At 60.6% G+C, this 127,516-nt stretch overlaps 18 protein-coding genes across 28 annotated transcripts in view; 14 read left to right on the top strand and 4 right to left on the bottom strand.

Moving 5' to 3' along the window:
• The window catches only part of FERMT3 (FERM domain containing kindlin 3), a 16,555-nt gene extending 11,210 nt beyond the window's left edge, over positions 1-5,345 (top strand). For both annotated transcript variants that reach the window (XM_004596731.2, XM_058662871.1), the window contains exons 7-15: positions 2,335-2,442; positions 2,573-2,707; positions 2,790-2,839; positions 2,950-3,074; positions 3,187-3,293; positions 3,382-3,615; positions 3,935-4,059; positions 4,564-4,705; positions 4,795-5,345. In XM_004596731.2, the coding sequence (XP_004596788.2) occupies positions 2,335-2,442; positions 2,573-2,707; positions 2,790-2,839; positions 2,950-3,074; positions 3,187-3,293; positions 3,382-3,615; positions 3,935-4,059; positions 4,564-4,705; positions 4,795-4,974 (1,206 nt within the window). In that variant the 3' untranslated portion in view covers positions 4,975-5,345. The remainder of the gene's footprint in view (positions 1-2,334; positions 2,443-2,572; positions 2,708-2,789; positions 2,840-2,949; positions 3,075-3,186; positions 3,294-3,381; positions 3,616-3,934; positions 4,060-4,563; positions 4,706-4,794) is intronic.
• Positions 5,312-7,435, bottom strand: TRPT1 (tRNA phosphotransferase 1). Its single transcript, XM_004596873.3, has 7 exons — positions 7,114-7,435; positions 6,804-6,885; positions 6,223-6,392; positions 5,969-6,143; positions 5,741-5,797; positions 5,545-5,655; positions 5,312-5,433 (listed from the first exon to the last, which is right to left on the bottom strand). Exons 1-7 carry the CDS (start codon positions 7,186-7,188, stop codon positions 5,372-5,374), a joined length of 732 nt encoding a protein of 243 aa, XP_004596930.2. The 5' UTR covers positions 7,189-7,435; the 3' UTR covers positions 5,312-5,371.
• Positions 7,436-7,451: 16 nt separating this feature from the next.
• Positions 7,452-9,716, top strand: NUDT22 (nudix hydrolase 22). Of its 4 annotated transcripts, none has more exons than XM_004596872.3 (6): positions 7,452-7,555; positions 7,833-8,330; positions 8,780-8,878; positions 9,169-9,266; positions 9,371-9,464; positions 9,572-9,716. In XM_004596872.3, the coding sequence occupies exons 2-6, from the start codon at positions 7,851-7,853 to the stop codon at positions 9,713-9,715; spliced, it is 915 nt and encodes a 304-aa protein (XP_004596929.2). In that variant the 5' UTR covers positions 7,452-7,555; positions 7,833-7,850; the 3' UTR covers position 9,716. The 4 variants fall into 4 exon arrangements, with proteins under 4 accessions (XP_004596929.2, XP_058518851.1, XP_058518852.1 ...); XM_058662868.1 differs by lacking the exon at positions 7,452-7,555 and adding an exon at positions 7,579-7,667; XM_058662869.1 differs by lacking the exon at positions 7,452-7,555 and adding an exon at positions 7,587-7,743.
• A 176-nt stretch (positions 9,717-9,892) lies between these two features.
• DNAJC4 (DnaJ heat shock protein family (Hsp40) member C4) lies at positions 9,893-12,239 on the top strand. 2 transcript variants are annotated; one of them, XM_004596871.2, is made up of 6 exons: positions 9,916-10,268; positions 10,918-11,011; positions 11,360-11,544; positions 11,623-11,784; positions 11,898-11,984; positions 12,070-12,239. In XM_004596871.2, exons 1-6 carry the CDS (start codon positions 10,174-10,176, stop codon positions 12,173-12,175), a joined length of 729 nt encoding a protein of 242 aa, XP_004596928.2. In that variant the 5' UTR covers positions 9,916-10,173; the 3' UTR covers positions 12,176-12,239. The 2 variants fall into 2 exon arrangements, with proteins under 2 accessions (XP_058518853.1, XP_004596928.2); XM_058662870.1 differs by having other exon boundaries at positions 9,893-10,268; positions 11,360-11,784.
• A 130-nt stretch (positions 12,240-12,369) lies between these two features.
• Positions 12,370-15,582, top strand: VEGFB (vascular endothelial growth factor B). 2 transcript variants are annotated; one of them, XM_004596730.3, is made up of 7 exons: positions 12,370-12,828; positions 13,252-13,294; positions 13,505-13,701; positions 13,801-13,874; positions 14,318-14,353; positions 14,611-14,745; positions 15,204-15,582. In XM_004596730.3, exons 1-7 carry the CDS (start codon positions 12,769-12,771, stop codon positions 15,223-15,225), a joined length of 567 nt encoding a protein of 188 aa, XP_004596787.1. In that variant the 5' UTR covers positions 12,370-12,768; the 3' UTR covers positions 15,226-15,582. The 2 variants fall into 2 exon arrangements, with proteins under 2 accessions (XP_004596787.1, XP_004596786.1); XM_004596729.4 differs by having other exon boundaries at positions 14,510-14,745.
• Positions 15,583-16,854: 1,272 nt separating this feature from the next.
• On the top strand, positions 16,855-19,424 carry FKBP2 (FKBP prolyl isomerase 2). Of its 2 annotated transcripts, XM_058662395.1 has the most exons (7): positions 16,881-17,007; positions 18,155-18,178; positions 18,297-18,462; positions 18,609-18,721; positions 18,843-18,889; positions 19,134-19,169; positions 19,269-19,424. In XM_058662395.1, the coding sequence occupies exons 3-7, from the start codon at positions 18,301-18,303 to the stop codon at positions 19,328-19,330; spliced, it is 420 nt and encodes a 139-aa protein (XP_058518378.1). In that variant the 5' UTR covers positions 16,881-17,007; positions 18,155-18,178; positions 18,297-18,300; the 3' UTR covers positions 19,331-19,424. The 2 variants fall into 2 exon arrangements, with proteins under 2 accessions (XP_004596785.1, XP_058518378.1); XM_004596728.4 differs by lacking the exon at positions 18,155-18,178 and having other exon boundaries at positions 16,855-17,007.
• Positions 17,128-18,140, top strand: LOC131480036 (uncharacterized). The gene has a single exon (XM_058662394.1). It carries the CDS (start codon positions 17,128-17,130, stop codon positions 18,055-18,057), a length of 930 nt encoding a protein of 309 aa, XP_058518377.1. The 3' UTR covers positions 18,058-18,140.
• Positions 19,425-19,661: 237 nt separating the features above from the next.
• Positions 19,662-21,723, bottom strand: PPP1R14B (protein phosphatase 1 regulatory inhibitor subunit 14B). The gene is given in 5 exon segments (XM_004596870.3): positions 19,662-19,994; positions 20,071-20,103; positions 20,194-20,277; positions 21,290-21,687; positions 21,690-21,723. Coding segments are annotated over 5 exon segments (618 nt in total). The 3' UTR covers positions 19,662-19,925.
• A 3,796-nt stretch (positions 21,724-25,519) lies between these two features.
• On the top strand, positions 25,520-37,597 carry PLCB3 (phospholipase C beta 3). 2 transcript variants are annotated; one of them, XM_058662865.1, is made up of 31 exons: positions 25,520-25,756; positions 27,972-28,049; positions 28,318-28,386; positions 28,480-28,620; positions 28,727-28,806; positions 28,895-28,948; positions 29,049-29,124; positions 29,231-29,331; positions 29,680-29,846; positions 29,921-30,067; positions 30,516-30,756; positions 30,887-30,971; positions 31,053-31,239; positions 31,899-32,092; positions 32,471-32,567; positions 32,676-32,760; positions 32,935-33,059; positions 33,256-33,410; positions 33,498-33,659; positions 34,025-34,124; positions 34,226-34,330; positions 34,478-34,569; positions 35,166-35,313; positions 35,397-35,432; positions 35,523-35,691; positions 35,925-36,078; positions 36,172-36,248; positions 36,356-36,445; positions 36,527-36,584; positions 36,858-36,944; positions 37,037-37,597. In XM_058662865.1, the coding sequence occupies exons 1-31, from the start codon at positions 25,658-25,660 to the stop codon at positions 37,238-37,240; spliced, it is 3,663 nt and encodes a 1,220-aa protein (XP_058518848.1). In that variant the 5' UTR covers positions 25,520-25,657; the 3' UTR covers positions 37,241-37,597. The 2 variants fall into 2 exon arrangements, with proteins under 2 accessions (XP_058518848.1, XP_058518849.1); XM_058662866.1 differs by lacking the exon at positions 25,520-25,756 and adding an exon at positions 26,758-26,778.
• An 829-nt stretch (positions 37,598-38,426) lies between these two features.
• BAD (BCL2 associated agonist of cell death) lies at positions 38,427-50,210 on the bottom strand. 2 transcript variants are annotated; one of them, XM_058662862.1, is made up of 4 exons: positions 49,687-50,210; positions 49,000-49,140; positions 39,109-39,299; positions 38,427-38,883 (listed from the first exon to the last, which is right to left on the bottom strand). In XM_058662862.1, the coding sequence occupies exons 2-4, from the start codon at positions 49,130-49,132 to the stop codon at positions 38,758-38,760; spliced, it is 450 nt and encodes a 149-aa protein (XP_058518845.1). In that variant the 5' UTR covers positions 49,133-49,140; positions 49,687-50,210; the 3' UTR covers positions 38,427-38,757. The 2 variants fall into 2 exon arrangements, with proteins under 2 accessions (XP_058518845.1, XP_058518844.1); XM_058662861.1 differs by having other exon boundaries at positions 49,683-49,831.
• A 303-nt stretch (positions 50,211-50,513) lies between these two features.
• GPR137 (G protein-coupled receptor 137) lies at positions 50,514-53,848 on the top strand. Its single transcript, XM_004596722.3, has 8 exons — positions 50,514-51,127; positions 51,229-51,599; positions 51,697-51,746; positions 52,260-52,485; positions 52,600-52,749; positions 52,859-52,987; positions 53,085-53,203; positions 53,372-53,848. Exons 2-8 carry the CDS (start codon positions 51,243-51,245, stop codon positions 53,529-53,531), a joined length of 1,191 nt encoding a protein of 396 aa, XP_004596779.1. The 5' UTR covers positions 50,514-51,127; positions 51,229-51,242; the 3' UTR covers positions 53,532-53,848.
• Positions 53,849-58,157: 4,309 nt separating this feature from the next.
• Positions 58,158-63,428, top strand: KCNK4 (potassium two pore domain channel subfamily K member 4). The gene is made up of 6 exons (XM_004596721.2): positions 58,158-58,361; positions 60,819-60,942; positions 61,063-61,223; positions 61,384-61,570; positions 61,868-62,007; positions 62,514-63,428. The coding sequence occupies exons 1-6, from the start codon at positions 58,173-58,175 to the stop codon at positions 62,898-62,900; spliced, it is 1,188 nt and encodes a 395-aa protein (XP_004596778.1). The 5' UTR covers positions 58,158-58,172; the 3' UTR covers positions 62,901-63,428.
• A 143-nt stretch (positions 63,429-63,571) lies between these two features.
• Positions 63,572-66,282, top strand: CATSPERZ (catsper channel auxiliary subunit zeta). The gene is made up of 4 exons (XM_058662230.1): positions 63,572-64,043; positions 65,414-65,493; positions 65,586-65,652; positions 66,061-66,282. Exons 1-4 carry the CDS (start codon positions 63,572-63,574, stop codon positions 66,168-66,170), a joined length of 729 nt encoding a protein of 242 aa, XP_058518213.1. The 3' UTR covers positions 66,171-66,282.
• Positions 66,283-67,025: 743 nt separating this feature from the next.
• On the top strand, positions 67,026-74,559 carry ESRRA (estrogen related receptor alpha). Its single transcript, XM_058662859.1, has 7 exons — positions 67,026-67,214; positions 68,480-68,816; positions 71,073-71,189; positions 71,332-71,460; positions 72,394-72,561; positions 72,655-72,924; positions 73,803-74,559. Exons 2-7 carry the CDS (start codon positions 68,492-68,494, stop codon positions 74,060-74,062), a joined length of 1,269 nt encoding a protein of 422 aa, XP_058518842.1. The 5' UTR covers positions 67,026-67,214; positions 68,480-68,491; the 3' UTR covers positions 74,063-74,559.
• Positions 74,560-74,849: 290 nt separating this feature from the next.
• Positions 74,850-75,627, bottom strand: TRMT112 (tRNA methyltransferase activator subunit 11-2). Its single transcript, XM_004596867.2, has 4 exons — positions 75,471-75,627; positions 75,278-75,379; positions 75,081-75,170; positions 74,850-74,986 (listed from the first exon to the last, which is right to left on the bottom strand). Exons 1-4 carry the CDS (start codon positions 75,546-75,548, stop codon positions 74,876-74,878), a joined length of 381 nt encoding a protein of 126 aa, XP_004596924.1. The 5' UTR covers positions 75,549-75,627; the 3' UTR covers positions 74,850-74,875.
• A 336-nt stretch (positions 75,628-75,963) lies between these two features.
• PRDX5 (peroxiredoxin 5) lies at positions 75,964-78,807 on the top strand. Its single transcript, XM_004596719.4, has 6 exons — positions 75,964-76,183; positions 77,557-77,691; positions 78,033-78,164; positions 78,241-78,279; positions 78,398-78,459; positions 78,549-78,807. The coding sequence occupies exons 1-6, from the start codon at positions 76,013-76,015 to the stop codon at positions 78,652-78,654; spliced, it is 645 nt and encodes a 214-aa protein (XP_004596776.4). The 5' UTR covers positions 75,964-76,012; the 3' UTR covers positions 78,655-78,807.
• A 14,244-nt stretch (positions 78,808-93,051) lies between these two features.
• Positions 93,052-105,396, top strand: CCDC88B (coiled-coil domain containing 88B). 2 transcript variants are annotated; one of them, XM_058662858.1, is made up of 27 exons: positions 93,053-93,173; positions 93,465-93,610; positions 93,729-93,840; positions 93,922-93,991; positions 94,077-94,135; positions 94,240-94,323; positions 94,407-94,550; positions 94,702-94,847; positions 94,989-95,070; positions 95,185-95,343; positions 95,676-95,822; positions 95,966-96,074; positions 96,193-96,329; positions 96,419-97,453; positions 99,647-99,774; positions 99,858-99,975; positions 100,235-100,324; positions 100,412-100,552; positions 100,986-101,242; positions 101,478-101,621; positions 101,792-101,978; positions 102,084-102,229; positions 102,342-102,440; positions 102,663-102,829; positions 103,196-103,402; positions 103,491-103,559; positions 105,196-105,396. In XM_058662858.1, the coding sequence occupies exons 1-27, from the start codon at positions 93,114-93,116 to the stop codon at positions 105,249-105,251; spliced, it is 4,299 nt and encodes a 1,432-aa protein (XP_058518841.1). In that variant the 5' UTR covers positions 93,053-93,113; the 3' UTR covers positions 105,252-105,396. The 2 variants fall into 2 exon arrangements, 1 of the variants encoding a protein (XP_058518841.1); XR_009245272.1 differs by lacking the exons at positions 102,663-102,829; positions 105,196-105,396 and having other exon boundaries at positions 93,052-93,173.
• Positions 105,397-107,100: 1,704 nt separating this feature from the next.
• On the top strand, positions 107,101-118,571 carry RPS6KA4 (ribosomal protein S6 kinase A4). The gene is made up of 17 exons (XM_004596865.3): positions 107,101-107,262; positions 107,373-107,444; positions 107,983-108,201; positions 108,294-108,409; positions 108,741-108,848; positions 108,957-109,037; positions 109,113-109,216; positions 109,303-109,453; positions 112,303-112,467; positions 115,971-116,099; positions 116,252-116,385; positions 116,491-116,584; positions 116,799-116,972; positions 117,074-117,268; positions 117,534-117,693; positions 117,842-118,005; positions 118,248-118,571. Exons 1-17 carry the CDS (start codon positions 107,208-107,210, stop codon positions 118,419-118,421), a joined length of 2,295 nt encoding a protein of 764 aa, XP_004596922.2. The 5' UTR covers positions 107,101-107,207; the 3' UTR covers positions 118,422-118,571.
• The last annotated feature ends 8,945 nt before the right edge of the window (positions 118,572-127,516 follow it).

Below are 127,516 nucleotides of genomic sequence, written 5' to 3'. Positions count from 1 at the left end.
TCTTGTTTCTGTCCGGCATCGTGTTGCGTCCATGTGCCACTGCTGGCTTCTCCCTTAGGCTGCTGGCAGGCATTGTGCAGTGTGGGCTCTGGGGAACAGAGACATGGTGAGCTTTGCCAGGCATGCCTGCTGGTGGATGCACAGCTGCAGTGCTGTGTTCTTTTTATGCAGGAGAATTACACAATTTTTTGGTAAGATGCATTTATTTATTTTGGAAGCCAGAGTTTACAGAGAGAGATGGAGAGACAGAGCAGAGAGGGATCTTCCCTCTGCTGCTTCACTCCTTCAGACGGCAGCACTGGGCCAAGCCAAAGGCAGCAGCTGGGAATTATAGCCAGGTCTCCCACATGCAGGGACCCAAGGACATGGCCATCCTCGCTTGTCTTCCCAGGATTACCAGCAGGATGCTACGTTGGAAGTAAAACAGCTGGGCCTCGTCCAGCACGCACAGGTTGTAGGTGATGTCTCTGTGCTGCAGTGCCAGCTCCTAACCCTCTCGTGTCCAGGGGCAGGCATTGGCTGCGATGGTTCCTGCCCTTGGGACATCTGCATCCCACATTAGAGTCCGTGGATTGGAGTCGCAGCCCCACTTGGGATTCAGCTCCCTTCCACTGCGCACCCTGGGAGGCAGCCCTGAAGACGCCAGGACCTGCGCCCTGGCCAGCCACACATACTGAGTTTGGGCTCCTAAATTCCATCTGGCCTAACCCAGGCTGTTGTGGGCAACTGGGGAGTAAACCAACGGCTGCAAGATCTCTCTCCCTCTCCCTCCCTCTCTCTACTTCTCTTTCAAACAAACTAAAAACAAAACAAAACATTCTATGACCTATTGAAGAATTATTTTCTGCCCCACAATCGCAAAGTTAAATTTCTGTTTTTCTGTGAAAGCTGCATTTATGTTTTTGTTTTTGTTTTTTTTTTAAAGATTTATTTACTTTATTACAAACTCAGATATACAGACAGGAGGAGAGACAGAGAGGAAGATCTTCCGTCCGATGATTCACTCCCCAAGTGAGCCGCAATGGCCGGTGCGCGCTGATCCAAAGCCGGGAACCAGGAACCTCTTCCGGGTCTCCCACATGGGTGCAGGGTTCCAAGTCTTTGGGCCGTCCTCAACTGCTTTCCCAGGCCACAAGCAGGGAGCTGAATGGGAAGTGGAGCTGCCGGGATTAGAACCAGCGCCCATATGGGATCCCGGCGCGTTCAAGGCGAGGACTTTAGGCGCTAGGCCATGCCGCCGGGCCCTGCATTTATGTTTTTGTGAAGATTTGTTCATTTTGGACCCAGTGCAATGATTCGATTGGCTAATCCTCCCCCCTTTAAGCACCAGTATCCCATATAAGCACCAGTTCATGTCCCAGTGGCTCCACATCCCATCCAGCTCCCTGCTTGTGGCCTGGGAAAGCAGCAGAGGACGGCCGTGCTTAAACTTGCATGAGTGATGTACAATCTGTCTGGAATTGATATTAGACTATAGTATGCGGAAGGGGACTGGGGACATGTTTTCCTTCATGTGAACACTCCATGGCCCCAGGGACTCATGTTGCAGGGACCTGATATGGAACAGCTGGGACTTGAACCAGCATTCATATGGGAGGCTGGTTTCACAGCCAGTGGCTTTACTTACTCCGCCACTCAGCTGCCCCCTCCAGCTCCCTTCTAATTCGCCCTTTTCAACACAGTGCCCCACACTTGGCTGGGCCTGGGCACCGGTGCTGCTGTGCCTCTGAGTCAGCATTTCCCTCGCATTCTGCCAGGTGCCACTTGCTGACACCTGGCTGCCAGGTTGGGGAGGGACCTGCTCCTTTTGTGCCCTTGCCACCGTCTTCACACAGGGCTGGTTCGGAGCCTGTAGCCCAGAAGCGTGTGTTTAAGCCCCGGTTGTTCCTTCCCCGGGCATGGCTCACTCTGTCCATCGCAGCTCCTCTTTGCTGCCCGTGGCTGCTGAGACCCCTCTCTCTGGAATCTTCTTCCTTCTCTCTGCCTTTCTGTCATCGGTCATGTCGCTGCCTAGCCTGTCACCTCCTCTGGGAAGCCTCCCCTCAATCCATTCTTTTGTCATCCTTCACACTGTGACATCCTTGATTGTGGCAGCAACATACTCAATAGTTCTGTCCTGCTCGGAGCCCACCCTCTGCATTGAATGGCTGTCTGGGTCTCCCCTTGCAAGCTGGCACACATCAAATATTGGCACAACCAAGTTTGGTTGGGGGGATGGATGGAAAGCTGGCAGTTTGGGCATAGAGTCTGCTGCCCACGTGGGGCCACGACCAGCAGGGGCGGGACATGTGGCGTTTGGGACGCTGGCATCTCACCAGCCTGGCTGCCCTGCAGACAGACCCGGTGCGGCTGACCCAGTTGTACGAGCAGGCCCGCTGGGACCTGCTGCTGGAGGAGATCGACTGTACTGAGGAGGAGATGATGGTGTTCGCCGCTCTGCAGGTGCCCAGGCTCCCCAGGGGGCAGGGAACCCCATCTCCTTGGGAGGCCCAGCAGGAGGGCCCTGGGAAGAGGGGGGGGCAGGCAGGGCAGGTGTCTCAGCCTTCCCCTGCCATGCTCCCCCCACCTGCAGTACCACATCAACAAGCTGTCCCAGAGTGGGGAGGCAGGCGAACCCGGGGGCCCGGACCCTGGGCTGGATGACCTGGACGCAGCCCTGGACAGGCTGGAGGTGAAGCTGGAGGGCTCGGCGCCCACAGACGTGCTGGTGAGGAGTGGTCAGGCCAGGCAGGGATCCGAGTCAGGGCACGGGTCTCAGCTCTCTCTCTGACCCCTCCCTGTACCCCCAGGACAGCCTCACCGCCATTCCCGAGCTGAAGGACCACCTCCGGATATTCCGGTGAGGATGGGCCCCAAGCTGACCAGGAGGGACTGGGCTGGAGCCAGGAAGTGAGGGGCCCAGGGAAGGGGAGGCAGTGGCCTGGCACAGATCACCCAGCCTACCCACAGGCCCCGGAAGCTGACCTTGAAGGGCTACCGCCAGCACTGGGTGGTGTTCAAAGAAACCACGCTGTCCTACTACAAGAGCCAGGACGAGGCCCCTGGGGAGCCTGTGCAGCAACTTAACCTCAAGGGTGAGTACTCCAGGTCCCCTGCCACAGCCAGTCTCCTCCCAGGCCCCAGGTGGCTGTGTGGGGCTGCTGTGCACATAGGCAGCTCCCAGCCCACCCCCTGTGCTTCCTGCAGGCTGTGAGGTCGTCCCCGATGTCAACGTCTCTGGCCAGAAGTTCTGCATCAAACTCCTGGTGCCCTCGCCCGAGGGCATGAGCGAGATCTACCTGCGCTGCCAGGACGTAAGAGAGGCTTGCTGAGGGTCCTGCCTGGGGCTGGGGCCGGGCCGCAGCTGGCTGACCCCTTTCTCAATTCTTGTGCCTGACCCAGGAGCAGCAGTATGCGCGTTGGATGGCCGGCTGCCGGCTGGCCTCCAAGGGTCGCACCATGGCAGACAGCAGCTATGCCAGTGAGGTGCAAGCCATCCTGGCCTTCCTCAGTCTGCAGCGGACAGGTGCCGGAGGCTCCGGCAACCACGCGCAAGGCCCTGATGCCTCCACTGAGGGCCTCAACCCCTACGGCCTTGTTGCCCCACGCTTCCAGCGCAAGTTCAAGCCCAAGCAGGTGCCAGCAGAAGTAGGGGGATGGGGATAACCACAGCATATTTACCTGGTCACCCTTGAACCCAGGGTCAACACACAGCCTTCCCCAGGAGAGCCAGGTGCTTGCTGTTCCCTCCCCGACCTGTGTCTCTGGGCCTGGGAGGCCGGTCCCCATCCACTGTGGAGAGCCCCTCTGGGTGTGGCTCAACCTGTGTTGGCTTCAGTGCTCCAAGGTGGGCACTGCCCCTCCCCTAGCTCAGCTTCCTGTCTCCCTGACAGAAGCAAGCAGCAGGGAGGGGGGAGGAAGGACGGGCAGCCCCTCACTGCCTTGGCCCTTGCAGCTCACCCCACGGATCCTGGAAGCCCACCAGAACATAGCCCAGCTCTCACTGACGGAGGCCCAGCTGCGCTTCATCCAAGCCTGGCAGTCGCTGCCCGACTTTGGCATCTCCTACTTCACTGTCAGGTACGCTCCCCAGCCCTGCCCACTGAGCGGATCTCTGCCCAAGAACCCCCATCCTGTCCGCCTTGGGCAGGCACATCTCCCTCCATCTGCAGGCTCCAGCAAATGCAAGAGATGGGGGGAGGGGCTCAGGCCAGGAAGGTGCAAGACAAGCCCCTATGCCAGCTCTGCCACCCACAACCCCCTCCTTGGACCCCACCGGGCTGGGCTGTAAGCCAAGGCTGATTAAGACAAGCCCGCAGAGCTGAGCGAGGCCATGTGATGATGGCAGTGCTGTTCTTTAAAGGCACGGACTGCATGCCTGCTGCCACTCCATGCACTTTCAACAACTGCACCCACTGCCATGTTCCGGATGAGCACCTTGAGGCCCTCCCGACTCACCCAGCGAGGCTGAGCCATGGGGCTGGGATGCAGGCAGCCGCTCTGACTCACAACCCCTTAAGAGCTGCCCATGGGCCTATGCATGGTGCAATCCTTGCTAAGGCTCTGTCTCCCCCTTGGGACCAGGTTCAAGGGCAGCAGGAAAGACGAGATCCTGGGCATCGCCAACAACCGCCTGATCCGGATCGACCTGGCTGTGGGCGACGTGGTCAAGACCTGGCGCTTCAGCAACATGCGGCAGTGGAATGTCAACTGGGACATCCGGCAGGTGCGTGCCCACAATGAGGGTGGGGACAGGGGACGCGCTGCCTTGGCCATCTGCTCTCCATGCAGCTCCTCTGCCGGCCCACCCTGCAGGTGGCCATTGAATTTGACGAGCACATCAACGTGGCCTTCAGCTGTGTGTCGGCCAGCTGCCGCATCGTGCACGAGTACATCGGTGGCTACATCTTCCTGTCCACCCGGGAGCGAGCCCGTGGGGAGGAACTGGACGAGGAGCTTTTCCTGCAGCTCACTGGGGGTCACGAGGCCTTCTAAGAGCAGCCTGCCCCATCTCGCCTCCCACCCCGCTTGCCACCTGCCACGGCCACAGCCACAAACAGGCCCACACCCACTAGGAACCACTGTCTCACGCCTTCTGCAGGCACGCGCTGAGCTGGGCACATTCACCAGCTGTGACTGGTTTGGGGCAGAACAGGGTTGGTGGGACCCCTTGCCTGCCATGCCCAGGCTAGGGCTGGCAGACTCTTCCTGGGCCCGAGGTCAGCTCCCTGGCCTCTGTGCCCCTCATGTACATGCCAGAAGGACCTGACGCTATAGCGAAGGGATGAGGAAATAGGGTTCCCCACTGAAGGAGTTTTGTTACTTTTTAAAGTTTTGTTTTGATCAATAAATATTTTTATTGTCAGCATTGTTGTCCATCTGGTCACTCTTCTTACTCTGGGGCTGTTGCGGAGGGCGTGGGCTCTGTGTCCCCAGCCAAGGAAATGGGCTTTCCTGCGGCAGAGACAGCCATTAGTATGACAGCATGGGCAGAGGGCTAGGAAAGGGTTCAGGACAGACAGGGACAGAATTTGGGGACCCAGAAGGGAAGTGGGGAGCCCTCACGGGTGGGGCGGAGCTGCCACGCCTCCTTGAAGTACTTGGGAAGCAGGAAACCATTGGCATTGCCCGGCGTCAGGATCACACCATTGGCGGAGCGGAAGAATTGGATCCCGTCTGCCGGACAGAGAGCCAGGGCTAAGGACCCGGGTCCTCCTGAAGGCCTGGGGGTGGCGGCCACACCCTCTGTGTCCAGACGCACCTGCCAGAGCTCGGGGCCCGTCAATAAACACAGCCACTTCACAGTTGAGCCGCATGCCTGTGAGGACAATGGGTGGTATAGCCCAGGTCTCCTGGGTCAACAAACACAGGCACAGGAGTGCCCAGCTGGGTGCTGCCCATGCAGGACATGCAAGGTCGCGGGGCAAGGGAGAGGGCCTGGGGCACAGACAGGGTCTGAGTGACTGGGCACGCCTCGGGGAGCACTGACCACTGACGACACTGGGGTCCCCAGGCAATCCTGAGGCCAGGTGGATGTGCATCCTTCCCCGGCAGGACAGCCCTTGCAGCAGGATGGATGGCCAATGCTTCCAGAAAGTTCCATGGACCAGCACCTGGGGCAGGGTCTGTGGTGTCTCCAGAGGCGTTAGCTCTAAGTCTGGTACCTGAGACGGGCAACAGTAAGAAACGCCCCTGCCCCCAAAATGTCCCCAGGGGATCCCCAACGTGGCACCTGAGCCGCACCTGCAGTGAGTGGCCCTGATTGGCCCGGATGAGAGGACCACTCTTGGGGTCCCCTGGCTGCAGGGTGAAGCGCTGCTTCCCATTGGTAGCCACCACGCGCTGCACATCTTCAAACGAGAAGCCACGGAACTGTGGTAGCTGCAGGAGGGTGTCCAGGGACACGAAGCCATCTGCCGGGGTGGGGAGGTGCTTGGGAACTGGCCTTGCCCAGGCCTGGGCCCAAGTCACAGATGGGGAAGAGGCGGGTGGGGCGGGGAAAGCCACAGGTAACAGAAACAGTATGACTGAGCCTCAGTTTCCCCCAAGTGACAAGGGAAGAGCATCTGCCGGGGTGGCCAGGGGCAGGGGTGCTTGACACCACACCCAAGCCCTCCACTACTCCCCCCCAGCATGTGTCTACTGGACCAGCAGGGGCTGGATAGGGCATCCTCAGGCCCAGCCCAGATGGACACTTATCCCAGTGGGCGTGACACGGGTCTTCTTCCCCTGGCAGTAGTGGGGCCATGGACGGGAGGCGGGGGGGGAGGTTCACAGATCAGCTCACTGTGCTCCTTGCTCCAGCCACCAAGACCCTCACTCACCAGGCCCCATGGGAAGCCCCAGCTTCAAGGCCCCATGGCGCAGGGCATAGGACAAAGCCTTAGACAGCTGCACATCCCGGTCCTGGAAGAGCCCAGAGGTGGCCGCTGGTCTCCATGGCCACCTAGCCCTGAACACAGGGTGAACCATACAGCAGGAGAGCAGACAGAGGGGAGTCCTCGTGGACTGCAGGCATGGTTAGACCCACAAGTCACCTCCCTGTCACCCGGACGCCAGGGGGCTCAGGGTCCCCAGGGTCTCCTCTGCTATCCTGCCAGGATGGAGTGGGATGAGGCGGGGCGGGATGCGCACCTGTTCCCGAGGTCTGGGAGCCCTTCTACCCCGGGACCCTGGAGTTTCCTGCCTCCTTCCTCCGGAGGAGTTCATGGCCAACAGCTGTGGGTAGCAGGGAGGCGTGGGGGTCGCTTTAAGGACCCTCCCAGCCCCCTCGCGAGCCTCGGGATGTTAGTACTGGGGAGCTCGGTACAGCGCGCCTCGCCACCCGCAGTATCTGTGAGCGAAGCCAGCCTTGCCCGAGGTCGCACTAGCAGTCATGAAGGCTCCAGGCTCGCAGAGCAGCCAGCAAGGAAGGTCTGTCGCGCAGAAGCCCAGGCGGGCCAACCGGGCGGAAGCGTCCAGGCCGGGGCCGCGACAGCAACGGGAGGGACGGAGACTGTCCAATGAGAAGGCGCGGGAGAAAGGGCTGGCACTTCCGCTTCAGAGAAGGGGTGGAACCTGCGGGAGCAGTCGGCGGGTGAGTTCCGGCGCCGGGCGGGAGGCTGGAGGCGAGGGGTGGGTGTCCCAGGGCAGGACCACGGGGTACATGGAGCATGGCATTTGGGGGACCCAGGATGTCCACATGGTCGGTATGGCCGAGAGTCTTCTGACAGCAGGAGGACCCGAGACAGCAGGGAAGATAGGACACTAACTGGCCACCGAGTGGTCAGTGGGTGCAGGCGGGCTGGGTACACCCCCAGGTGTGTAGCTGCAGCTCCTCTCCCCATTACAAGCCCTGCTGTGCCCTTCCCCAGAGCTGTCCCGTCAAGACCATGGACCCCGAGGTGTCGCTGCTACTTCAGTGTCCCGCAGGGGGGCTAACCCAGGAGCAGGTGCACGTAGAGCTGAGTCCAGCTCATGACCGTCGTCCCCTGCCAGCAGGCGACCAAGTCATTGCTGCTATCTGGGAGACACGGCTGCAGAGCCAGCCCTGGCTCTTCGATGCCCCCAAGTTCCGCCTGCACACCGCCACCCTGGCCCCTGCTGGCTCCCGGGGGCCCGAGCTGCTCCTATGCTTGGGCCTGACTTCCTACCGGGATTTCCTGGGCACCAACTGGGCCAGCTCAGCCGCCCAGTTGCGGCAGCAGGGCGCCACTGACTGGGGGGACAAGCAAGCCTATCTGGCAGACCCACTGGGGGTGGGCGCTGCACTGGTCACTGTTGATGACTGCCTGGTCTTCCTGCGCCGCTCACAGCAGGTAGCCGAGGCCCCTGGGCTGGTGGACGTGCCTGGTGGGCACCCTGAGCCTCAGGTGAGATACCCTCAGCTGGGCACAGAGAGCCTGGGGGGGGGGCTGGAGCTCTGAACATCCCCAGCTTTGGTGCCTTCACCCCTGGATGGCCCCTGCTCCCATGACAGTATGCCCCGAAACTGAGCCCTCTCCCATTGGTGGGCTGGGTGCGGCTCCACGCGTATCTGCTCCCCACACCGCCCCTTGGCCTCCCTGGCCCTGGGCACATTGCTCTTGTGCCCAGTCCAGGCTCTGCCATTTGGGAGACCTGCCTGCAGGTTCAACCGGCCCGAGACCTGTGGGGTTGAGAGGTGGACAAATGAAGATACCCCAGCCCTCATGGCTGGACCCATGACTGCCGGGAAAGGAACACATCATGTAGTGCCCTCTGCAGGCATTCAGGGCAGCAAGTGGCAGTGGGATGGGGGAGGCAGGAGGAGCGGACAGGGGCTGAGCCTGACCCTCTGCAGGCCCTGTGCCCCGGGTATAGCCCCCAGCATAAGGACCTCCCGGGAGAGCTGGTGGTGCGCGAGTTGTTCTCCAGTATCCTGCAGGAGATCTGCGATGAGGTGGGTGAGGAGGGCTGGGGAGCAGGGGGAAGGGAGAGGTCTGTGTTGGAAAGAGGGTCTGAGGGTGGGCCTTGACGGTGGAGCTTGGGTTGGTCTGGGCTTGCGAGCTTCCACTGCTGTGTATCAGTGGAAGTGGCGAGGGGTGGTGACAGATGTGTCGCTGCTCCCCAACTGGAGTCCTGGTGACCGAACCAGCTACCCACAGGGGATCTGGGGGTGCGATGGAGTGCAGGGGTACTGGCAGGGTGTGGCCACTAATAGGTGGGGCCCCACTTTCACCCTCACCCCAGGTGAACCTGCCACTGTCTACCCTGAGCCAGCCCCTGCTGCTGGGCATCGCCCGTAACGAGACCAGTGCTGGCCGGGCCAGTGCCGAGTTCTACGTCCAGTGAGTGGGCTCGCTCTGGGGGGTACAGGGTTCCAGGAGGTGTGGGTGGTGGGCCCCACGGGGATTTGGAACCCCCAGGCCACCACCACCCCGCGTCGGTGCAGGTGCAGTCTGACTTCAGAGCAGGTGCGGAAGCACTACCTGAGCGGGGGCCCCGAGGCCCATGAGTCTACAGGGATCATCTTTGTGGAGACACAGGTGTGCCTCGCCGGGGCGGGGGTGCAGGGCGTGGGGGCCCCGGGGTGTCCGAGCCTTCTCCGCCGTCGCGGGGCTGCATATCCGCATCTGGCTGTGTCCTCCTCCAGAGTGCGTGGAGGCTGCGGGAGATGGAGCTGTGGGCCCAGCTCTGCCCCTCAGCCAAAGGCGCCATCCTGCTCTTCAACCGGTTCCGGGGGAGTCCCCAGCTCTGCCACCGCGGCTCTGAAGACAATAAAGGACTTTGTGCTTGAATTCTGTCGCGCATCTGCTCTGTCCCCCGTGCCTTCGTGGGGTGGGCGCCCAGTCCAGGCCACGCCCACCCAAGACCTTGGCGCCGGTGGGCGGATCCAGGGCCTCAGAAGCCAACAGGCGCTTGCGGGGGGCGTGGCCCTCGCTGCACCTTGCTCGCGGTGGGCGTTCCCTGGGCGCATAGACCAATGAAAACGCAGGGCAGTGCCCGAGTCGGAGCAGGAAATGGCCGAGTCGCCTAGCGCGGCGGGGGCGGGGCTTGCCCCGGCTCCTGCTTGACCCGCCCCCCGTATTTCCCGGGTGGGAACCGGGTGTCGTCGGGGGCTCCCCGGCAGGTGCGGCGGAGGCGGGCAGGGGACCCGCACCCTAAGCAGGGAGGCAGCTCTTCCTGCCCTGACCACGGCCCCGCACCCATGCCCTCCCATCGGTGGCCTCCTTCTCCAGCTGTCCGCCCGTCGCCATGCCGCCCCTGTCGTCCCTGCTGTCCCTGCGCTTGGGTCGGCTGTGGCCCCGCAGCCCTCCCTCCCGGCTCTTCGGAGCGGCCGCCGGGCAGCGGTGAGTTGGGTGCCGGCGGGGGGCGGGCGGCCTGGCTGGTGCCGGCTGGATTTGTACGGAGTGCGGAGAGAACTGTGGTCTCCTCTTGCGGCCCCCAGCCACCCTCACCTCTGGAGAGCCCGATGGGGGCCTTGAGCTCGCCCCTGGAGTGCTGGTCAGGCATTCAGAACCGGCGCGCGCGCGTGTGTGTGTGTGTGTGTGAGGTGCAAACATGCAGATAGATTCCTGGACCGTGCTGAGGGGGGGGGGAGGCTGGAGGGGAAGAGGGCTCTTGGGAATCTGTTTTTCAGATTTCTTTATTTATTTGAAAGGGAGAGTTGTACAGAGAGAAAGACCTTCCCTCTCCTAGTTCGCTCCCCAAATGGCCACAACATTCAGGGCTGGGCCAGTCCAAAGCCAGAAACTTGGCCCATCTTCTGCTGCTTTCCAGAGAGCTGGATAGGAAGCAGCCAGGACTCGAACCGGTGCTTATATGGGATGCCAGCACTGCAGGCAGCTTAATGTACTGTACCACAGTGTCAGTCCCCAGGAATCTGGTTTAAAACCAGCTTTCCACACAAGAGATCCTCTGAGGAGGCCTCCTCCAGATGGCTGAGTTAAGGGGTGTGGCTCGGCGTGGGGAAGCAGAGGTGCACACTTCTCCCAATAGGACCAGCCCCAGGAATTACTATGAGCTGTTGGGGGTGCATCCCAGCGCCAGTGCCAAAGACTTGAAACGCGCCTTTTTCATCAAATCTAAAGAGGTAGGCGTGCCCGAAAACTGAGGCAGGAAAGCCGAGCCAGGTGGGGGTGCCCCAGGGAGAGTTGCCTGCTTGGGTAGGGTAGGTGGGAAGAGCCCCTGGGGGCAGGGGGCTGGCCACCAGTGGGAGTCCACACCAGGCATCCAGCCTGAGGAGCTGGAGCTGGGTGAGCCAGCAGCTGGACACTGAGAGAGGTGGACAGGACCTGAGGTAGGGGAAGGGTCCTCTGGAGTGGGTAGACAGGCCTGCGGGGGTGGGGTGGGGGGAGCATGTCCCTGGCCAGGCAGGGCCTTGGGGAGTGATGTGGGTGGACCCTGGGAAGGGAGGTGACAGGAACCCCATTCCACGCAGCTGCACCCGGACAGAGATCCCGGAAACCCCACACTGCACAGCCGCTTCGTGGAGCTGAGTGAAGCGTACCGCGTGCTGAGCCGAGAGCAGAGCCGCCGTGTCTACGACCAGCAGCTGCGCTCTGCCAGCCCCCCAAGGCCTCCAGGACCACCAGCCAGGGCTGGTCCTGCTTACCAAGCATACAGGTACACAAGCCCAGCCCTTGCCTGCCTCCTCCTTCCTCCTCCCCAGGAGACTCACCCCCATTACTGTCTCTTCCACAGCTCTTGGGAACCTCCCAATGCCCGGTACTGGGCCCAGTTTCCTGGTGTGAGGCCACAGGGGCCTGGGGCGAGGCAGCAGCAGCGTAAACACAACCACCAGGTGCTGGGATACTGCCTCCTGCTCATGCTGGCAGGCATGGGCCTGCACTACGTCGCCTTCAGGTGCCCCCTGAATGCCCCACAAAGGGCAAGCTGTGGGTTCCCAGAGGGAGATGGAGTGGAGGGCAGGCCTTGAGGGCCAGCACAGTTAACTGTGACCAACTGCCCGCCCGCAGGAAGTTGGAGCAGGTGCACCGCAGCTTCATGGATGAAAAGGACCGGATCATCACGGCCATTTACAATGAGACGCGGGCCAGGGCCAGGTCTGTCCCTGTTCTCCTTGGCCCCCTTGCTGCCTGCCCTGGCATCAGCCTCCAGGGCCTGCCACTCAGGGGCTATCACCTCCAGGGCCAACAGAGCCAGGCTGCAGCAGGAGCGACTGCAGAGGCGGCAGTCAACATCCCCTGGACCCTCCCGAGGCCCTGGGATCGTGCCCGGCAGTCCTGGACCCTGAGGGCTCCCCTGGTGTGTTCACCAGACTCCATCATGCGTGCAATAAAGTCATTCTCTGAGCTTGAGTTTGGCCCCCTCCTTTGGGCCCAGCGCCCCTTGCCTGGCTTCTGCACCGGGTAGCGTCCCGCCCTCTAAGTGACCAGAGAGCCCGGCCCCCTGGGCGGTGCGTCCCCTTTCCCCTGCAGCACCGGGAGGGGGTGTGTGGAGGGGGCGGGCCCCACCAGCCGTCTCCCTCCCCCCTTCGCATCCCCCGCCCCCGCTCCGCCCCCGCCTCACTGCCCGGGGTGGGAAGCGCGTGGCTGGGTCACATGAGCCACCCGCCCGCCAGCCCGGGCCCGGCCCCCCGCCGTCCCCGCCACCGCTGTCCTAGGCCACCGCCACCGGCTGCCCGCCCGCCCCGCTCCTCCGGCGGCCACCGCCGCTGCGCTGCCTGCGCCCAGGGCTCGGGAGGGGGCCGCGGAGCAGCCGCCCCCCGCGCCCGGCCCCCGGCCGCCGCGCCAGGGCCTGCGCCATGGAGCTCTGGCGGCCGCCGCCCCCTGCGCCACCGGGCTAGGGCAATGCGGGCGGCCCCGGCGCGCAGTCCCCGCAGGCACCATGAACCCCCTGCTCCGCCGCCTGCTGCTCGCTGCGCTCCTGCAGCTGGCCCCCGCCCAGGTATGTGCGCCCTCGACATCCCGTGCCCTTTCAAGGTTGACGGAAGTTAGGAGGCGCCGAGCAGCCTCCACCAGGGGATCCACAGGGGGTCTGACCTCACCAGGGGCCTTGGTCCAGGCACACCCCTTGGGAGGTGCCTCTCCCCGCCTGCCTACCCGCCCTGGACCGCTCCCCCACTCCACCCCTGCACTGTCTGCTGGACCCAGGTCAGTCCCTGCTCTTGACCACCATGATCACCATGACCAACCTGGCGGACACTCAGAGTGCACGTGGCACCACTTTGGCCCGGCCAGGTCCCAGGTGGCTGGGAGAGGACTAGTAGGGCCAGAATAAAGCCCCAGCGTGATAACAACCTGGTCAAGTGTCACATGGGGCCTGTGCCTTCCAAGTGCACCCCAAATCCAGCTTTCTTCTCTCCCACAGGCCCCGGTTCCCCAGCCTGATGCCCCTGGGCACCCGAAGAAAGGTAATGGTGACCAGACCCTCACCACAGCCCTTGGCTCCAAACGCCTCTGTGCAGTCACCACTCCACTAGAGGATACACACTTATTCTGCCCATTTCACAGAGGAGGATAAGCAGGGCAAGAGAAACGCAGCTTGGGGGAAGCGGCAGGGTGGTGGTGGCTGCAACCCAGGGAACCCTGTGGGGGCTTAACCTTTACCGGTCTGCCCATAGTGGTGTCATGGATGGACGTGTATGCCCGTGCCACCTGCCAGCCGCGGGAAGTGGTGGTACCCTTGACTGTGGAGGTCATGGGCACCGTGGCCAAACAGCTGGTACCCAGCTGCGTGACCGTGCAGCGCTGCGGCGGCTGCTGCCCCGACGACGGTCTGGAGTGTGTGCCCACTGGGCAGCACCAAGTCCGAATGGAGGTACTGGCCAGGAGGGGCATGCTGGCCTTTGGGGTGGGATTGGGCCCATGGGTGTCCCCTTTCTCTCACTCTCTGTCCTTGTTTTTCTCTCGAGCACAGATCCTCATGAGCCGCTACCTAAGCAGTCAGCTCGGGGAAATGTCCTTGGAGGAACACAGCCAGTGTGAATGCAGGTAGGTGCCAGACTTGGCTTCTAACATGACAGAGGCCAGACGTGGGGCGGCCAAGCAGGGAGTCAGAGAGAGAAGCCTGGGACATGGGACCAGAGAGGAGAACGCTGGGCCACTGTTAACAGTGCTGAGCTGTGACGCCGGGATTCTGTGTGAATACCGGCTAAGATTCCAGCTGCTCCAGTTCGCATCCAGCTCCCTGCTCATGCGCCTGGGGAGGCAGCAGCAGATGGTCCCAGTGCTTAGGCCTCTGCCATCCACCTGGGAGACCCGGATGGAGCTCCATGCTCCTGCCTTCCACCTGGCCTTTGCGGCCATTTGGGGAGTGAACCAGTAAGTGGAAGATCCCTCGCTCTGTCTCTGTAACTCTGTAAATAAAGAAGAGAAGATGCGGAGGTTTCCTGATCCTGCTCCTCCATGTAGATGTCTGCCTGTTAACTTTTCAGACCAAAAAAGAGGGAGAGTGCTGTGAAGCCAGACAGGTAAGGCTGGGCTCCTGCTGAGGTGGGCCAGGGGGCAGGTGAGTGAGTGAGGCAGCTGTCAGCCCCTCCCCAGCCTTCTCCACCCCGTGCGCCCCTTCCCTGTTCCTCTGATCCGTAGCTCCAATTCCACCCCAGACATGTCGCTTCTCCTCCTAGGGCTGCCACGCCCCACCACCAGCCCAAGCCCCGCTCCGTTCCGGGCTGGGACTCTGCCCCCGGAGCGCCCTCCCCAGCTGACACCACTCATCCCACTTCAGCCCCAGGCCTGTCTGCCCACGCTGCCCACAGCGCCGCCAGCGCCCTGACCCCCGGACCTGCAGCTGCCGCTGCCGACGCCGCAGCTACCTCCGTTGCCAAGGGCGGGGCTTAGAGCTCAACCCAGACACCTGCAGGTGAGGAGTGTGTGTGTGGGGGTGCGGTCACGCTTTGGGGAAAGGCATCAAGGTCCTGCCACTGAGGAGGTCCTCGGGGAGCCTGCCTATGGGAGAAAGCCAGGGGAGGAGAAGCTACTGAATGTGTCGGACAAATATTTACCTAAGCGTCTGCGGGCACCGACAAGGATCACGAGGAGGTATAAGGGAGCGGCAAGTGCCTAAACTTCTAGCTCATAACGCTCTGGGCTTCCGCTAGAGGTTCCTGCAAGGAACCCCTGTGGGGTATTTGCTGCCCCTGCAGGCCCTGTTGGGGGGCGGGTAAGGTGGGGGTAACACTTGTCCACCTCTTTCTCCCCTCCCAGCATCCCATTGCGTGGGTGACCACCTGTGGTCAACAGAAGTTAACAGGAGTGCGTCCAGTGGAGCTTGGGTCCAGCTCCCACTGACACAAACTGACCCTTTCCTCTATCCCGCAGGTGCCGGAAGCTGCGAAGGTGACATACTGCCCTCCAGACTGAGTGGGGCTGCTGTCTCACAGGCCACTGGCAGTGGGGGAAGAGGGAAGGTTGGGGCGAACACTCCTAGTCCAGCTGCCGACTTGGCCTGGGTACATGCTGCTCCTCGAGGGCCCCTCCTGCCAGCTTCATCGCCCTGCAGCTGCCATCTAATGGGGCACACTGAGTAGGGCGACGAGACCTGGAGGCAGCCAAGAGGGGTCACCACCAGTTTAGGGGAGCATGGAGTGCCGGGCAAACGTCTCCTCCCTCTCTTTGTCTGCCAACCATGGGATTTGGGCTTTGCCATGAAAACTGTGACCTCCCCCCACATCCCCTGCCCCTGATAAAAGATGAGAGAAGCCATTCTGGCCTCTGTGTCACTGTGTGTCAACATCCACAGCCGCTGGCCTGGGCGCCAGGGTCCACTGCCCAACCAGAGCTCGTGTCATTGGCCCCATTGTTGTCTGCTCTCCTGGCAGCCAATGGGGCCAGAGTTATGGCTCCATCACAGCCCATCACAGCTGGGCAAGTCCCTCCCGCTGCGCGTCCCAGGGCTTCCTGCCTGGAAGCAGGCGGCCTGCAACAGCTGAGGAGCCAGAGCTGCCACCTTTCTGAGCTGCAGCTTGCATGTGCTCGGGTGAAAGCCTGGTCAGGCTGCTGCCACAGGGCCATCCAAGTCTGTCTGCACACCAGGGGATGGATCAGCTGTTCTCCTGGCTGGGCTGCACCTGCAACCACCAAAGGTGGGCAGTAGCTGCCCTCATCCCAGCCCACACCCAGTCCATCCAACCAGCACAGGATCATTGCCCACACCTCTGGGCTGAACCCAAGGGAGCTTGGCCCGCTGTGCCCACCTGTCCTGGGGGCCAGGATGTCCAGGCGTACCCTAACAGTGTTGGAAAGCTGCAGGGTTTCGCAGTGGCCATGACCTTGGCAGACCCAGGGCAGACACTAGGTGCAAGCTAGCGACCCATCCTGAATGGTTTCTGCTTCCAGGTCGCTTTCCCAGCCATGAGGTCACGGCTGGTGACACATGCTCACTAGAGCAGCAGACGAGGGCTTGGGCCACACAGCTCACCCTCAAGTCCACCCGGCCCTGCCAGGACTTGCACCTGCTTGCCCCATCTTCAGCCTGCAGGGTCTCCCTCCAACCGGGTCTGGCTGTCTCAGTAGCAAGTTCATTAGGTTCAGACACCAATGGGCACTGGGGCCAAGGACCAGACAACAGGGAAGGGGCCTAGCCCTGCAGGAGGTCGAGGTGATGGGGAAGTTGGCAGAGAAGAAAGGAGCAGCTAGGGCCTGGCGCTGCACGTCTCCCGGGGCTCCGTGGGAGAGGCCTCCAACAAGCCCACGTGGGACGCGAAATTCGGACCAAGGTCACGCAGCCATAAGGTTGAGTTGCAACTCAAGCCTACGTCGGCTCTTCCCACAGCAACTAACATGAAGAGGCCAAAGGAGGTAGGGCCCGTGAGGGGAGCGGCAGTAACAGAAAGCGGCCACTCCACCAGGCTTGACCTTATTAAGGTCTTATCGTCCGGCCCTTCCAGAACTCAACTTTACCGGAACCTGGCGGACTGCAGCTCGACCGGAAGTGACGCACTGGTCACGCGAAGGGCGGACCGGAGGCGGGGCAAGGGCCGAGGCCCCGCCCGCGAGCGGCTGGCGGCGGGTTTCGCAGGGGCCAATGAGAGAGGGCGGCGTGGCCCGGCCTGGCAGCGACGGGGACGCGCCTGCGCAGAGGCGACCGCACGACCAGGGCGGACTCCGGGGGCGCGGCGAGGAGGTGAGCGGGGGCCACAGCCCGGACTGCGGGAGCCGGGCGGTGCTGGCGGGCAGTCGCGGGCCGGGGCGCCGAGTGTCCACGAGGGATAGGTGACGCGGGTGGGGGTGGGGGCTGCCGGGGATGCCGCATGGGGAGGGTGCTCACGCCGCCGCACGGGGCGGAGCTCTGGGCCTCGGAGCGGGAAGTGGGCCGGGAAAGGGCGGGGCTCGGCGGTTGGGGGCGGGGCTATCCCTGTCAGGAGGCGGCGCTTCCCTCCTGGAGGAGAAACTGCAGCCGGTGGGAGGTGGAGCCTCGAATTTGGAGCTTGAGGGGGGCGGAGGCCAGGCCTTGGGGGCGGGGCTTCAGCTTGTGAGTGGCGGATCTGCTCCTGGGGGAGGCGGGGCTCGGCGATTGGGGGCGGGGCTATCGCTGCTAGGGGGCGGGTCCTCTCTTCTGGAGGGGGAGGAGCTGCAGCCGGCGGGAGGTGGAACCTCAGATTGGGAGCTTGAGGGGGGCGGAGCCCAGGCTTCAGGGGCGGGGCCTCAGCCGGTGAGTGGCGGGTGTGGTCCTGCGGAGGGTGGGGCTATAGGGCCGGGGACAGCCCTGGGCGCCCTAAAGGGCGGAGCCAAGGAGACGGGCGAAGGGCTGGGCGTGGGTAATGGCCGGGGGCGTCCACGCGGAGGCGGTCTCCGTGGTGGTCGCGCTTGGGGTCGCGGTCGGCCGAGCACTCCGCCAGGAGAGGTGGTATGGGTGGAGCGGGCACGGCGGCCGGCAGACTCGGGGCCGGTCTGGGTGCCCCGGAGACCCCCAAGGGCTCAGAGCTGGGGCGGCGCCCCAGGTGGAGGAGCAGGGTCAGCCTGGGGGATACCGCAGGAGGACCGCCGCTCCCCGGAGCCACCCAGCGGCGACGTGTGGGTGCCTCGGAGCCGACCCCCTGCAGCAGCCGCTGAGGTGTGGGTGTGTTGGGCCAGGGGCAGCTGGGTGTGGCGGGAGTGGGGCCGTCCTGCCCGGGAAGCTGCTGTGCAGCCAGATCGGGTGTGGACCTTGCGGAAAGGGACTGGTGGGAACTGACAGGAGGTGGGGCCCGGGAGAGAGGGAAGATCTAGGGGTGACCCCAGGGGCGGGGCTCTGGCTGCTGTGGCCCCCCCTGACCCCCTGCCGTCCTCAGCCAAGCCCCCTTCTCACTGGACTGGTAAGTGTGGTGTGTGGAACCGGTGGGAGAGGGCAGAGTACCATGGGGGTGTGACATGCTGCGGACCAGCACGTGTCCCACACCCTCCTGCCGCCCGGCGGGGCACCTGTACCCACAGAGACATGAAACTGAGCTGGGTGCTGGCAGTTGTGTCCGTCTGCCTGAGTGCTCTGGCCACGGCCACGGCCGAAGGCAAACGCAAGCTGCAGATCGGGGTCAAGAAGCGCGTGGAGCACTGTCCCGTGAAGTCGCGGAAAGGCGACGTGCTGCACATGCACTACACGGTGGGTGAGGGCGGCCCTGGGGCGGCCCAGTCCCTCGCCTTTCTCAGCTAGTTCTCACGTCGCCCTGCCCGCGCCCTGCCCTGCTCCTTGGAGACGTGAGGGGGGGGCTGCCTCCTCACTGGCCTTCCCACACCCTCCCCCCCCAGGGGAAGCTGGAGGATGGGACTGAGTTTGACAGCAGCCTGCCCCAGAACCAGCCCTTCGTCTTCTCCCTGGGCACCGGCCAGGTCATCAAGGGCTGGGACCAGGGGCTGCTAGGGTGAGTACCAGTCAGCAGGTGCGTGTGTGTGTGTGTGGCCCTGGCCAGGTAAGCTGTGGGTGGCAGGTCCCCAGGGAGAGGGGTCTGTGCGGCCACATGCTAGACATGCGTTGTTCCACAGGATGTGTGAAGGGGAGAAGCGGAAGTTGGTGATCCCCTCGGAGCTGGGTAAGAGGTCCTTCTGTGAAGGTGGGGACGGGGGGATGGAGGGTGTCTGATGAAGCTGCCTCAGCCCACCACCCCAGCCTGCACCCTCACTTATGCATTATGGCTGGGAGCTCTGCCAAGGCAGGCAGTGTCCTGCAGTCCAGAGAGAGCTGTAGTGCCCGGACAGGTGCCACCATCCCCACCCTCTGCATTTCCACCCCACGGGGGCCTGCAGCTCACGCTGTTGTTTGTGCATCTTCCACAGGGTATGGGGAGCGGGGAGCCCCTCCCAAGATCCCAGGTAAGGCAGCGGTGTCCCCCTCTCTTCCCGTGCTGCACAGCCCCCCTCCCCCGTCCCTGCGGCTAGGATCTCAGGCACTGCCCCTTGCTCGCCCTACAGGGGGTGCGACCCTGGTGTTCGAGGTGGAACTGCTCAAGATCGAGCGGCGGGCAGAGCTGTAGCAGGACCGACAGGGCGGACTGGGGGAGAGGGACTAACAGGGACCAGACTGGTGAAGAAAAAGAAAAACAAACAAACAACAAAACTTGAAACCTCCAGGAGTGAGCCTGTGTGTGCATGTCTGCGACCCCTGGGGGCTGTCTCAATCCCCCCACCCTTTCTCCCCAAGGTCCAGGCTGTAGGCAGCCCTGCTTCCAGCTCCCCAGCCAGTGGCTGGTCTAGTCTGGGAGCTGTCACCATGGGGACACAGCCCCTGGAAGGCCCGAGGGGGCACCTGTGGAGAAGCACTGTGCAACCCCTCTTCCCCCAGAGACCAGCAGAGCCAAGCCACACCAAAGGCTTACCCTAGGCTTTATTGAAGGGGCCGCGCCGCAGAGTCAATATAAAAACACAAAAAGTCCCATTAGCTTAATAACAATAAAAAACCCCCAAAATGGAAAACTGAGGGGTCGGGAGGAGGCCCCTGGGGCAGGGGCCCAGGGAGCCCCACTCTGGCACCAGGCCTGGTCGCAGGGTCCCCGGTATTGCTGTTGCTACGAGGTCGGGGGCAGCGATTGTCCTGTGGGAGCCACTGTTCGTCACGCGGCTCAGGGACCCTCACTTCTTCTGGGGTGTGCTCAGCTTCTGCATGCCTCGGATCTTGTCCAGCAGGCCAGAGATGAAGGCCTAGATGGGAGAGGGCTGCCTTAGCCTGACCAGACCCCTCCCTGACCCCTCCCGGCCCCCCGGGGAAGCTGCTCACCTCCGTGGGTTTGTAACAGTCAACCAGCAGCTCCTGGTGGGGAGGATGGAGAAGCCAGCCGTGAGTACCTGGGCACCACCTCGGGGCAGGCCTCCCGCTCACCCACAGGGCCCTGCCTCTCACCTTGACCCTGGCAGCCCGGGCTTCATCGCTTTCCATGTCCAGGAGCTCATCCACGTCGATCTCCAGCTCAGGGATCTCCTCTTCCTGGGGTGGGGAGACGCGGGTCTCAGCCGGGAGCCAGGGTGGGAGAGGGGCTCCCAGGCTGCAGTCCCTGCCTGCCCTGGGAGCAGCCCAGCCGTCTCGGCGGGCAGACAGCAGCAGCTGCTCCGAGAAGGAAAACAGACTAGGCCTGTGCCAAGGCAAATTGCCCAGTTGGGGGGGTGAGCTTCCTGTCCCTGCCAGTGGGCAACCCAGGGTGCCAGACGGCCGGGCCTGGGGACCTCAGACCACAGACCCTGCGGATGTGTCTCCCCAGCATCCGGAACACCCCCCAGCAGAGCACCGCTGGGGCCAGCTGTCCCCACTCATCACAGCCCAGTCCCCTCCCCCAAACACCTGTCGTGGCTTCCTGGGAGTGAGGAGGAAGGGCAGGGTGAGGGGTCAGCGGGAAGCAGCCAGGGCTGCAGCAAAGGAGACAAAGAGCCCATGCTGAGCTGAGGGAGGGGGCGCCCGCCCCCCCAGGAAGCAGCCAGCCCTCCAGAGGCAGCTGCATCAGGGCCGGGCCTGGGTGCAGTGCCGGCAACCCCACTCCCCCACCCTGCCTCCAGGGGCCTGAATCACTCTGTGAGCAAGCAGGGAGTCATGGGGTGGAGACCCAGGGCCCCGAAAAGGCCAAGATGTCGCTCCAGGATGGCCCAAGCACACCCCTCCTCCCCATGTGCACAGGCTGCGAGGGGATTTTGAACAGGGGTTCTCAACCCCGCCACCCTAGCCGGTCAGACCTCCGGGCAGTGCCGGTCCAGGACAGCCCCTGCCTTCTGTCCAAGGGCGGAGGACACCAAGTGTGACCTGGGAGGTGGCAGGAGGGGCCAGGGCTGGGGCGAGCAGTGACTCGGGTGACCTAGGTGAGACAACAGGGCGCGCAGGCCTGGGGGGCGGGGAGCGCACAGAAGAGGGGCGCCCGACGACTCCGGTGACAGGCAGGTTGGCCGCGGGGTCTCCGGGGTGCGGCGGCTTGGACGGATCCCAGGGGCCAGGCGCGGGGTAGGGAACGCACCTGGCAGTCGTAAAGGCGCGTGAGCTGCTCCAGGATCCACTCCTCCAGGTTGAGGCGCTTCCGGAGCTCCTTACGGTCGTACTTGACGGTGACCTTTCCTTGGCGCCTCACGGGGCCCTCGTCGTCCGCGCCTCCCGGGCCCTCGCCCGCGGCCCCAGGGGGGCTCTGGAAGTACACGCGGGGCCCTGGGCCGCCGCTGCCCGGTCCCGGGGCCGGAGCCGCCAACGCCGCGCCCCCCGCGGGGCCGCTGTCCGCCATGGCGGCGGCCGGGGCCACGTGCGCGCGCGCCGGGCCCCTCCCTGCGCCGCCGCCGCCTCCCGGACGCCCGCCGGCTGGCTCCGGGCCACTGGCTCGGGGTGAGAGCTCGCGGGCTCGGCTCCGCGCGGCTCCACGGCTCGGGCGGCGGCGGGGGCGCCCGGGGGCAGCTGCAGCATGCGGAGCCCCCGGGCCTGGCCTGGCCGCGCCCCGCCCCCTCCCCGCCGATCCGCCCGCCCTTTGTCCCCCGCGGCCGCCGCCCGAGCCGCCACCGCCGAAGCCGCTTTCTCTGTCTCGCTTTCTTCCTCCGCCCCCCGACCACACCCCCTTAAAGGGCCAGCCCTGCCGCCAGCCCCTCACCCCCACTCCTCTCCCCAGGCGGGAGCCAGGGGAGGGGTCTGGGCGGCAGGGTCTGGGGCTTGTTAGTCGGTGTCTCCTCACAGTCCCCGCAAGACTGACATTCCCAATGCTCGGAACCAGGGATTTGCGGTTCCGGCGGACGTTTGTCCTCCTTGGTCAGCCTGGTCAGCCTCCTTCCATGCTCATTGAAGCCGACCAAGGAGCCACTTGCTATGAAGTGGGGTGGGCGCTGAATGCAGACTCGGGGTCCGCTGGGGCCAGCAGGACCCCCGATGGACCCCTGGCCCTTGGTCAGCGACACGTGGACCTGGCTCCCGGGGATGGACAGTTGGAGAATGGGGGCAGGAGCTGCTCGGGTGCCCCGACGCCCTACTTGTTGGGGGTTTCACGCCCCTCCCCAGGCCTCTCCACCCCACCCAGGTAGAGAACGGGGTGTCGGCCAGCTGGGCTTCCAGCGCGACCCGCGGCGGCCACCGCCCACCGGCCAAGATGGCTGAGCGGAGCGGAATTGTGGGAAATGTAGTTAGGTGGCGTGGCCCCGCGGAGCAGCCCGGAGCCTTGGGGCGCCAACTTGTTTGGGGACTCCCTCCTTGGGCCAGCCCCTGCCCTTCCTCCCAGTCCTGCATCCTTCTTTTCGCGTCCACGCAGGAGCGAAGGGCCGGAAAGCGGAGGGGCTATATACGCAGGCGCCCCCATGCCTGGGGCGCCCTCCAGTGAATCCCTGCTAGGTTGGCTCCCGCGCGGCGCTCCTCTGTCCTTCCCAGTTCTCCGGCTCACCTCTCCCAATCCGATGGCGCATCCTGTGCTGTTAACTAGGCCTATGCATCGGTTTATTGTCTGTCTTCCACGTGCAGCCCTGGCGTTGCCCCTGCCTGCCGCTCCTGCCCCAGCCCCAAGTGGGCCCACGGGCGTACGGCCAGTGACCGAGTCCGACTCCCTCAGCAAGTTGAACAGATGTCAAGGTGAAGAAACGGCAGCTTCCCCTGCGCCTCTGTCCGCCAAGAGCGGTGGAGAAGATGAAATTGGAGAAAGCGTGGAGAGTTGGATCTCTAAGCCGCATGGCTGGAGAGATGGGGGAGCTGGGGTTTGAACACCAGCCCCTGTGGCTCAAAGCCGGATGCCTGCTCCCCTGCCCCTTGCCTGCTCTGGGTGCCACACTCTGTCTCAAACACACCCACACATGCAGATTCACCCTGGTCCAGGGACTGAGAGACTGTTCTGGCTCCAGTCCCTCACAGACACTGCGCCTACCACCTCTGGACACTGGACAAGGAAGCCCGGGGCAGCAGGTGGGATGGGGGGGGGGGAAGGGGCTGGTCTGCGGGCAGGTTTGCATCGCTGCTGCCGCACCCAGACAGGGGGAGGCCTGGCTTCCCGCTTCTCCTTTGCCCTGCGGTTGGGGAAAGAGAGGAAGAGAAGACAGGTGGCCTGCAGTGAGTGAGTGTGTGTGTATGTGTGATGGTTGAATCCCCTGCCGCACCCACTTCATCCCGCTGGGGCAGGGCAGTGCTTGCAGAATCCGCACAGTGGCACTTGCGGTGCTCACGGATTGCAGGGGGCACCCTTGCAGCCCCCCATGAAGGCTCAGTAGCTGATGGCAGTGGAGCCCTGAAGCCCCAGACACACATACACACCCCTGCGAGGTGCTGTGACCTTGAGCCTGAACCACCTTCCTATTCTTCTTGTTCTGCTCAGGGTGGGTGTGACCCCACAGGGATCCCTCTGAGGTGCTGTCCAATGGGCCTGCTGGCCTGCAGCCTCCCGGACACTGCATGGCCCTACCTTGTTCCATGGAGTGGAACAAATGGGTTCAACTCTCAGCTCCGCCCTGGAAGCTGAGAGACCCTGGGTAAATCCCTCACCTCCCAGGGACCTCCTGATCTGGGGGGCAGCAGCTCTCCATTGCCCTTCCCTTCACAGTGGTCAGGGTCCCAAGTCCCGTGACAGCAGCCCTCCTGGTACTGGATAGTGTTGTCACTCCAGCTGGCCCCCTCCCACCAAAGTACAGCCAAGGCCACCAAGGCAGGTGCAGGGAGAGGGTCCCGGGGGAGGGGGTGGAGAGGAGGGCAGCACCACTCCATTAATGCAGGCCGGATGGGCTGCCTGCCTTCCACCATTACCCTCTGCCGAGAAGCCCTATTACTACAGCCCAGGCTGCAGGAAGGCATCCTCTAATGGGGGCTCCCCAGCCTCCAGGGACCAGCAGGCGGGGTGAGCATAAGAGGCCCAGGCCACCCAGTCCCCCTGCAGGAAGCCCCAGCAGCCCCGCACTGGCACAGAACCATCCTGTGGCCTTGGGAATGTCCTGCTTCAAGGATCCCTGTCAGCCACATTCTCCTCCCAGCTTGGAGCAGGCGACCAAGTCACAGAGCCATTCATCGGGCTGTGCCACCATCAGCAGCTGTTCACAGAACCAAGCTTTGCGTCTGTCCTACGTCCTCCGGGGAAGGCCCTGTCCTCCAGGGAAGGCCCCGTGGGCTCTCAGTAGCCCCTTAGTCACGAGTCCATGGGTTGAAATCCTGCCCATGAGAGCTGTGGGACCTTGGGCAAGTCCCTTGCCCTCCTGATTCTCCCGTGGAGATGATATTGGGCAGGCTTAGGGTTGGCGACCTGCACAGTGGGAGCTCAGGGGAAGGTCAGTGTCAGGCAGGGATCACCCCCAGAGGTGGGGTGTCTGGGAGCCTGGGGCAAGGGGCCCTGCCAGGGCCCTCATACCTGGCTGACCTCTCCTCCCCCAGAGCTAGCTCCGGCTCTTTCTGGGTTTCTAGGTGACTTGGCTGGCCCCTCTGGGTGAGTTCTACTTTCAACCTGCTGCTGCCAGTCTGTGGATTGGGGGGGCTCCCACAGGGGCCCCCAGGCAGGAGCCCCCCCAGCTGAGCCCTGCGGGAGGGGCTGCAGCCCCTCCCCTCCCAGTGCCTATGCGGCTGCCCCTCCTCCTAAGTCTGGGACACAGATTTCAGGGCCAGTCACTGCAGAGCCCCAACTGCCCCCTTTGGGAACACCCCCAAGGCTCTGACCGCTGTGGGGGGCAGACCGCCAGCCTTCTCTTGGCCAACAAGGCCAGGCTGCGGCTTGGGTTGTGGGCTGGGGTGGGATCTATGGCACAAGAAAGGGGCTGTTCCAAGATGTTGCGTCTGGAAGGCCAGGATGCCTGGGTCCTCAAACGAGGCGGCGGGTGCCGAGCGCAGAGGGATGGGGTGGGGGAGGGTGCGCGCCTGCGGGAGGCTCATTAGCCTGCTAAGTGCTCCAGGGAGGGGGCGCAGCTGCAGGAGGGCACCCAGAAGGGTGGGAGTGGCTTTTTCTGCACTTAGCCAGGACCCGCAGGGCCCGGGCGCTGCCCAGCACTAGACCCTTGCTCAGCTCCGAAGCGTCCCTCCTGGGGCACCGCCAATAGCCACCCCCACCTCTCGTCTCCAGCGCCTTCCCTCCTCGGCTGGCGCCAGGGATCCCCTCTTGCCGAGCCTCCGCCACGACCGGTCCCTGCAGCCCGTAGCCTCCAGCCCCGCTCTGGCCGCCGTCACCGCCCCGGCCGCCAGGGGGAGCCGGCGCGGCAGGGGGCGGGGTCTGCGGGGCCCCGCCCCCGCCCCGCCCCGCCCGGGCCCCGCCGAGGCTCCGGTCGGTCCGGGACAGACGGGCGGCCGGGCGGCCGGGCGCTGACGCCGCGGGGCCGGAGCGGGCCGCGCGCACGGAGCAGCGGCGCCGTCGGTCCCCGTCGGGGGCTCCGTGCGTCCCCGGCCCGCCCCTGGCCCGGCCATGGCGGGCGCCAGGCCCGGCGTGCACGCGCTGCAGCTGGAGCCGCCCACCGTGGTGGAGACCCTGCGGCGCGGGAGTAAGTTCATCAAATGGGACGAGGTAAGCCGCCGCGGGCCCCTGTTCCGCCCCGATCCAGGGACTCCTGGGGCCCGGGACCCCCACTCCAGCCTCGGCGGACTGCAGCGGCCCCATCGCAACCTGGTCGCACTCCGGAAACTGAGTCCCCAACTGTCCCCCATAATGAAGACTTTGTCTACCCCTCTTCTCCGGGTCCCTCAGCTCTGTGGAAAAATTTGGCCCTCCACTCTTGGGCGCCGGAGACTTTAAACCCCAATAAATGCTGCCCTCCTCTTCACTGGCTTCTCACTCCTTCCTGTCAGACGAATTCTGGGTTCTCGGAGCTCAGCCTGACCCGCCAGGACATTGCCCGGCCCCGGCCCACCCCACACGGTGGTTGGAGGACCCCGGCCCTTCCCAGTGCGCTTCAGGACACCCTCGTCCTGAGTGGTGCCGCTGGGACCCCACTCTTGCCAACGTCCGGCTCCATTCATCACTTTCCCACACTGTCTGGGCAGCCCCCGGGTGCAGCTCTCCTTGCCACGGGTGGGAGCCCCAAGTCACCTCCTCCTGGGGACTTTGCCACCCCACCCCCAACTCCGTCCAGCCCTGGGAACTTTGCTCCCCACTCCTTAGCCTGGGAACTTTGAACCCCCATCAATCCTGGCCCTCCTTTTCCTGCTTTGGGCCGTTTCTGGCGCCTACGGGGCGCCCACCTGCGCTCCCCATCCGCCGCCCCCTCCCGCCGGGCTCCCGGGCCCCTCCTCCCCGGGGCCGCCGCCCCGCCGGCCTGGGCTTCCTCGCCGGCTCCTTCCCAGTCGGGCCACAGGCCTGGAAGACAGGGCTCCTTTCCGGCTGGGTGGGGCGGGAGGCGTGGGAGCTGGGGGAGGGGCTGGGGGCGTGGCCCGGGCAGCAGGTGTGCGGGTGCGGGTGCCAGGCCCTGGAGGGGCTGCCGGGAAGACCCCTCCCGTGAGGCGGGCCAGAAGGGAGAAGTTTCTCCTTTGCCTTCCAGTCTGATAAACCCAAATAAGGAAGTGGGAGCAGGGAGAAAACCCTGAGGAGGGGTAAGGGGGTGCTGTCCTGGGATTGGGGTGCCAGGCTGCCAGGCTGCCAGGCTGGGCGGTCTTGGAAGGCCAAGGCCCTTGGGAAAGGGCTGGGGAGGGCTTTTAGGGTTAAGGGGGTATCCTCAGAACTCCCGCTGCACACACTAGTGGGGGCTTCAGCTAGAGGGCACAATTGGCAGTTTGAATGTAGGGGGGCTGATGCGAGATGTCAGCAGCCAGTGGTGGGGGGACCCCTGGATCCCCCAAAACCCCAGGCCTCCTGTGCCTTCTGTTCCCAGATCCATGCAGTTTGTAAGCAGGGACTGGGCGGGGCTGGCACCATCCCCAATTAGAGGGTAAGGAAAGTGAGGTTGGGGAGTGGTGGGTGCCCTAGCCCTAAGCACCCTCCCCAGCCCCCACTGTGGACTACACAGTGACCAGGAGCCCTGAGGGGGTCCCAATTCCCTGGGTCCTAGTGGCTGCCTGCAAATTCTGGCTCCTGTTGACCTGTGTGCCAGCTTGCTCACCTGTCAGGTGCACACCTGTCAGGTGGCCCGAGTGTGAGCCGGGGCGAGGGGGACAAAGGGGTGGCACCTGCTGGGTGAGTGGGGTCCTCTTTGGGAGACTGGTACCCAGGGGTACTTGGCCACTTAGGTCCCGACCAACTCCTTGCTGTTGGCTGCTGGGCCTCAGTCACGCGGGGGACCGTGGAGTGTCCCAGGGACTCCAAATGGGGCCGAGATGTGCCTCCCTGCCCCCCATCCACTGCTCACCACAGGGCCTGGGCACTGGGAGACTGAGCTCCAGCGCAGTTCTGAGGGCGGGGGTGGGCACAAATCTCGGGGCTGCCACCTGAGCCTGGCAGGAGCAGGGTGGCAGCTGCAGGGGACCTTGACTGGTCAGTACGAGCTGTCGAGGGACACAGGCAGCTAGTGGGCTAAGGCTTTGCAGTGTTGAGCTTTCATCCCAGCCTGTGTCCCAGGGGGCTGAACTGCGTGGGGGGAGGTCACTAGAGCCGGGGGGGTGGGGGGTGTCATAGGATCCTTGGGCCTTCGAGGTTGCAAAGCCCAGAGCAGGGTGCTATGGGAGGAAGTGGGTTGGATTTTCCAGGTGAAGGGGAAGGGAGGTGGGGAAAGGCAACTCATAGTCCAAGTGGCTGAGCTTCAGGCTTGGGGGGACCACACCCCCTGACCCTTGTATGATACTGTCCCCAGGAGGCCTCCAGTCGGAACCTGGTGACCTTACGCGTGGACCCCAATGGCTTCTTCTTGTACTGGACAGGACCCAACATGGTGAGGGCTGGTGCCTGTGCAGTTCTCATGGGCCAAGGGCCCCCTGCCCCAGGCCACGCCCTGCCCCAGGGTAGGGGTGGGACCCGGCTGTTGGCTGACCTCTCCCACGGCTCCCCAGACAGGAAGTGCTGAGGGCGGGGGCTCAGGCTGGGGCAACGGCCAGGCCAGGCGGTGGCCACGCCCTGGCTGGGCCATGGGGAGCTTGCAGGGGGATTCCTCGCTCCCTCCCTGTAACCTCTCAGACACAGCATGACATCTGGTTCCCTAGGAGGTGGACACATTGGACATCAGTTCCATCAGGGACACGCGGACGGGCCGTTATGCCCGCCTGCCCAAGGTGAGTGAGAACTGCTAACAGTTTGGTGCTAACCAGGCTGGGTGGGGGGGACCAGCACACACCCATTCTCACCCTTGACCCTCCCCTACCCAGGACCCCAAGATCCGGGAGGTGCTGGGCTTCGGGGGCCCCGATGCCCGGCTGGAGGAGAAGCTGATGACGGTAGTGGCAGGGCCAGACCCGGTGAACACCACGTTCTTGAATTTCATGGCTGTACAGGAAGATACTGCCAAGGTGAGGCGAGCTGGAGCTGGTGGGGTTGCCCCTAGGGTCTGGGCCGACAGCTGAACCTGCGCCCCCTGCCATCTGCCCACCCTTCCCTGTGTGTGCTGCCCCCCAGGTGTGGTCAGAGGAGCTGTTCAAGTTGGCCATGAACATCCTGGCTCAGAATGCCTCGCGGAACACTTTCCTACGCAAAGCGTGAGCCCCTGCTCCCGGTGTGGCAGGGGGAGGGAGTTCAGGGGACTGTTCCCAGGGTGACCCTTCTGCCTGCTGCTTCTACTCCCAGGTACACAAAGCTGAAGCTGCAGGTCAACCAGGATGGACGGATCCCGGTCAAAAAGTAACTAACCCTGCTCCCTTCCCCCACTCTTGGTGAGCCCCCATCCTGTGCAGACCCTGACCCCTGGCCCTCTCCCTCCTCCCCCTGCTGCCCACCGCAGCATCCTGAAGATGTTCTCCGCGGACAAGAAGCGGGTGGAGACTGCGCTGGAATCCTGTGGCCTCAATTTCAACCGGGTAGGTGTGGCAGCATGTGGGCACCCCCTCTCTACCCCCTATCTCTGCAACCCTGCTCCCGGGATGCCCGTGGCTGGGTTCTTACCCCACACTCCTTGGCTCCCAGAGTGAGTCCATCCGGCCTGATGAGTTTTCCTTGGAAATCTTCGAGCGCTTCCTGAACAAGCTGTGTCTACGGCCAGACATCGACAAGATCCTGCTGGAGATGTGAGCCGGCCGGTCTCTCCTGGCTCTGCATGCTCCCCCTGGGCGGGGTGGCCCTCCGTGCTGGTCGCAGGGCGCCTGGCAGGGACGGGGAGTGGGGGAGGCCTGGCTGCTTTGGTTTGGGTTTAATCAGCCATCGTGGGAGGGCCAAGGGTTCAGGGGCCTCCATCCTGCCCCAGCCGCTGCTGGTATCAGGAAAGCAGATGGCCCAGGGAGGGGTGACCAGTAGCCCTGGGTCCCACAGAAGTGGGTACTGGAACTGATGTCTCTCAGGGTGAGGGCGTGTCATGGGAGAAAGCAAGCGATGCTCCAGCTTGACCTGGCTACCTATGCCCTTCCTTACCCTGTCAGAGGCGCCAAGGGCAAGCCATACCTGACGCTGGAGCAGCTCATGGACTTCATTAACCAGAAGCAGCGGGACCCGCGGCTCAACGAGGTGCTGTACCCGCCCCTGCGGCCCTCCCAGGCCCGCCTGCTCATTGAGAAGTATGAGCCCAACCAGCAGTTCCTGGAGCGAGGTGAGCGCTGGGAGGGCGCCTGTCCTGCCAGCCAGCGAAAGACAAGGCCCAGCTGACCCTCCGCCCCATTCCAGATCAGATGTCCATGGAGGGCTTTAGCCGCTACCTGGGAGGCGACGAGAATGGCATCCTGCCCTTGGAAGCCCTGGATCTGAGCGCAGACATGACTCAGCCCCTGAGCTCCTATTTCATCAACTCCTCCCACAACACCTATCTCACAGGTGAGCCCTGAGCCCTTAACTGTGGGCAGGGCTGGGGAAGAGGAAGCCACCCAGCAGGGAGGAAGCTTCCCTGGAGAAGGGCCTGGCTGCCTGGGGAAGTGAGCTGGGATGGGCAGGTGCATGGTGGGAGAAAGGCTCCAGGCTCCCCAGGTAGGAGAAGAAGGTGAGGGGCCTTAGGGCAGGTATCACATGATCTTTTGGGCTCAGACTGCTGAGCTGGGTGGTGGGCACTGATAAGGGGCGGGGCCCTGGAGCTGCAGCCAGCCAGCCAGCCAGGCCACAGGCTTGGTCAGTGGGTGCCCTTTGTCCTCCTTGGTGGGTGCCATGGGCAGGGGGCTTGGGGAGTTGGCACTGGCTGCATTTGGAAGTGAGTCTGGACCAGGGACTGCCAAGCAGGGCCTGGTTCAATGTGGGAGTGGGCAGCTGAGGTAACTCCACCTGCCCCCAGCGGGGCAGCTGGCCGGGACGTCGTCGGTGGAGATGTACCGCCAGGCCCTGCTGTGGGGCTGCCGCTGCGTGGAGCTCGACGTGTGGAAGGGGCGGCCACCTGAGGAGGAACCGTTCATCACCCACGGCTTCACCATGACCACAGAGGTGCCGCTGCGTGAGGTGCTCGAGGCCATCGCCGAGTCGGCCTTCAAGACCTCGCCCTACCCAGTAATCCTCTCCTTCGAGAACCACGTGGACTCGTGAGTGGAGGGGAACCCTGAGCCCAGAGCCAGCTAGTGACATCCGGCCTGGGTGCCATGCCCCCCAAGGACCTCTGTTCTCTGTCCCTTGACCCTCGCCTTCCTCTGACCTGTGACCTTGACCCCACAGGGCAAAACAGCAGGCCAAGATGGCTGAATACTGCCGCTCCATCTTTGGGGATGCCTTGCTCATTGACCCTCTGGACAAGTACCCGGTATAGGGGGTGGGGCCGGGGTAGGCGGGTGGGGGCTGTGCGGGAGGCCAGGCTCTGACTCGTCTGTGCCCCCCACCACAGCTGGCCCCTGGAGTGCCCCTGCCCAGCCCCCATGACCTGAGGGGTCGCATCCTGGTGAAGAACAAGAAGCGGCACCGGCCAGCCACGGGTGTCCCTGACAGCTCCGTGCGCAAGCGGCCGCTGGAGCAGAGCAACTCGGCCCTGAGCGAGAGCTCCTTGGCCACCGAGCCCTCCTCGCCACAGCTCGGTAGGCCTGGCCGGGTCCTGGACCTCGGATTCCCCACTAGCCTCTCCCGGTCCGAGACCCTTACCCGGTCTCACCCTCCCCTGGGCTCTCTTGCCTGGCTAGGCTACACCCCCAGTGTAATTTGGCTCCACCCACCACCTGCCCACCAGGCCCCCCCCGCCCCCAACCTATGCATTCTGACCTTTGACCTCAGCGAACCTCATCCACAGACTTGGACGTGCCCTTCTGACCCCAACCCCTGTCAGACCTCCTGGACTGTCACTCACCCTGTTAGGTGTCATCTCAGCCGACCTTTGCCTGCTCTCTATAGGAAGTCCCTCTTGTGTCTGACCCCTGCGCTGTAAGCCCCCTCACTGTATCAGGATGGACCCCTGACTGCTGACCCCTCAAGCCATGCTGTACCCTCGCTCATGACTTCTCACCCCTGTGGGTCACCTTGCCTGCCTCCGGGCTGTATGTGATTCAGACCTTGATTTTTGACCTATGACTAACACACACACACCCCCCGTTCACCACCATGGAGCCCTGACTTCTCTCTTCTTTGTCCTAAACATACCACGTGAGGTCCCTGCCCGGTCACTGCCACTCCCCAGACATGGGCCACAAACATGAGTGGTGCACGTGCTGACCCCTGGCCCCCGCGGCCCTGGTGTCTGCAGGGTCTCCCAGCTCTGACAGCTGCCCCGGCCTGAGCAATGGGGAGGACGTGGGGCTGGAGAAACCCGGCCTGGAGCCTCGCAAGTCCCTGGGCGAGGAAGGCCTGCAACGGGGCCCCGAGGCAGACCGTGAGGAGGAGGAGGAAGAGGAAGAGGAGGAGGAGCAGACGGACCCCAAGAAGCCAACCACTGATGAGGTCTGGTGTCCAGGCAGGGTGACGTGGGAGGTGCATGCGCTGGTTTCCCAAGAGGTGGCTGCAACTCCTGGGGCCAGCCCTGGTGCTCCTGGGGTGCTGGGGAGCAGGGAAGGAAGGGGTAGCAGAGGAGGTCAGCTAGCAGCAGGGCGGGGTGGTGACAGGAAGGAACACCTGCAAATAGAAACTTGGGGCTCACATACATAGTACACAGAAGTGACTGAAGCTGTAGAACAGAGGTGTGGGAGCTCAGGCGGGTCTGGAGGGCCGGCAGAATTGGGGCTGTCAGCCCCTGGCCAGAAGCTACTGTGCAGAGCCACTCAGTGAGCAGGTGCAGGGGCCCCCTGCTTGGCACCACTGACTGGGCTGTGGGGGTTGCAGGGCACGGCCAGCAGCGAAGTCAATGCCACAGAGGAGATGTCCACACTGGTCAACTACATCGAGCCTGTCAAATTCAAGTCCTTCGAGGCTGCTCGGAGTGAGTTGGCGGAGGGGTAGGAAATGGGGGTGGGGGCGGGGGTCGGCGGCATCAGGCCCTGCCAGGCCTGATGGACGCTGCTGTGCCCCCGCCACCCTCACACGGCAGAGAGGAACAAGTGCTTTGAGATGTCATCATTCGTGGAAACCAAGGCCATGGAGCAGCTGACCAAGAGCCCCCTGGAGTTTGTGGAGTATCCTGCCACCCACACAGGGGCCTAGCCTGGAGTTTAGGAGTGGGCGCAGGGACGGCTCAGGGGCCCTGGCAAGGAGGGAACAGAAGCCAAGAAGGGGTGCTCCTGTGGGCAGGAGGCGGGGTGTGAGGGATGGCCGCTAGCAGCCGTGTGGCCCCTGACCTCCAACCTCAGATACAACAAACAGCAGCTGAGCCGCATCTACCCCAAGGGCACACGTGTGGACTCCTCCAACTACATGCCTCAGCTTTTCTGGAACGTGGGTTGCCAGCTTGTTGCGCTCAACTTCCAGACGCTGGGTGAGTCCCGGCCCCAGCCTTGACCCCTGACCTTGTCTAATGCCAGCTTCCCAGATCAGACGTGTATACAAACCTTCACCCTGATTGACCTTGGCCTACCCCAGCGACCCATCACTTGCCCACGTCTAGACCCTAATGCCACCTGACCTCCGGGTGGCCTATGTGTGACCCTTGCCCTCCCTGGGGTGACCCCCAGATGTGGCGATGCAGCTCAACGCGGGCGTATTTGAGTACAATGGGCGCAGCGGGTACCTGCTTAAGCCAGAGTTCATGCGGCGGCCAGACAAGTCCTTCGACCCCTTCACCGAGGTCATCGTGGATGGAATTGTGGCCAATGCCCTGCGGGTCAAGGTGGGGCCTGGCAGGGTTCAGGTGGGGGTAGACCTGGCGGGGGGGTACTCTCAGCGCCCACCTCACCCTCCTTGGCCCCGCCCCCAGGTGATCTCAGGACAGTTCCTGTCTGACCGCAAGGTGGGCATCTATGTGGAGGTGGACATGTTTGGTCTCCCTGTGGACACCCGGCGCAAGTACCGCACGAAGACCTCGCAGGGGAATTCATTCAACCCCGTGTGGGACGAGGAGCCTTTTGACTTCCCCAAGGTGAGCTGGGGGGAGGGTGGGGGCTGTGGGGAGAGCCGGGCTCATCTTGGGCCCTCTGCCCTCTTTGAGGGCGAAGGGGAGGGGCCCGCAGACCACGAGGGCCTGCCTGAGGTGGTGGCCTGGAACTCGTGTGGCTGTCCCCAGCCTCCCTGCACTCTGTGTGGTCAGGGCCTCTGCAGGCCAGCCTTGGGGATGGACTCAGAGTTCTGAGCGGGTCCGTGGGTGTGCTGTCCCCTGGGCTCAGGGTCCCACTGGCCAGCCGCTGGGTCAGGCTGTGAAGACATGATCAGCTGTCAGCTCCAGGACAGTGGTGACCTAGGTGGAGTGTGGGGCGGCCTGGGTTCAGCACCTGTCTGGGCCCGCAGGTGGTGCTGCCCACGCTGGCTTCACTACGCATTGCGGCCTTTGAGGAGGGTGGCAAGTTCGTGGGACACCGGATCCTGCCTGTCTCTGCCATCCGCTCGGGTGAGGCCATGGGGGACAGGGCCCTTGACAGCACATGGTGAAGGGTGTGGTGTGTGCAGAGATCCAGCAAGGGCTCAGCTGACATGTCTGTGTCCCCCCAGGGTACCACTACGTCTGCCTGCGGAATGAGGCCAACCAGCCGCTGTGCCTGCCAGCCCTGCTCATCTATACCGAGGCTTCGGACTACATCCCAGATGACCACCAGGGTGTGCTGTGGCGGGGTCGGGGTGGGGGCACTGTGTACCCCAGTTCAGGGAGAGCCCAAGGGACCTAAGCCAGGGCAGCCTGCCACAGGGGAGGTGTGGCCCTGGGCTTGCAGCCCTGACCCCGTGCCTTCCGCCCTGGCCTCCCAGACTATGCAGAAGCCCTCATCAACCCCATAAAGCACGTGAGCCTGATGGACCAGCGGGCCAAACAGCTGGCCGCCCTCATCGGGGAAAGCGAGGTGAGCCTCTGGTGCTGGGGTGGGCGAGGTCTGGCCTGCCTGACCCTGGGCACTGCTGACCACAACCCACTGGGCCTTCTGTTGGGGGTGAGGTCAGGGTCATGGGGTGGGGGACACCCATTTGTTCTCAGGGGTCTTGCCTTGGAGCACAGGGCTTGCGGCTGGGCACTCATAGGAGGGGGTGGCGAGAGCGAGCTTTCCCGGTCCCCACGGGGCCTGTGGCTGCGGGCCAGGCAGCTGCCATTAGGGCCGAGTGGAGCTGTCAGCGGGAGAGGTTGGGTCCACCATGTGGTCACTTCCTCCGCTGATTAAATCAGTAGCTAAGTGGCTGGGTGCGGATGGAGGAACGTGGGAAGGGGGGTGGCGGCTGGAGGCTTTTCCAGAAGGATCCGGGAGTCCTGAGCCCTATGCACCCCCATGTCTGCCCCACACCCCGGGGGTAGGGAGGGGTATGTGGCAGCTGGCTTAATGCCTCTTAGTTCTGACTCTGCAGCCCCAGGTGCTGCTGAGTGGGGGAGCCCCAGCAGCAAGGTGGTGGGCAGGAAGGCCTGCAGGGGACCCGTTTCTGGAAGCAGCAGCCTGCTGTCTCACCTCAGGCGGGCCCCGACACCAGCCAGGAAGCCCCATGTCAGCCGCCTGGGTGCCAGTTGACCCCAAACCCGACGCCTAGCTCCCTGGACAGCTCCCCACGGCGGCCCGTGGGCCCCATCACCTCCCCGACCAGCACGTCCCTCAGCAGCCCAGGTAGGGGCACAGTCACAGCTCAGAGGGTGGGCTACAGGGGGTGGGGCGCCCCAGCGGCCTCTCAGCGCCTCTGTCCCCCCCAGGCCAGCGGGATGACCTCATCGCCAGCATCCTCTCAGGTAGGGGCGGGGCCAGGGCCGGGGTGGGGCTTCCCAGAGGGCGGGGCTCCCCGGCCCGCCCACCTGTTCCGCCTCCACTCTGGCCTGCAGAAGTGACCCCCACGCCGCTGGAGGAGCTCAGAGCCCACAAGGCCCTGGCCAAGCTTCGGGGCCGGCAGGAGCGGGAGATGCGGGAGCTGGTCAAGAAGCAGCAGCGCAAGGCAGACGCCCTCACCCGTCGCCTGCTTCACAGCCTGGCCCAGGCCCGGGCGGGTGTCCTGTGAGTGTCCCACGGAGGCTGTGCACCCTGCGTGCCTGTGGCAGGGGGCGTGCACATGAGGGGCTCCAGGTCAGGCCACGTGGAATCGGGTGGCGGTGGGGCTACTGTTCCTGGGACCCAGATCCCCCCCAATACCAGGGACCAGCCGGTCTCCCCACGGAGTGGCCTCTTGGACTCTGCTGCCAGCCCCTGTGTGGTGACAGGCCCTATGCTCTCCCCGCTCTCCAACACAGAGGTGGGGCTGCTGTGGGGGAGGACCGGAAGCAGCAGGAGGTGGAGGTGAAGCGTTGGCAGGACTTCCAGAACCAGCAGGTGCAGTGTCTGCTGGAGCTGCGGGAGGCCCAGGTGGACGCAGAGGGCGAGCTGAGGCTAGAGCACCTGAGACAGGTGAGCAGGTGGCACCCAGGCGGCCTGCCGGCGGCTCATGCCCAGCTGCGCAGCCCTGCCGCCCGGCTCATGCCTTGCGGCCTGTGTGCACAGGCGCAGCAGCGGCTGCGGGAGACCGTGCTGGATGCACACACGACGCAGTTCAAGAGACTGAAGGAGGTGAATGAGAGGTGGGTGTGCTGGTGTGGGTGCACACGGGCAGCGCGGGAGGAGGCCCAGGCCTGGCACCATGCATGTGCCGCCGCTGACCCCTCCAGTCTGCTGCCGGCGCCCCCAGGGAGAAGAAAGAGCTACAGAAGATCCTGGACAGGAAGCGTCACAACAGCATCTCGGAGGCCAAGACTCGGGAGAAGCATAAGAAAGAGGCGTAAGGGTGCAGGGTCTGGAGGGCTAACCCGAGGGGTGGGGGCCGGGCCCTGAGCCCACTGCTCTGCCGACTCCCGCACAGGGAACTGACGGAGATTAACCGGCGGCACATCACCGAGTCAGTCAACTCCATCCGGCGGGTGAGTGGGCACCCCTCCATCCTGGGGACCCCTTCCCCATGGCCTGTCGATCTGTTGGATTTTTAAGTTGTCATTTATGTGATCAAAGACAGAGGAACAGACTGTGAGGAAGAGGTCTTTTAGGGGACAGGGCCCTTGTCGCAACTACTGCCTGTCCACCAGGGTGTGCGCGAGCAGGGAGCTGGGCTGAGGTGCAGAGCAGGGCCTTGGATCCTGGCCTCTGTCCACTGGGCCGAGCCCCACTAGGGCCTTGTCCTCCCCGTCCCCCCACAGCTGGAGGAGGCCCAGAAGCAGCGGCAGGAGCGCCTGGTGGCTGGCCAGCAGCAGGTCCTGCAACAACTGGCGGAAGAGGAGCCCAAGGTGAAGCCTGGGGTGGCGGGCGGGCGGGCACCATAGCCTCCCATTTTGCCCTGGCCTCCCATGACGCCTGTCCTGCTGTCCTCCTCCTACAGCTGCTGGCCCAGTTGGCCCGCGAGTGTCAGGAACAGCGGGCCAGGCTGCCCCTGGAGGCCCGCCGCAGCCTGCTGGGCACCGTGCCGGAGGGGCTGGGGGACGGGCCCCTGGTGGCCTGCGCCAGCAACGGGCATGCACTGGGGAGGAGTGACCCCGTGGCTGACCCCGACCTGGAGAGCCAGGAGGAGAACACGCAGCTTTGAGCTGGCTGAGAGGTGGCTCAGGGGCCAGGCTGGGCATGGGGGGGCTGCAGGCCAAGACACTAATGCTTTTTTTTTTTTTTTAAGAAAACCTTTTTATCTTTAGAAATTTTTATTTTTTTAAACCCCTGGGCAAGGCTCCCACACTAATTCCCTTCCTTCATTAGCGCCAGCTCCCCCTTCCTGACCTCAGCTCTAGGAAGGATCTGGTACCCCCTCCTGAGGTGGGGAGACTCTGCACCCCGTCCCGGTAGCATCTCACTTCCTGCAGCTCCAGGAAGTCGGGGGCTCCCACGCTTTCCCTATCCTTCCAAACCCAGGGGGGGTCGTTTTTACACAAATAAAGGTGGATTTCAGGGACCCTGTGTGCAGCATGGTTTGGGGTATGAGGGGCCTTAAATCAGCCTTGGCCACCTGCTGTGGAGCCCCCTGTGGGCTGTGGGCATTGGCTGGGTTGAGGTCAAGTCCTCGTCCCCTGATTCAGGGCTGTCTATTCTGGGGGCCTTGCGCCTGCCCCCCTTTTCTGTTGCCCAATGGGATTCCAGCAAGCGCCCGGCATTTGCACTGGGCCAGTAGCTGGATTGCGGGGCTGGCCTGGCAGCCCCCCTCACCCCGTTAGGGAGACCTTGTGTCTGTCTTACAGATGAGCCGCCGAGGCACAAGCCTGGGCACAAGCCTGGGCGGCAGCAGCTCAGTCAAGAGGACCTATGGCGGAGGTGGGAGTGCTGGCAGCTCCTCAAGGCCCTCCCGGCTTCCTCCTCCCCGCAAGGCCTTATCTCCCCGATCCAGTGTTTGTTGTGCTTCATTGTGCCTCCCTGCTGCCCCCACCCTCCAAACGTGCAGTGCGGAGGCCAGGGACTCGGGCAGGGGTCATCCCGGGTCTCCGTCCTATGTCCAGGCATCCCTCACTGCTCTGCCAGGCCGCCTGGGCGCTCCCCTCGGCCCTGGCGGGGGGGAGAAACACAGGGTCAACCCTCTCTTCTGCGGACCCCCGTCCTGGAGGGAGGCGCCAGGAAACCCTTCCCGAAATGTGGCTGCGGTCCCGCTGGCCAGGACGGCCCACCCGGGCACCGTGACCGCCCCGCTGGCCATCACAGATCCGGCTGGTGGCTGCCCTGGCCCCAGCACGTCCCGCACGGGAACCGCCCTGGGCCTCGGGACCCCCAATGACGGACACTGGAATCCGGGCGGCCCAGACGCTGACTTTATTAGCACCTGTGGTCATGGGCGCCGGCCGCGGCCACCCGGAAGGGCACAGCGTCCTGGAGAAGTCACCGTTGACCCCGGCTGATCCCGGGCGCCACTTCCGGAGGCTTCGGGCGGAAAAACTTAAAAACTTCCCAAAGCGCCGAACTTCGTGCAGCTCTCGCCTGCCCCGGAAGGGAATCGGGGCCTGGGGTCGGCCCGCCTCCTCACGGAAGGGACCGGACACAGCCTCGTTCCGCGGCCAGGCAAAGCGACACCAGACTTCCGCCCACACGCAACATGGCCGCCACCAGCCCCGGGGGCGGGGGCGAAGGTCACTGCGAAGGGGCGGAACTCCCTTTGCCCCGATTCCGATCCCACCAGGATTGGATGACGCGCGTCCAACTGGAGCTTTCCCGCATCTGCATGGCCGTGCCCGCGCTCTTCGGGCGAGGAAGTCCCTTCGGGGCGGAGAGGGAGAAGAGATCAGCGAGTTGCTTTTCCCTGGCGTCTGCTGTCGGGGCCCTCTCACTTCCGGAATCCCACTATTAAGAGCTCCCAAGATGCCTTGCGCCTCGGGGACCGGGGCGCTGGCGCGGACTACAGCTCCCGGCGTGCTCCGGGGCGGGGAGCCGCCGGAAGGGACCGGAGCCGCGGGTCGCTCCGGGCGGGCGCGCGCCGCTCACCTGCACGGAGCCGTCGAACTCGTCGCTCATGCGCCGCAGCTCGCGGCCGTAGCGCTGCGCGGCCCACAGGTTGGGGGGCGCCGAGCGCGAGCGGCCCCGGAACGGGCTGGGCTCCTCCTCGGCGCTGTCGTCCTCGTCCGCCTGCGCGGGGAACGAGCTGTGGCGACTGCGGGTCTCGGCGGCTGCGGCGCCTGCGGAGAGGGGCTCCGTGGGGGTGTCCGTTCGTGGCCAGGCCCGGGCAGCGAGCGGCCAGGGGCGCCCCCGGGCTCACGCGTCCCTCTCGGCGCCCGTGCAGGGTGGGCAGTGGCTTTCCACTGCGCGACAGGGCAGAAGCCAGCGGTGAGGGCGCCGGTTCGTGTCCCGGGAGCCCCGCTTCCCGTCCAGCTCGCTGCCTGTGCCCTGGGGAAGCAGTCGAGGTCGGCCCAAGGCCTGGGGACCCTGCACCCGCCTGGGAGACCCGGAGGAGGCTCCTGGCTTTGTCCTGGCCCAGCTGTGGCTGTTGCTGCCACTTGGGGAGTGACTCAAGTGATGCAAATCTTTCCCTCCCTGTCTCTCTTCTTCAGGTACAATTAAAAAAAAAAATAAACAGAGGTGGCAGTTATTCGTGCAAGACCCTGAGAAGGCTCTGCCCCCGCCGTCCAGGAGTACCCCAGTCCACGGCGGGCTCACAGGGCAGCCCGTGCACTGACCCCGCCCTGCAGGGCGTCCTTGGGCGTCTGCGTGGCCCCAACTGGGGCGGGGGCTGCGAGCTGCTGGCCCACCTGGCTGGGGCATTTCCTCGTTCTCTCCCGCTCACCCTCCGGGCCTCCAGGTGCATGCGCTCCTGAGCTCCAGGCCGCTCCTGAGCGCTAAGCGGGCACGTGCAAAGGTCGCAGCAAATGAAGCCACGAAATCTGTGTGAGATGCCCGCCCTCACCCCCCTGCACTTGGCATCCCTCTACACCCAGACGTGAAAACACACAGAACTATTTCCGAAAAGCAGAGAAAACAAACAGTAACAGACACTCGGCAGGGACAGAGCAGGGCAGCAGGCGGGGCAGCTGACTCAGCACCTGCGGGCAGGTGTGTCTGAGGAAGGCAGGGCGGGTTTGGCCAAGGAGGTAAACAACACAGTGCCTGCAAGTTACAGCCCTGCAGCTCAGCCGTGGGGCCTTCAGAATCTCAACCACGCGGCTCATGACAGAAATGGCCAAGCACTGAGCCTGGGGAACTCACCCACGGAGCAGGATGACGCTCAGAGGCTGTGGGCCATGTTCACCCTGGTCCATGCCCCCCTACCCAGTTACTGATGGGAAAACCGGGGCTAGGAAGGCACCTGCTGAGCCGAGGCCTGCCCAGTGAGGCCAAGTGGAAACCCAGCAGGTGTTGCCAGCAGTGGTTAAGTCACCTCCGGGGGCTTCCATTCAGCTTCCTGCTGACTACCACCCTGGGAGCTCAAGTCCTGGGGTCCCTGCCACCCGCGTGGGAAACCCAGGTGAAGTTCTAGGTTTTCTGGCTTCAGTCCGGCCCAGCCTTGGCTGCTGTAGGCACTGGGCAGTGACCCAGTGGGTAGAAGAACTTGCTTTCTGGGCCTGGTGGCATGACCTAGTGGTTAAAGCCCTCGCCTTGAATGCTCCGGGATCCCATATGGGCACCGGTTCTAATCCCAGCAGCTCCACTTCCCATCCAGCTCCCTGCTTGTGGCCTGGGAAAGCAGGAGAGGACGGCCCAATGCATTGGGACCCTGCACCTGCGTGGGAGACCTGGAAGAGGTTCACGGCCCAAGGCTTTGGGACCCTGCACCCGCGTGGGAGACCTGGAAGAGGTTCACGGCCCAAGGCTTTGGGACACTGCACCCGCGTGGGAGACCTGGAAGAGGTTCACGGCCCAAGGCTTTGGGACCCTGCACCCGCGTGGGAGACCTGGAAGAGGTTCACGGCCCAAGGCTTTGGGACACTGCACCCGCGTGGGAGACCTGGAAGAGGTTCCAGGTTCCCGGCTTCGGATCGGCGTGCACCGGCCCGTTGCGGCTCACTTGGGGAGTGAAACATCGGATGGAAGATCTTCCTCTCTGTCTCTCCTCCTCTCTGTATATCCGGCTTTCCAATAATAATAAAACCTTTAAAAAAAAAAAAGTGCGTGAAAGAAAGAGCTCTAACTTTCAAATAGGATGAAAAATGGATACATTGAAAAAAAAAACCTCTAATGTTCTGGGACTGGCGCTGTGGCTAAGCTTCCCTTATGGGCACCAGTTCAAGTCTGGGCTGTGTCACTTCCTGTCCAGCTCCCTGTCAATGTGCCTGGAAAATCTGCAATGGAAGGTGGCTCAGGTGCTGGGGACCCCGCACCCACATGGGAGACCTGGAGGAAGTTCCTGGCTCCTGGCTTCAGACTGGCCCAGCTTTGGCCATTATGACCACCTGGGGAGTGAACCAGTAGATTTCTCTCTGGTGTCTCTTCTCTCTGTAATGCTGCTTTTTAAATAAAATTAATCTTTTTTAAAGATTTATTTTTTATTGGAAACTCAGATATACAGAGGAAGAGAGATAGAGAGGAAGATTTTCTGTCCAATGATTCACTCCCCAAGCCGTTGCAACGGCTGGAGCTGCGCCAATCCGAAGCCAGGAGCCAGGAGCTCTTCAGGGTCTCCCATGCGGGTGCAGGGTCCCAAGGCTTTGGGACATCCTCTGCTGCTTTCCCAGGTCACAAGCAGGGAGCCAGATGGGAAACAGGGCCACTGGGATTAGAACTGGTGCCCATATGGGATCTTGGCGCATGCAAGGCGAGGACTTTAGCCACTACACTATCACGCCGGACCCAAATAAAATAAATATTTCAAAAAACAAAAACAAAGCCCTTGGGAGCTGTCAGCTGCAGGAGGGAAGGATAGGCAGGGCACAGGTGGCTCTTCCCCTCCCAGAGAGTGGTTGCCCACTAGTGAGTGGGCAGGGCCAGGGCGTTAAGGCCCCAGACTGCAGTACCACTTGAAGAGTGCAAGATCCAGGAGTGGGAGTGGGCCCAGTAGGGAAACAGTGGGCACCTCCCTCTTGGGTTGCCAGTCCCATTGGTGGGCATGAGAACCAGGACTGGGACAGGCATGGCTAGACAGAGAGTAGCACTTGCCAGCACACGTGTGGGCTGGATAGTGGGACTGGTTGGGTTGAACTAGGCTTCAATGCCCATTGACATGTATGAGAGCTGAATAGGATGTGGGGCAGACTGGACCAGTCTGCTCTACATACTGGCAAGCACGTTTAACCAGGGCAGGAGGCGGGCCTGGTAGGGGTTATTGTTGGTTGCTCAGGCTAAGCTTCAGCTCCCACTGGTTTGCACGGGGGCTGAGTGTGCAGTGGGCAGGATCGGGCTGGGCTGCAACACCCATTGGTTTGCATAGAAGACAGGGCTGGAGACAGCTGATCCAGCAATTGGAATTAACAGTGTGTGCGTAGGCTCATTTGGGTGACGGACTGTGCTGGGCCCTGTATTGGCATGCACACACAAGGGTCAGGTCTGGGATCACCTCAGATGAAGTTTCTCTGGGAATCCCCCCAACTGAATCGCTTTACTCAGAACCCCAACCATGAAGAGAATTGCAGGTTCCATGGTCTGACTGAGCAGTGCATGTGTCAGAGCTGGGCCTCCTCGGTGGCTTAGATGAGCAGTGGACAGCGTATCTAGCTGCACATGGAGGATATGGCAGTACACTGGAGCCTGCAGAGGGCACCTGGTACCACAACAAAAGATGGAGGATAGAACAAATTGTTCAACTACCCCAGCAAAGAGCTGGCAGTGAATACGTGGGCAAAGACTTTAAGGTGGACTATGTCGGCCAGTGGGGTCTGGAGATTTCATTGCAACTGGAGTTGCAAGATTGGCAGCAATTCAGAACTGTTGAATTATCAAAACCACTTGAGCTGAGCCCTTGGAGCATGCCCCACATCGGGGACCTGGGATGGGTGGGAGGCTGAGTGTGGCTTCTCCCCTTATCTCTCCTCTCTCCCCAGATACTGGAAGGAGAAAAGAGAATGTGGAAACAATGGTCTCACCTACTTTTCTCTAGCCCTTAACCTTTCACACCCTAGCGAAATATGTAAAAATTATCAAAAATAAAATTTATACACTTAAAAAATAAATAAAATACATCTGATTAATAGCAACAACAACAAAAGCCCTTGGGAGCTGTCAGCTCCAGGAGGGAGGGGTGGGGTGGGCGGGCCACAGGTGGTGCCTCCTCTCCCAGAGTAGCTGCCTACCAATGAGTGGGCAGGACCAGGGTGCTCAGGCCCCAGCTTTGTCTTTCAGGCTGTACTTCCGGGGAACAGGATGGGAATCAAATTCCTCCACCCTACTCCTGGTCTAGGAGTGGCCTTACAAACTGAATTCAAACAGCGGTTGCCGGGAGGGAGGGGTGGGTGGCGTTTGGACTAGCAGTTGAGATGCTGGTACTGTGGCACAGTGCGTTAAGCTGCTGCCTGCAATGCCACATCTTACCCCAGAGTGCCGGTCTGAATCCCAGCTACTCTGCTTCTGGTCTGGCTCCATGATAATGCACCCAGGCAGGCAGCAGAGGACGGCCCAGGTACTGGGGCTGCTGCCACCTACCTGGAAGACCTAGATGAAGCTTCTGGCTCCTGGCTGTTTCTTTCTTTTCTTTTCTTTTTCTTTTTCTTTTTTTTTTTTTTAACAAAGCTATATTTCTTTTTATTGGAAAGTCAGATATACAGAGGAGGAGAGACAGAGAGAAAGATCTGTCCATTTATTCACTCCCCAAGTGGTTGCAATGACTGAAGCTGAGCTCAAAGCCAGGAGGTTCCTCCGGATCTTCCACACAGGTGAAGGGTCCCAAGGCTTGGGGCCATCCTCTGGAGCTGGATGGGAAGTGGAGCAGCCAGGACTCGAACCGGCATCCATATGGGATGCTGGCGCATGCAAGGTAAGGATCTAGCCACTAGGCTATTGTGCTGGGCAGTAGGAATAATAATAATTATTATTTTAAATAATAACAATGTTTAAAATAATAATAATACCAATAACCCAGTGAAGTCCCGGGTGCTTTGCATTGGCCAAGCTTTTATAGGCTGGGCTGGGTTAGGGGTCTCCCTTGGATGTGTAGCCCACTATCACCCAGGTCACAAGCAGGGAGCTGGACGGGAAGTGGAGCAGCCGGGATTAGAATCAGGGCCCATATGGGATCCCAGCGCATTCAAGGTGAGGACTTTAGGTGCTAGGCCATTGCATCAGGCCCTTTTTTTAAAAAAAGATTTATTTATTTTTAATCTTTTTAAATAAGAAAGGTTCAGAAACAATTTTTAAGTCTTTTTTTAAAGACTTATTTATTATTTTTATTGCAAAGCCAGATATACAGAGAAGAGGAGAGATTGAGAGGAAGATCTTCAATCCGATGATTCACTCCCCAAGTGACCTCAAATGACCGGTGCTGCACCAATCCGAAGCCAGGAGCCAGGAAGCTCTTCCAGGTCTCCCACATGGGTACAGGGTCCCAAGACTTTGGGCCACCCTCTGCTGCTTTCCTAGGACACAAGCAGGGAGCTAGATGGGAAGTGGCACATGCAAGGGGAAGATTTAGCCACTGAGTCAGTGTGCTGGGCCCATCAATCTCCTACTATGCCTCATTTATAATTAAACTTTTTAAAAGAGATTTACTTAGTTATTTGCACTGGAATGGCAGAGTTACAGAATCACTCCCCAAATGGCTAGGGCCATGCCAAGCCAGCAGCTTCTCGAGTCTTCCATGTGAGTGCAGGGGCCCAGGCACTTGGGCCATTCTCCAGTGCTTTCCCAACTGTTAGCAGGGAATTGGCTCAGGAGTGGAGCAGTGGGGATGCAAAGTGGGATCCATATGTAATGCCAGTGACGCATTCTGAGACTTAGTATGCTACACCACAGCATCGGTCCTAAAATTAAACTTTAACACAGACAAGCTTATGCAGGACAGAGTATCACACGGAGTTTGATGCTAACCCCGGATCAAGGCACCCACAGAGCAACACCCTTGGGATTGGGGGGATTACTGGAAATTTCTAAGTTTTATTTTAAAATGTTCTTGGAAAGGCAGAATTATAAAGAACAGAGAGAGAGAGAGACCTTCAATCTGCTTGTCACCCCCCAGGTGCCCACAATTGCCAGAGCTGGCCCAAGCCAAAGCCAGGAGCCAAGAGCTTTTGCAGGGTCTCTTATGTAGTGCAAGGTCCCAAGGACTTGGGCCATCCTCCTCTGCCTTCTGACGCCATAAGCTGGGAGGTGAATGGGACTGGATCACCAGGGACACGAACTGGTGCCCACATAGGATCCCGGCACTTGCAAGGGGTTGGATTAGTCAATAGAACCACCATGCCAGGTCCTCAGTTTTTATTTCTTTTTTTAAAATATTCATTTTCATTTTATTTGCAAGGCAGAGACATGAAGGGAGATCTCTTCCATCAGTTGGTTTATTCCCTAAATGCCTACAACATCCAGGACCGGGCCTGACAGAAACCAGGAGCCCAGCGCACCAGCCAGGCCTCCCATGGTAGCAGGCACCCAAGACCTGGAAATGTCACTGGGTGCACAGCAGCAGACAGCTGGAGCGGAAGCAGAGGGAGGAACCCAGCAAGGGGTACCCCAGCGATCACCCTCTGCTTCCCCATGGGCATGTGAGCAGGAGGCTGGATGCAGGGTGGGGCAGCTGGGGCTCCAAGCAGGGGCCCTGGGGTAGGACACGTTGTCCCAAGCAACAATGCGACCACCGCCATGTGTGCTGGTCCTGTTTTTGCTTTTGTGGACCACCTGGTGTCTGTGACGAGTTGTTCAGATGTGTGGTCACAGCTTTACAGAAAGCCCCACAGAAATATGTAAATGAATGCACCTTGCTGGATGCCACAAACACCTCAGGGACACTGAAATTTGAATGGCATGTCATTTTCATGTGTGACAAAATACCTTTCTTCAGATTTTTTTTGGCCAACCATTAAAAATGTGGAAAAACCACTCTCAGCTCACGAGCTATACACAAGCAGAGAGGGATGGAAGCCATGGCCATGGAAGGAAGGCACATCCCCCTGCCTTGAAGCCCAACCACGTCTGTCCTTTCACTTAAACCTTCAATGGCTCCCTAATGCTGAACTTCATTAGAATAAATTCTAGATCCTGGGTCCAGCGCGATAGCGTAATGGTTAAGGTCCTCGCCTTGAACGCCCCGGGATCCCATATGGGCGCTGGTTCTTATCCCAGCAGCTCCACTTCCCATCCAGCTCCCTGCTTGTGGCCTGGGAAAGCAGGAGAGGACGGCCCAAAGCCTTGGGACCCTGCACCCACACGGGAGACCCAGAAAGAAGTTTCCTGGTTCCCGGCTTCAGACTGGCGCAGCACCGGCTGCTGCAGTCACTTGGGGAGTGACTCATCGGACGGAAGATCTTCTTTGTCTCTCCTCCTCTCTGTACATCTGCCTTTCCAATAAAATAAATAAATCTAACAAAAAAAAAAAATCCTAGATCCCAGGGCCTGCGCCATGCAGGAGTGGACTAAGCCTCCTCCCTTGGTGCCAGCGTCCCATATGGCCACCAGTTCAAGTCCCGGCTACTGTACTCTCAATTCAGCTCTCTGCTTATGCCTGGGAAAGCAGAGGAATAGGGTTCAGTTCTATGGGACCCTGTACCACGTGGGAGACCTGGAAGCTCCTGGCTTTGGATACGCTTGGCTCCAGCCAGTGCAGTCATTGGGGAGTGAACCAACAGATGAAACATCCTCTCTCTGTGTAACTCTGACTTTCAAATAAAAATGAAATACATCTTAAAAAAAAGAAGAAACCCAGATCCTTCAGTGTGGCCTTCCAAGGCCCTTGCAGTCAGATTCTATTTTAAGTTTTTTTCTCTTTAAAATTTATTTAAAATTTTATTGGAAAGGCAGATAAGATTTATAGAGAGAAGAAAAGACAGAAAGATCATGCATCTGCTAGTTCACTCCCCAAGTGGCCACAATGGCCAGAACTGAGTCAATCTGAGGGCAGAAGCCAGGAGTTTCTTCCAGGTCTCCCATGCAGATGGAGTCCCAAGGCTTTGGGCCATCCTTGATTGCTTTCTCAAGCCACATGCAGGGAGCTAGATGGGAAATGAAGTAGCTGGGACATGAACTGGTACTCATATGGGATCCTGGCACTTGCAAGGCAAGGATTTAGCTACTGAGCCATTATGCTGGGCAGGCCCTTGCAGTCAGATTCTAACCTCAGCTTTGCTTACCACAGGAACATATGGTGTCCTAACCTCAACCCCCTCTCCCCAGCCAACAGCAGCTCTGGGGGGAGCTGAGCACCCAGGCGTGCTCACAGCAATGACTACCACCGTGACTGGAGTGACTGTGTGACCCGCAGACACGCACCTGGTCCTGCCTCTGCACCCACACGGCTTCCAGCACTTTTGCTGTTAACCACAAGCCCTGTGTAGTGGGGCCAGCTTGCTCCCATTTTAAAGGTGTGCAGCTGAGGACCGAGAGCCACCTCTCCTGGCTGACAGAGGGTGCAGCCATGGGGAACCCAACTGGGCCTCCTTCCTTCTACCCTGAGGGGGCAGAGGTGCAGGGCCTCCTCCTTGGCACCTGTGGGTCTTTTTTCCAGGAGACACCAGAGGAGAATGGACAGAGGACAGACCCTTGTGGCTTCCTCCCCACCGCCAGTGGGTGGGGTCCTCCTGCAGGCATTTTCCCATCTCCCCCTCCATTGGTGCAGGGGCTCACTCTCCATGCTCTGCAGCCCATCCTATTGCTGGCCTCAGGACACCAACAGGGCTGTGCGGGCACCAGCTCCCTCTGGACATCCCACCTGGAGGCCTCCCAGTGGCTGGACCTGGCCCAAACCCTGGCTCCCGTTCTTCCCCTGACCTCCGCATAAATCTCTATTGAGGGCAGCTCAGGCCACATTCCTGGGGATCACCATCTTTGATGTCTGTCCCACCTCTCTTACTGCTAGGCCTGCAGCAGCATCCCGAATTCTACTTTCCAAATAAACCCCCGAGTTAATTTATTTTACATTTGTTTATGGACAGCCCATGGAGACCACGATGCGCCAGAGGGGGGTAGGGTGGGGCTTGGGGAGGCAATGAAGGCTGCAGAAGGCAGGAGCCGGGAAGCGCCAGCCAGGTAGGGGTAGAGAACAGGTGTCTCTATGAGCAGTTGCTTGGCAAGTACACCATCTGGGTGTTAGAGAAAGTGTGAAAGAAAGGGAGAGAGACAGCTAGGGGAAGGGCAGCAGCTGAAAACAGGGAGGGAGTAGTGAGTGACCCGGGTTGCCCACTGTTTGTAAATCTCCGGGTGCTTCCTCCAGGTGCCAGGCCTGTGCTGGGAACCTCCTGAGTCGTGGTCCTTGGCCATCCACCCACCCACTCGGGCCTGCTGCCTGTGTGTGAGCACCAGCTGCCTGCCCCCTTGAGCCACCTGCCTAAGCCAGGATGGTAGAGCCTCACCAGGCGTGTGAGCCACACAGGCAGGGAAGACACACACCTGTGGACCTGGGGAAGGGAGCTGGGAAGCCGATGCCAGCTGATGACAAGAAAGCAAACAGCCCAGAGGAAATTCCAGGCAAGTGTGAACTTAGACGAGTCTCTTCCTGTTTCTGCCTCACTGTCCAACCCACTGATTGGCTGTCCCCATCCCATCACCATAACAACTGCCCTCTTTTTTTTTTTTCTGAGTATTTACTGTACATCACATCTGAAACCAAAGTGCTTCCTGTCCACACCTGCTTGTCCACCTGACAATCCTACCATGGAGGATCACCCAGGGGTCTGTCCTACGGCAGAGGGTAATGAGGCCCACAAGAGGTCTGGCACCTGCCCACTCTGCATGCGGTCAGGGTGCTGGAAGCTGCCCTCAGGCAGAAGGGATTCAGGCGCCCTGCCAGTTGGTGGCGGGGGCAGAACTTACCTCCATGGTGGCGGCTGCTGGCGGGCCGCTCCTGCTGGCAGCTGGCATCCCTTTGGGAGCCTGGGGGCTGCTCCCTCTCCGCAAAGCTTGAGTCTTCCTGCTCATTTGCCTCAAACTCTGGGATCTGGAACATGCTCTGGGCTGTAGGAGCAAGACAGGAGGGAATCAGGACATGGGGGGAGGGGCAAACGGTGGCCACCCGTGACACGTTCTCCCTGGTCTCCTCTTCCACCCTAGCACCCCATCCCCACCCTCTTCAGGCCTGTTGGGTCTCCTGGCCCTGGCAAGGAGGCCCAGGGACTTTCAATCTCCCCTGGGGAGAGTCGGGGTGCTGTGGGGGTATCCCCAGGCTCTTACCCAGGCCCCAGCCCGACCCAAGCCGCCGCTGCCGCCGTTGGGGACAGGCACACAGGCCTCACCCCAAGCCTGATCCAGGCCCCTGACCCCGTCCCCGCCGGCCTCCCCGTAGCAGCCAGGGCGCCCTGCCTTAGTTGCTCGGGCAACGGGAACTGTCACCGGCCCGGTCCAATCAGCTCTCGAAATGAAAGCCGGGTTGGTCCTGGAGGCGGAGCCGCCTCCACCCGGGCCCACCTCCGCTGCCCGACCTGCCTCGGCCGGCCACTGCCTTCCTCCTCCTCTTCCTCCTCCTCCCCAACCTCCGAGATACCCAGCTCTTGACTTACTCACGCCTTGGGTGTGTTTGGGAGCAGGGGAAGGCGTCTCCGGGGTCCCCATGTGGAATCTGGAAGCCCGCTTCAGGCCACTCAGGGGCCCTGGTTTCCCCCACTGTGAAGTGGGGATGGCCAGACACCTGCCCCCAGGAGCCAAGTACACACTTTGTAAACAGTGGTGATGACTGTAGGTGAAAGGATTCGGTGAAGCCGTAATTGAAGCTCAGCGGTCGGATGCAATTATTGTTACGGCTGCTACTGTTCCGCCTGGACTGGGTGACCCGGGCGGGAAGTCCCGCTCTCTCCTCCTCCTCCAACGTCTTCTCTCCTGCGTGGAAGCCTCGGGCGTCCCGCCTAAGGGACACCGCCTCGCGCCATCTCGGGATCACTCGAGATAAGACAGGGCACCTCCTCCCTAGCAAGATGAGTGGCCAGACACGGGAGAAGGGACAGGGGCCCCTGTGAGGACGGACCGCAGGCTCCACAGGGCTGTGCGTCTGGCAGGCGGCGCGCAGGCGTCCGACCAGGTGAGCGGGAACCGCCCGGCCCAGGGCGCGGGGTGTGGAGGCGGACCGCCTGTGGGGGAGCTTTGGGGCCCTGCAGGTTAAGGGTGCCGGGGTTGGGGGGCGGGAGGCGGGGCTCGGAAGCCATCTTGGCTATGGGCGGAAGTTTCTCTCAGAAGCTGTGTGACGGGGAAGTCGTTGCCGGCGTCACCCCGATTTGGGGATGAGGGAAGAGAAGCGTGGGAACTCGCGGTGGGCCTTTCTTCAGACACACAAGAGCTGGTGGCGGGGGGACAGAGTCCCTCCGCCCCGGGCGACCTCTCTCCCCTTCTCGGACGCCCGCTGCTTCTGGTAGCCGGGGGAGCCCGCCGGCGGCGCACCTCGCGCCAATTCTCGAATGATTCTACGCCGGGCGCGGCGCGGGGCTGCAGAGCAGGGGCCAGCTCCTGCGCAGTTGGCGTAGCGAACGGCGCCCGCGCAGGCGCAGGAGGGGGCGGAGCAGCGGGAGAGCCGGGGAGCCCGAGGCTGGGGGTCCCGGCGACCAGCGCCGCGGCCCGAGGACCTTGGCATCCGCCGCTTCCCGCCTCCCTCTGCTGGAGAGCGCCCGCCGAGAGAGGGGGGCGGCGTCCGGAATCCCGAGGACGCTGCCGGAGAATTATAGGGGGAGAGCGCCCCTCCCCCCTCAGCTTGGGGACCGGAGAGCGGGGCCTTCGCGGCGCCCCCACCTCTGCCCTGAGCCGATGGGCCTTGGTCGGCTCTCCCCGCGCCTCCCAGAACGGCTGGAGCGACCCGAGGCCAGCTTCCCCGTGCTTGGCAGCCCTGGCTCCGGGGCCTGCCGGGGGAGAGCGCATTCTCCCACCATCCTGTCTGCCCTAGAGGAGAGAGAGTGGGAGTGAGAGACCCCCGGCCCAGGCCGCCCAGCCCCTCAAGGGCCAGAATCTCTCTCCTTGAGGGGTAAGGGCCTGCCACGGGTCTCCACACTCCAGCTCCCCAACTCTGCACCTGCGGTCCTCTGCATTTATCTCCCCGCCCCCCAACTCTGCTCGCGCATGCAGGCCCGCCGGCTGTCATGGAGAGCAACCTGTCTGGCCTGGTGCCGGCCGCCGGCCTGGTGCCCGCGCTGCCCCCGGCCGTGACCCTGGGACTGACGGCCGCCTACACCACCCTGTACGCCTTGCTCTTCTTCTCCGTGTATGCCCAGCTGTGGCTGGTGCTGCTCTACGGGCACAAGCGGCTCAGCTACCAGACGGTGTTCCTGGCGCTTTGCCTGCTCTGGGCCGCCCTGCGTACCACCCTCTTCTCCTTCTACTTCCGAGATACCCCCCGGGCCAACCGGCTGGGCCCGCTGCCTTTCTGGCTCCTCTACTGCTGCCCTGTGTGTCTGCAGTTCTTCACCTTAACCCTCATGAATCTCTACTTTGCCCAGGTAACCGTGGGGGCCGGGGTTGGGGGATGGCTGGGAAGCCCTCAAGGGTCCTCCCCATCCCCACCCCAGAGGAGTGACTCGCATCTCTGCTCCCCAGGTCGTGTTCAAGGCCAAGGCGAAACGGCGGCCGGAGATGAGCAGGGGCTTGTGGGTACCAAGGGGGATGGGGACGGGGTAGGGGGTGGGGGGCAGCTTGCTGCAGGGACCTTGGGGAAGGTTCCGAAATGCACCTTTTGGGGTGCCGCAGGTCCACTCTGGAATGGAGAAGGCTCTGCAAGCTCCTGCCCATGGAAACACTTCCGGGTGACCTTGGGCAGCAAGTGACAGCCCTGTCACTTGCATGGTGTCTGATGGGTCCCAAAGAGTGCGCACGGATGTCCCTGTTTACATACCTGCCCTGGGAGGGTGGTGTTGTCCATCTCGGCCGAGATGAGGGATCTGAGGCCCAGCCAGGTCAGGCCAGGCGCTCAAGGTCATGGAGCTGCCCAGAGGCAGAGCTGCCTCCCCTGTGACGTGGGGGTCTGGTGACTTGGCAGCTGCCAGTCACCTTTTCGAGCCCTTGGGGAACCTCAGTTTCTCCATCTGTCAAATGGGAGGAGGGAGTTACCTGAACTGTGACGGGCACGGCTTGGGGATGACAGCATGCGCCATGTGCCGCAGGCTGGCTGTCCGTGGGGCCTTCGTCGGGGCGTCACTGGTGTTCCTGCTGGTGAACGTGCTGTGTGCGGTGCTGTCCCGCCGGCGCCGGACGCAGCCCTGGGCACTGCTGCTGGTCCGCGTGCTGGTGAGCGACTCGCTCTTTGTCATCTGCGCCCTGTCCCTCGCCGCCTGCCTCTGCCTCGTGGCCCGGCGGGCCCCGTCCACCAGCATCTACCTGGAGGCCAAGGTAGGGCATGCCCCCCCCACTGTCCAGCTGCTTGATGCCCACGCGTGACCTTCGGGGTCTCTGGGCAGTGGCAGAGGAAGCCTCCCTCTGAAGGTCCTCTGCCCTCTCTGCCAGGGGACCAGCGTGTGCCAGGCAGCTGCCATGGGCGGGGCCATGGTCCTGCTGTATGCCAGCCGGGCCTGCTACAACCTGGCAGCCCTGGCCCTGGCACCCCGCAGCCGGCTTGACGCCTTTGATTATGACTGGTACAACGTATCTGACCAGGTGGGTGGGTGCCTGCCCTCTGCCCCCTGCCCCCTCCCCCTACCTCTCCACCATTGCCCCTTCTTGGGACACCACTGCAGACTAGCCTGACCACCTGCCTCCCCCACAGGCGGACCTGGTCAATGACCTGGGGAACAAAGGCTACCTGGTATTCGGCCTCATCCTCTTCGTGTGGGAGCTGCTGCCTACCACCCTCCTGGTGGGCTTCTTCCGGGTGCACCGGCCCCCACAGGACCTGGTGAGGCATCCCCTTCCCCTGCCTGGGGCTGGATGCTAAGTGGGGGGACCCTGGACTGGCAAAGGAGGAGGCCTCACTGGGGGTTCCTTTTCCCCAGAGTACCAGCCGCCTTCTCAATGGCCAGGGCTTTGGCTCGCGTTCCTACTTCTTCGACCGTGCGGGGCACTGTGAGGACGAAGGCTGCTCCTGGGAACACAGCCAGGGCGAGAGCACCAGGCAGGAGCCCCAGCACCCCTTCCCCCGGTACCTGTGCTCAGCTTCCTCAGGGACCGAGAGCCCTGCCCCATGGTCTGGCCTGAGTGGCTGGAGGCCTCCCCTCCCCCCTCTCCTGTGACCACAGCCCTGGGCACCGCCCTGGAACTGACCCCATTTCTCTGCCCGCAGCATGTCAGGCAGCCTCGGTTCCGGCAGCTGGTATGGTGCCATCGGGCGTGAGCCGGGCTGGTGCGGGGCCGGCCAGACAAGGACCACTCCCCTGCTCTTCTCCCAGGTGCCGGGAGTGGGCGGCCACCACCACAGTCTCTACTCTACCCCCCAGACGTGACCTGCCTCCTGCCCCCTCTCCCACGAGTACCTAGACCCTGTCTGCCTCCTCAACCCCCTCCCCAGGCCCCTGTGCCAAATTTACCTGCCGCTTCTTGCCCAGGATCCCCTCCACTCGGGGCTGTGGCCACCACCTCCTCTGGCTGGCTCCTTGCTGTTCCCCTTGTAGTGAGCTTGTGTCATCCCCCTGAGATGGGGGACACAGCCCTGGCTGCCAGATGCCCACAGCACCCTGGCATGATCGCCACCTCCGCTTCCAGCTGGAGCCAGCTACCTGTCCTGTACCTGCCAGTCAATAAAGTGTCTGTGCCCCTCCCCCACCTCCGGCCGTGTCACTTCCCATCTCTGGGTTCACCTCACCTTGACCTGGTGTGCCAAGACCAGGGCTACTGGGCTGGGCATGAACCACATTCCCCCAACCCCCAAGATGAGCCCCCACTCTTGTGGCCCCAGGAACATGGTGCATCTTAACCCTGGGCATTGGGCTGGTTCCCCACCACTGCCCCCAGCCTGTCCTGCAGGTGCCAAGGCCTGCAGAGGAGACACTGGCAGGGTGACCAAGTTGAGATGGGGACGGCACTGTCACTGCGACTGATGGTTTTGGGGAGCCGCCCCCCCCCCCCCCGCCCCGCTTCTCTGGCTACTTCTAGTGTGTAGTCCCTGGCTGTTCCTTCTGTGGCGCTAGCACACCTGGTGTCAAGCTCCATCTCCTGACCGTCCCAGCTCCTCAGAGCTCCTTGGGCCTGAGCCGACACCTCAGGGCCATCCGAGTGAGCACCTGAGACACAGAATCAGCCAGGCAGTAGACATTCTTATTTTCAGGAATTGATTGAAAATGTTGTCTGTGTCTACTCCTGTCACTGTGCCAACAAGAGTTTTCTGAGGCAAGATGCGCTGCTGTAGAAAAAGAAAAGTATCTGTTGATTTCAGAGGTGGAGGGGCACGGGGACATCGCCCAGCCGCTGGCTCCCCTTGCCAGAGGCCTGTGACAGTTGTGGCAGAGCCAGGCCTTTGCCAGGAGTGGGGACCTGGCCTGCATCTCCCACAGGGGTGGCAGGGACCCAGCTTCTTGAGCCTTCCCCCCTCTGCTGCCTCTGGGAGTGCACACTGGGAAGCTGCGGAGGGGCTGGGACAGGACTCCAACCCAGACACACTGAGGGGAGATATGGACATCCCAGCCACCAGGGTCACATGCCTCCCCTACAGACAGTTTTTGTTGAAACAAAGATTGCTGGTGTCAGTGCTGTGGTGTTGCAGGCTAAGCCACCACCATGACATCGGCTCCATCTTGGAGCCAGCTGCCTGCTAAAGTACCTGGGAACGCTGTGACAGATACCCGAGTCCTTGGGCCTTTGCATCCACATGGGAGACGCAAAAGAAGCTCCTGGCTCTGGTTGGCCCAGGCCCGGCTGGGAAGCAAACCGGGGGATGAGGGATCTGCCTCTCCCTCCCTGTGATTGCCTTTCAAATAAACGAACTTAAAAAAAAAAGCTAGGGCTTGGGCTTGGCAGCGTGACCTAGTGGCTAAGGCCCTCGCCTTGATCCCATATGGCCGCTGGTTCTAATCCCGGCAGCTCCACTTCCTCTCTATCTCTCCTCCTCTCAGTATATCTGACTTTGTAATAAAAATAAAATAAATCTTTAAAAAAAAAAAAAGCTAGGGCCCAGCGTGGTGGCCTAGTGCCTAAAATCCTCGCCTTGAATGCACCAGGATCCCATATGGTCGCCGGTTCTAATCCCGACAGCCTGCTTCCCATCCAGCTCCCTGTTTGTGACCTGGGAAAGCAATCGAGGACAGCCCAAAGCCTTGGAACTCTGCACCCATGTGGGAGACCCGGAAGAGGATCTGGGCTCCTGGCTTCTGATTGGTGCAGCACCGACCATTGTGATCACTTGGGGAGTGAATCATCGGATGGAAGATATTTCTCTGTTTCTCCTCCTCTCTGTATATATCTGACTTTCCAATAAAAATAAATCAGTCTTAAAAAGAAAAAAGCTAGGGTCCTTGCAGTAGCCTAATGGCTGAAGTCCTTTCCTTGCATGCCCTGGGATGCCATATGGGCACTGGTTCATGTCCCAGCGGCCCCACTTTCTGTCCAGGGAAAAGCAGTAGAAGATGGCTCAAAGCCTTAGGACCCTATACTTAGGTGGAACACCTGGAGGAAGCTCCTGGCTCCTAGCTTCAGATCGGCTCAGCTCCAGCCATTGTTGCAACTTGGGGAGTGAATCAATGGATGGAAGATCTTCCTTTCTTTTCTGTATTATCTGACTTTCCAATAAAAATAAATACATCTTTTGGGCCCGGCGGCGTGGCCTAGTGGCTAAAGTCCTTGCCTTGAACGCGCCGGGATCCCATATGGGCGCTGGTTCTAATCCCGGCAGCTCCACTTCCCATCCAGCTCCCTGCTTGTGGCCTGGGAAAGCAGGAGAGGACGGCCCAATGCATTGGGACCCTGCACCCGCGTGGGAGACCTGGAAGAGGTTCCTGGTCCTGGCATCGGATTGGCGCGTACCAGCCCGTTGCGGCTCACTTGGGGAGTGAAACATCGGATGGAAGATCTTCCTCTCTGTCTCTCCTCCTCTCTGTATATCCGGCTTTCCAATAATAATAAAAATCTTTAAAAAAAAATACATCTTTTAAAAAGGAAAAGAAAAAAAAAAGCTAATATTTTAGGGTACATCCTGGTGCCCACCAAGCTGTTTTGAACATTTAGTTATACACCCTGAGCATCTTTTCTTTTGGAAGTGGTTCAGGGAGATTTGGAAATCAGAGCGTTCAGTGGCAGGCGGTTGGTCAGCCTTAAGACCCAGGCTTAAGCTGCACACCAGGCGAGCACCCCAGGACCGTAAGGGGAGCCCAGAGGCAGCAGCGAAGTGGGGGAAGCAGGGAGGAGCCGTGTAGGCGGTGAGAGAATGCTGCACCAGCTCCCGCTGGAATTGCTGGGGCTAGCTCCCCGGGGAACCAAGATGCCACAGCCCTTGGTCTCCCCTTCCCAGTCGGGTGGCCTCGGCGAGTTCCTCTCCCTCACTCTAGGGTCCCCTTGGTGGGGGATGCTTTCTCGTAAGTGCTGAGCCCAAGGGCCAGGCTGTCCCCAAGGGGCGGGCAGATGAGAGGCCTGGAAAATGCCGGGAGATGAACGAGGTGCCCGGCTGGAGCCTTGGGCTGCCCAGGCCGGGGCGTGCCGCTCGCCACGCTGGAGTTCCCGGCCGAGCCTAGGAGGCTGGACCCTGCGGCGAATCCTCTTCAGCTTCTCCACCACCTCCTGCCTCTCCCCAGAGCGGATTGGAGAACCCCGCGGACCCAGGTAGAGAAAAGAGCTTCAGGGTGGTGGCGCCGGCGGCGAGGGCGCGGCGCGGCAGAAGGCGCGGCGCCGGCAGGGTTAAGTGAGGGAGGAGGGGGCTTCGGCGCCCGGAGTGTGTGTGTTGCGGGGGTCCCAGCCCTGGCGGCCGCCCGCTCCGCCCCTGCTGCTGCCGCCGCTGCTTCTCTGACCCATCCGGCACCGGCGAGGCCGCGCGGGAGTCCGGGCCGCAGCCGCCGCGGGGCTGACAGTAAGTGCATGGAAGGCAAGGCGACCCTTGTGGCCTCACCCTGAGCAGGGAAGCCCACCTCGGTTTCGTGGGTGCCTTCGGGAGTAGTGCAACCGTGCGTCCTACCGCCCGTCACGCTGCTAGGCGTCGGCGTGAGGATGCGGGGGAGGCGGTGGGGAGAGACGCGCCGGGTTCAGTGTCCGCGGAGGCGGGCGCGGGGTGGTGGTTCAGGCAGAGCACACGTGCGCGCCGGCGACCGGGGTGCCTCTGTCTGGCCGGCGCGCCCCGCCGTGTGCCAGAGGGCGCGGGGATGCGTGTGTGCAGTCCCCGAGGCGCGACACCTGCAGCCGCCCGGTGGAGCGTGGGAGCCGCCTCCCGCTCTCCCGGAGGCTGACAGCAGTCTCGGGGGCTGCTGCATCAGTTCACCCCTCCCGTCCCGCGCCCCGCGCCCTCTGGAAACCGCGTGCCCTCCGTGCCCCGCTGCCCGCCTCGCCTAGCTGCCATTCGTGCGGGACCCGCCCAGGGCTTCCTCGAAAGCCTGGCGGGGCGCAGGGGACCCTAGAGGCTGCCTCCCCGGCCCGGCAGGGACAGCTTGGGAGCCAAGAGAAGCGGGTGGAAGGGAGAAGCGGGGATGATGCCACCGTCGCCGCCCCGCGAGCCAGGGAGGGACCCGCCAGCCCTAGTCTCGCCCTGCGCTGCCTCCCTCTGCGCCCCCCCTCCAAGGAAGGCATATCCCTCACGCCCCCGCCAGGTCCCCCGCATTTCCTCGCTCCCCCTAGGCAGACTCAGGCACTTTTCTCCCTTCTCATCCTCCTTCCTCTCCCTTCCCGGTGCCAGAGCCTCTTCTCACCCCCTGGAGTGCCCCTGCAGGTAAGGTGGAGGCTGAAGTGGGAGGCTGCGTGTGACCCCGTCCCAAGGATCCAGCCAGAGAGGTGTGAGGGGGACATCCGTGGGCCAGGAGGACTGGGGATCCTGGAGGAGGAAGTGGGGTGTCGGGTCAGTGCTGACTGAAGAATCCCTGGTTCTGCCCGCAGTGACCGCCACTCCGCCGCAGGAGCCCCCTGCGCAGCCTCCCCCCTCGGGCACTGGAACCGGCCCCGCGCCCGGGCGCGCCATGCGCGGCACTACACTGCTGGCTCTGCTGGCGCTGGTGCTGCTCTATCTGGTGCTGGGTGCCCTGGTGTTCCAGGCCCTGGAGCAGCCTCACGAGCAGCAGGCCCAGAGAGGGCTTGGGGAGACCCAGGACAAGTTCCTGAGGGACCATCTGTGCGTGAGCCAGCAGGAGCTGGGGCAGTTCGTGGAGGTGCGTGCGGCGGGGGGGGGGGGGCGGGAGACGGTCCTCAAGGCACCAGCACCATGCCAGGTGGCCCTGTGCTAGGGTGCTGCTTGCCCACGACATCCCTGAGGGATACGGGGATCCTTTGGGAGGGGCACACCCTGCATGGCAGCCTTGGGGGTAATTTTATTTTCCTAATGGAGCCTGGTCCAGGACTGGATGCCAGGACTGTCTCTGCGTGTGGTGGTGGCTGATGGAAATGGCTGGAGAACATGCTATCTTTGTATAGGTGTAAGGCACCTGCTGAGTTTGCCAGAGACTCCAGGGGAGGTGTGGATGCCTGCTCAGCCACAGATGCCTCTGTAAATACAAGCATATTCCCGGGGTGAAGCTTCCCTTTGCTAAAACTGGCATTTCTGCCTCCACCTGGCATCCCTGTCTCCACCAGTTCTTATACGTTTTTGGAGTCCCAGATGCTTCAGGGAGGCCCAAGAACACCATGAGCTCTCCTCCTCTGCCTGCATGGGTGAACAGGAGCTGGTGGCTGGGGCGAGTCCCTTCTGTGCCAGTGTGGATGCCAGAGGTGGGCGAGTCACCTTTGGACACTGGTGGCTTCCTGAGCCAATCTCCACCCACTGTGATACTGCTGGGTTTTCTCATGCTGTAACTTTAATAAATGAAGAGTCCCCCTCCCGCTCCCAACACACACACACCCCCCTTGTCCCTTGTCTGTTCTTTGTGAAGGGAAGGACCTCAGCTTCCTATTGGATTCCCGAAATTAGGCAGGACCTGGGCAGAGGTAAAGGAGGAGTGGGGCTGGGATGCGGTGACCTGGCATTTCCAGACAGCAAGCTGATGGATGGCACTCAGAGAAGTTGGGGTGGAGTGACTGGCCACACTGCAGGGAGGAAGGGAGGGAATCTGACCTATTTTATCTTCAGAACTGGAGTGCTTTCCTCCCTCCCACTGCCCCCATGCATAAGAAAGAAGGGAAAGAGGGGGCAGGGATGGAAGGGCAGGAGACAGCTGTTTCATTTCTCTTCCATTCCCTGGGGTGCAACAGTGTGGTCCTACTGTGTGTTAGGTGCCACAGCCTCACGCAGAGTGGAGGGCAATGGGTGTCGGGAAGGAACAGGTGCAGGTGGTGCTGTGGAGGAGAATGTCCCATTTAGGGAAGAAGATATGGATAGATCACTGTGATGTACAGCCGACAGGGAGCCCTCCCTCCGTCTGTGTCCAGCACCTCCTGGGCTGGGTGCTGGGTGCAAACAGAGAGCTGCTAGGGGCTATTTGGAAGAGCTGGTGATGGTAGTGAACCAGGGCAGAGGTTAGGGACCAGACACCGCCAGGGAGGGGACCAGCAGGGGACTAAGGCGAGGAAGCTGGCACGCTCCCTCTGCAGCCTCTGAAGTTAGCAGATGCCCAGCCGTCAGAAGCAAAAACTAGAATGCTTGTGATGACGAAGGGCTTTCGGCACCCTCAGGAGGAAGTTCATGGCCAAATAAAAATGAAACCGCTTTTAATCAGACACTTCACCTCTTGCTTTTATTTAAGAACACTTCTTTAAAGGAAATGGAATAATCTCACACAATCTGGTGGCCAGGCTGCTGCCACTTGGCTTGCCATGATGGGGTCCCTGGGGAGAAGTCTGGGGGTTGGAGGGAAGGGAAGTTGAGACCAGTTTGGAGAGGGAGCTTGTGGGCTGGCTGGGCTGGGGTATTTACGGCTTCCTCCACGGATAACTGAGCAGTGACTTGCTAGTAAGGACCCCAGCCAGGGCCAAATCAAGTGACAGCCGCTGCCCTTCTGCTACCTGGGGAGGGGCTCCTGTTGGCCCCCCTCCCATCCTCCAAACACACACCCTGTCCCCACTCGCACCCTGCTTCCTAACCTGCAGGCTTCCAAGAGGGACAGACATGCCACATCACACCTCTGTATTTGTATCTACTGAGTTATGAAGCTCAGGATTCCTCGTGGGGCTGGGGTGTGTGTCATGTGTGAGCATGCTTGCATGGAATTCTTCCTGGAAGAAGAGTCCCTAATTTCCATGACATTGTCCAAGACTCAAATCCAGCATGCTCAGGGGCAGCAGGGGGGCAAGGTGTGTGGGAAGCTGGGGCTTCCCAGGGTGTAAGTCCCAGTAGGGATGGATTTGACCAGTATGGTACTTACTCTGTCATAAGGGCTTGCAGTCTTCACAACAAATCTAGCAGGTGCTCCCACCTGCCCAAGTTCACACAGAGCCATGATTTGCACCCAGGCAGTTGGGTCCCAGGGTGGACATCTGTTGTGTGGGACTAAACAGACCAAGGTTTGTAGTCCCTTGTGGAGGTCCAACCAGACTTCCTTGCAGGTGGCTCTGGCTTCTGGAGAGCTGTAAGGAAGTCTATCCCAGGAGGCTGGGGTGAGGGGAGGGCAGAGCTGGGTGTGGGCCAGAACTGGAAGGAACTCCTGAGGTTCCTCCCTCTGCTTCTTGTCCCGCAGGAGGTGGCTACTGCCCTGGGAGAGGGTGCGGAGCCTGGGACCAACTCGAGCAGTAACAGCAGCCACTCCGCCTGGGACCTGGCCAGTGCCTTCTTTTTCTCGGGCACCATCATCACCACCATCGGTGGGAGAAGAGGCCAGGACTTGGGGGGGCAGTGGCAAGAAGCTCCCTGGGTGTATATGTGTGTGTGTGTGGGGGGCAAGTGCCAGACCCTGGATCTCTCTGCTGCCCCTCTCTGCCCAGGCTACGGCAATGCAGCCCTCCGCACTGATGCTGGGCGCCTCTTCTGCATCTTTTACGCGCTGGTGGGGATCCCGCTCTTTGGAATTTTGCTTGCTGGGGTAGGGGACCGACTGGGTTCCTCCCTGCGCCGTGGCATCGGTCATATCGAAGCCATCTTTCTGGTGAGAGCCCGTGCTCTAGGAGCCATACTATCTTTTCCCAGGTCCCCAAAGGGAGGGGTGTGTGTGTGTGTGTGTGTGTGTGTGTGTAAGGGCAGCAGGTGCAGGGGGAACGGCCGCGGTCAGCTCTCTCTGGGTTCTGCGCACCGCCCCTCCCCTGCAGAAGTGGCACGTGCCCCCGGAGCTGGTGCGAGTGCTGTCAGCGATGCTCTTCCTGTTGGTGGGCTGCCTGCTCTTTGTCCTCACGCCCACCTTCGTGTTCTGCTATATGGAGAAGTGGAGCAAGCTGGAGGCCATCTACTTTGTCATAGTGACGCTCACCACAGTGGGTTTCGGCGACTATGTGGCCGGTGAGGCCGCCTTTCCGCGTGCCTGCGCGCCTGCCCCTCTCGGCAAAGGCCTGGGGCTGTTTGCGCGCTCCCAGCCCCGCCTCTCATCCGTCACAGGACGCACTCATTCCTGCAGTGCCTCCGGCACTCTGGCGTTCTTGCATGCCTGCGCCCCTACGCATGCTCACACGTGTCCTTTTCATGAAAACTTACCCTTCCGTGTACATTCACCCACTGCCCTGGGGTGAGGAGGAGGTGGCGCTGGCTGGGGAGAGGGACAGTGAATCAGCGGCTCTTGTCCCCGGGGTCAACTTCTAGGCGCCGGTCCCAGGCAGGACTTTCCAGCCTACCAGCCGCTAGTGTGGTTCTGGATCCTGCTGGGCCTGGCCTACTTCGCCTCGGTGCTCACCACCATCGGGAACTGGTTGCGAGTGGTGTCCCGTCGCACTCGGGCGGAGGTATGAGGCTCCAAGGGCCTGGAGACGCTCGATTGCGCCATCGCCTGCAGCAGGTTGCCCAAATGGCCTACCTTCCAACACACAGTGTCGCATGTGTGTGTTGCTCCTCAGGGCAAACTCGGATAGGTTTGCAGGTGACTTTTATTTATTTGCTGATTCAGCAAATAAGAATGCAGAAAGCCTGACTGGCTAAACGGTGAATTTCAGGCAAACATTTTCGTTGTAAGTTTTGCCCATGCAGTATTTGGGATATACCTAATACTCAACTTTTCTTTGCTATTTTTTGAAATTTAGACTTAATGGGGGACTCATTAGTCTTTTGCAAAGCTACCAGAAGGAAGGATTCAGCCTGTGGGTTATCCCAGGGAGAGCTGAAAAAAAAAAAAAAAAAACAGTGGTTTGGGGTAGAAGGGGACGCTTGGGTGGAATCAAAGGGTCGTGCAGGCTGCAGGGGACCTGCGCGACCCAGAGTCCCTGGGCAAGAGTTGCTTTTCCTCCCCGCGCAGATGGGCGGCCTTACAGCGCAGGCTGCCAGCTGGACGGGCACAGTGACGGCGCGGGTGACCCAACGAGCCGGGCCCGCCACCCCACAGCCACCGCCGCCGCCGGCTCTGGAGAAGGAGCGGCCACCGCTGCCTCCGGCGCTCTGTCCCGCACAGCCCCCGTCCCCTGCGCCCCCGGAGAAGACCGAGACGCCTTCCCCGCCCACGGCGTCCGCCTTGGATTATCCCGGCGAGAACTTTGCCTTCATCGATGAGTCCTCGGACACGCAGAGCGAGCGCGGCTTTGCACAGCCCCGCACAGTGCGGGGGCGCCGCCGCCCTAACCCTGTTAGGAAGCCCGCTCGGCCCCGTGGCCCTGCGCGGCCCCGAGGCAAAGGCGTGCCGGTGTAGGGCAGGATCCCTGGCCCAGGCCTGTCTAAGGGCTCTGCCTCTGCCCTGGTTCCCCGGCATGCTTGGCCTGTTTGACCAAAGAGCCCTCTTCGGTCGCGGCTGAAGTGTGGGGCGGCAGCCCTCCCCCTGCCCCGTTGCTCCTAACTTCCAGCCCCTTCCAGCCCTCCCAGGCTTTCTGTGTGGCTGCCCTGGGGGCCGGGCCTGGCCCTCACAGCACCTCCTAACTGTGCCTCCAAGTCTGCCATCAATAAACTCAGGCGGTTGGCCCCGCAGCAGGAGTGCGCGCTAGCGCGCGGAGCGTGGGTGGGGAGCGAGATGGGGTGCGGGAGGGGGCTGGCTTGCAGTGGGGCCCCTCTGGCCTCCTGCGATCCTTCCCGCTTCCCACGCTGGGCTCACAGCTCCAGGTCTGTGCCTGGGTAGAATAGGACGTGAGGGTTGGCTCCAAGTGGGCTGTGCGTTTCCCCTTTGCGCACAGATATTGCGTTAGCGAGGGGGTTTAGCAGGACACAGGTATCCAGGGTTATGGTGGTGGGGAGACTGCCAGCTCAACTCTCTGGGGGCGCGAGACCCTCACCGTTGTGTGGGAGGGGGAGCCCGACCCCGCGCCCCTTCCCCGTTCGTGGAGCGTGACCCTGAGACCTGTGGCGACTGGGTCCGTTGAGGGCGGAATCATGGAGGAAAACCTTTTTAAAGTGAGAAAATCCTTCCCCCCGCGGCGCCTAGATCCCCCACCAGTCTCCAAGCTCTCCCTCTCTCCCCCCACCCCCTGGGCTCCCTTCGCTGTGTGTGGTCCGCAGGTGTCCAAGTCCCTGGAGCGCCAGAGCTCCGAGCGGAGCAGCGAGCACGACATCCGTAATCTGTGGACCACGGCCACGCTGTCGCAGACGCAGCTGCACCTGCCGCTGTCCTACATCTGCGAGAAGTTCGACGAGGACGGTGGCACCGTGCGTACCTCGGCTCCCGGCTGGCTCAGCCCGGAGGAGTTCTGGAGGGAGGAGGAAGTGAGCGCTGCCAAGGGGGATAGGACGCGCCTGGAGTCGGAGGCCCAGGACCAGCACACCTTCCTGGCTCAGGAGCTGCACCGGGGCAGCTCGGAGGAAGGCCACGTGGAGGAGGACAACGAGGAATCCAATCTGTCCACCGGTCAGTGGGGTCTGGCCCGCCGGCGTGGTGAGGGAGGGAGGTGGGGATGGAACAGCAGAACTGGCCGACCTGCATTTCTGTCGCTCTAATAACACTGGGGCGCGAGGCAGAGCCGGGGTGCTGGGGCTCCGAGGTTTCAGGGGGCCTGCGCCTCGGTTCCAGCCGCCGGCTGTTCTCGGGGCGCCCTCTGCCGGGAGCTTTACGCTGGACCCTGCAGCTGGGTGACCCCGGGGCAGGCTGGACGGCCCACACGGATTCTCCCACCCGTGGAGACCACGGAGTTGACCTTCCGTGGGAGGATTTGCGCTCCTGGAGGATGTAAGGAGACACCATCGGCACAGCCTAGGATTCACAACCCCACCTGCTCTGTGCCTTCCCTTCATTTTCCTTTCTTTTTCTTTAAGATACGTTTATTTTATAGAGAGAAAGACAAAGGAAGTCTTCCATCGGTTGGTTCACTCCCCAAGTGGCTGCAATGGCCAGCGCTAAGCCAACCCGAAGTCAGGAGCTGGGAGCTTCTGGGTCTCCCATGCAGGTGCAGGGTCCCAAAGCTTTGGACAATCCTTGACTGCTTTCCCAGGCCACAAGCAGGGAGTGGGATGGGAAATGGAGCGGTTGGGACATGAACTAACACCCATATTGGATGCTGGTGCCACAGGGTGGAGGAATAGCCCACTGTGCCACCACACCAGATTCTTCCCCCACCCTCCAAATTCTAACAAAAATATTTCTCAACATTTACTAATGTGCATGGGTCACAAGATCTTTTTTTTGTAAAAAAAAAAAAAAAAGATTAATTTGAGTTATAGAGACTCTTCGATTGCTTGTTCAGTCCCCAAATGGCCATAATGGCCTGCAGCCAGGAGCTTCCTCTGAGTCTCCCACGTGGGTGCAGGGTCCCAAGGCTTTGGGCCACCCCCCACTGCATTTCCAGGCCACAAGCAGGGAGCTGGACGGGAAGTGGAGCAGCTAGAACTCAAACTGGCGCCCATATGGGATGCCTGGCACTGTAGGCTATGCCTCAACCTGCCAGGGTCACAGCGCGGTCACAGCGCTGGCCTCTCCCTCTCTGCTTTCCTGTGGGAATTATAAGTTTAAACATCCCAACCTCCACAAGCAGCCACTCTGATGGCCCCATTTTACAAAACTTGAGGGTTAAAACTTTCTGTCACTGGCTGTCACTTTGGTCTCACTCTATGGGTACTCAGAACTGGAAGTCAGATGGCTGGGACCCAGGCCCAGGTTGTTAATCACGGGCCTTACTACCTCCATACAAGGCAGTCCCTGGGCTGGTGGTGTCCCTCCCTGGGAGATGGAGGGAGGACAGCAGGTGCATGTGTGGGACTGACTCCTCCCTTCTCTCCTTCCAGACAAGTCCTTGACCCTGTCCTTCATCAATGTCTCCAAGCACCCTCCCCACCGTGCCTACTGGGCAGAGCAGCAGAACAGGGTCAGAGGGGGCGAGTGGGGGGGGAGGGTGAGAGCGGCCATGGGAGAGCCTGCCCACTGTGGGCACCTGAGACTGTCTTGCTGCCCCTCCAGCTGCCGCTGCCCCTGATGGAACTCATGGAGAATGAAGTGTTGGAAATCCTCACTAAGGCGCTCCAAAGTGAGCCTCCCAACCCCCAAGCAGTGTCCACCAAGGGTCCTGGGGGGTTCAGCCTGGCTAGTTCCCTCCCTGGCATCCACAGATGTCTCAAGGGGCTCTAAGGTGGCCCCTCCATGACCCAGGAATGACACCCCCGTGGCATGGCTTCCTCTCTGTGGGTGGAGCTAGGAAATCAGTGAGTTCCTGCGAGGCTAATGGTTTCCTCACATGCCAAGTGGTCCAGCCTCAAGGAAGTGTCCAGTTGAGGACTGGGAGTACCTGTCCCCAGGCCTGCTCCCAGCCCTGGCTCTCATCCATCTGCACTGTAACACTTCGCACTTTAGAGCTTCCCAGGTCCCCTCACCAGATCCTTCGTGCAGAGAGAGCTGGTGAGGAGGCTTGGCATGCAGCTCTCTGCCCTCCTCCTAGGCTACCGGACAGAGATCGGCAGGGACCACTTCTTGACCAAAGAGCTGAAGCGCTACATCGAGGGACTCAGGAGGCGCTGGGGCAAGAGGCTCGGCGCCACTGCCTACTGACACCCCCGCCACCCTGCCCAGTCCCCAGACCCGAGCCCGACCCCATGTGTGTCCGACTGCAGCCCTGGAGAAATAAAGAGACCGCTTGTGCGCGGGAGCCCCGGAGAAAACAGTCTGTGGCCGTGCGTGAGTCCGTGCGTGGCAGCCGCGGGAGGCGGACGCACGTGGCCCCGCCCTGCCTCGTGACCTTCATCCGGTCACCGCAGTGACCTTGAGCTGTGTCCGACCGCGTCCCTTCCCGTCCCCTCCGGTTCTGCCTTCCAGGGACTCGCAGCCCGGGGCTCCTCGCCGGTTTTAGGTCTGGTGCTCTCACTCCGGACCGCGCACCTTGCGGGGACACCGGGTCTCTGCGGCTCCAGTGCCCGTGGGCGCGGGGGAAGGGGAGAGACTGGGGCAGCGCCTCCCCCTTGCAGCGCAGGCTAAGCCCCTCCCCTCGTAAATATGCAGATGTCCCTGGCTCCCGCTCGCCCGGCCCTTTCGTTTACGTGCGCTTGCCCCGCCCCTGCGGCCACTGATCGACCTCGCCCCGCTCCCCTCGCCGCCAGTACTCCCCGCCCACTCGGTGACGAAAGAGCGCTCCTGGCTCCACCTCCTCCCGGCTCAGCTCCCCTTTTACCTTGGCGCCGCTAGCCACGCCCCTTTTGCAACCGCAGAGGCCAGTGCGCAACCGCGGGGCGTGACCTTCGCGAAGGCCCGCCCCAGCGGCAGCGCCAGGTTCCGCCCCGATCCCGCCGGGCACGCAGGCGCCGCCCCTCCCCGCTGGTCTGATTAGCATAGCGCCGGGCCCCGCCCCCTGCTTTGCATGCGCGCGGCCGGCCCCGCCCCCGCTGTCAGCTGGAGGAAGCGGAGTAGGAAGCGGCCGCGATGTCCTTTTGTGTCCTACAAGCCGCCAGCGGCGCCGCCGAGTGAGGGGACGCGGCGCGGCGGGGCGGCGCGGTCCGAGGAGGCGACGGAGGAGGGGCCGCCCGCAGCCCCCCTCGGCTCACCCCGCCGCTCCGGCCGCTCGGCCCTCATGCCTGCCCGCCCGGCCTGCCGGAGCCCCAGGTCCGGGGGCGGAGGGGGTGGGCGGGCGGGGCGCGGGGGCCATGTGCGAGCGGGGCGGGCGCGGGGCGGGCGGGGGGCCGGCCCCGGGTCACGGCCGGGACCTGGTCCAGCAGGAGCGGGGCGGCGTCGGGGGTCCTGGCGGGCCGGCCTGGGTCAGGCTCGGGCCCCGCTGCAGCCAGGCACTCGGAGCATGCCTGGGTTTCGGGATGGGGGGCCGGGGTGGGGGCGTTGGTGGGTGGTGGATCGGGGGTGTAGGGGGCGGCGAGCTCGCTGCCGGGGAAGGGGCTGGGGAGACCACGTGGGGCGCCCCCGGGGCCCCCCTCCTCTCTGGGTCAAAGGTCACCGCACCGGCCGGGGAGGACTTCTTCCTCTTCGGTTCTCCCCGCTGACTTCCTGATATAACCTGGTAGCGATCCCCCCCCCAACACCGCGGGTGGAGGGGGAGGGGAGCCAGCAACTTGAGGCAACTTCCCCGAGGTGTGCGCGGGGTAGGAGTGTGTGTGTGCGCGCCTGTGCCGCAGGGGTGTAGGAGAGCGCGTGCCCCGGGCCCGGGAGCCCCGCGTCTGCCTCCGCCGCGGGCTTGTGGCTGGGACCGGGCGTGCTGGGACACGCGGGGTGCGTGCGTCAGGCGTGAGACTTCCCGTGTGTTTGTGTGTGTGTGTGTGGCTGTGAGGGCCTGGGGAGAGTGTGGGAGCCAGCGTGCGACTCTGAGCGTGGAGTGGGTTTGCTGCAGAAGAGGGAGGGAGGCCCGTGGGCTGGGGTGGGGGTAGGCCAGGGGTGAGCGCACCCCAGAGGTCCCAGCGCCCAGTGGGCAGATGTTGGCAGGTGGGGAACACCTAGCGGGCAGGTGAGTGAGAGTGTATGACACCTGTCCTGGGACCTGTGTGCCTCGCAGGGCGCTCCTGAGTGGAGATGCCCAGCCGGGGTCCCATGGACATCTTGTAGGGGGAGGAATTGTGAGGCTTTAGGCTGGGGGCCCTACGGGGCAGGGGTGGGGCGGGGAGGCTGGAAGTTTTAGGGCCTGGGATGGAATAGGGAGCAGGGGCTTCCTGGCTTCTCCCAGTCTTCCAGCAGGGAGTCCTGGAGTCGGTTCCCATGGCAACGGGGGGGGAGCACTTCCTCCTGGGCAGCCATGCCTTGGACTCTGGCCCCCTCTTCCCCCCAGTGGGACCTCGAAGCCTGGCCCCTCGCCCAGCGTTGGGCAACCCTGGTGGCAGGGTGTCTCCCCCAGGCCTGCCTGTGTACCGACAGGTCTCTCCCTGCAGGTGACCAGCGCCATGTCCAGCCAGGTGGCGGGCATTGAGCCACTCTACATCAAGGCCGAGCCAGCCAGCCCTGACAGTCCCAAGGGCTCCTCGGAGACCGAGCCTGAGCCCCCCGTGACTCTGGCCCCAGGACCGGCCCCTACTCGCTGCCACTCAGGCCACAAGGAGGAGGAGGATGGGGAGGGGGCCGGGCCTGGCGAGCAGGGTGGGGGCAAGCTGGTGCTCAGCTCCCTGCCCAAGCGCCTTTGCCTCGTCTGCGGGGATGTGGCCTCTGGCTACCACTACGGTGTGGCATCCTGTGAGGCCTGCAAAGCCTTCTTCAAGAGGACCATCCAGGGTGAGCAACCCCCATCTCCTGCCTTGTTCCCCGTGGGTGGCATGTGACCCCCTTCAGCTGCAGCTGAGGCTGCCAGTGCGGCCCACCCAGCTCCTTTAGGCCTCCCGCATGAGGTATGGCCCTTTAAAGGGAAAGACGGATGGGGTGGGTGGCATGCAAAAGGGTGTGGGGTGCTCCTGGGACCAGGGTGCATTGGTCCCGTGCCTTTGCCTGGTGGGCAACTCCAGAGGTCCCTGTGTGTTCTGGTGGCTGCTGACTCCTCCCAGCGTGGAACATGCTCCCCCATCATCAGACTCCCCAAAGTGTTACTGACCCCCGTGGCCTGAAGACTTGTAGGGGTGCCTGGCAAGGGCTGCCTGCTACTTCCAATCCCCAGCTTTGGGTTGTCTCAGCATTCTAAAGTCGCTGGTTCTTGTCCTCACTTCCCAGTTCAGGGGAGTGAGCAAGAAGTGAGGTCATTGCTGTTGATGTTTTTATCTAACCATGGGAACTGTGGAGATAACGTGGAAAGCTGTGTGCCTTGGGCTGGGCTCGCCCCTCAGGCGGTTAGACACCCACCTGTATCCTGGCCCAGGTGCCGCAGCAAAAGGGAGAATTTGGACATTTTTTTTAAAGTCTTACTTATCTGAAAGTAGAGAGACAAAAAGAGATCGTTCATCTGTTGGTTCCCCCACACCTTGCCAAGCAGCCAGGCAGGGCCGGGCCAGGCGAAAGCCAGAAGCCAGGAGCTCCATCCAGGTCTCCCATGTGGGTGGCCAGGACCCAAGTCCTTGAGCCATCCCAGCTGTGGCCTCCCAGGGTGCGCCTTAGGAGGAAGCTGGATCCAGAGCAGAGGCAGGACTTGAACCCAGGCACTCCCCGATGAGCTGTGGCTGTCCTAAGTGGCAGTTTAGTTGCTGAATCACAAGGCTGCCCCAGCACTGGGATTCCAGCTTTGGTTGTTGGAGGTGCACAGTTGAAGCTCTTAAAGCCCAGCTTATTGCGGATAATGGGGCTCACCAGCCATGGGCCCTGTGTTTCCTTTTGAGTGGAGAGGCAGCAGGCCCTGCCACACATTTCCTCCCCTTCTGCTGTGTGCTGTGTGCTGTTGACTGATGTCAGTGTAGGCCAGCAGTAGTCTGGAGCCCATGGTGAGCCGGGCGTTTTAGCTGCAGACTCTCCTTCCATTTTTCCCATGTGCCTTTGTATGAATCCTGGGCTTATTGTTCGAGTTGTCCAAGCTGAGGAGGTTGAATGAGTGTCCAGGGGACTTGGGGGTTACATGATGGTGAGTGGTCCCATGGGCACAGGCCCCAGGCAGCCCCTGCTAGAACCCATGGGGTTCACATACTTGGTTCAGGCAGCCCCGACCTTGGAGACACAGCGGAGACTACAGCTGGGACTGCAGCGGGGAGTAGAGAAACAGTGACTTGGCATGGAATTGCCCTGAGACAGCTGTGGTATGTGCTGGAAGGTGAGGGGCAGAGTGTGCCAGCTGCTCCAGGAGAACTGCCCTGAGGAAGTGTCCTGACCTGAGGGTAGCCATCCAAAGTGGGCTAAGAGAAAGCACAGCCCAGGGAGTGACTCTGATGGCCTGCTGGCTCCCTGGACTGCTGCATCCTGCCGTTGCCCAGGAGGTTGGGAGCAGCGCCAGCACCTCCTGTGTTCTCAGGCTGTGACTTGCTCTACTGCTTGGGTGGACACTGGAGCATGGAGACAGGAACCCAGAAGATGAATGGGCTGCTAGGGAGCAGGTTAGGTAGTGCCAGGCAGCCAGGAGATGGCTAGATGCCTGCAGAGAGATGGGGCAGGTGTAGGCTGCAGATGCCACTGCAGTGTGGGTCAGCTCATCCTGAGAGGGAGCCACTGATTGCGGGGGGGAGTGTGCCAGGACAGCGCTGGGATTCTCCAGAGATGCTCAGACGCCCAGAGTGGCTGCTGAGGCGGGGGAGGAAGAGGTAGGAGCGCAGTGGGAGTGCCCAGGTGTCACTAGGAGTGGAAGGAAGGAAGTCAGTGGTGTCAGGTACCCCCTGCTTGCCCTTGGCGAGAATAGGCAAGGACAGTGTGGCTTGGCCACAGTACCTGACCCCAGTCCCTTCTTGTCCTGGTAGAGTCCCCTGCCCAGTGGCTCTTGCACTCCGTCCCTCAGCCCCACCTTACTCATGGAATCTCATTCTCCCTTTCCTCCCCTTTGCCCGGGAGAGTCAGGGCCATCCTCCTCTCCTGGGCCAGGGCCTGGGGCCGAGGCCCCCCCTGAAATCCCACCTCTTCCCACAGGGAGCATTGAGTACAGCTGCCCGGCCTCCAACGAGTGTGAGATCACCAAGCGGAGACGCAAGGCCTGCCAGGCGTGCCGCTTCACCAAGTGCCTGCGGGTGGGCATGCTCAAGGAGGGTGAGCACCGGGCGGGGTGCGGGTGGGGCGTGGGCAGGGGCCGGGTACCTGCTGCTGAGCAGGCCAGGGCAGGGGGAGACTTGGGGGGTGCAGAGCGAGTCAGCCTGGCCCCCACGGTCACCGTTCTGTCCTGCCACCCAAGGAGTGCGCCTGGACCGTGTCCGGGGCGGGCGGCAGAAGTACAAGCGGCGACCAGAGGTGGACCCACTGCCCTTCCCCAGCCCGTTCCCTGCCGGCTCCCTGGCAGTAGCTGGAGGCCCCCGGAAGACAGGTGAGGGAACTCTGGGGTGCTGAGGGCTGCAGGGCTTGGCGGGATTGAGGGGGAAGGCAGGTGTGGGAGGCGTCATCTGCCCAGCGGGATGCTTCTTAGAGCATGGAGACTCAGCTCCTGTTGTGACATACTTGTATTCGTAAGAATTAGTGAAAATATCCTTTATGGCACCAAACACCAAGTAGTATGGCTTTGAAGTGAAAAAGGTTTTTTTTTTTCAGGGATTTGTTAGAGGAAGGAAAAAGACCTTTTTTTTTTTTTTTAAGATTTATTTATTTTTATTACAAAGTCAGATATACAGAGAGGAGGAGAGACAGAGAGGAAGATCTTCCGTCTGATGGTTCACTCCTCAAGTGGCCGCAACAGCTGGAGCTGAGCCCTTCAGGAGCCAGGAGCTCCTTCCAGGTCTCCCATGTGGGTGCAGGGTCCCAAGGCTCTGGGCCGTCCTCGACTGCTTTCCCAGGCCACAAGCAGGGAGCTGGATGGGAAGCAGAGCCACCACGATTAGAATCAGTGCCTATATGGGATCCCGGCAAGTGTAAGGCAAGGACTTTAACCACTACACTATCGTGCCGGGCCCGGAGACCTTCTGTCTGCTGATTCTCTCCACATGGCTGCCACGGGCAGGGCTGGGCCAGGTCAGAGCCAGAAACTTCGATCCAGTCTTCCCTGTGGGAAGCACTTGGGCCATCTTCAGCTACTTTCCCCTGGTACTTCAGCTGCGAGCTGGATAGAAAGTGGGGAGCAGCTGGGACTTGAACTCATGTTCATAGGGGATGCTGGTGGTGGCTTCCTCTGATGTGCCGGCCTCCCAGAGGAAGGTTTTGCAAAGCTCAAAGCCCACCCACCAGCCACTGTCCCTGGGATAGCATGAATGCCGCCCCTTGCTGGGGGGGAGTGCTCCTGATTCTGGTCCTCCAACTGTTGCCGCAGCCCCGGTGAACGCACTTGTGTCCCACCTGCTCGTGGTTGAGCCTGAGAAGTTGTACGCCATGCCTGACCCGGCCGGCCCCGACGGGCACCTCCCGGCTGTGGCCACTCTCTGTGACCTCTTCGACCGGGAGATCGTGGTCACCATCAGCTGGGCCAAGAGCATCCCAGGTAAAGGGCCTGAGTGAGCTGGGCTGCCCACTGCAGGTGCCTGGCTGCTCTGGCACCTGTGCTCAGCCAGGCCCACTGCCCTCTGTCCTGCAGGCTTCTCGTCGCTGTCGCTGTCTGATCAGATGTCAGTGTTGCAGAGCGTGTGGATGGAGGTCCTTGTGCTGGGTGTGGCCCAGCGCTCCCTGCCCTTGCAAGATGAGCTAGCCTTTGCTGAAGACCTGGTCTTGGATGAAGAGGGGGCCCGGGCGGCCGGCCTCGGGGAGCTGGGGGCGGCCCTGCTGCAGCTCGTCAGGCGACTGCAAGCCCTGCGCCTAGAGCGAGAGGAGTACGTCCTGCTGAAGGCCCTGGCTCTTGCCAACTCAGGTGAGTCCAGGTGGGTGCCTGTGGGCCCCAATTAGGCATCCCCCAGCTCACCTACCTGACAGGTGGAGGGAAACAGCTCCTGCCTGCTGGGTCACGCCTCAAATACCTACACTTGGGGTGGAAGCCACTGGCTGGGAACATAGCCTGCCTCCCACCTGGATGGCAGGGGTCCAGTTCCTTGAGCTGTCCTCGCTGCCTGGCAGGGTCTGTATGGGCAGGAAGCAGGACCTGCGGGGCCTGAACAGGGGAGCCCGCTTGCTCACTCGCCCACCGACTCCAGTGTGAGATTCTGGCCTGTCACTTTTTTTTTTATATTTACTTTTATTGGAAAGGCAAATTTACAAAGAAAAGATCTTCTACCCACTGGTTCACTCCTCAAATGGCTGCACCAGCCAGAGCTGATCTGGAGCCAGGAACCCCCATGGAGTCCTCCATGCTGATGCAGGGCGTCAAGGCTCAGGGCTATTCTCTGCTGCTTTTCCAGGCCATTAGTAGGGAGCTGGATGGGAAGTGGAGCAGCCAGGACTAGAACTAGTGCTCATACAGGATCTGGCTCCTACAGTTGGAGGATTAGCTGGCTGAACCCTGGCTGTCCCGCCATCCTGTTCTTAATGCTGACGGACGGGGGCACACAGTCCCATTTTGCCGAAAGGAATCTGAGACTTAGGGAGGACAGGGACAGCCACAGGGCGGGCCCTGAAGGCACACAGGGTGCTGAGCCATCTTCATGTGGCAGGTGGGGTGTTCTGGCTCCTGGGCGGGAGCAGTGAGTGATGTCTCAGCCCACCAGTCAGGGTTCCGCCCTGCCCAGTGATGGCCAGGCCTGCGTGATTGGCGCCCTTTGTATACAGGAGCTGTCTCCCTGCCCTCCCTTGCAGATTCTGTCCACATTGAAGATGCTGAGGCCGTGGAACAGCTCCGAGAGGCCCTGCACGAGGCCCTGCTGGAATACGAGGCCGGACGCGCAGGGCTGGGAGGGGGTGCCGAGCGGCGGCGGGCCGGCAGGTTGCTGCTCACGCTCCCACTCCTCCGACAGACAGCAGGCAAAGTGCTGGCCCATTTCTATGGGGTGAAGCTGGAGGGCAAGGTGCCCATGCATAAGCTCTTCTTGGAGATGCTCGAGGCCATGATGGACTGAAGGCTAGAGCTGGGCTTGGCGGGGGGTCGGCAGGCCCCCAGGAGAGCAGAGCTGGGGTCTGGGCAGTGCCATAAGCCTGCTGGCAGGGCCAGGGCAATGCCGTGGGCCCCTGGGAGCAGGTCCCACATCCTCTCTTCACCCTCCTGTCCCCGGCCTAGGGGCTTCAGGAGCTGGGAACGTGAGGGCACAGTGCTCGCTGCCCCTTGCAAGCCATAATGTGCCCCCAGAGTGCAGGGGGGCCTTGCGGAAGCCATAGGGGGCTGCAGGGGCCGCGCACAGGAGGCGGACACCTGGTCTCAGGGAGGGGAGGGCATGGAGGCCGCCACCTCCCAGTGTGGGGACGCTTTCTGCTGCTGCTTCAACACCTGATCGGAGGCGGCCGGCTGGGAGAGCCCAGGCCCCTGCCCCCTCACCCCTCTCCTGTCACTTGCATTGGGCATTGGTGCCCCCATCCCCTTGAAGCAATAACTCCAAGCCGGCTCCAGCCCCAGGCACCTCCTGTCCCCCAGCTCCCGCACCGCCTGGGGGTGGGGGGGGAGGCAGGGAGGGCACACCCCTCCCCCACTGCCCTGCAGAGCAATAACACTATATTTATTTTTGGGTTTGGCCAGGATGGCGCAGGGACGTGGGGGCAAACCGGGGGCCCCAGCGCCCGTGGCTGTACAGAGACTATATTTTAATGTATATTTGCTGCAAAAGAGAAACCGCTTTTGGTTTTGAACCTTTAATGAGGAAAAAAAAAAATATATATATATATATATACGACCGAGCGCGAAGAACCGCGTGCTGAGTGTGTCACTGAGCCCCGCGTGGTCACGTCGCCTCGGTCTCCTCGTCGCTCAGCAGCATGTTAGGGATCCCGCGGCTAATGGGGAACAGCCGCCCCGACTCGGGGCACTGCAGGGTGCCCTCCAGAACCTCGACCTGCCGACGGGGACAGGGGCCGAGGAGGCTCGGTGAGCGGGGCTGGGGGTGAGGGGGCACCCACCCCAGCACCGGGTGGGGGGTGCGGTATCACCTCCAGCAGCACGTGATGCAGTTTGCGCAGGAACTCCTCGTCGCCCTCGTAGCCCTCGGCAGGCTGCTCCGGGAGCTCAGCCAGGTGCAGCTGGGGGCGGGGGACGTAGGGCGGACGTGACCCCTGGGCGCAGCCCGGGCCCTCGCCCACCTCCCCGTATCCCACCCCCGGGCCGCCGGTGCAGGCGGGGTGCTCACCGTCTGGGCCGCCTCTCGGAGCGCCGCCCACTCCACTTTGGGGATCATGCGCGCCACGAAGTCGGGGTTGAAGTCCACGGGGTTGATGCGGACCTCGGTTGCCTGCAGACACGGGGTGGAGTGCGGGGGACGGAAGTTGAGCTAGGCAGGAGACGGCTAGTGGGCCCCGTGACCCGCCCGGCCCAGTGGCTACCTGCAGGCGCAGGGGGAAGCCGCGGGGACCCACGCCCCGCACGTGGGAGCTCAGCAGGTTGTGCGTGAGCAGCTTCATGTTGCTCGCCAGCCCGAAACAGGAAGAGGCGCTACTGTGATCGCTTCACTTCCGGGGATGCTCCTGCCACAACGGGCGAGCCGGAAGTGACGAACATGCAGGAACTCGCGTTCGCCGGAACGAAGTGGGGGGGCGGGGAAAGGCGTGTGTGAAAGACCCGGATGAGTCATGCGTCACTACCGGAAGCGCCTCCAGAGGATGTTCTGTGGTGCCCACCAAAACCCACAAATGACGCCTGTCAAAGCTGCGGCGGCGGCGGCGGCGGCAAACTCCGCCCCGGGGGCTGGCCATGACGCCGCGGCCCCGCCCTCACGCGCAAATACGCCAGGAGTCCCTGGACGCGCGGTCGCGCACGCCTGCGCGGTAGAGGCGGCTCGCCGGGGGCGGGGCGCGGCCGAGGCCACGCCCCACTCCGCCCCGTGGCCCGCCCCCACCCCGGGGCTCGCAGCGGCCGCTGGGCGGGAATGGGGCCCGCGGGCATGGGTGTCCTGGGTCACTGTGCGCGCTCGGCACTCTCGGGTGCGGCAGTAGCGGCGGCGGCGGCAGCTGCGAGACTGCGACTGGCAGGAGCGGGACGTGATCGCTGGGGAACCCGCTGTATCAGCCGCGCCTCCGTAGTCATGGCTCCGATCAAGGTGGGCGCTGACCCGGGCGATCCCTCTCCCTCCCCAGCTTCCCAGGGGCACCCTGCTCTGGTCTCGGGGTGTCACCGTCTTGCCTTCGCGCGAGACCCCTCCCCGCCGCCCTGGAGTTTCCTCCTACCGTCTGTCCCTCATCCCCTCGGCTAGACCCCTCGGCTAGACCCCTGGCTGCCCGGCTGGTGTCCGCCGGTTTGGGGGACTCAGCGCCCCATGATAGCTCCCTCCACGCCGAGTCTGCGGCGCTGTGGCAGGCCCGCACCACCGTTCTCGGGGCGCTGACCACCGTGGCCTTCCCCGCCTTTCGGATTCGTGTCCTTTGCCGCGTGGGCTCTTTCTAACGCCTCCACGTGTTCCTTGCCGAATCTTCTCGGCACCTGCGCCCCACCAGCGGAGCCCCGGTCCTCCTGTGCGACCTGCTCCACTCTTTTTTTTTTTTAATTTATTCAGCTTATTACAAAGTCCTCTCTGTCTCTCCTCCTCTGTATATCTGACTTTGTAATAAAATAAATAAATCTTCAAAAAGAAAAGAAAATCAATATATATATATATTTTAAAGATTTATTCATTTTATTACAGCCAGATATACAGAGAGGAGGAGAGACAGAGAGGAAGATCTTCCTTCCAATGATTTACTCCCCAAGTGAGCCGCAACGGCTGGTGCTGCGCCGATCCGAAGCCGGGAACCTGGAACCTCCTCCGGGTCTCCCACACGGGTGCAGGGTCCCAGTGCATTGGGCCGTCCTCAACTGCTTTCCCAGGCCACAAGCAGGGAGCTGGATGGGAAGTGGAGCTGCCGGGATTAGAACCGGCGCCCATATGGGATCCCGGGGCGTTCAAGGCGAGGACTTTAGCTGCTAGGCCACGCCGCCGGGCCCGACCTGCTCCACTCTTGCACGAGTGTTGTGGACCCAGCCCCAGTGTCCACCTTCTCATTCACCCTCTCCCTGCCAGCCAGCCTCTCCCTGCCCGCCAGCTGTCTCCCTGCTCTGCCCACCCCCCCCAGCTTTGCATCCTCCGTTACTGTGTATTGGGGACCCACAGGTGTGTGTGAGGGCATCTCCTCTCTACCCCCTAAGGCTTCACAGCTGCACAGTCATCCCATGCCTTTCCCCTTGCCCGCTGGCTGTTTGTGCAGCCCAAGGCCCTTTTTCTGTAGCGTCACCAGTGTGGCCCATGAAAGACAGGGCCACCTTGGAACCTACAGGATGCGGATAGCCCAGGGCGGGGGTGGAGAGGGTCAGGGAGGTACCCTTGGAGCTGCCGGGACTGGCCTTTCCTGCTGGGTCTGTCCTCCCAGGCGCACCTGCTGCCCCACCCTTGGCTCCCCACACAGCCCTCCCCTCTGACCTGGAAGTCCTTCCCTGCAGGTGGGAGATACCCTTCCCTCCGTGAAGGTGTTTGAAGGGACGCCGGGGAACAAGGTGGACCTGGCCGAACTCTTCAAGGGCAAGAAGGGCGTGCTGTTTGGAGTCCCGGGGGCCTTCACCCCTGGCTGCTCCAAGGTGAGCCCAGGTCCCTTTCTGCTGTCCAGAAATCCTCCCGCAGCCCCCCAGTAAAGAGGAGAGGGGTGGGGACGTGGAGGAGCAGGACTTTGCAGTGAAATCTAGTGGGACTTGTCGAGCTCACTGGCCAGGTGGACTTGGGAACCTAAAGCACAGTCCTACCCCTAGGAGGCGCATGGTCAGTCTTGGCCACCAGGTGAGTTTGGATCTGAGCTTCCTGGTGGCCAAGGCAAAAAAAGAACGTGGAGTGGTTGGTGGTTCACACTGCCTGGTAAAGGGGCCCACGGGGTGCGGGGCTCGGCCAGGAGCGGGAGGGCTGATTCCTTGTTCCCCTTCCGCAGTCTCACCTGCCGGGGTATGTGGAGCAGGCCGAGGCCCTCAAGGCCAAGGGTGTGCAGGTGGTGGCGTGTCTGAGCGTCAACGACGTGTTCGTGATGAGCGAGTGGGGTCGGGCCCACCAGGCTGACGGCAAGGTGAGGGGGAGGGGCCTCCTGGTGGCCGGGAGCTGCTACCAGTACCTTCCATGACCTTGATTTTCTGCCTTGTCAGGTTCAGCTTTTGGCTGACCCCACGGGGGCCTTTGGGAAGGTATGTGGGCCAGGCCCTTGTGCAGGAGTGCTGTGGGGGGGGGGCGGGGGCGTAGGGCTCCCCTTGGGGCTTGGCCTGTTGTGGGGATCTCCACGCCTCTCTGCGGGTCTTGCCTTAGGAGACGGACTTGCTTCTCGATGATTCTTACACGCCTGTCTTTGGGAATCGAAGGCTCAAGAGGTAAAAGCAGGGACGGTCCTGGGGGGGTGTCCCTGCACCTCCGGCCTCTCCAGGCGCGACCCCAGGCTGACGCGGCTGCTGTGTGGCAGGTTCTCCATGCTGGTCGAGGACGGCGTAGTGAAGTCCCTTAACGTGGAACCCGATGGCACCGGGCTTACCTGCAGCCTGGCTCCAACCATTCTCTCTCAGCTCTGAGTTCCCGGCCCCCCACTCCCCTCCCCTCTCCATCTGTCACCTTTACCTCTCTCCCAGGTTCCAGGGTGGGCTCTGGTCTCAGCCCAGCCTCAGCTGCAGCCTCCCATTAGAACCTCAGCCATACTGCTGCAGTAAATACTTGTGGTTCATGTCTCCTGTCTGGTGCCTTGGTTTTGCATCATGGTTCTGTCCCGGGGCACTGGGGCATGATCAGGTCACAGGTTGATCTGAAGGGAGAGTACAGGATGGGGGGAAGATCCTGCGGAAGCTGAGACGGAGCCTGTGCTATGGGGCACGGGCAGGGCAGGGTGCGGGTAACCTGTGCTTGGCATACACTGTGCCCTCTTGTACTTGGTTTCTGGGTGGTGCTGGCGGATCTGAGGCCAGATGTCCAAGGGCTGGGATCTTGCTGTGGTCACCGATGCTGGGTCCCAGCCCTTCCACCAGAGAGGGTCCCCGGCTCACTCAGCAGACATAACACTGATGTGAGAGGACTCCCTGGAGAAAGAGGCGAGTGGGTGGGCACGACGCCAGCAACCACAGACAATGGCAGGGTTTGGGGCTGGGGGAGCCATGTGGCCCCTGGGATGTTTAAGAGCTCACGATGGAGTCTGGTGCTATGACTCAGTGGCTAAATCCTCACATTGCAAGTGCCAGCATCCCATATGGGCGTTGGTTCCTCTCCTGGCTGCTCCATTTCCTTCTAGCTCCCAGCTTGTGGCCTGGGAAAGTATCAGAGAATGGCCCAGAGCCTTGGGACCCTGGGTCCGTGTAGGAGACCCGTAAGAAGCTCCTGGCTCCTGGTTTTGGATTGGTTTAGTTCCAGCCATTGTGGCCATTTGAAGGTGAAACAGCAGATGGAAGATCTTTCTCTTCTCTCCGTGAATCTGATCTGCCTTCGCAATAAAAACAAATAAATCTTTAAAAACAATAACTAAATTAAAAAAAGAACTTGAGGCGGTCCAAGAAGCAAGTGGGGACAGGTGACACACAGGGCCATGCAGCCAGGATGTGCCCCATTGGTGGCACGTGCCGGGGACCTCAGCCCCAAGTTGGCCGAGGAGGGCAGAGGGGGAGCAGGCGGGGCCAAGCCTGTGAGAAGCTGGGGAGCTGCTGGTCACATTCCTTCCTGCCTCGGCTCTGAGCACAGCCTGGGTGGCCCCCTTGAGCAGAGATGTGTAGGAACTAGGAGTGGGGCCCATTCAGAGGAGGGGCCCTGTCCTGGGGCTGTAGTTACGGTAGTGTTGGGTGTGGGGGTGCTCTGGAGCACCAGGGTTCTGGGGTGTGCCCTGCCTGCTGAACTTTGGCCCTGTGGCCCTATGACACACATTGCCTTCCCTAGCCCCTGCAGGGCCTGGGCCTGCCTGCCTCCCTTTGTCCCGCTGCCACTTACTCCCCACCCCTTCAGTGGGAGCTGCTGCCCGCCCAGGAGCACCACCAGCAGGATCCAGTCGAGCAGACTGGAGGCCTGGACTGCACCTGGCCGAACATGGAGTATGGCTGCCTGGTGTGATCCTGGTATCTGAAGGGTCCATGTTGAAAAGCCAACAGGACACCTGCTGGTCTGGTGGCCTTGGGGCCGGTGCTGCAACGTGCTGCAATGTGCCAGCACCTGGCCACCCATGCTGGATCTGGCTCTGTGTCTAACAGTTCTGGGGCCTGGCAAATTCAAGGTCGGGAGCGTCCACAGCTGATGAGGGCCTTCTGTACATTGCCCTGTGGCTAAGGGGAGGCCCTGGGATGGGGCAAGAGGATGGCCGAGCCCCATCTCCTACCTCAGAGCCCTACTTCCTGATGCCATGGCTGTGGGCACTCCACTTCTAGCACCAGGGGTAGGAAGCAGGGCTGTGCCCAGATAACACTGACTGGTCCTGGGCCGGCATTTGGCCCAGCAGTAACACCCCAACTGGGACATGGAACCCCACTGCAGGGGGTCTGGTTCCATGCCCCCTTCTCTGCTCACAGGCAGCAGATGATGGATCAGGTCATTGGGTCTTTGCCACCCACCTGGGAAACTGAGATGGGGTTCCTGGCTTCAGCCTGGCTTCGCTCTGGTTGCTGTGGGCACTTGGGGAGTGAACCAGCGACTGAGCTGCTTATCTCCAATTACCCTTCCCCTGCCTTTCCAATAAGTAAATATGAGATAAAGAATGATTGGTCGGGCCTGGCGGCGTGGCCTAGCGGCTAAAGTCCTCGCCTTGAACGCCCCGGGATCCCATATGGGCACCGGTTCTAATCCCGGCAGCTCCACTTCCCATCCAGCTCCCTGCTTGTGGCCTGGGAAAGCAGTTGAGGACGGCCCAATGCATTGGGACACTGCACCCATGTGGGAGACCTGGAGGAGGTTCCAGGTTCCCGGCTTCGGATCGGTGCGCATCGGCCCGTTGCAGCTCACTTGGAGAGCGAGTCATCGGACGGAGGATCTTCCTCTCTGTCTCTCCTCCTCTGTGTATATCTGGCTGTAATAAAATGAATAAATCTTTAAAAAAAAAAAAAGAATGATTGGTCATATGGAATTTAGAAATTCATGATTGTGAGGCCTGTGTCAGCATCCCGTATGGGTGCCAGTTCACGTCCCGGCTGCTGCACTTCTGATCCAGCTCCCTGGGAAAGCAATAGAAGATGCACCAAGTGTTTGGCCCCTGTACCCACGTGAGGGATTGGCTCAGCTCCAGCCTTTATGGCTATTTGGGGAGTGAACCAGTATGTGGAGGATCTCTGCAAATCTGCCTTTCAAATAAAAACAAGGACATCTGAAAGAAAAAAAAAAATGAAATGAACATAAGCCTGGGATCATCTTTGCCCCTTGGGCTGCCTCACTGTGTGACACAAGGCAACACATGCACACACGGACACACGTCTGTCCACAGGCACCAAGCCCCGCACATTGGCCAGCCCTGAGCCACCCAAGGCCACAGTGGCTCACACCCACAAGGCCAAGGGCTTTAATTAGCACCCGTGGTCTGGCCTTTCTGGGTCCGGAAGTGCTGATACAAACCTGCCTCCTCACCCCTCTCACCCCCAGCTCTCTGATATTGGATGTGGATTTCCCAAGTGACATCTTTGTTTTTTAAAGAATTATTTGTTTTTATTGGAAAGGAAGGTTTACAGAGAGAGGGAGAGACAGAAAGAACTTCCATCTACTGGTTCACTCCCCAAATGGCTGCAGTAGCTGGAGCTGAGCTGATCCAAAGCCGGGCGCCAGGAGCTGCTTCTGGGTCTCCCATGTGGGTGCAGGGTCCTAAGGCCCTGGACCACCCTGTGCTGCTTTCCCAGGCCACAAGCAGGGAGCTGGATCAGAGACAGAGCAGCTGGGACATGAAGTGGTACCCATGGGGGATCCAGTGCTGCAAGGCAGAGGATGAGCGTGCTGAGCCAGCGCATCAGCCAGCCCCACGTTGATTCCTCTTCTTACCCACTGCGGATTCTCAGGGGTCTTGCTGTGTGGTCTGGAGCTGGACCCTCAGGAATGAGGGCTGGGTAGAGGGACAACACCCCGGGCAGCCTCAGGCAGGGAGAAAGAGGAAGTACAGGTGGTGCCACCACTTGACCTGGGGTGTCCTGGGCTGCAGCCACTCAGATGCTAGGATTGGGATTTGGGGAGGCTGTGGGCCCCTCGGAACCTACTACTGGTCATGGTTTTGGAGTTCACAGTATGGGATCGAGTGGCCCCTTTAGTGTGGTGTCCGAGAGGGTGGAGGGTAGGGCTAGCCTGGAAGCTGAGAGATAGGGAGCATCCTTGTCCACTGTGATCCAGACACAGAAACGTTACTCCAACAACCCGATCCAATCCCGTAACTTCTCACAGCTCCACCTTTAAGTGCTGAAATTGCATTATAGTTTTCACCATTCATCTGTGATCAATTAAAGTGAGATTTTGGGGACCCTTAACACATGGGTTTCTAGAGGACACCCACATTAATATTCAGATTGCAACAAGTAGGGACAACGGGAAGTGCTTCCCTGCAGGTGTTGGGAAAGAGTGAAGAGGTGAAGGGGAAGAGAGGGAGGAAGTCACCTTCCCCCAGCTTCTCGTTTTGGCTTGTACTCAGCGGTGCTAATCTAAAGACTGAGTTAACAGGGCCCGGCGGCGTGGCCTAGTGGCTAAAGTCCTCGCCTTGAAAGCCCCGGGATCCCATATGGGCGCCGGTTCTAATCCCGGCAGCTCCACTTCCCATCCAGCTCCCTGCTTGTGGCCTGGGAAAGCAGTTGAGGACGGCCCAATGCATTGGGACCCTGCACCCGCGTGGGAGACCCGGAGGAGGTTCCAGGTTCCCGGCTTCGGATCGGCGCGCATTGGCCCGTTGCGGCTCACTTGGGGAGTGAATCATCGGATGGAAGATCTTCCTCTCTGTTTCTCCTCCTCTGTGTATATCTGGCTGTAATAAAAAATAAATAAATAAATAAATAAAAGAAAATGTGAGTTCAAAATTATCTAAAAAAAAAAAAAAAAAAAAAAAAAGACTGAGTTAACAGAGAGGAGAGGCAGACTCTTCCAAATGTCAGCTCGCTCCCAAATGACTGCAACAGCTGTGATTTGGCAAGGCTGAAGCTAGAGTCAGAAGTGTCTTCCGGGGCTCCCACATGGATGCAGGGCCCGAGCACTTGGACCATCCTCTGCTGTCTCAGCAAAGAGTTGGATCCGAAGTGAAACAGCTGCTTCTCAAATCGATGTCCAAATGGCATGTATGGGATGCTGGCATTGTAGGTCATGGCTTCATCCACTAGGCTCCCCAGCTCCCCAAAACTGTAGTCTTAAACATGTATTTATTGAAAAGCCTGAGAGAGAGAGAGATTTGTTGACTCAGCTCCAGCTGTTGTGGCCACCTGGGGAGTGAACCAGCAGATGAAAGATCTTTCTCTGTCTCCTCTCTCTGTGTAACTTTACCCTTCAAATAAAAATAATACAAATCTTAAAAAAAAAAAAAAAACACAAATACAAAAAAGTTTCCTGGAAGCTACCACCTGGTAGTTCCCAGAGCCCTGGTAGAAACCTGAACAGTGAGGAAATGTTGCATTTTGTGCTGGACATACCTGTGATAGTGTTTAGTTATCAATCGGCCACAGTCAGAAGTTAAAAGCAATAGCCAACAATTAAAGGGAGCAATTAGAACAACTTACTGCAGTGCAATAAAATCTCCCACATTGCCGCTTGGTGCTTGGGGCCATGATTAAACAGAACAACAGTGACCGGAGCATGACATTCCTTGTGATAACCCAGCTGGCCGCTCCGTGGTATGTGGGTGAGCAGCGTCAATGTGAGAGGACACACTGAGCAAACGGGTTACTCATGGGCCCAGAGTCTACAGTGCGACTTAGAAAGACACACAGCCTAAACCGTGTGAAAGCTAACTTCTAGAATTTTCCACCTGATGATTCTAGCCCCATGACGGGCTGCAAGTAGCTGGAGCTGCACCCAGCACAACCTCAGCTAGGTCTGCTGGACACCAGCTCCGCTTGCAGCTCGTTGGACAGCACCTGGTCACATGACCACAGGGAGATCTTGGCTTTATTCCAAACTGTTGCCTGGCTAGGAAGCTGGGAGTTTTTAGGAAGGGTGCCAAGTGGACAGCAAGCAGGAGGGACTCCAGGGGGTGTGCTGGGGTTTGTATTTTTTTCAGAGATGCTTCCACCCCTCGGGTTTGCAACTTACCGCAACTGACACCAGATACATGTGAAAGAGAGCTCAGTGCTGCCCCCGATGGCCGCAGTGGCCGTTCTCCAAGCCCTCATCCCCCTGTGCCTGCGACCTCCCCCTGCCCAGACCCCCACTCCCCAGGCTTGCTGCTCTTCCTGCTGCAGCACCTTGCAGGTGATGTTCGCCACCCACTTGGTCTCTCCCCTCCCTATTCCTGCTCGCGTTGCTCTAGACCTCAAGGCCCCCAAGTCAGCCCCATCCACGGAGGACACCCGGGACACCTTGCTCCTTCTCCCCTCTCTGAATTAGTCCCCATGGGAGCACTTCCCCTGCATCAAAGATGGGTTTTCCCACACTGACATATAGTTCCCATGTCACAGAATCCAGTCTTTCAAACTGCACAGTTCAGTGGTGTTGGAGTTCAGAGAAGTCAAGTGAGACTCCAAGGCGAGGGAAATGTCTTTATTCTTCAGTCGGTGGCCGCTTCTTGCCATGAGCAAAATAAATGGGAGTTTTTATAGCAAGTGTCTATGTGACAATGAATAGCTAGTGACAGTGGAAAATACGTGATGAGGGGCTTTTGTGTGACACAGAATAGAAAGCAGGCAAATAAAGATTTACAACGTGTAGGCTCAGGATTCCGGTCCTACCACTTCAATGGTGACAGTAGTAAAACAGCATGCCTCGAAGGTAGCTGTCTTTTCCGTAAATCGTAAAGACTCCAAGATCCTTCCTGTCACCTGTTTGCCTCCTGGTGTTTCAGGAAGCAGTTTTCTCATATCAGGGTGCAGGTGTTTCTTTGGAGATCCCAGACTTCCAGGAACAGAGTCACCTTTACAATGAACCCTTTCACATTGCTGAGTTATGCTGTCAAACCATGGCGAAGTTGAGATGTTTTTACAAGATTGATTTGTTGGATCCCAGTCACCATGCCACTGGGCCCACCATTGGTCCAGCCAGCCAGGAGTGGAGCACCTTGCCTAGGGTAAGGGGGTCTGGGAACAAATCAGCCTAGATGTCTCGGAGGGCTTGTTTGACCATGTATATAATGACCTCTAGGGGTTGCCACGGAGCAGGCCACTGCACTGGCAGGTAATTGGGGTCCTGGAGACGTGGTGGTTCAGAAGGGAGGATCTGAATGGCCTACCTGGATAGGCCAACTCACCTGCACAAGTGCACAAGAACTGGGGCCGGGGGTGGACGGGGCCAGGCTAGGTCATAGCACACCAGCACTGAAAGCCGTGCTAGGGGGTGGGCCTGGTAGGGGATCTTTGAGGACAACACGACTAGACTGCAGCGCATACTGGTGCGTGTGAGAGCTGGGCGTAGGGGCAGGAACAGTAGGGGTTATTTGTGGTTATCCTGACCAGGCCATAGTGCCAGTGGTGTGTGTGAGAACTAAGTCTAGGAGCTGGTTGGGCTGGGCTAAGCCACAGCATCCGCTGGCAAACGTGGAAGCTGGGGCTGGGCTGGTTGCAGGCTGGATTGGGGTTCTTTGGGGTCACCCTACCCAGGTCACAGCACCTGCAAGTTCATGCAAGAGCTAGGTTTAGGGTACAAGCTGGATTGGGCTAAGCTAACAACACCTGATGGCTCACGTGAGAGCGAGGGCTGGGGGTGGGACTGACCAGGCAGCTGCATCCACTGGTATGTGTGTTGGCTGGTGCTGGCGGCCGACTGAGCCGGTCCTGATCCTGCACTAGTTGGTGCACACAAGAGTAAGGTCTGAGGATGTCCCAGGTGAAGTTTCTTCGGGGGCGCTCCAGCTAGAACACTGTGCTTGATCCCTGATGTCAGGGAAAAATCATATAGACGTATGGTCCAACCCTGGAGCACATGTTGCAGGACTCGGTCACCTCAGTGGCTGATGCTTTTGTAAGAATGGAGAACATGTGGGCCCAGAGTGGTAGCCTAGCGGCTAAAATCCTTGCCTTGCACACGCCAAGATCCCATATGAGTGCCTGTTCTAATCCTGCTTCCTGTTCATCCAGTCCCCTGCTTGTGGACTGAGAAAGCAGTGGAAGACGGCCCAAATCCTTGGGACCCTGCACCTGCGTGGGAAACTCAGAGGAGGCTCCTGGCTTCAGATTGACTCAGCTCCAGCCGTTGCAGCCACTTAGGGAGTGAATCAATGAATGAAATATCTTCCTCTCTATATATCTGATTTTGCAATATAAATAAATCAATATAAAATAAAATAAATCTTAAAAAATTAGAGGTGACTAGGGTTATACCCAGACTCTGTTTTTTTTTTTTTTTTTTTCTTTTTTTCCCCTGCAAGGAAGTGGTTAAGGAGTTACCTGGAAAATGGGCTTGGCATAGAAACCAGTTTGGCTAGGCCTCTGGGGCACTCCCTGCCTTTCTCTTTCTTGGGAAAAAAAATTTTGTTTGAAGAGGGAGAGACAAAGAATTATCTTCCCTCTGTTGGTTCAGTTCTAAGCTGAAGTCAGGAGTCAGGGACTCCACGTGGCGTCTGGTGTGGGTGCCAGGAGCTGGTCTTCTGTTGTTTTTCCAGGTACGTTGGAAGGGAGCTGGACTCGAACCCAGGCAGCTGGGGCTCATTGGCTCCAGGGTGGAATGCAGGCTGAGCACCATGGCTCAAAGTGCTGTATCACCTTGCCCACTCCTTCCTTATCTCTTTCCTTACAGTGCCTTTTGCTGCCAGAAGACTGTTACCATTGGCATGCTGCCCCTTGACCTGGGTCATGGCTGTGATGTAGAACAGAACCTCTCAGAGATTGCTGGTGTGTGGTACACAACTGTGGTCAGGGACCAAGGCGGCCAGTTGTGCGGGTCTGTGCCTCTTGTGGCCCCACACAGTGTCTTCAGTGTCTGGCCTTCAGCACCTGCTGGCTGAGCCTGCTCTCCGTGCCACGCTCTGTACGGGACCCGGCTGCACCAGGTGTTACCAGACACCATGGGTGCACTTGCTGTTCCCACACAGCATGGGACACTGGCCGTGGATGTGGTGGAGATGGCTCGGGTAATCTGGGAAGTGGGTGTCCTGTCCAGCAGTGCACCTGAGCTGAGGGAGGGAGGAAGTGCCTTCTCAGTTTGGTCGGCATCACCAGGTGAGCAGCAGGAGGCAGACACAGCCTGAATGAGGACCCTGAGGGGACGAGGCTGAGGGAGGTGTGGGCTGAGGTGGCACTTGCAGGCCCTGGCTCAGCTGGGCTTCCCTGATGGGCAGCCGATGGGAAGGCCAGCCTGGGACACACTAACCCCTGCTTTAGTGACGCTTCTGTGTGGCCGTGGACATTTCCCACATGCCCGAGTGCTGTGTTGATGGCGCTGGAGGTTTCTCAGTGAGCAGAAGCTGTAGCTGGCACGGCTCCCTGCACATGCTCCACGTTGGGGCAGGCTGAGCCCTGCACCTTGGACTTACTCTCCCTATGACGTGGACAGTATAAGGTGCCTGCCGGCAAGGGCCCCCCACTGCTGGTGGCACAGCTGAGCCCTGGGCTTCACTTTACTCTGGCCTTTGCTGTCCCCAGTGTTGGCTGGGGGCGGGGACAGTGCTGAGGAGGGGGACGTGGAGATGGGGGGCTGGTCTGAGCGCCTGAGGACTGTGGTTTGCCTTCCTCCTCAGAGCCTCCATTTCCTTCCCCCTGAACCTTGGAAGTTGTCTGTTGAGATCAGCGCAGCTGCCTTCTGGCTCTTGGCTCAGCTGCTCCCTGGCTGTGTGACCTTGACCAAGGGTTTAACTTCTCTGTGCGCTCCTGGTTTGGAGGGAAATGAGCTTGTGTGAGGCAGGGGCAACTAGATGAGACCAGAAGGATGTGTGCATGTGTGCATCTGTGCAGTGTGCGCATGCTCATGTTGTCACATACGTGTGTACACACATGCACACATGGTCATGTACTTGTACATGTGTCCATGTGCGTGTATGTGAGTCTGCTTGTGCACACGTGTATGTTCACGTTCATGTGTGTAGGCAGGCAGAGAGGGTGTTCCATGCTGAGGCAATGGAGGAGAGAGAGCAAGGGGCCTATGTGTCCCTGGAGCGGGCAGAGAGGAAAGGAGGCAGCAGGAGTTCAGGGCGCTGAGCTGGGGCCTCCATCTGCAGCGTTGTGAAGGCCACGGTGAGCAGTTGCAGCTGCGTCCAAGGTGCCGGAAGAAGCTGCTGGTAGTTTGGAGCAAGGCAGGAATATCTTTGAGCAACTCCCTGGCTACATGAAGGAGGAAGACGGGTGCCTAGGTGCCAGCGTTGCTTAGGAGTTCAGGGAAGGCCCAAGCAGGTGCCCCCAGGAGCCTGGGGTGTCTGCAGGGTGTGGCAGGGGTGAGCGCCCCAGGAGCAGGTGGCGTGGACTGTTGGGGCCTGGGTATTGCTCCCTGCATTCTTTGTCCCCGATAGACACATCAGGCAGACAGCCCTGCCCTCTCTGTGGCTCTGCCATCTCCTGCCAGGGCAGCTTGGCTGAGCCCTCCCACTCTGGTTCTTCCAATTTTCCCAGGTGGCTGGCGGTAGCCCAGCCTCAAGCGGCCCAGTGCTCAGAAGGCTCCTGTGCTGCCCCTCCCCTGCCTGCCACTTTGTTTTTATTTGTTAAGCCTGGAGCCCTGAGCTGATAAGAGAACCAGGTCTCCTTTGACCCAGCCCTGGGAGACATCTGGCTTCTGCTGGTCCTGGCCAGCCTTCCCTGCCCCACTCCCTCAAGCCTCCTGCTGCCAGGCCCTGATGCTTCTGGCCTTTGAGTTTGGGTCAGGGCTGCCCAGAAACTTCTCAACTAGTGGAGAATGAGGGAATGGTGGGGTGGAGTCTTTTCCACCTGTTTCCTGGCAGCCTGCAGGTCACGCCCCTGAGGGAGGAATTCGCAGGCCTGACGGCTGTGATTGGCTGTGCTATCTGTCAGGCTGTCTCTGCTTCTGGCCCACCTCCTGAGTACCTGTGCAGTGCCAGGCCATTCAAACTACCAGGAAAAGACATCTGAGAAAGGATTGTGATCCCTGCAGAAAGAGCAAAAGATGCCCAAGGGGCTGGAATTGTGGTACAGTGGTTAGACCACTATGGGCACTGGCCTGGCTACTCCGCTTCCAAGCCAGCTTCCTGATAATCTGCCTGGAAGGCAGCAGAAGAAGGCCCAGGTGCTTGGGCCCTGATACTAACGTGGGAGCCCCGGGTGAAGTCCTCGCCTCCTGGCTCCAGCCTGGCTCAGCTCTGGCTATTGTGGCCTTGTGGGGGAGTGAATGAACCAGCCGATGGAGAATCTCTTTCTAAGTCTGTTTTTCACATTAATCTTCCATGCCATAGAACCAACCACAAACAGAACTTTAAATATTTGGGGGCTGGTGTTGGGGTGCAGTGGGTACAGTTGCCTTTTGTGATACCTACTTCCCATAGGGGTGCTGTTTTACATGCCAGCTGCTCCACTTCTCCTCCAGCTAGGGAGCTCCAGTTTGTGGCCTGAGAAAAGCAGCAGAAGGTGATACAAGTATCTGGTCTCCTGCACCCCACGTGAGAGACCTGGGTGGAGCTCTTGACTCCTGACTTTGGCCTGGGCCATGCTACCATTGTGTTGTAGCATCTGGTTGATGAAACACTGGATGGAAGATCTGCCTGATCTCCATAACTCTTTCCAAATATGTTATTAAATGTTTTGGCCCAGTGTGGCCAAGCCAACAGAACGTGGGTCCCTTGTGATGACGCGGAGCTGCTGTTGGCCCTCCCTAGAACCCACTTCACCTGTTGAAATTTACGGAAAGGGAGGAAAGTGAAAGTTATCATCAATTAAAAAAAAACCATGTCAGCAGAACATTTAAATGATAGCGCAGGGTGCGCTGCTCTGGAGCTGTTAAGAAGGCCAAGGTTGCTGGCACACAACAGAGGCTAACATTGCAGAATGCATTGTGAAGCCCGGAAGGTGTCTGTCCTATGTGTGGCTGCAATCACTCACTCCCCACAGGAAGGGCACAGGAAAGTGTGACTGCAGGGGCAGGGGATGGGAGTAGGGAGGGACTGCCTGGAGTTTTTCTCTACTCCCTTATGAACTCTATTAAAAAAATATATATATATATACATATATATATATACATATATATACGTATATACACACATATAAAATACAAAATATTTATATTTATAATATATTTATTTTTATTGGAAAGGCAGATTTACAGAGAGAAGGAGAGACAGAAGGAAAGATTTTTTTCCATCTGCTGGTTCACTCCCCAAGTGGCTGCAGGAACCAGGAGCTGCCTCAAGATCTCCTACACGGTGCAGAGTCCCAAGGATTTGGAACACCCTCTGCTGCTTTCCCAGGCCTCAAACAGGGAGCTGGATGGGAAGTGGAGCATCTGGGACATGAACCGATACCCATATGGGGCCCCAGCATTTGCAGGTAGAGGATTAGCTGATTGAGTCATCACACTGGCCTCCATTTTTTTTTCTTTTTTTTAAATTTTCTTTGAAACTCAGTTGTTGGAGAGACAGACGCTTTTTATCTGCTGGTTCACTGTCCAAATGCCTGCATCAGCTGGGGCTGGGTCAGGCCAAAGTCAGGCCAAAGCTTCTTCTAGGGCTCTCATGTCGGTGCAGGGTCCCAAGCACTTGGGCCATCTATTGCTGCTTTCCCAGGCACACGAGCAGGGATCTGGATTGGAAGTGGAACAGCTGGGACTTGAACCTGTGCCCATGTGAGACAGTAGCACTACAGGTGGCTGCTAAGCCTACCGTGTGGGATCATGCACATTTGACCTTATTGTTCCAGACCGGTGTCTAAAATGGTTGTCATAGCAGCGGTGTATGCACACAGTGAGACCTCTGCCAGCCTCTGCTGACACCCTCCACACCTCATCAAGCCCGGACATCCCAGATATCAGCTTCAGGTGACAAGGGAACCCCTTTTCAGTGGGCCCTTTCCCTCCCCCAGCCCCTCTCACCACCCAGCACAGCTGTGGGCAGCGCCCCGTGGCACAGCAGCCAGACTTGTCTAGAGTGACGGATGTGAGAACAACCAGCGACAAGGCTCTTGCCTCCCGGGCCCCAGGAAGGTTGTGACTCAGCAGTGATGTTGAGCAAGATGGGGTGCTCTGTGGCTGGCGGCAACGTGAGCCTCTAGCCTCCACACTGGGGTGACCTGGCGAGACCTGCAGGACCAGTCCTGAAGAAGTCCTGATGCTAAGAGAAGCATCCTGGGATGCCCTGCATCTAATCACAAGGGCAGAGGCTGGCGAGCGGGGCAGAGGAGCGCTCACATTCCCCACATCTGTAGTCAAGCTGCCTCAAGCTGACTTCTGCTTTGCCTCTCCGGATCTTCATCATACAAAGGCTCTTAGGGGCCAGCTCGTAGTGTGGTGAAGTAGGTTAAGTCTTTGCTTCAGTGCAGACATCACGTATGGGTGCAGGTTCAAGTCCTGGTTGCTCCACTTCCAATCCAGCTCCCCACTAATGTGCCTGGGGAAGCAGCAGAGGATGGGGCGTGTGCCTGGGGCTCATGCCACTGAAGGCCACGTCGGGGTGTACTTTGGCATTGCTCCTACTGATGATTGTGAGCACACCCGGGACCAGCCAGAGAATGAACACAGGTGCAGGGCCCCGGCTTACAGAACAAACCCTCAGCACTGTCTGACACGACAACTCCCATTTCTAGAAGTTTCCAAAGTGGCGTACCGCTCTACCAGCAAGCCTACCTCGGCCCTGCTCTTCTCAATGTCCTCGATGCCCTTTGCCCTTTGCCCCTTGCCCCCTGGGCCCAGTGCTTTTTGTAGTCCATTTTCCCCTGGAAGAGCTGTGTGACTCTGGGGAAGCCACACACCTTCTTGGAGCTTCAGGAGGTCACCCATTGTTCACCCAGCCTGGTCTGGAGGGGAAGGCACTGCTGAGTGCGACTGGCCAGCCAGGGTCAGGCCCGATTGCTGTCACAGACGCCAACCATGAGAACAGAGCATCACCTCTTGTGGAGGCGGAGCCCTCGCACCTCTGGTCCCATTCCCTGGATCCCCTTTTGGCCTCTGGCACGTGGTCTGCTTACTCCCAGCATCCTCGAGCTCCTCTGGGATGTGCTGCCCACCCTCCCCATCTCGGTGCTTGCCCTGCCAAGCTAGGCAGCCTGTGTGTCCGATGTCTTCCCCAAGGTGCTGGCTCACCACCCCCATGCAGGCAGGGGCTGGGGGGCTGTTTTACTGAGTCCAATACAGTGGTTCAGTGAGACTGAATGGTAGCGTTGTGGGTAAGAGAGGGGGTGTTGGGGTGTCCCCCACCACCTGCTCTGCGCTCCCTGGTACCTGTGCTTGGTCGCAGTCCCCGTGGGAATGGAGCCCAAACTGTTTGTATTACTGATGAAAACGGAGGCCTGGCCAGCTGAAGTCCCTGCTGGCCCATGGCTCTCTCTCGGGCCAGTGGACAGAGCAAGGTGGGTGGTGGGACCGGAGGAGGGGCCCTTGCATCTGTCTGATGGTTCCAGCAGCAGAGCCAGACAGGGAGGGGTAGAGTGGGTGTAAATTCTGAGAAACGTAATGTCAAGGTTAATGGCAAGGAGGTTTCCATGACTGGAGCCTTGCATCCAGAAGATGCGCATATGGGTGCCTGGGCCCCTTCTGAGGCCCCAAGGGGTGCCAGGCTGAGGTCAAGCCCCCTGCTTTCAAGCTGGGAGACAGCAAGGACTCACCTCTCAGTGCCATGGGGCCACAACAGCCAGGGCTAGATCTGCGGGGAGCGGGCAGGGGCTGCGATAGGACTCTGGGGGTGCACTGGCCCGCCCCAACCCGGAAGGAGGAAGCTGCAGGGTGTCTGTGGCTGGGCCCGGGATCCCCCAGCCGGGGACTTCCTCTTCCTCTCCAAAGGCAGGTGTAGCCGCCACAGCTGGACGAGACACCCTGAGCTGGCATGGAGGGGGGCAAGGGGGGCCGGCTCAGAGACTTCCTGACGGGGGGCCTGGCCACCTGGGTGAGGGCTGGTGGGAGTGGGGCCCCAGGGAGGGGAAGTGAACAGCACCAGGTCATCTTCCACCCAACCGTGGGACTAGGGGAAGGGAGAGGCTGGGGGGAGGGGTGGACTTACTGAGGGGGTGGGGTGGTCCCTTGGGGGACCAAAAGCACTCAGGGGTGGTGAGGGGAGATAGCCCCAGGGACACAGGGGCAGGTAGGGGTTCCCTCAGCCAGTGGGGGGGACTACCTGGCGGTGGTGAGGCCTCAGTGATCTGGTGGGGGCACTTTGGCCCCTCTCTGCCCTTCACAGGCACTAGGACTGGCCGGGCTGGTGGGGGAGGCGGAGGAGTTGGAAGGAGACGAGGAGGAAGAGGAGGAAGAGGAGCTCCTCTGCCCGGGGAGAAGGCTCCTTCGTCTCAGCCAGGGCACCCTGCTCCTGCGGGTGCTGGGCATCATGTAAGGGCATGGAATTAGAGGGTGGGGGTCAGGCCAGGAGGGAGCAGGTGGGGGGATGGTGGGGCAGGTCAGGCCTCCACCCCACCTGCCACCCAAGGCCACCTGTGCCCACCTATAGCTCACCCAGTTCCCGAGGGCGACCTCAAGTGGTCCAGGGCCTGGATGGACCTGCGGCCCGGCGGATGTGGAACTTGGACCAGCTGTGGAGCCGCCTGCGAGACTTCTACCAGGTGAGGAGATCTGGGTGGGGTGCAGACAGAGACCCCTCTGCACACTGGGGAGCTCCTCTCACAGGCCGGGTCCTCCTGCAGGAGGAGCTTCAGCTGCTGATCCTATCGTCACCCCCAGACCTCCAGACGCTGGGGCTTGACCCCCTGTCAGGTACCCTGCCCACCCCCCACTCCGTGGCACCCTCCTGCCTTGGACTCCAAGTTCCCCCTTAACCTGTGTGGCTCGTGTCCCCCAGAGGAGGCTGTGGAGGAGCTGGAAAGCATCTTGCGGCTGCTGCTGGGGGCATCTGTGCAGGTGATGGGGGTGCGGGCAGGATGCTGGGGGACAGGAAGGAGTGAGGGGTGGGGGAAGCTGCACCAGCCTGGCCTCCCTTGGCCACCCTTGTCATTTTGCCGCAGTGTGAACATCGGGAACTCTTTATCCGGCACATCCGGAGCCTCAGCCTGGATGTCCAGAGCGAGCTGGCCAGTATCATCCAGGAGGTACTGTGGCGAGTGCCCTCTTTAGCCCCACCCTAGGGCAGCCTCACTGCCCTTCTGCCCAGCTGAACCCCTTGCCCTGCCAGGTAACGCAGCCTGGGGCAGGCATGGTGCTGGCGCTGGCGGGACCAGAGCCTGGAGAGCTGACGGCCACGGAGCTGGAGATGCTGACCCGGAGCCTGTTGGGCACTCTCTCGAGGCTGGCACGGGAACGTGATCTGGGGGCGCAGGTGGGGACGCCCAGGTGGGGAGGTGTAGGTTTGGGGTTAAGGTGGGGGTGTCGGGCCAGTGGGACTGTCACAGCCGCCTAACTGGGTGGGCGGGCTGGCTGGCCTGGGGTGAGCAGGCTACTTCTGATCCTGGATCCTTGCGCTCCTACAGCGGCTGGCCAACCTGCTGCTGGAGCGCCAGCCAGCCCCCTTGCCTGTGGAGGCACCTGTGATCGTTCCAGCTGAGGGCCCCTCACACCATGTGGCCCTGCAGCTGGCCAACGCCAAGGCCCAGCTGCGGCGCCTGCGGCAGGAGCTGTGAGTGTCCAGGGGCCTGGGACCAGGGGCAAGAGCAGGCCTGTTAGGGAGCCTGGCCCAGGTGGCGATGTGTGCGATCAGGCCTGTGATGCAGGGGGGTGTTGGGGGTGCCTCAGACACCTGAGCGGCCCTCCCCTCCAGAGAGGAGAAGGCCGAGCAGCTGCTGGACTCGCAGGAGGAGGTACAGGGCCTGGAGGCTGAAAGGCGAAGACTCCGCCAGGAGGTGCGTTCAGAGACTCCCCAAGCCCCGGGCGGTCCATTGCCGGCTGCTAGCTTGCGCCTTCCCATCCCCGTCCAATCTCCCGGCCTGAGGTGGACCACTGCTCATCTGGCCCAGGCCCAGGCGCTGTCGGGACAGGCCAAACGGGCTGAGCTGTACCGCGAGGAGGTCGAGGCGCTGCGGGAGCGCGCGGGCCGCCTGCCACACCTGCAGGAGGAGCTGAGGCGCTGCCGGGAGCGACTGCAGGCAGCCGAGGCCTGTCGGGCCCAGCTCGTGGTGAGGCGGGGAGGCGGGGAGGCGGGGAGGCAGTGAGGCGGTGAGGTTGTGGGCAGAGGGCCCGGCCAGCAGAGACGTGAGTTGGCCATCATGGGGAGGGGTGGGTAGGGGGCGTGGCCTGCAGGCAGAGAGGGCGTGGTCAGGTGCCAGAGCGTGTGCTAGAGCAGAGGTACCTGAAGGAGACCTCTGCGAGGGGCCAGCCGATGGAGAGCGGAGGTGGGGCGGATGGGGAGGGGCGGCGGGTCCTTGGCAGGCCCACCAGGGGAGGGGGGAGGGGACCCCCGACCAGGGCCGTGGCAAGCCTGGGTCACTGGGTTCTGTGACCCTCTCAGGAGGAGCGCACGCTGACAGGGGCCCTGGAGGCCTCGAAGGCGTTGCTGGAGGAGCAGCTGGAGGTAGCGCGGGAGCGCTGTGCTCGCCTGCACGAGACACAGCGGGAGAACTTGCTGCTGCGGAGCCGCCTGGCTGATGCTCACGGGGTGAGGCTGCCCCAGGGACCCCTGTATCCTCCTCAGGCTGCATTAGGGAAGAGACCCTGAGACTCCTCCTCTGCCCTAGCCTGGCCCTGTCTGGGGAGGGCTACTTTGACCTGACCTCCTCCCCATCCCATCTCCCACCCCAGGAGCTCGGCTCTCTGCGGCAACAGGTGGAGCAGCTGGCGGAGGAAAACCTGGAGCTGGAGCTGCAGCTGCAGCGGAGCCTGGCACCACCTCCTGGCTCCCCTGGGGAAGGTGAGGGGTCCCCAGGACTGGGGAAGCAGAGCTCTCTTCATCCCTCTCCCCAGGTCTCTGGGAGGAGTAGGAAGGGTGGGAGGGGCCCTGACCTAGCCCTGCATCCCCCTCCCCCCAGCACCGCTGGAGGGGCCACTGCCCTCATTGCAAGATGAGGTGAGGGAAGCAGAGGCCAGGCGGCTGAGGATCCTGGAGCGGGAGAACCGGGAGCTGCGGGAGCTGCTGAGGGAGCTGCAGGGACAGCCGGGTGGCCAGGTGAGCCCTGCTAGGCCCTGTCCCTTGTTTCCAACCTGCGGCAGCCGTTCTCTGCGCCTGACTGATCCTCTCATGCACCCTCCGCCCAGCTCCTGCTACTAGAGGATCAGAGTGAAGACTCCATGCTTCCAGGACCCGGAGAGGCTCCACCGCCTCCACCAACCTCAGGCAACAGTCCCCAGGGGGAGGATGAAGATCCCCAGGCTGAGGCCTTGGCTCCCGTGGTGTCAGACTCAGCCCCCAAGGGGTCAGATGACTTCCGGCATGTGGCAGAGAGGCCCCTGAAGGTGGCTGTCCCAGTCTACCGGAACCCCCCCAAGTCCCAGCCTGCTGGGCAGACACAGGAGGTCCTAGAGGAGGCTAGCCAGGGAACCCCCCTCCAGACACTTTCCTCTGTGGCCCCAGTGCAGGGTCCAGAAGTGGAAAATGAGCTGCAGCGACTGACAGTTGGAGAGAGAGGGGCAAGGGAGGCCCCCCAGCTGGGACCCTCCTCAGAGCTCTGCCTCCATGTGCACCCCGAGGTGCCGGAGACCCCAGATCAGGTGCTGGAGCTGTTTGAGCTGCAAACAGAGGCCCGGGAGCTGGAAGAGAACTTGGCGGGGACTCAAGGGGTTCCAGTCCCTGGGATCCAGGCCAGACAGGAGCCTGTCCCCATGAAGGAAAGCCTTACCAGCAGTGTATTAGAGAAGGAGACCTTCAGGGAGGAGGTGGCACAGTTGAGGAAAGAGGCTGCGGCCCTGGGAGCGGAGTTGGAGACACAGACCCGAAGGCTGGAGGCTCGAGGCACAGAGGCTGCCCGCCTCTCAGAGGAACTGGCCCAAGTGCGGAAGGCAGAGGCCGAGGCCCACAGGAAGTCCGAGAGCCAGGCCTGGGAGCTGGGCCGGCTGCAGGAGGCACTGGAGGCCGCTGGCCGGGAGCTAAAGGCTGTGACCCAGGAGCGGCAGGCCCTGGCTGAGGCGCTGGCCGCTGCAGGCCGTGAACGGCGGCAGTGGGAGCGTGAGGGGCCCCGGCTGCGGGCCCGGGCCGAGGCTGCAGAAGAGCGTGTGCAGGCGCTGGAGGGCGAGAGCCGGCAGCATCAAGAGGAGGCAGAGAAGGCATGCCGGGAGAAGCAGGCCCTTGCTGAGGTAGGTCAGGGCTTCCTCCCTCCCAGCTGGGGGTGGGCTGCTGGTCCCAAGGGCCCAGCACCAAACAGGTGCTGGACACAGAAGGCTGAGGTTCACTGCCACCTTCTGAGGTTGTGCCCAGCCTGGGATGCAGAGCCCACACCTGCTGCCTGGAATGAGGGTGCTCTGGGTGTGTGTGGGGAGTGCTGAGCCTGTCTGGGTGCTGCCCCAGTGCTCCTGTTCTTCCCCTACAGGACAGGCTTACTATGTTCTGTGACCCTTGGCAGGTGTAGACAGGGAACAGCTGCCACCCAGCTGGGGGCAAGGGAGCTTCAGGGAGGAGAGGTCAGGTGGGAGGGGGAACAGCCTATGCAGCGGGTGGTGGGGCAGGGACCAGCTTGGCAGGTGCAGGTGTGAGGAGGGTCGCCTTGGTGGGGAGGGGTCCTGGGCCTCTCAGAAGCTTGTGGCGGTGGCTTTGGTGGGAGGTGAGGCTGGCTGGGGTGGGAGTGAGGACAGAAGAGAGGGAATGCTTGGAAACACATTTGTTGCTTCCTCATGTGTGTTATAGGCAGCCAGGCCCTGTAGCAGGCTGTGGCACATGGTGGTGACCAAGCAGGAGGTGCAGGGTGGGAGGCAGTGCAGGGAGCCCCTTGGCCTGGGGTTGGGTGTGTCAGGGGGGCTTCCTGGAGGAGGCAGGAGAGGGTGCAGAGAGGGGAGGGTGAGGGTAAATTTGGCAGGTGCTTCTGGGCAACTGCTAAGTTGCCTGCTGAGGGAGGTGGGGGGAGGAGGGACTTAGGGCAGCCAAGGGACACAGAGGACAGCATGGACAAGGTGAGAGTGTCTGGACCAGCAGGTCCTGTTCCATGGAAAGAGTACCAGGCAGGTGAATGGGAGCTGGAAGCTTCTGTGTGGATAAAGGGAGAAGAGGAACTCCCCAAAGTCCCACTGGGAGTGGCAAGGGGTGGGGAAAGTGCTGCCTACGCATTGTGAAGGCAGAGGGTGTGGGGCATGTGAGACCTGGAGCCAGCGTGGGGTTAGGAGAGCAGGCCTGACCGAAGCGTGCTGGCTGGCTCTGTGTCAGAGCTCAGCTTTCCCTCCTCAGCTGTGTGGCCTGGGCAAAGTGGCTGCATATCCCTGAGTCCCTGCTTGTAACTTCAGAATAGAAACTGAAGCTGCCCCACAGGGTCCTGCCGGATAAAGAGCAGAAGGAACTTCGGGTGCCTGGCACCTGGCTGGGAGCAGGAGGGGCAGGGGCAGGGTTGTGGGCGGCTGGAGGGCAGGAGAGCCCAAGGGCAAGGTGGGGGCATTTCTGGAGATTCCCTGAGTAGTTGGAACACTTGCCCATGCGACTGGGGTGTGGTGTAGGCAGAAGTGGCTGGCTTTGGGGAGCCAGAGAGCAGGGACGTCTAAGATTTCCCACAGGTGCGACAAGGGTCTGGCTGGGCCTGGCTGGGCCTTCTTTGCCTCTCTCTGTCCTACTGTTCTCCTCTAGCCCCAGTACCTTGGGACCTGGGGCCTTCACCAGTGGTCAGGTAGCAGTGTCTCATGGGACTTTGCAGTTTTCCAGTGGGAGGCTAAGGTCATGGGCACCGGGGTGGTGAGTAGGACCCTAGCTGGGTTTCCTAAACTCGCAGGATGTGGCAGGTGGCTGGCCAGTGCCAGTCCTGCCCAGGGCTTTCTTCTCTCTGCTGGGCCCCCGTGTGGCAGAATGGTTCGGCCTACTTGCCTCCAGCCTCAGGCCAGAGTGGTGCCTCCCGCCTTCTGCAGACATGGTGTGGCCCAACTGCCAAAGACCCCATGCTGCTCCCCTCCCCTGGCTAACCCCCTCCCAGCCCTCACTGTGGTTAGGCCTGGGGAGACCCAAGTTCCTGTCAGCCTTCTGTGGTCAGCCCCTTGTGTCCTGGAACCTAGCTCCTCTGGTTGTCACATGGCCAGTGTGGCAGTCCCTAAGGCGCGTCCCCCTCACTCTGGGAACACGAGGAACTATGGACTCAGAGAGGTGAAGACATTGGCTCAGCACCTGCTCAGAGCATCCTTCCCTCCCACTCTGCAAGACTACCTGCTTTGCTCCCGTGTTCTGGATCAGTTAGTCGAAGTTTGAAGTTTGACCAGGGCGGCAGAATGGGGTAGGGGGACAAGGCAGCCTGTTGGACCTGCTTTCTGGGGGAGCTGACCCTCCCACCCTGAGCCTGCCCTGCCCTGCCCTGCCCTCAGGAGCTGGAGAAGGCTGTGGTGCGTGGCCAGGAGCTGGGCACCCGGCTGGAGAACCTGCAGAGGGAGCTCAGCCAGGCAGCTCTGCAGCGACAGGAGTTTCTGCGGGAACAAGAGAACCAGCAGCAGAGGTGGGGGACACCTTGGGCAGTGGAGGTGGCGGGCAGGGCAGGGCAAGGCAGTGGGGGCTTGGTGCCAAGGCTTGTGTTGTTAGGTACCAGGGCCTGGAGCAGCGGCTGGAGGCTGAGCTGCAGGCGGCAGCCACCAGCAAGGAGGAGGCGCTGATGAAGCTTAAGGCCAGGGCACTACGACTGGAGGAGGAGTTGTTCCAGGTAAGCCTGCTCATGTCTGGCTGCCCAGCTCCCATGCCATGGAGCGAGTACGGGCTGGGGGTCAGGTGGCTCTCTGAGAGCCTGTTCCTTGTTACTCTACATAGAAAGGGGGAGCCTCTGTTGAGGCGGACCCCTCTACTTCCCGATGGCCTCGTCAGCCGTTTGGGATGTGTGGCTGAGGAAGCTGGTGTCCTCTGGCTGTGGGTTCCTGGGTGGCTGTCACTGCTTCCTGTGACTTCCTGGGTCTTCTCCTGTGCAGCTGCGCCAGGGCCAGTCAGGCCCGAAGGAGCATCCTGAGCCCTGGGACGCGGTGACCCAGAGTGGGCGGCTGATCGAGGTGGAGCGCAATGTGAGTGTGGACCTTCCTAGGGTGGTGGCAGTGCTGGCAGCAGGGCTCAGGGCGTGAGGCCACCACTCACCCTCTTCTTCCGGGCAGAATGCAACATTGGTGGCCGAGAAGATGGCCCTTCAGGGCCAGCTGCAGCACCTTGAGGGGCAGTTGGGCACGTTGCAGAGCCGGGCCCAGGAGCTGTTGCTGCAGAGTCAGCAGGCCCAGGAGCACAGCAGCCGCCTGCAGGTGGGTGGCGCTGTACCTGCTATGCCTCCCGCGGCCTCCAGCACCCAACCTGTGGTCCCACCTCTGACTCCACTCACATGGGCCCTGACCCTCTGCCCCTTGTGCATGCTTTCTTCCTACCTGCACCCACTGGGTACCATGGTGTCACCAGCTTGGCCCCTCCACGGCTGGCGTTGGTCTTTGCCTCTACCCTGACCCTATCTGTCCTCTCACCGGCCTCGAGCCTCATGCCCTGGCACTACTCAGCCACTACAAGGTTTCCTTTTGCCTGCCAACTTCTGCCCTGACTTGCTGCCTACTGCCTGCCCCCAAGCGTCTTGCACTTCCCTCTCCTGCTGCCCTCTGCCCTCCTCTGCCCCTGGGCCCTGTCTCTTTGCCAGCTTTCTGGCCTGGACTTTCGGCTGGCCCCATCTGCCTCCTGGCTGTGTCCCAGGCTGAGAAGTCCGTGCTGGAGATCCAAGGCCAAGAGCTGCACCGAAAGCTGGGGGTGCTGGAGGAGGAGGTGCGGGTGGCACGGCAGTCCCAGGAGGAGACCCGCGGGCAGCAGCAGGCCTTGCTGCGCGACCACGAGGCTCTGGCCCAGCTGCAGCGGCGGCAGGAGACGGAGCTGGAGGGACTGCTGGTGCGGCACCGGGACCTCAAGGCCAACATGCGGGCGTTGGAGCTGGCCCACCGCGAGCTGCAGGGCCGGTAAGCTGCCCCTGCATGCCTGACCCCCCTCGGCAGACATATTCTAACTGCCCTGAGCAGGCAGGCTCCTTGCAGCCTGGCACTACTGCCACGGCCTCCTGTAGGACTGAACGTGGCTCAACTGTTCGAGCAGGTGGCTAGTAGGGGGAATACAGTCCCCCAGGACCAGGCATGGTCCCTCTTCCCCCCAGGCCCTCAGGCCCTTGCAGCCATCTTGGTTCCTTATCTATCCCAGGCACGAGCAGCTGCAGGCCCAGAGAGCCAACGTGGAGGCACAGGAGGTGGCCCTGTTAGCGGAGCGCGAGCGCCTGATGCAGGATGGGTATCGGCAGCGGGACCTGGAGGAGGAGCTGCGGAGGCTGCAGAGCGAACATGAGAGGTGACCCCCTGGCCGAGGATGGGGGTGGCAGTGACAGACTGGCTCTCAGAGGGCCCCTCTGGGAAGTGGCCTACCCCAGTCCCTGTCCCTGCAGGGGGATGGGGAGTGGCTTCCTCCCTGGCCCCTGGAGCACAGCAGCTGTCCTTGTCCGCCACCTCTTTGCCCTGTAGAGCTCAGCAGCTGTTGGCAGAGGTGTCCCGGGAGCGCGGGGAACTGCAGGGTGAGCGTGGGGAGCTGCGGAGCCGACTGGTCCGACTGGAGCTGGAGCGGGCGCAGCTGGAGATGCAGAGCCAGCAGCTACGCGAGTCCAACCAGCAGCTGGACCTCAGCGCCTGCAGGTTGAGCACGCAGTGTGAGGTGTGTTCCCCCACTCCATCACTGCCCCCTGCCTGTCATGCCCTAGGACTGCCCAGGCTCAGCCTCTCTGGGTGCCACCCTGACCATTTGTTGCCCACCTGCTAGTTGCTCACTGAGCTGCGGAGCGCCCAGGAGGAGGAGAACCGGCAGCTCCTGGCCGAGGTGCAGGCCCTGAGCCGTGAGAACAGGCAGTTGCTGGAGCGGAGTTTGGAGAGCCGAGACAATCTGCACCGTGAACAGCGCGAGTACCTGTGAGCTTGTGGTCCACGGGCAGCACCCCCGACCCCGTGCACACCTACAGCCTCCCCTGCGGGTGTGCCTCCCTCCTCCTGCGTGCCCACCTCACCCCTCTCCTCACCCCAGGGATCAGCTCAACGCCCTGCGCCGGGAGAAGCAGAAACTGGTGGAGAAGATCATGGACCAGTACCGTGTGCTGGAGCCCGGGCCGCTGCCCCGGACCAAGTGAGAGTCTTCCCCCTCCCTCCCCGGGGGCTGGCTCCTGCCTCTGGCCATCTTTCCCTGCTCCACCCCACCTCCTTGCCCCAACCACCACCCACTTCTGACCCGGACCAGTTCAGGGGCAGGTGGCCTCGTGAGGGTTGACCTTGGGCTCTGCCGGTCCCCAACACGAGCCTCCTCTCTCTCCTCCCCCTCCCTGCTCATCTTGTGCCCTCTTGCCCCCAGGAAGGGCAGCTGGCTGGCAGACAAGGTGAAGAGGCTGATGCGGCCCCGGCGGGAGGGGGCGCCGCACGGGTGGCCGCGCCTGGGGGCCGAAGGGGCTGGCAGCACGGAGAGCCTGGGGGGTCCCCTGGAGACGGAGCTCCCCGAGGGCAGGGAGGTGGATGGGACAGGTGGGTCTGGGGGTGGGGCAGCTGAACACCAGGTTTACACTACCACCCATCCCCGCTTGGCTTCCCCACCGCATGTCCCGCCACCCACCCTGCTGCTCTTGCCTGCACTGTTGGTCCCCGCCCCCAACCTCAGCGGCGCTGCAGGAAACCTGAGGGAGGGCTCCTTGAGCCTGGACAGCAACTAAGGAAACCGAGGCAAGGATGGGTGGGGCCAAAGAGGCATGCTGCAGAATGAAGGTCGGAGCCGGCCAGGGCCCACCCAGCTTCTAGGGTCCTGTCCCCGGCTCGCGGCTCTGTGCACTTGCACCTTGCACCCGCCAGTCCCGCCCACCGCTCCCTGACACCGCCCCTGTGTTTGCCTCTCAGTGTCGCCCTCACCAGCACCCATGCGCCGGGCCCAGAGCTCCCTCTGCCTGCGGGACGAGACCCTGGCAGGCGGACAGCGGCGGAAACTCAGCTCACGGTTCCCGGTGGGGCGAAGCTCTAACTCATTCAGCCCCGGCGACAGCCCCCGGCAACGATTCCGACAGCGCCGGCCAGGCCCTCTGGGGGCACCCAGCGCCCATGGCAAAGGTGAGGGAGGAGGGAGCACCCCACCTCCCCTGCTGGCCCCGCCCCCGTCCCCGCGGGAGGGCCTCCAGCGGCTGCCTTGTGTCCCCAGGATGTGGTGTGGGATGGGAAGGCTCCGTGGAGACCCTCCAGGAACACACGGCCGACACCAGCCATGAGGGTGAGTGGGTTCCGGGGCGGGGGCTGGACAGGAGGCAGGGGTTTTGGCTGGTCTGGGGCTCCCAGCTGTCCTCCCACAGTGCTTTGCCAAGTGCCCTACCTGGGGCGGCAGACAGCAAAAGACAAAGCTGTGGTTGTCCGTGACAGCGCTGCCCAGTAGAAACCCACGGGTCATGGGTGCGGTGTGTATGCATGCAATATTTACACACGTGTGGTGCTGACACACATGTGATGTTTATACATGTGATGTTTTCTTGGGAAAGTTCTACTTTTAAAGATTTATTGATTTATTCGAAGGTCAGTGTCAGATACAGAAAGAGAGAAAGGTGTTCCATCTGCTGGTTCACTCCCCAGATGGCTGTAACAGCCAGGGCTGGGCTGGGCCGAAGCCAGGAGCCAGGAGCCTCCTCTGGGTCCCCTGTGTAGGTGCAGGAGCCCAAGGACTAGGGCTGTTGTTCTAGACTGCTTTCCCAGGCCATTAGTAAGGAGCTGGATGGGAAGTGGAGCAGCTGGGACTTGGACTGGCACCCAGATGGGATGCTGGTCTCATAGGTAGCAGCTTGACCCACTGTGCCATGGTGCTGGCCTCTAAAAGCATAGTTATTAGAAAGGAAGAGAGAGCTGGGCACACAGACACTGACCCCCAAATGCCCACGATGGCTGGGGGCTGGGCTAGACCAAAGCTAGAATCCTGGAGTTCCACTGAGGTCGTCCACTCTGGGGATGGGGTCAAAGCTACTTGAGCCATCGCTGCTGCCCCCGACCTGCCCACCGGGTGTGTGTGATCAGAGTGGGGGCTCAGACCCAGGCACTCTAGGATGGGATGTGGCTGGCCCAGGTGGCATATTTATTTTTATGGAAAGAGATTTACAGAAAGAAGGAGAGACAGAAAGATCTCCCATTGGCTGGTTTACTCCCCAAATGGCCACAATGGTGGGAGCTGAGCTGATCCAAAGCCAAGAACCAAGAGTTTCTTCCAAGTTTCCCATGTGGATGCAGGGGCCCAAGGACTCGGCCATCCTGTGCTCCTCTCCCAGTCCATAAACAGGGAGCTGGATGGGAAGTGGAGCAGCCAGGACATGAACCTTGGGCTATATGGGATGATGCAGGCACCGCAGGTGGAGGCTTAACGTGCTATGCCATTCCCTCAGGTGGCATGAGCCAGACTCCTGGCCCATGTGTGTCGCATGGACTTCTGCTGTTTGTTCATGTATCTATCTATCTATTTTAAAATAATGATTACATGGTTCATCGGGGTAAGAAGGATCGAAGTGAATTCATTGGCCGGCTTGTTCTGCAGCCTCCTCAGGACAAGCAGAAAGAGGCATGCTGAGCTACTCAACAGGTGCTCGGTGTGGATGTCACTGGGAGCTAACTTGACATTAGCCACATGGGCATGGTACCCACAAGCATGCACACTGCAGACCCCTACCCCTGCTGGGTGCCTGGAATGCTGGGAGGTGCAGAGGTCAGGGAGGAGAGCAAAGGGAGGGGGGCAGATCGCTGGGGTGGCGGGCAGGGAGGTGAGGCTGGGCCAGAGATGGAGAGGTGGCAGCTGCTGTCAGGCAGTGGGGACAGCCTGGCAAGTTGGAGGGTTGATATGGGGCCGGGTCCTGAGTGGAGCCTTTCCCCTGCAGGCCTCAAGGAGCAGGACCCGGAGAAGCGCCCCCTCACCCCTGCCCTCAGCCAATGATAGTGCGGACACTGGCAGCTTCGGAGGTGCATTGGCCTCTGGCCCCTGGACAGGCTCGAGGGACCCCAGGCAGCCCCAGAGCCAGGGGCGAGCAGAGCACTTGGACAAGGAGGCCTGGGCTCCGAGGACCCCGGTGGCCAGCAGGGGGTTGCCTGGCGGGAGTTTGGATGAGCCCATAGACAGGGGCGATGGCTGGTCCCCTGGCTACGTGTTGCGGCCCACACTCAGGCGGCGGTGTCTGGAGCAGCCCCCAGCAGAAGGCAGCTGGAAGGAGTGGGCCAGGGAGCCCCGTGCCCGGGCCCAGCGGGGAGCCAAGACCCACCACAACCTGGGGACTGTATCCTGGGCTGATCTCTGAATCTCAGCTGGGATGCTGGTAGAAGGTGGGGCAGGGAGGGGGTGTGCAGGAATAAAGCCGGCTTCCAACCACATGAGTCCTTTACAAAGTCTGCTGGCCCCAGCTGGGGGTCCTGGAGCCAGAGGGGACCAGGAGGGCAGAAGGCCATCTCCAGGGGATGGATTCGATTGGGCTTGCCAGAAGCTGGGTGTCCCAGTGGTGGGTGAGGGGGTGGGGTCAGCGAGCTGGGGTGGGGCTTGGGGACTCTGGCACCCCTCTGGGACAGAGCCCCTCCCTAGGGAACTGGTGGGAGGAGTGGGAGGGAGCTCCAAGGTGCTTCCCTGGGTGGGGCGGTGGGAGAATAATTAGGTTGGGCAGTGGCAGGAAGTGAGTCAGGGTACCTGGGTGGAGCGTGGCTGCTGGAGCTGGCAGAAGGGGGCCTGAGTTTGGGGTAGGCAGAACTGGGGGTGCCTGCAGCTAGCCCAGCCTCCGCAGTGTGACCTGTGCGGGCAGCAGCCAGGGTTGTTGCCCCTCTCCAGGAGTTGTGCAGTGCTGTGTGGGGTGGTGCACCTGCTGCCTGTCGGCAGAGGCCTCTGATGGCTGCCCTGGTCCACCCCTGCTCCCACAGTGGCCACTGAAGGCCTGGGCCTCATGGGAGGCGGCTTCCTGTGACATTTCCACCTTGGGGATTCACAATGGCTACTGCCAGATAGCGTGTGTTGGGGTTGGGAGTGGGAACAGCCACTGGGCGGGCTCCCAGGTGCTTCTGCAGATCCCCCTTAAAGAAACTTGGGCCCCGCTTCCTGCCATAGGCTCCTGGGCTTGGCACAGCCCCTGTCAGTAGCAGGCTTCATCTGTGGAGTGTGGGAGTCCTAAGAGCTGAGGCCATGGCAGGAGTGGGGGCTGGAGAGGTTTGACTGCTTGACCTGTGGACCCCAGGGGTGATGGGGCTGGGCCGGGCCCTGCTGCCCACCCAGATCCCAGCACTGTGGCCTGCCTAGCTTGGTGCCTCTAAGTAACATTCCTGGGGCAGAGGTGGTGCTGGCTGGTGTAGGGCGACACACGTCTTTACCACCAAACCATCCTTTACTGTGTTCCAGGGGTGACCAGAAAGGGGGCTGTTCTGAAATCCCTCCTTTTTGCCCATGGAACAGAAAGTCCCAGGATATTTGCCCCCCACAACCCCTGAAGGATCGGCTCTGGTGGAAGGAGGGCCCCAGAAATGCGCGTAGGCACGGGCCCCCCACACCTTGGGGCGCATACTTCTCTACCAGCAATAGCAAGCGTCCTGGGGCAGGTTACCCAAGCCGGGCCTCTAGGTCACCCGCGGGTTCCTGGCAGGGTCGCAGGGAAGGGTCGCGTGGGGTCCCAGAGCGCGCAGTCCCGATGCTCACCCGGACTACCCCGCATCGGTCCGCCGCCTGGCGCTGTCACGTTCCAGCACCCTGAGTCAGGCGGCGGCGGCGGGGCGGGGAGACACGGGAGGCGGCGCCGGCGCCGGTCTCAACCCCGGAGGCGGCACCAGGAAGCGCCCGCCCCAGCCGGAGCCGCCATGTAACCGGCGCCGCCCGGAGCCCGAGCCGCGCGCCGGCCCCCTCCCCCCTAGCGACCCGCGCGCCATGGGGGACGAGGACGAGGAGGAGGGCTGCGCCGTGGAGATGCAAATCACGGAAGGTGGGTGCACGGCCGGCCAGGGCTGCCCCCATCCCCTGGGGGGTGGCATGGAGGGGGAAGAGCTGGGAAGAGTCGCGGCGGGCGGGACTCATTGGCTCCCTGTGCTGCAGCCAACCTGACGGGGCACGAGGAGAAGGTGAGCGTGGAGAACTTCGAGCTACTCAAGGTGCTGGGCACGGGAGGTGAGGACCCCCACCCCCACCCTGGTGCTGGGGCAGGCGTCCCCAGCGCCCCCGGCCTCCCTTGCCTAAGGAGGCCCCCCCTTTCGCTTGCCGGCTCCACCCTGCTGTCCCAGGGTTTGGTCCCCACTTCCAGGGCGCTCCAGGTTGACATCATTGCTTCCTGCCAGGGCCTGTGCTTGCATGCCCCCTTCCCCGGGCCCAACCTGCAGCCTTGGGGCTTTGCGCCCCTCCCAACTGACTGGCACTGCGGGTCCCCTTTGCGCCATGGGAGATCCGCTTTGCTCCAAACTCCCCCGGGGCCTGCTTGGCTTTGCACAGCTCTCCTCATGGCCAGGCGCGGGCGGCTGTCTGCCTTGCTGCAGGCTTCCCATCTGGGTGCTCTGGGCTGGGTTTGCACATGCCCCACACCATCGTGGTCCCGGAGTTGTGCACCACCCCCGGACCCTGGGCTGCACACACCTACTCTAGCAGGTTCTGCCAGCTCCTGGCCCACCCCTTCCTGACTCCCACTTGCTGCTCATCTCTCCCACTTCTGCAGCCTATGGGAAGGTGTTCCTGGTCCGGAAGGCGGATGGGCATGACGCGGGAAAGCTGTATGCCATGAAGGTGCTGCGCAAGGCGGCGCTGGTGCAGCGCTCCAAGACGCAGGAGCACACGCGAACTGAGCGCTCGGTGCTGGAGCTGGTGCGCCAGGCACCCTTCCTGGTCACACTGCACTATGCCTTCCAGACCGACGCCAAGCTGCACCTCATCCTGGGTGAGGCCCGGCAGGAGCGGGAGTGGGTGGGGACAGGGTCAGCGGCCGTGTGTCCTCACTGCTGTACCCCTCTACCCCACGGCTCGCCCTAGACTATGTGAGCGGTGGCGAGATGTTCACCCACCTGTACCAGCGCCAGTACTTCAAGGAGGCTGAGGTGCGCGTGTATGGCGGGGAGATCGTGCTGGCGCTGGATCACCTACACAAGGTGTGTGCTGCGGTCAAGCCTCACCAGGGGCTGCCTCTCCACCCAGGCCTCCGGGCGCTGCCTCCTGGGCTGTCCTTCCTCCCCATGAGCCTCCTCCAAGGGGCTTTCCTCTCCCAGGGGACCCCTTGCCACTTGCACAGCACTTCCTCAATCGGAGACCTCAGGCTGGCCTCCCAGCCTCCCTGAGCCCCTGCACCCTTCCTGCCTCACTTTGGGGTCTTCCTGGGACCATGTGCCGCCTTCACCTGCTGATGGCCTGGTACCGCCAGGGCCCCTGTCCCTGCCTCCCTCTCGGGCTCCCCTGCTCAGTGCCGGTGTCGTCCCTTGCCAGCTGGGCATCGTCTACCGGGATCTGAAGCTGGAGAACGTGCTGCTGGACGCGGACGGCCACATTGTGCTCACGGACTTTGGGCTCAGCAAGGAGTTCCTCACGGAGGAGGTGTGTGGATGGCAGCCCTTGCCTTTACCCTCGCCACACTGCCCTGTGGTGCCGGCCTGGGGGCCAGCTGGGTGTCTATATGGGTCGCTTTGTCCCTCCCTACCCCAGAAAGAACGCACCTTCTCCTTCTGTGGCACCATCGAGTACATGGCACCTGAGATCATCCGTAGCAAGGCGGGCCACGGCAAGGTGGGCTTGGGTGTGGGGAGGGTGCTGGGGTGCAGCGGTAGGTGATGCAGGCCCTGAGCCCACTGTGTCCCACAGGCTGTGGACTGGTGGAGCCTGGGGATCTTGCTCTTTGAGCTGCTCACAGGGGCCTCGCCCTTTACCCTGGAGGGCGAGAGGAACACACAGGCCGAAGTGTCCCGGTGAGTGTGACTTCATGGGTGGTGGGCGGCGGGGTCGAGGAGGGGAGGGGGCCCGCTGCCCCTGACACCCCCCCCAATCCTCCCAGACGCATCCTGAAGTGCTCCCCTCCCTTCCCCCCCCGGATCGGGCCCGTGGCGCAGGACCTGCTGCAGCGGCTACTGTGCAAGGACCCCAGGAAGCGACTGGGCGCTGGGCCCCAGGGCGCACAGGAAGTCAAGAGTCACCCTTTCTTCCAGGTGAGCGCCCCCCCCCCCCACCACCTTTCCCTGCTCCTGCACTTTGAGCCAGGCTGGAGCTGCCACTCTGGAGTTAGCGGGATGCTGGAGGTCTGCCCGGAGTCTGGCCCCATTTCACTTTTTTTTTTCCCCAACCCCCCAAAGAAAGCAAAGCCTCAGTGAGCCAAGGTCGCTCAGCCATCACCATGGAAACCGGGCATTGCATGGACTGGCCTGTTGGGGTGGGCATGGCTTGGGGCTGCGTCAGTCAGCTGGTTCACTGGACGGGGCTGTGGAGGGCAGGCAACCTGGCCACAGCAGCCCAGAATGGCAGGTGAAACTGGCATTAGATCCTGTCTCTGCTATTGGCACCAAAAACATAAACCCTGGTGCGGAGCTTTTAGCATGCTGCCAGGCACTGGGCCGTGAGCAGGTGACTCAGATGGCTGGGTCCAAGTGTGCAGTCTCCTGATCCCGTGTGGATGCTGCTTCTGCAGGGAGGCAGAGCAGAGAGTACCGCAGGTCAGGGAGCGGCGAGGCAGTCAGTGGGACAGGCTGCCTCGCAGTGAGAAGGACCCCGCAGGACCTGCTGGCTGTGCCATCCTGCTGCATGCCAGCCTGTCACATGCCTGCCCTCTCCAGCCATCTTTTCACTCCAGCTCCAGAAGCACCTTGCCTGCCCTCCTTGATACTATTAGCAGGGAAGCTGAGATTCTGAGAGCGCCACCCCATGGCTGGTCCTGTCGCAGATGGCCCTGGCGGCCAGTGACCCCAAGTTGAACTTGAGATCAAGTTTTGGCTCTACTTCCCATTCTAGCTTCCTGCTAATGCCTGCTGTGGGAGGCAGCAGGGAATTGGCCAAGTGGCTGGGTCCCTGTGGTTCATGTGGCGGACGTGGGTGGAGCTCTCAGCTCTTGGCTTGGGTCTGGACCAGGCCCTGGCCTCGGCTGCTGTGGACATGCAGGGAATGGCAGGTGCCTGCCTTTCAAATAAAAAAATATGTATAAGTAACTTTTAAAAATGGTGGTAGCTATCAAGGCAATTCGCCTGCTTGAAGAAGATCTGAACAGTGATCTAAACAACATGGAGGTCTTTATCATATCGTGGGGTCTTCAGCAACCCCCATAACTATCTATATACATATATATGTACAGATACAATATTTATCTATTTTATTCATTTGTTTATTTTTATTTGAAAGGCAGTTATTACAGAGAGAAAGAGAGAAGGTCTTTGATCCACTGTTTCACTCCTCAAATGGTCACAATGGCTGGAGCTGGACCAAGGTTGAAGTCAGGAGTGCAGAACCAGGAGCTTGCTCCAAGTCTCCCATGTAGGTGCTGGGGTCCAAAGCTTTGGGCCATCCTCTGCTTTTCCAGACAGGGAACTGGATGGGAAGTGGCGCAGCCAGGACATGAACCAGTGCCCGTATGGGATGCTGGTGCCGAAGGCTGTGATTTAGCTTGCTACGTCACAGTGCCAGCTTGACAACAGTCTTCATCTCTAGTGTTGTCTCATGGCCTTTGCTGTCCAAGCTGGCCAGAAGGCAGGACGAAGAAGGAAAATGGCACATATGGCGCTGGCCGCTTTGCACCTGCTTGCTGACTGGCTCTTATGCTGACAAGTTGCCAGTAACCCTTAGCTGCCCGGAAGTCCCAGCTGTACACATGTTGGTTATGTGGAGTAAAACCGTGGGGCTATGACAATAAGGCAGGCAGGGGACAGGCGGCTAATAAGGTGATGAGCAGGCTTGGGCACAGTGACTGACACCCACAGGGACAGCTCCTGGAAGTGGAAAATGGAAGGAGAGAGCCCTGCACAATGGCTCAATTGGCTAATCTTCCTCTTGCAAATGCCGGGATCCTATGTGAGCGCTAGTTTGTGTCCTGGCTGCTCCACTTCCCATCCAGCTCCCGGCCTGTGGCCTGGGAAAGCAGTCGAGAATGGTCCAAAGCCTTGGGACCCTGCAACCATGTGGGAGACCCTGAAGAAGCTCCTGGCTTCTGGTTTTGGATCGGCTCAGTTCTGGCCATTGCAGCCATGTGGGGAGTGAGCAGCAGATGAAAGATGTTTCTCTTGGTTTCTCCTTTTCTCTGTAAATCTGCTTTTCCAACAGAAATAAATAAATCTTTTTAAAAAAAAGGTTAAAAAATGAAGTTCACATACAACACAATGGTCCCAACTATAGACCATTATACTTAGTGACATTAACCAATCCCCAAAGGACAAATATCATATGTTTTTTCTGCTCTAAGGCAATCTTCATGCGAAATATAAGACCAATAGAGATCTAGGTAACATGTATGTGCCTGTATTCATTTAGGGGAACTGTGTAATAGAGACTAGCATGCCAGGAAGTGAAGATACACTGCAGTAGGCAGATCTACTCTGAATACGAGATGGATTCCCAATGAAACTATTACATACATCTTGACAGAACGATGCTGGGTTTTCTACCTATACTTACAATGTCAGGATACACTTGAATAGCAGAATGATGGACTGGTGAGTGTTGTTGAAGGATTGAACTATGGTGATAATATGGAGAAAAACAGTAGGGAGAGGGTGGAAGGGGGAGACTCTGAGCCTAGGAACTATATCATGAAAGAAAAGTGGGAGGATTCTGACTTCAGGCTGGGCTGCATCTAGGTACCTTCATGTGCCTAAAGACTTTATCCTCAGACCCCAAGTGGGTTTCTGGCCTTCTAGACCCACATCCTCTCAGATTCAAGTCTGGGGACAGCCAGAGCTGTGCCTGACGCTCTGTTGATTCTGTACCCTGGGTTGGGGGGAACAGGTCAGGAAAGCTGCAGTGGAAAAGGATTCCTGTCCTGCCCTTTGACCCCTAGCCTTTGATCCCTCTTGCCCAGGGTTTGGACTGGGTCGCTCTGGCTGCCAGGAAGATTCCTGCCCCGTTCCAGCCCCAGATCCGCTCGGAGCTGGACGTGGGCAACTTTGCGGAGGAGTTCACTCGGCTGGAGCCTGTCTACTCGCCCCCTGGGAGCCCCCCGCCGGGTGACCCTCGAGTCTTCCAGGTGAGCTGGGGGCACTCAGGGTATGTCAAGGGAGGCAGGTGCTGCTGTGGGTGCTGCCTGGGGCCTGTGTCCACTCCCCAGGCCCCCGGGTGTGTGAGGTATGTGTTGGTCCTAGTGTCTTCCGCAACAGAGTGCGTTTGGCAGTTCAAGGTTAATTTTGTTTTATGAAATGTGTACTTTGAGGGCCCAGCAGCCACCACCAACGATGTAGGTTTCTCATAAGAGCACTGGCTTGAGTTCCCGCTGCCCCACTTTCAGTCCACCTTCTTACTGATGTGCTCAGGAAAGCACTGGGAGATGGTCTGAGTGCCTGGGCTTCTGCAGCCATGTGGGGGAGCTGGAGGAAGCTCCTGACTGACTCCTGGCTTCAGCTTGGCTTAGGTCCAGTCATTGTGGCTATCTGGGGAATGAACCAGTGGCTGAAAGATCTCTGTCTCTCCCAAAGGCAGAGTGAAAGACAGAGAGAGACAGAGAGAGAGAGAGATCTTCCAGCTATTGGTTCACTCCTCTCATGGCCTGGCCTGGGCAAGGCTGGAGCCAGGAGCTCTTTTCAGATCCACCACGTGGGTGCATGGAGCCCGGGTATTTGGCCCATCCTCTGCTGCTTTCCCAGGCTCATTAGTAGGGAGTCTGATCAGAAATGGAGCAGCCGGGTCTTGAACCAGCGTTGTGATATGGGATGTTGGCATTGGAAGCAGTGGCTTAATCCCCTGCACTACAATGCCCACTCCTTCCCCACCATTTTGTTTTATTTATTTGGAAAGCCCAGAGAGACAGAGAAGAGTCGTCCATTCTTATCCACTGGTCACTTCTTAGATGTGCCCAATAATAGGGTTTGTGCCAAGCTGCAGCCAGGAGCCTGGTTCTACTTGGGGTCTCTCACGGGGGTGCCAGGGACCCCAGCACTTGGCTGCCACCTGCTGCCTCCCAGGGTGTGTGCTAGCAGGAAGCTGGGAGCAGAACTGAGACTTGAACCTAAACTGTCTGATGCCACTGTAACCTCTGCACCCTAGGCTGGTCTTTAAATGTCAGGTTAGCGACCCGTCTAGGCCATCACCTTACAATATTTATTTATTATTGTTAAAAAAGACTTTTATTGATTTATTTGAGTTGGTGGTTACAGAGATAGGGGAGAGAGAATGAGATCTTCACTCCTCACATGGCCGCAACAACTGGGGCCTGGTACAGGCCCAAGTGGCCAGCCAGGAACTCCATCTGGGGTCTCTCCCGTGGGTGTAGGGTCATCTTCTGGTGCTTTCCAGGCATGTTAGCAGGGAGTTGGAGCAGAAGTGGAGCAACTGGAACTACAGCTGGCACTCCTGTGGGATGCCAGTGCCACAGATGGCAGGTTAACTGGCTGTGCCACAACACTGGACCTGGTTTTAATTTTTTAAAAATAGTTTTATTTATTTAAAAAGCAGAGTGATAGAGAGTGAGAGAAAGAAAAAAAAAAAAAGATATTCCATCTGCTGATTTAAAGCCAGGAGCCTGAGCTCTGTCTGGGAGTTCCCCATACATTTGGGTCACCTTGCCCTGTTTTCCCAGGGTCACCATGTGGAGTGGGACACCACCAATGCAAGTGATGACTTAACTCACATTGCCACAAGGCCGGCCCCATTTTTTCCCTTGTTTGAATGGTCACTGGTGGACATGACATGTCACGCCTCTAGGGGCGCTGGGGCCCTCCCTCGCATGTTGGACGTGGCCCTCGCCCAGCGCCTCATCTTCAGTACTGATGTGGTGCTCTGGAGGGCAGTGCCAGAAGCAGGGAGGGCGGTTCCCAGGGCGCAGACCACAACTCTGTGCCTTTGCCCAGGCTGTTCCACCCACTGCACTACCAGCCGCTGCCTACGCTCAGAGTCCATTCCCTTGGCCCCTGGACCAACCTGTGTCCTGTGCCGCAGTCCTCAGCACACACTACTCCCTTCTGGGGACCTAACTACGTGCCATCTCCATGAGGGCCTTCTTGAGCTGTCTGCCCGGCCTGGCATCTCCCTAGGGGGCAGGACTGTCCCTAAGCCTTGCACGGGGCAGGCCTGCAATTCACAGTCCACACATAGAAGTCAGAGGAGATCCTTGCCAAGCGTGACTTGCTTCATGGGTTGAAAAAGTGGGTGTTGCTTGCTCCCTGGAGCTGCGTCTCTTGGAGACAACTTCCCACAGGTAAAGCTAGCTGGAGCAATCCCTGGAACAGGGAGCTGTGGCCTTGGAGGGCAGGGGGTTGAGCCGCTGCCGGTGGCGCTGCCCCTGCCACCCACGTGGGAGACCCAATGCAGCTCCTGGACCCTGGCTTTAGCCTGGCGCAGACTTGGCTGTTGAGGACCGTATGGGGGCACTGCATATGTGAGGCGTCTGTTTCTTCCTCTCTGTTTCTCTGTGTATCAAATGAAAAATAAATAAATATGTTGTAAGAAAAGAGGAAGAAATCCCACAAGCCGCCGAGGTACAGGTCCTTTATATTTCCCCAGCAGCCCCATCTTCCAGGGTAGGTGGAAGTCTGGTTTATGAGGAAGCATAGCAATAGGGTTAGGGTCCTAGCAATAGGGTTAGGACACCCATGGGCCCTGTGAGAATGCCTGGTTGGAATCCCCGGTCACTTCTTTTTTTTTTTTTAAAGATTTATTTATTTTTATTACAAAGTCAGATAGACAGAGAGGAGGAGAGACAGAGAGGAAGATCCTCCGTCTGATGATTCACTCCCCAAGTGACTGCAACGGCTGGCACCGTGCCGATCCGAAGCAGGGAACCAGGAACCCTTTCCAGGTCTCCCACGCTGGCACAGGGTCCCAGAGCTTTGGGCCGTCCTCGACTGCTTTCTCAGGCCACAAGCAGGGAGCTGGATGGGAAGCAGGGCCGCCGGGATTAGAACCGGCCTCCATATGGGATCCCGGTGTGTTCAAGGCGAGGACTTTAGCCGCTAGGCCATGCCGCCAGGCTCCCCGGTCACTTCTAATTTTTATTTTCAAAGACTTACTTATTTTTGAAAGGTTGCGATAGAGAGGGAGAGACAGAATAACAGAGAGGTATCTTCTGTCTACTAGTTCGCTTCCCAGAGGTAGCTAGGAGCCTGGAATTCCATCCTGGTCTCCCACATGGGTGCAGGGTCCCAAGCACTTGGGCTATCCTTGGCTGCTTTCCCAGGAGATCAGCAGGGAGCTGGATCAGAAATGGAGCTGCCAGGACAGGAACCGGAGTCCACATAGGATGCCAGTGGCAGTGTGGCAAGCAGGGGCTTAAACCTCCTGTGCCAGACCCTGCAGGGAGTTGGGGGCTGCGCGGAGAAGGGCTGGGTCAAAGTCTTCTGAGGGGCGAGAAGAGACAGACGTGGTCCCCAGGGACCGTGGAACAAGGTGGAATGGGCAGTGTTCGCATCCTGTACCCCAAGATGGGGCGGGAGCCCCCCTCACTCCCTGTGCCCCTTTTCCCTCTGCCACTCCCACCCCAACCCAGGTCTGGGCCCTCCTAGGACTCTGCCCCCATCCGCCCCCTCCCCTGCCCCACAGGGCTACTCCTTCGTGGCACCTTCCATCCTGTTTGATCACAACAATGCGGTGATGATGGATGCGTTGCAAGCTCCTGGTGCTGGAGACCGGCCGGGTCGCGCTGCGGTGGCCAGGAGCGCCATGATGCAGGTGACTAGGGCCCGAGAGGGGTAGGGGTGGGGATGGATGTGCCGGGCGTCCGTGGTGACCCCGGTGAGTGAGGTCCCAGCACTTCAGAGGAGGGCGTAGCCTCTGACGCACGTGCTTCGCTGTTTCCTCCCACACCCCCGCCACACCTCCAGGACTCGCCCTTCTTCCAGCAGTACGAGCTGGACCTGCGGGAACCGGCGCTGGGTCAGGGCAGCTTCTCCGTGTGTCGCCGCTGCCGCCAGCGCCAGAGCGGTCAGGAGTTCGCCGTCAAGATCCTGAGCCGCAGGTGGGCGGGCGCGAGTGCGGGCCGTGGGGTACGGTGCCGGTGAGGGGGCTGGGCACCTGCTTCATCTGCTCCGCGAACCCCCTCCTCCTTCTCCGAACCCCTCAGGCTGGAGGCGAACACGCAGCGCGAAGTGGCCGCCCTGCGGCTGTGCCAGTCGCACCCCAACGTGGTGCGTCTCCACGAGGTGCACCAAGACCAGGTGATGCCCACCGGGCTGGAGGTGGAGTGGCACTGGAGGGCGGAGGGGGCGCGAGGGGGTCGAAAGAGACTCGGGAGGTGGAACTGTAGAGGGAAGGGGAGGAGCAGGGCTGGGGACCCGAGGACAGAACCGAGGATGGAGGAGGAATTTTGGGGGAAAGAGGGTGGCCTGGGAGCCGGACTGACCGCGTCCTGCCGTGTTTTGCCGCCCGCAGCTGCACACGTACCTGGTCCTGGAGTTGCTGCGGGGAGGTGAGCTGCTGGAGCGCATCCGCCAGAAGCGGCACTTCAGCGAGTCGGAGGCGAGCCAAATCCTGCGCAGCCTTGTGTCAGCCGTGAGCTTCCTGCACGAGGAGGCGGGCGTGGTGCACCGTGACCTGAAGCCCGAGGTGCGTGCAGGGCCCGGGCAGCGGGGGTGGTGGACAGGGCCGGCCGCGGGGTCTGCCTCCCTCTCACCGCGCCCCCTCCTCTTGCCCCCTAATGCTCACAGAACATCCTTTACGCGGACGACTCTCCCGGGGCCCCCGTGAAGATCATTGACTTTGGGTTTGCGCGGCTGCGGCCGAAAAGCCCGGCGGGGCCCATGCAGACGCCCTGCTTCACGCTGCAGTACGCGGCCCCGGAGCTGCTGGCCCAGCAGGGTTACGACGAGTCTTGCGACCTCTGGAGCCTGGGCGTCATTCTGGTATAGCGCAGGGTGCCCGGCCGCCTGATCTTGGGGTGATGGCGCCTGGTGCCAGGGTTAGGAGTGGTTCTGGGCTGCCTGATCTTGGGGTCGTGGCAGGGGTTGGGGCCTCCCAGGTAGGGGTGTCAGGGTTGTAATTGAACCCGGGATGGGGCATCTCTCTGATGTGGGGTAGAGGTAGAAGTAGGGCTTCGTGGGGCAGATGTCTCAGGACTTACGCCAGAGGAGAGGCCCTGTCTCACCCCCCCCACCCCCTTCCTTGCAGTACATGATGCTGTCGGGGCAGGTGCCCTTCCAAGGGGCCTCAGGCCAGGGCGGGCAGAGCCAGGCGGCCGAGATCATGTGCAAGATCCGAGAGGGGCGCTTCTCGCTAGACGGGGAGGCCTGGCAGGGGGTGTCGGAGGAGGCCAAGGAGCTGGTCCGAGGTGCGCAGCTGCTCGCCCCAGGTCACAGGGCGAGGGATGGGGGGAGGCCGGACGGGGTCACAGGTTGGGGTGGGGTAGAGAAGGGGGGTTGCAGATAGACCCCTCCTTGGGGTGCATTTCCCCCCACGAGGCCCCTCCCCGCCCACAGGACTGTTGACCGTGGACCCGGCCAAGAGGCTGAAGCTGGAGGGACTGCGGGACAGCTCGTGGCTGCAGGACGGCAGCGCGCGCTCTTCGCCGCCGCTCAGGACACCTGACGTGTTGGAGTCCTCGGGGCCGGCGGTGCGCTCGGGGGTCAACGCCACGTTCATGGTAAGGGTGGGGTCTCCCCAGGAGGGCGGGGAGGGCGGGGGTGGGAATGGGAAGCGAAGTGAGAGCTCGGACTGTGGTCAGGCTTGAGGGTCACGAGGGTCACGACTTTTCGGGAAGCCTGGACCTAGAGGGAGAGCTGGGGGAGGAGGTGAGGTTAGGGAAGGCCCAGGTCGGAGTCAGAGCTGGAATCTACAGGCTGGGGCCAAGACCCGACTGGCTGAGTCCTGCTTGCTCCCTGTCAGGCCTTCAACCGCGGCAAGCGCGAGGGCTTCTTCTTGAGGAGCGTGGAGAACGCGCCTCTGGCCAAGAGGCGGAAGCAGAAGTTGCGGAGCGCAGCCGCCTCCCGCCGGGGCTCCGCTGCACCTACCGCTAAAGGGGTCCCCCGCCGAGCCAACGGCCCCCTTTCGCCCTCCTAGCCTCCCTCCCCCTGGCCACTGGGACCCCCCCCTTTGCCCCCTGGACTGTGACCCAACTTGCTGTCCCGAGCCTTTGCCTGGGTCCCCAGGGACCACCCTGCCCGCCCTCCTTCCCTCCCATGACAGAGCAGAAGTATTTTTATAAGCAGATTTTTTTTTTAATGTCTTATCTGGTAGATCTAGTGCAGCAGGGAAAAGGGGTCTGCTGGCAGGGGGAGCGGCAGATTATTCCCCAGTGTGGCCCTATTGAGGGGGCGCTGCTCCTGTGGGGAGGACTCCGCCCCCATTTCTAAGCTCTGAGTTGGAGGGTTGGGGAGACGTGGGGAGAGCTGGGGACCCCCCTCCGTTCTCCCCACTCCCAGAGCCTGCCCCTGGGAGGGGGCGCCCTCAAGCTGTTACTTTTGGAACTGTGCAATTGCTTCCACCAGACTTGTGTTTTGGGGGGAGGGGATTGAAGAGGAAGCCCTGGGGGACACCCCTGAAGCCTCGCTTTGTGTATCACCTGCTGCTCCTCCACTGGGGCGCAGGAGGGAGGCAAGCGACTCCTCCCCCGCTAAAAGGGGAGGCCCCTTCTCACCCCTCCCCTCCCCTTTGGCACAGTCGCTCCTGGCTGGGGGTGGCGTCTTGGGGGGCATCAGGGCTGGGCGTCCTGGGTCACTGCTCAGCACACGCAGGCTGTGCCTTTGATTTTAAAATAAAAGTCCACCCAGCGCTGTGTGCACGCGTGTTTGTGTCACTGTCATGGGGGAAGAATGGGGGGGCTCTTGGAGGGATGGGCCCTCTGTCCTTGGCTTTAACAGTGTAAGCAGGGGTGCACCCAGGGAAGTTCTGCCGGCTATGGGTGCTGCATAAGCCAACCTGGACCCACCACTTCTGATTCAAGTTTTCGCTAACGCTCCTGGGAAAGCAGCTGGAGATGGCCCAAAGCCTTGGACCCTGCACCCATGTGGGAGACCCAGATGAAGCTCCTCACTTTTGGTTTCGGACTGGACCAGCTCTGGTGTTGCGGCCTTTTGGGGAGTGACCAGCGGAGGTGGGGGTGGGGATGACCCTGAAGCTCCCACACGTCTCTTCCTGTCTCCTGTAACTCTGCATTTAAAATCTAAAGGATCCTAAAGAGTGAAAACTCTGCGTGTGCTCTGGCCCTTAGCCAGCACCCCCTGCTCCCAGAAGTGCCTTCCCTGGTCTCCAAGTAGACCAACATGTGCATATCATTCTCATTAATTCAAATTTTTTTAAAAGATTTATTTATTGTATTACAAAGTCAGATATACAGAGAGGAGGAGAGACAGAGAGAAAGATCTTCCATCCGATGATTCACTCCCCAAGTGAGCCGCAACGGCCGGTGCTGTGCCGATCCGAAGCCGGGAACCAGGAATCTCTTCCAGGTCTCCCATGCGGGTGCAGGGTCCCAGAGCTTTGGGCCGTCCTCGACTGCCTTCCCAGGCCACAAGCAGGGAGCTGGATGGGAAGTGGAGCTGCTGGGATTAGAACTGGCGTCCATATGGGATCCCGGGGCGTTCAAGGTGAGGACTTAAGCCGCTAGGCCACGCCGCTGGGCCCCATTAATTCAATGTTAACGTTAGGAAAGAAAGGCAAGAAAGAGAATTAAGAAACTTCTGTCGCCTTTGTCTCTGCAGAGACTGTGTCCATGAGCAGTTTAATGCTTCCGCTGCCAGATTTGTCCTTGTTGGTACAGGTGTCCAGCGGAAGTGGTGTCAACCTGGAATTGGGAACAGGTGTCTGGCACAGTGGTTAGGATGTTCTCCAGGACACAGATATCTCATATCACATCGTGTGGGTTCTGTTAACCCAGGCACACTCCAGGAAGCAGCAGGTGCCAGCTCAACTCCTCAGGCACCTCCTGCTCACATAGGAGACCCCAGTGCAGCTCCTGGCTCCTGCCTTCAGCCTGACCCAGCCCTGGCTCTGGGGGTTTTTGGAGAGTGATCCAGCAGGGGGGCAGAGGGAGAGCGGTTTTTGTCTGTTCTAATATATGAATGTTAACTTAAACCGGAGGTGGGGAAGGCAGTGACATTGTGGTTAGAGCGTTAAGCAGTGGCCTGCAGTGCCAGCATCCCATGCGAGTGCCAGTCGTAGTCCTAGTTGCTCTGCTTCCTGTCTAGCTCCCTGTGAATGTACACTGTGGGAAACAGCAGTTTTTAAGCCACAGCTCTCGTGTGAGAGACCAGATGGCATTCCAGGTTCCTGGCTTTGGGAAGTAAACCAGCAAATGGAAGATCTTTTCCTGTCCTTTCTTACCTCCATCATTCTGCCTTTTAAAGGAAGAGAGAGGGTCCCCACACCATGGTTCAGTTGGCTAATCATCCCCTTTCAAGCGTCAGGGTCCCATATGGGCGCTGGTTTGTGTCCTGGCTACTCCACATCCCATCCAGCTCCCTACTTATGGCCTGGGAAAGCAGTAGATGATGGCACAAAGCCTTGGGACCCTGCACCCGCATGGGAGACCCAGAAGACGCTCCTGGCTTCTGGCTTTGGATCAACTCAGCTCTGATTGTTGGGGCTACTTGGGGAATGAACCAGCAGATGGAAGATCTCTTTCTCTCTGTGTCTCTCCTCTCTGTAAATGTGCCTTTCCAATAAAAATAAATACATCTTCAAAGAAAGAAAGAGAAGAGAGAGAAAGACAGAGAAGGAAATTAAAAACAAAAACAAAACAGAAACAAAAAGACAGGTAAGGGCCTGGAGCAGTAGCAATTCCATATGGGTGCCAATTTGAATCCCAGATGCTCCACTTCCCATCCAGCTCCCTGCCTGTGGCCTGGGAAAGCAGTCGAGGACGGCCCAGAGTTTTGGGGCCCTGCCCCACCACGTGGGAGACCCAGAAGAAGCCACTACGGCCACTTGGGGAGTGAACCAACAGATGGAAAATCTTGCTCTCTGTCTCTCTTTCTCTCTGCAAATCTGCCTTTCCAATAAAAATAAATATTTTTTTTAAAGATTTATTTATTTTTATTACAAAGTCAGATAGACAGAGAGGAGGAGAGACAGAGAGGAAGATCTTCCGTCCAATGATTCACTCCCCAAGTGAGCGCAAAAGCCGGTGCTGTGCCGATCCGAAGCCAGGAACCAGGAACCTCTTCCAGGTCTCCCACGCGGGTGCAGGGTCCCAAAGGTTTGGGCCGTCCTCGATTGCTTTCCCAGGCCACAGGCAGGGAGCTGGATGGGAAGTGGAGCTGCCGGGATTAGAACCGGCGTCCATATGGGATCCCGGGGCGTTCAAGGTGAGGACTTTAGCTGCTAGGCCATGCCACCGGGCCCTAAAAATAAATCTTTTTTAAAAAGCATTTAAAATTAGTAATTGTAGCCTAAAGCTTAAAAAGTGATTGTGGATCTCTTTCTGTGGAATTATTAAATTATGCAATTATTTTTATAATTGTATAGTAACCCATTAAATAGATATGGCATGATATACTTAGCTTTAATTTTTTTCTTTTAGTTTTGATATTGCTTGCATAGTTGAGAGGGCTGCATGCCCATGCGAGGCTCCATTCAGGGAGGGGAGGATTGAAGTTTGGGAAGGCTCGTGGGACACATGTTTCAGGATTATTTTTTCTTTTCTCCTGTGCTCACAGAGTAGGGGGATGGACTGCTCCTTGCCAGTCCTTTGGTATCGCCTTACAGACCTCATGTGGGGAAGAGGGTGTTCTTTGAGTGGCTTTGAGAGTTCTGAGCTCTAGCAGGCTTCATTATATCATTGTACCACGACTGAGAAATTCTTTCCAAGGTCTGTCGGCTGACCAAGTCCATCCACAGGCCCAGGAACACGTTGCAAAGCTTGGCCAGAAGAGTGGTCCAACCTGTTCTGCTTTCCATCCGCTGACGAGGCCCTCTGCATCCCCTGCTGACCTAGAGAGCTGGTCATTGTGTCCCCCAAGTGCATCTGGGCATGCTGTCCATTGCACAGGCATCAGCAACTGAGGAGGCCCAGTCCTGATACAGGCACCCCGAGGTTGGACCACTTTATCTTGTGATGTTCCTTGTGTTGAGGTTTGAGTCCAGCGATTTAGCTGAGGAGTCTCCTGAGAAATCTCACCGGAGTGACCTCAGACTTGTCTCCTGTGTGTGCCAGCCAGGCAGGGTCGGGTTCAGTGTGTCATCTGCACCATATGCTATGGTTTCTTTAATAAGTCTTTTTTTTTAAAATTTTTTTTTTTTTCTTACAAAGTCAGATATACAGAGAGGAGGAGAGATAGAGAGGAAGTGGAGCTGCCGGGATTAGAACCAGCAGCCATATGGGATCCCAGCACATTCAAGGCAAGGACCTTAGCCACTAGGCCACGCCGCCGGGCCCTGTGGTTTCTTTAGATTGCTTCTATTTTTAGGTACATGGGCAGTTTTTATATTCTTTGACTTGTTATTGATCATTTTTCCAATATTTTATTTATTTTGAAAGAATCACATACAGAAAGAGCGATCTTCCATCTGCTGGTTCTTTCCCCAAATGGTCACATTATTGGGGGGTGGTTCAGGCTGAAAGCCACTAATCTGGAATTCCATCCGGGTCTCCCAGGTGGGTTCAGGGGTCTAAACACTTGGGCCATCTTCCACTGCTCTCCCAAGCACATGAACAGGGTATCGGGTTGGAAATGCAGCAGCTGGGACTCCAACTGGTGCCCATGGGATGCTGGATTGCAGGTGGCACTGGCAACAATGACTTTTTTGTCCTTACCCCTTTGCTTCTTTGCCCGTATTTCCTGTGGATGCATTTCTTGGATATGAAAGTAACTAGATGAGAGAGATGCCCACTTCTGCCCATCTTCCAGGTTTGGGAGACAGGGAGTCACCCTGCACCTGCACAGACCTTGTCATTCTATGTGGCTTTTACAGCTTGGGCAGGACTCTGGAAGTGCTGCCCCTTTAAAAGGAAGTGGCTCGGCTCCCAGTGTAGAGTTCCTGCGCTGGTTTTTCTGGGAGGAGCTCCTGGAGGAATCTAGTCCCTCCTTGCCCAGGGACTGACTAGGCTGTCCCGGTGGCTTACTTTTGGACCGTGAACAGTGGGTGATGCATAGAGGTGGTGAACTTGACCTTTGCCTGCACAGGCATAAGCTGGGGTGGGCAGGGGTGAGTGACTACGCAGATGGACACTGAGCCTCTGGGGAGCCGGTGTGCGTGAGGGCAGGCAGGGTCAGATGGGGGACAGGAAGGGGAGTCGTGGTGGAACCTCCAGCTCTGCCGCTCCAGGTCGTGCTATCGTGACCGAAGCCTGTTGGCTGAGGTCTGTGAAGTGGGAGGGAAGATCATCCACCTGGGATTGCCAAAGTTTGCCCGGCTGAACCCCAAGCAAGCTGCCCGGCACATGGTCACCAGGGGCTGCCGGCAAAAATGTCAGGGACAGCGGGGTCAGGCATGCCTGGCAGGGGATGTGTTTGTGCTCGCCTGCCCCCAGTGCCCCAGCCCAAGCTGAGAGGCACAAGCTGTGGGCATTGCCTCCTCCATCATTGCCCCCTTTCTGGCTCCTGTTAACAACCACAGAAAGTGGGCAGAGATGTGCCACATGCCCCGTGCTGGTGGGAGTGCTCAGGTCATCAGATGCCCACAGTAGCCTGGACGGGCCCGGAGCTGTGCATGCGGAACTCCATATGGGTCTCTCATCACACAAATGGGAACCGGAGCCAAGCACCAGTCCCCGGGTGTGTGTCTGCAGGGAGCTGAGTGGGAAGTCAGAACTGGGTGCTGAACCCACAGAAGGTATCACTTCCCCTCCCTCCTGGACACCCCCTGACCTGTTCCTCGGAGCCCACTTCCTTAGGGACTTGGTCATTGTCTAAAGAATGCTTTCCTCTGAGCAACTCAGCTTGTGGGCTATCATCTTGGTGTTGCAAGTGGGCAAGTCCCTTGTGTCCCCCAACAAGTGGCCCAGGGCCTGGAGGCGGGGTCAGGAGACTTTGAAGGCCCAGACTTACTTCCCAGCCCCCAGGTAAGGACTGGGCACCTTGAGATGTGGAACTTTGTGACCTTGGAGCAGTGCGGGCATGCTGAGTTAACCCTTTGCTGTCCAGGGTCTATCACACACAGTCACACTGAGTTCACATTGTGGGAACAGTGCCAGCACCCCATGAGCCCTATCTGGTGCCACATCAGCCCTAGGTCACCCCCAGTGCTGCCCCCTGTCAGAGGTCCTCCTGCCTGGCTTGCACGGCTGATCCTTGAACAATCCTAGACCTTGGAGGTTGAATGCGTGTGTCTGACTGGCAAGATGTCCTGGGTGTCATCTCACGGAGCGCATGTCCCTGCTCAAATGCTGACCCCGAGACCTAACCGCAGCAAGGTCACGGCCACAGTTCTGAGGTTATCAAGTTACTTTGGTGGTGCCCATGAGATGAGGTTGGCGCACAGGCTAGAAGAGGCAGGGGCGAGCTGGGACGAGGTGTGGCCACGCTGCCACCCCAGAGGCCGCCACGTCCCCTCTGGGGTACCATGCCCAGTTGGTGACACCTCCGGTCCAGTAGCCCTGTTCCAACAGAGGAGGACACGGCATGGCAGTCGCATTTGTGAACAGTTCTCCATGTTCTTGGGTGTCCCCAAATACTTGGCCCAGGCAGCAGCTGGTCAGAAGACAGGTTTGTTTCTTTGTGATAATGGAGATATGGGGAAGGTCAAGTTCCCTGAGGAAGCTGTTGCATCCACTATAGAATGTTACATACACCAGTGACAGTCACAGCAAAGTTTTATTGCAATGAGAGGCAAGGTAACTGACCTAGTGGACGGACACCCTTTACCAGAGTCCAGCCTGGAGTAGTATACTCACAGGGTCTTTACAGGGGCGATTACAACAGTTTCAAAGGGGACAATTTACAATCGCTTGTAAGGTGAGGGAGGAAAGGCCCAATTCCCTGCCTATCTCAGCAGGCAGCCCCTGCCTGGCTCTTTGGTCCAGCAATTAAGGTAACCGGCCTCCAGCCTTGAAGCCACCTGTGAGATAACCAGACCCCGGCCTTGGTCTGTGGGATAACCGGGTTTGGGCCTTGATTGGGGATCGAGGCCCATTGGTGCTGAAGGTCGCGTAGGCAAGCTCACACCGTTTCTTAGCCAAGCAAGCGGAAGTCACAAAAGCAGAAAATGTTGCAGTTAGCAATGAGCCATGTTTATTCCATTTTGTTTCCAACCCTACAAAGCCACCTGCAGAGGCTTTTAAAAAATTACTAATTGCTTTTTAAAGATTTGTCTTATTTATTTGAAAGGCTTGAAAGTGGAGTGACAGAGAGGGACAGAAAGAGAGCTAGGGAGGAAAATCTTTTTTTTTATTATTTTTTTTAAAGATGTATTTATTTTATTACAAAGTCAGATATACAGAGAGGAGGAGAGACAGAGAGGAAGATCTTCCGTCCGATGATTCACTCCCCAAGTGAGCCGCAACGGGCCAGTGCGCGCTGATCCAATGCCGGGAACCAGGAACCTCTTCCGGGTCTCCCACGCGGGTGCAGGGTCCCAATGCATTGGGCCGTCCTCGATTGCTTCCCCAGGCCACAAGCAGGGAGCTGGATGGGAAGTGGTGCCGGGATTAGAACCGGCGTCCATATGGGATCCCGGTGCGTTCAAGGCGAGGACTTTAGATGCTAGGCCACGCTGCTGGGCCCTAGGGAGGAAAATCTTGCAGCTGCTGGCCAAACGGCTGGGGCTGGCTGGGCCAGGTCAAAGCTGGAAGCCAGGAACTTCATCTGAGTCGTCCATGTGGGAGACCCGGATGGAGTTGCAGCCTCCTGTTTGCTGCCTGCCTGCCTGTGCCCTGGCCATTGTGGGCATCTGTGGAGTGACCAGGTGGACGAAAGACCTCTGTTTCTGTCGCTGTGTCACTTTGACTTGGCCACTCTGTGCACAGCTAGTGCAGGAGCTTCCTGGATGCCAGGCAGGTGCAGGTGGGATTCTGGGAGGGGAGAGGAGAGCTCTTGTCCCTGGGAGGCGGCGCCCGGCCCACGTCAGTCTCTATATAGGCCAGGGCTCCGTGGGGACCAAGTGGGCACACGGGAGACAGCAACAAGATAACAGGCAGGATTCATGTCAGGAGCCTACCCCTGGGCCATGGCATGAATCCAGCCCTACGGGAGGGCACCCCCATAAACCCTAGTCGCCCCGACAAGCCGCACTGGGGATTTGACCCCCAATGCCAGGATTTGGGGTGCCAAGGGTGCTTACCCTCCCGAGGTCTGCTGTGAGGCCACCTCCTCTGGCATGCTCTCCTTCCGGGGTGGCTGAGAGTGCCCTCCCTGATCTTGGTGTGGGGTGTCAGTACCCGTATCCCCTCCCCCCAGTTCTCTGGCCCATGCCCTACAGTTGCCAGTGATTTTACTTCTCCTTTCACATCCATTTCTGCTTCCTGTCCTCGGGGTTCTGAGAAACCACCTTCAGGCCTGTCGCGAACCCTCCCGGGCTGCTTCTGAGAGCTCCCAGGGGCTACCCAGTGGCCACCCAGCCCTGTCTGGCCATGCTGATGGCTTGGGGAGGGGAAGTCGCGAGTGATTCTGGAGAGAGACAGGCTCTTTAGCTTGGCTCACACATCCAGAAAAGTTCAGGACACAGAGCCTGGCCCTGGTTCAAGTCCCAGCTGCTCCACTTCTGGTCCAACTCCTTGCTAGTGATCCTGGGAAAGCACATGGGAGACCCAGATAGAGTACCCGGCCACTGGCTCAGCATTGGCTGCTGCAGCCATCTAGGGAGTGAGCCAGTAGGCAGAAGATCTCCGCCCTGTCTCTGCCTGTCCGGTATTCTCCCTTTCAATGAACAAACAAATCTTCAAAAAAAAAAAAAAAAAAAAAGGTATTGACATTGTGATGCGTGGTAAATCTGCCGCTCTTGATGCTGGCATTTCGTATGGGACTAGTTCATGCCTTGGGTGCCCCACGTCTGATCCAGCTCCCTGCCAGTGGCCTGGTGAAATGAAAGACCCAAAGGAAGCTTCTGCCTTCCACCTCGTTAGGCCGCAGCGCTTGATGGCCCCTCATGAGTACGGCTGTGGATGGAAGACCTCTTTCCCTTGTTAGTTTTTTCAAATAAATAAAAATTTTTTTTAAGGGGACGGTTCAGACAGCTGTCAGGAGCTGAAATGTGTGGGGGTTCCTGGTGGGGGTTGCTAT

This window comes from Ochotona princeps, chromosome 4 (genome assembly GCF_030435755.1).
Source record: "Ochotona princeps isolate mOchPri1 chromosome 4, mOchPri1.hap1, whole genome shotgun sequence".
NCBI lineage: Eukaryota > Metazoa > Chordata > Mammalia > Lagomorpha > Ochotonidae > Ochotona > Ochotona princeps.
This window is presented reverse-complemented; position numbering and strand designations above follow the sequence as displayed.

Coding starts and splice junctions, on each gene's coding strand:
- DNAJC4 (XM_058662870.1), top strand. CDS start 10,174: ATGCCGCCCCTGTCGTCCCTGCTGTCCCTGCGCTTGGGTCGGCTGTGG. Junction 11,785..11,897: donor CTGCACTACGTCGCCTTCAG/GTGCCCCCTGAA, acceptor GCCCGCCCGCAG/GAAGTTGGAGCAGGTGCACC. Junction 11,985..12,069: donor GAGACGCGGGCCAGGGCCAG/GTCTGTCCCTGT, acceptor TATCACCTCCAG/GGCCAACAGAGCCAGGCTGC.
- NUDT22 (XM_058662868.1), top strand. CDS start 7,632: ATGGCATTTGGGGGACCCAGGATGTCCACATGGTCG. Junction 8,331..8,779: donor GTGGGCACCCTGAGCCTCAG/GTGAGATACCCT, acceptor GACCCTCTGCAG/GCCCTGTGCCCCGGGTATAG. Junction 9,465..9,571: donor TCATCTTTGTGGAGACACAG/GTGTGCCTCGCC, acceptor GTCCTCCTCCAG/AGTGCGTGGAGGCTGCGGGA.
- FKBP2 (XM_004596728.4), top strand. CDS start 18,301: ATGAAACTGAGCTGGGTGCTGGCAGTTGTGTCCGTCTGCCTGAGTGCT. Junction 18,463..18,608: donor TGCTGCACATGCACTACACG/GTGGGTGAGGGC, acceptor CTCCCCCCCCAG/GGGAAGCTGGAGGATGGGAC. Junction 19,170..19,268: donor AGCCCCTCCCAAGATCCCAG/GTAAGGCAGCGG, acceptor CTCGCCCTACAG/GGGGTGCGACCCTGGTGTTC.
- PLCB3 (XM_058662865.1), top strand. CDS start 25,658: ATGGCGGGCGCCAGGCCCGGCGTGCACGCGCTGCAGCTGGAGCCGCCC. Junction 28,050..28,317: donor ACTGGACAGGACCCAACATG/GTGAGGGCTGGT, acceptor CTGGTTCCCTAG/GAGGTGGACACATTGGACAT. Junction 28,949..29,048: donor GGACGGATCCCGGTCAAAAA/GTAACTAACCCT, acceptor TGCCCACCGCAG/CATCCTGAAGATGTTCTCCG.
- CATSPERZ (XM_058662230.1), top strand. CDS start 63,572: ATGGAGGAAAACCTTTTTAAAGTGAGAAAATCCTTCCCCCCGCGGCGC. Junction 65,494..65,585: donor GGGCAGAGCAGCAGAACAGG/GTCAGAGGGGGC, acceptor CTGCCCCTCCAG/CTGCCGCTGCCCCTGATGGA. Junction 65,653..66,060: donor CCTCACTAAGGCGCTCCAAA/GTGAGCCTCCCA, acceptor CCCTCCTCCTAG/GCTACCGGACAGAGATCGGC.
- TRPT1 (XM_004596873.3), bottom strand. CDS start 7,188: ATGAACTCCTCCGGAGGAAGGAGGCAGGAAACTCCAGGGTCCCGGGGT. Junction 6,144..6,222: donor ATCAGGGCCACTCACTGCAG/GTGCGGCTCAGG, acceptor TGCCCGTCTCAG/GTACCAGACTTAGAGCTAAC. Junction 5,434..5,544: donor GTGGCAGCTCCGCCCCACCC/GTGAGGGCTCCC, acceptor TCTCTGCCGCAG/GAAAGCCCATTTCCTTGGCT.
- GPR137 (XM_004596722.3), top strand. CDS start 51,243: ATGGAGAGCAACCTGTCTGGCCTGGTGCCGGCCGCCGGCCTGGTGCCC. Junction 51,600..51,696: donor TGAATCTCTACTTTGCCCAG/GTAACCGTGGGG, acceptor TCTGCTCCCCAG/GTCGTGTTCAAGGCCAAGGC. Junction 52,486..52,599: donor GCATCTACCTGGAGGCCAAG/GTAGGGCATGCC, acceptor CCTCTCTGCCAG/GGGACCAGCGTGTGCCAGGC.
- CCDC88B (XM_058662858.1), top strand. CDS start 93,114: ATGGAGGGGGGCAAGGGGGGCCGGCTCAGAGACTTCCTGACGGGGGGC. Junction 93,992..94,076: donor GGGGCTTGACCCCCTGTCAG/GTACCCTGCCCA, acceptor CGTGTCCCCCAG/AGGAGGCTGTGGAGGAGCTG. Junction 102,230..102,341: donor CGTGAACAGCGCGAGTACCT/GTGAGCTTGTGG, acceptor TCCTCACCCCAG/GGATCAGCTCAACGCCCTGC.
- LOC131480036 (XM_058662394.1), top strand. CDS start 17,128: ATGCCGCATGGGGAGGGTGCTCACGCCGCCGCACGGGGCGGAGCTCTG.
- VEGFB (XM_004596729.4), top strand. CDS start 12,769: ATGAACCCCCTGCTCCGCCGCCTGCTGCTCGCTGCGCTCCTGCAGCTG. Junction 13,295..13,504: donor CCCTGGGCACCCGAAGAAAG/GTAATGGTGACC, acceptor GTCTGCCCATAG/TGGTGTCATGGATGGACGTG. Junction 13,702..13,800: donor AGCACCAAGTCCGAATGGAG/GTACTGGCCAGG, acceptor TCTCGAGCACAG/ATCCTCATGAGCCGCTACCT.
- TRMT112 (XM_004596867.2), bottom strand. CDS start 75,548: ATGAAGCTGCTCACGCACAACCTGCTGAGCTCCCACGTGCGGGGCGTG. Junction 75,380..75,470: donor GCTTCCCCCTGCGCCTGCAG/GTAGCCACTGGG, acceptor CCGTGTCTGCAG/GCAACCGAGGTCCGCATCAA. Junction 75,171..75,277: donor TCCGAGAGGCGGCCCAGACG/GTGAGCACCCCG, acceptor CCCCGCCCCCAG/CTGCACCTGGCTGAGCTCCC.
- RPS6KA4 (XM_004596865.3), top strand. CDS start 107,208: ATGGGGGACGAGGACGAGGAGGAGGGCTGCGCCGTGGAGATGCAAATC. Junction 107,263..107,372: donor GGAGATGCAAATCACGGAAG/GTGGGTGCACGG, acceptor CCTGTGCTGCAG/CCAACCTGACGGGGCACGAG. Junction 117,269..117,533: donor GGAGCCTGGGCGTCATTCTG/GTATAGCGCAGG, acceptor CCTTCCTTGCAG/TACATGATGCTGTCGGGGCA.
- KCNK4 (XM_004596721.2), top strand. CDS start 58,173: ATGCGCGGCACTACACTGCTGGCTCTGCTGGCGCTGGTGCTGCTCTAT. Junction 60,943..61,062: donor CACCATCATCACCACCATCG/GTGGGAGAAGAG, acceptor CTCTCTGCCCAG/GCTACGGCAATGCAGCCCTC. Junction 62,008..62,513: donor CCCGTCGCACTCGGGCGGAG/GTATGAGGCTCC, acceptor CTCCCCGCGCAG/ATGGGCGGCCTTACAGCGCA.
- PRDX5 (XM_004596719.4), top strand. CDS start 76,013: ATGGGGCCCGCGGGCATGGGTGTCCTGGGTCACTGTGCGCGCTCGGCA. Junction 77,692..78,032: donor TCACCCCTGGCTGCTCCAAG/GTGAGCCCAGGT, acceptor CCCCTTCCGCAG/TCTCACCTGCCGGGGTATGT. Junction 78,280..78,397: donor CCACGGGGGCCTTTGGGAAG/GTATGTGGGCCA, acceptor GTCTTGCCTTAG/GAGACGGACTTGCTTCTCGA.
- BAD (XM_058662861.1), bottom strand. CDS start 49,734: ATGGGGACCCCGGAGACGCCTTCCCCTGCTCCCAAACACACCCAAGGC. Junction 49,141..49,682: donor CAAACACACCCAAGGCGTGA/GTAAGTCAAGAG, acceptor TTGCTCCTACAG/CCCAGAGCATGTTCCAGATC. Junction 38,884..39,108: donor AGTTCGACGGCTCCGTGCAG/GTGAGCGGCGCG, acceptor TCCGCCCCGAAG/GGACTTCCTCGCCCGAAGAG.
- ESRRA (XM_058662859.1), top strand. CDS start 68,492: ATGTCCAGCCAGGTGGCGGGCATTGAGCCACTCTACATCAAGGCCGAG. Junction 71,461..72,393: donor TGGAGGCCCCCGGAAGACAG/GTGAGGGAACTC, acceptor CTGTTGCCGCAG/CCCCGGTGAACGCACTTGTG. Junction 72,562..72,654: donor CTGGGCCAAGAGCATCCCAG/GTAAAGGGCCTG, acceptor TCTGTCCTGCAG/GCTTCTCGTCGCTGTCGCTG.